Source organism: Megalops cyprinoides, chromosome 1 (genome assembly GCF_013368585.1).
Source record: "Megalops cyprinoides isolate fMegCyp1 chromosome 1, fMegCyp1.pri, whole genome shotgun sequence".
Lineage (NCBI taxonomy): Eukaryota > Metazoa > Chordata > Actinopteri > Elopiformes > Megalopidae > Megalops > Megalops cyprinoides.
In genome coordinates this window covers 4,387,545-4,522,544 of record NC_050583.1, presented here as the reverse complement: position 1 = coordinate 4,522,544, position 135,000 = coordinate 4,387,545, and the positions used below count along the sequence as shown (strand labels likewise).

At 41.7% G+C, this 135,000-nt stretch overlaps 4 protein-coding genes and 1 long non-coding RNA gene across 5 annotated transcripts; all 5 read right to left on the bottom strand.

The window, feature by feature from the left end:
- Nucleotides 1–1,119: 1,119 nt before the first annotated feature.
- On the bottom strand, nt 1,120–3,582 carry LOC118784724 (NLR family CARD domain-containing protein 3-like). Its single transcript, XM_036539119.1, has 3 exons — nt 3,516–3,582; nt 3,078–3,138; nt 1,120–2,912 (listed from the first exon to the last, which is right to left on the bottom strand). The coding sequence occupies exons 1-3, from the start codon at nt 3,540–3,542 to the stop codon at nt 1,120–1,122; spliced, it is 1,881 nt and encodes a 626-aa protein (XP_036395012.1). The 5' UTR covers nt 3,543–3,582.
- Nucleotides 3,583–64,690: 61,108 nt separating this feature from the next.
- On the bottom strand, nt 64,691–111,732 carry LOC118790458 (protein NLRC3-like). The gene is made up of 5 exons (XM_036547376.1): nt 111,534–111,732; nt 111,267–111,392; nt 104,774–104,843; nt 104,127–104,187; nt 64,691–66,534 (listed from the first exon to the last, which is right to left on the bottom strand). The coding sequence occupies exons 1-5, from the start codon at nt 111,659–111,661 to the stop codon at nt 64,691–64,693; spliced, it is 2,229 nt and encodes a 742-aa protein (XP_036403269.1). The 5' UTR covers nt 111,662–111,732.
- LOC118790473 lies at nt 71,050–73,352 on the bottom strand. Its single transcript, XR_005005491.1, has 3 exons — nt 73,271–73,352; nt 72,869–72,948; nt 71,050–71,106 (listed from the first exon to the last, which is right to left on the bottom strand). It is a non-coding gene; the product is annotated as an uncharacterized LOC118790473 (long non-coding RNA).
- On the bottom strand, nt 88,992–89,713 carry LOC118790467 (stonustoxin subunit beta-like). Its single transcript, XM_036547388.1, has one exon. It carries the CDS (start codon nt 89,641–89,643, stop codon nt 89,047–89,049), a length of 597 nt encoding a protein of 198 aa, XP_036403281.1. The 5' UTR covers nt 89,644–89,713; the 3' UTR covers nt 88,992–89,046.
- On the bottom strand, nt 102,122–103,984 carry LOC118779297 (protein NLRC3-like). The gene is made up of 2 exons (XM_036531340.1): nt 103,930–103,984; nt 102,122–103,896 (listed from the first exon to the last, which is right to left on the bottom strand). Exons 1-2 carry the CDS (start codon nt 103,982–103,984, stop codon nt 102,122–102,124), a joined length of 1,830 nt encoding a protein of 609 aa, XP_036387233.1.
- Nucleotides 111,733–135,000: the final 23,268 nt, after the last annotated feature.

Here is a 135,000-nt window from a genome sequence, read left to right as displayed (position 1 = left end):
CTCACTACAGGGGATATCAGAGTGCTCACTACAGGGGATATCAGAGTGCTCACTACAGGGGATATCAGTGTGCTCACCACAGGGGATATCAGAGTGCTCACTACAGGGGTATCAGAGTGCTCACTACAGGGGATATCAGAGTGCTCACTACAGGGGTATCAGAGTGCTCACTACAGGGAATATCAGAGTGTTCACTACAAGGGATACCAGAGTGCTCACTACAAATGATATCAGAGTGCTCACTACAGGGGATACCAGAGTGCTCACTACAGGGGATACCAGAGTGATCACTGCCAGTAGATATCAGAATGCTCATTGCCAGAGGATATCAGAGTGCTCACTACAGGGGATATCACTATAGGGGTATACTTGCCATTGACATGTATACAATTACATTGGCAAAAGCAGATACTGGAATCTGTTTTATTATTTGGGGGAAATATAAATACAATGTACATTTCTGTATGTTTTGCACATTGTTATAAGCGTAGCTCTGTCCTGATAGGCTGGCAGTGTGGGCACAGCTTGTCCTCCCCGGGTTGCAAGGACTGTCAGTGGCGGCCAGTAGAAACAGCCAGGCCCCGTTCGTCTTTCATTAATCTGATACAGTGCTCCTTGTGTCAGTGCTCCCGCCCCCTAGCCGTGGTGTTTTTGTTTTCCCTGTCCATGTGCTTTTGTTTTCCTTGTGTTTTAGCCCTGCCCCGCTCCATCTCCATCTCTCTCGTTCCCTCTATCCAGCAGTTAATAAAAATACTGAGAAGAGATTTTTGTTTCACTTCCAAGAAATAGGAAGACATTATGCTTAGGGAAAATATCTAAATTAATAGCACTCAAAAATTCAATATTCCAATGTAACATTAAAGTGGAAACAGGCCACATTTCTGAACTACTTTACACTGTCTTGCCAGTACAGGCAATTTTAATATTATCTCTATGAATGTTATTTGATTTTTCTTTTAAATTTTGTGATTCTTTAATGGTTTGAGCATTGAAAAGACAATTGAAAGAGATTTTAATTATATGGCAACATGGTATATCTAAATATATAGCATCATATTCTAACATACATTTTTTCACAATAACCATAGTATATTAGAAAAGTGGTACTCATGTTAATACTCACAGAGCCTTTCTGCAGCACCTCACAGCTGGAACCAGTCTCCTGCGCCCCTCGTCTGAGGTCCTGTATTTACCCAGGTCAAACTCATCCAGCACCTCCTCTGACGTCAGGAGCATATAGGCCAGGGCAGAGCAGTGTGCAGGTGAGATCCTTTCATGACTTTCTGAGCTCAGGTACTTTTGGACCTCCTTCACAAATGAATCATCATTCAGTTCAGCCAGACAGTAGAACAGATTGATGCACCTCTCTGGGGAGGAATCATCCTTCTTCAACTCCTTGATGTACTGGATTGTTTTCTTGATGCTCCCTGAGTTACTTCCTGTCTTTGTCAGAAGGCCTTTGAGAAGCTTCTGATTGGAATCCAATGAGAGGCCAAGAAGGAATCGCAGGAAAAGGTCCAGGTGCCCATTCTTACTCTCCAGGGCCTTGTCAACAGCTCCCTTGTGCAAGTCATAGATTGACTGATTGAAGAATAGAAACTTTTTACTTGATAATCCTGTTAATGTATTTACATTCTTGACTACATATGAGTGAAGTACATACAACGCAGCCAGATACTCCTGGAGGCTCAGATGCACAAAGCTGTACACTTTCTTCTGGTACAGCACAGACTCCTCTTTAAAGATCTCTGTGCACACCCCAGAGTACACAGACGCTTCAGTGACATCAATGCCACACTTTCTCAGGTCCTCTTCATAGAACATGAGAGTGCCATCTTCCAGGTGTTGAAAAGCCAGCTGCCCCAGTTTCAGAATGATGTCTTTATCCAGCCCCAGAAGCTTTTGTAGATCTGTCTCATTTCTTCCCTGATATTTCTGATTCTTGATGTTGGACTGAATGAGCAGGAATTGTGTGTACATTCCAGTCAGAGTTTTAGGGATTTCTCCACAGTCAGCTTCACCCAACAGTCGCTCCAGAACAGTAGCAGAAATCCAACAGAAGACTGGTATGTGACACATGATGTAGAGACTCCTGCATGATTTCATGTAAGAGATAATTCTGCTGGCCTGGTTCTCATCACTGAATCTCTTCCTGAAGTACTCCTCCTTCTGTGGGTCACTGAACCCTTGTATCTCTGTCAGCCGGTGGACATATCTGGGAGGAATCTGATTGGTTGCTGCTGGCCGGGAGGTGATCCAGAGGAGAGCAGAAGGAAGTAGATTCCCCTTAATGAGGTTTGTCAGCAGCACATCCACTGAGGATGTCTCTGTTACATCAGACAATACCTCGCTGTGTTGGAAGTTGAAGGAAAGTCTGCTTTCATCCAGACCATCAAAGATGAACACAACTTTGTCAACATCAGACTCAATGTTTTCAATTCCTTTCATTTCAGGGTGGAAGACATGCAGAAGCCCAATCAGACTGTACTGTTCATCATTAATCAAGTTCAGCTCCCGGAAAGAAAGAACAAACATGAAACGAACATCCTGATTGGCTTTTCCTTCTGCCCAGTCGAGAATGAACTTCTGCACAGAGACTGTTTTTCCAATGCCAGCAATCCCCTTCGTCAGCACAATTCTGACGGGTTTCTCTTGTCCAGGTAAGGGTTTAAAGATGTCATTGTAGTTGATTGCAGTGTCTTGTGTGGTCTGTTTCCTGGATGCTGTCTCAATCTGCCACACCTCGTGTTCATTATTGACGCCCTCACTGTCCCCCTCTGTGATGTAGAGCTCTGTGTAAATACTGTTGAGGAAGGTGTTTTTCCCTGATGTCATAACCCCTTCAAATATGCACTCAAACCTCTTCTTCAGACTGGATTTCAGTTTCTCTTGGACTCTTTGTGCACATTTCTCTGTAAAAATGAAGGCATTTTCAGAACAGACTGTTGCAGAAGGGTGTGAGCATATTATGTGTTATTAAACAGCAGTTGTGTCTGTTGATAGTTATGGTGTGAGTGAGATAAATTGGTGAGGTTTTCCAAGAGATTGTAATAATAATACAGTGGGAATCATCTTACTATTTTCTGCTTCCAGGTTCTGATCACTGTAACATGGGGGTGAAGCATCTACAATCATGGACTGCGGGGAAATAAAGACACCCGTTAAACCAGAGCTTAAGAACACAGAATAAAAAGGTTATAAGAAAACTAAGAAATAGTTGTAGAAAATACATAATTTCAGTTGAAGAAACATTAACTTCTTTTCAGTGAGGAGATTAGATGAAAATGAACACAGGACAAACTGAGTAGGTATAAGATATGCAGAGTGAGGTGAATGAGTGAGTGTGTGACACAGACAGGTGAATGGCTTTATACTGGACAGACAGATTCAGATGAATGAGTAACTGTAGGTGCAGGTAGATTAAGGTGATTGAGTGACTCCAGGTGCAGGCAGATACAGGTGAATGAGTGACTCCAGGTGCAGTCAGATTCAGGTGAATGAGTGAAGTCCTTTACCTGCTGGCAGAGTCTCTGCTGGCTCATCTGCTCACACACTGCAGAGATGGACTGGAGCTCTGACAGCTCACTGCAGACACAGGAACACACATTTAATCAGTGCTTGGGCAATGAAATGGCTCAGTTAGGAGCATCATAAAGCTCGAACACTTGCAAGGAGCATTTTCCCTGGTGATATGAACCAGTTTTGTATCATAAAATATTCACTGAACTTCTACAGGGACTTTGCATTTAAGGTAAAATGTAGAAGACAGAAAAATCAGAATGTTCTTTATGTTTCACAGTGATCCCTAGTAGAAATTTCTGCATCTGTTGAAAGTGTTTTACCAGATGTGTGTGTGGATTTGAAATGAAGCAATCAAGAATTTAAAAAATGTATTTATGATTATGTCAGTTTGTCCAATTACTGAAAATGGGGGGACTATGTATAAATATTACTGTGATTCTTAACGGTTTATAGGATATTTTTGTCAAGCCCCTTGAATTAAAGCTGAAAGTCTGCACAGAGTCGGGGACGGGAGATTCCCATTGGTGAGCATTTATTCCCTGTTGCTACAGGCCATCTGTTGGATTGTGCAGGTCACCAAAGAAAAAAAAAGCAGAGGGAGACTGAACCACAGAACTGCACCAAACGGACGCATGGCAGAACATTAGCTAAGAAATGCTGCTATATATACGACACACAAGTGCAAACATATACGCAGGGGGTACACAAATCAATAGAAACACTTAACAAACAACGAACTTTTACTGAAGAATACATTTCAAAGCTTCAGTCCTTTCTGGAAAGCTGTTAAACAAGTTTTGAACTGTTTCTAGTGGAATTTTGGACCATTCTTCAAGAATGAAAGCCTGCAGTTCTTTGAGAGATGAAGGAGGTGGAAATGTACCTTGTACTGAACGTTCCAGAACCCCCCATAAAGGTTCAGTGAAGGTTAACTAAAGGGGGATGGGCAGACACAGAACAGGCTGACTGTATCCTGGCAATAATTAATCCGTCTAACAGTGTGTATGGGGATGTTATCATCTGGGAATATGAGAAAACCTTGATGAAACTATGTTTACAAAATGGTGTGTACCTGGTGACCTAAAATGGCCTTGGCTGGAATTCTTCCCTGCATCGTATTTATCAGACCCACTAACTGAAAGAAGATGGCAGCCCATATCACAACAGATCTACCCCCATGTTTTTTTTAATCAAGCTCTTTTTATTAAAGATTTTCACTGTATACAAGTACAAACAGTACTAAACCCCTAAACCTACCCATACCACCCACACCTCAGACCTGTACCAATGAAATAGAGCTAGTCATATTCCAAAATTACATGAAAAGCAGAAATACATAATAATACCAATAATAAAGGATGAAAAAGAAAAAGAGGAAAATGAATAAATAAATAAATAAATATGAATATTGAATAAATAAATAAATAATAAATAAATAATAAATAATAAATAATAATAAATAAATTTATTTATTAATAAATAATAAATAAATAAATAAATAAATAAATAAATAAAAGGGGGGGAGTGGAGGCATACTATAGGTTTATATTCTCTGGTTCCATATTTTCCACAAATGTCAAGAAGGGCTGCCAGATCATGTAAAATCTCAGTACGGACCCTTGGAGAGAATATCTTATCTTCTCTAGTCTGAGATATTGCACAACCTCTTTAATCCATTGAGAGTAAGTAGGGGGAAGAGGATCTTTCCACCTAAACAATATTAGTCGCCTGGCCAACATAGTACAAAAAGCCAGCATATTGCATTTGTGATTATTTAATTGGACATCCGGCGGTACAACACCAAATAATGCAATATAGGGGGAGGGGTCTATTGGCTCCATATGTAATAAGCTTGCAGGGGCTGGTTTACACCTATCGCATGTAGGGTCCAAATTTGGTCTAATTCTAGACAGTCTAATCTTGCACCAATGAAGTCGATGTACTACTTTGAACTGTATAACAACATGGCGTTGACAGATGGATGATGAGTAAATTCTTCGAATAATTTTCTGCCAGATTTCTTCTGAAATTTGTTCATCTAAGTCCTCTTCCCACCTGCTCTTAAGATCATCTAAAATTACCAAATTGTGTAGATTGAGAAGGTCATATATCCTACCTATAATCTGCTTGAGGTCTATCCTGAGTTTGAAAATAGAGTCTAACAGTGACGTGGGGGGATATAAAGGAAAACAATCAAAATGTGAGGCTACAAAGCTCCGCAGCTGTAGATATCTGAAAAAATGTGATCTAGGAATACTAAATTTATTCACCAGTTGTTCAAAGGATGCAAAATTATTATCTATATAGAGGTCATGAAATGATGAGATCCCACTCCTAGACCAAATATTAAATGCTCCATCTGATGTCGAAGGGGTAAACATGTGGTTTTTAACTATCGGAGCGAATAGTGAGGAATTGTGAAGGGCAAATGACCGCCTAAACTGATTCCAAACTTTTACTGACTGTACAACAATGGGGTTGTTGGTATAATAAGAGATGGGCCTTTCCAATGGGAGTTTGGAGCACAGTAACGCTGGTAAGGAGGTAGGGCTGCAAGATGAACTCTCTAAGATTAACCATTTGGGGGCATCAATGCCATCTACGTCCTTCAGCCAATACATCAACGCCCTAATGTTAGCTGCCCAATAGTAATACTGAAAATTTGGGAGTGCCATACCACCCTGAGGACGAGGCTTCTGCAGTATGCATTTCCGTATTCAAGGGGGTTGGGGTGGGGGGCAGACACAGAACAGGCTGACTGTATCCTGGCAATAATTAATCCGTCTAACAGTGTGTATGGGGATGTTATCATCTGGGAATATGAGAAAACCTTGATGAAACTATGTTTACAAAATGGGGTGTACCTGGTCACCTAAAATGGCCTTGGCTGGAATTCTACCCTGCATCGTATTTATCAGACCCACTAACTGAAAGAAGATGGCAGCCCACATCACAACAGATCTACCCACATGTTTAACAGGAACAGGTAATATGGGTTGAAGGTATCCTTATAAGCTATGGCTTTCTCCAAATATTAACCCATCCAGATGTAGGGAAAAGAGTAAAGGGTTCATCAGATGATATTACTTTCTTTTGCTAGTCAGAAATGCAGGTTTTGTGCTCATTACACCAGGTTATCTGTTGTTGCATGTCAGCCTTGGTTACAAGGGGTTTGCAGATGGCAGCTGTGTAATATATGTATCAGCTTTGTGAAACTCATGATATACCGTTTTGTTGAGACTGGTCAGGGAACTATATATTCAGTTCTGTGGTCATTTTTGAGACTGTTGTTTTTGTGGGTTTTAGCAACTATCCTGTTGAAGGGACCCTATATCCCTGTTGGTGAGCATTTTTTCTTGTGACCACTGTTCCTATTTCCTGTAGCAGGTTTTCCTTGTTTAGCATATGCAATTATGATGTTAGAGACATAATGTTCTGTGACTGATGACGCTTCAATATGGGCAAAAACTATTTAAACTTTCAAAATCTGGTAAATCTCTTATGTTGCCATAGAAATTCAAATATTAAAGTGTTAATTTTAAAAAGTCTTTATACCTTAAACGTTGGGGTGATTAGTACTGACATTAATAAAGAAAGACATACATAAGCTGTATACATAGAAGCAATATATATGTGTGCATGTATGTATTTACAAGTGAGAAAAAATGAAAATCAATGCATACTTAAAATTCCTTTGGCGAAAAAATAAGAGTAAATGTACTGTTTAATAAATACCTTAGATCTTTACAGGTGAAGTAAACTGTCATGAAAAGTTTATTTTTTATGGCAAAAAAATGCATCTTGATGTTGTTAGGGAGCTAGTTAGGAACAGCCTATTACACACTGACATAGATGGCAAACCCTCCCTCTGCACCCCAGCAGGTGAGAGGAACAGTGGCAGATGGTGGTATTACACATAGCTGATGGTTCAGGTGAGTTATGTGTCTCTTCCTACTGTTAAGTACTTTCACTTCCTAAAAAAAGGGATTTTAGGCTCCTCAGTGGCTCAGTCTGTAAAAGCACCTGATGTTTTCTATGCAACTCTGAGCCCTACAATCCGGGTTTGATCCCAGCCATGTCATAAGCCAGCAATTTTCTGTCTTGTAGCTCATCAGTGACCCCTGATGGTCACATTCTAACCGCATAAAGACCCATGTCTGTGCAAGCTTAGCATGGGGACAGCGGTGTGTATAGAGGCGATGGCTGACATCACGTGTTTCAGAGGAAGGCACGTGTTTGTTGGTGTGGGTTGCAGCCACAGGGAACCTCCTACAACACAACTGGGCATTTGAAAATGGGAGAAAATGTGGGAAAATCATTGGGCCATCAAAATTTTTATAATAAAGGAATTTTAACTGGTGCTTCCTTCTTCAGTTCCCTGCTTTAGCTGTTTCTACATTGAACTGCTTCAGTCCAGCTGCTGTATGACCTCTGTGGCATCCCTGAATATAGATCGGTATACAGTTACCCCTTTCTGTGAAACCGTCATCACCACTGCACTGCTACACTATGTGTCCAGGATATTCCAAATACCTGCAACACAACTGCATCACTGCCTTTTTATTTTTACCCACAGCTGAAAGAGCCCCTGCCTACCTCCAAGAATTCATCCAGCCCTACACACCAGCCCGACCCCTGCGCTCAGCAGCAACTGGACACCTCGCTCCTTGCATGGTCAGAGCCCAGTTAGCAAGACGAAAAGGAGAAACAAGCTCAAAATATCATTATATGACTACACACCCGCTCAAAAGCATCATGGACTTTCATTATTTCCAAAGAGTATTTTACCAGAAGTGAACCTGCTTTGCTTCATAAATAGTCACTGACTTTATACCGGGATTTACTTTATATACAGTATATATGTATAAACGGTGTTGATGCAGAGGTTAGTAGTAAAATAGTAAAATTTGCAGATGATACAAAACTAGGGAGTCTAGCCAACCGTATAGAATCAGCTAAGGTAATACAGGAAGACCTAAACAGCATCCAAAAGTGGGCAGATACCTGGCAGATGACATTCAATTTAGCTAAATGTAAAGTCTTGCATGTGGGAAATAAGAACCTGAGACAAGACTACTTCATGGGGGGGAAAAAAAACTAGAATGTGCTCAATTCAAAAAAGACTTGTGAGTAATAGTTGACCCAAGCTTAACAGGATCTAGGCAGTGTGCCGTAGCAGTAAAAAAGGCCAACAGGATGTTGGGATATATAGCCAAAAGTATTGATTATAAATCTAAAGAGGTTATGTTGAAATTATACAATGCTTTACTCAGACCTCACTTGGAATATTGTGTGCAGTTCTGGGCACCGCACTATAAAAAAAGATATGGAGGTTCTTGGAAAAGTTCAAAGAAGGGCATCTAAATTAGATCCTGGCATGAGATATAAAAGCTATGAGGAAAGATTCAAGTTACTTAACCTATTTAGACTTAGCAAGAGGAGACTTAGGGGTGATCTAATAGAGGTTTTTAAATGTATAAAAGGACTCAGTAAGGTTAACTATAATAGATTTTTTAGGGTGAGTTCAGACTGTAGAACAAGGGGACACAAATGGAAACTAGTGAAGAGTAAGTTCCACACTGACATGAGGAAGTACTAATTTACACAAAGAGTTATCAATACATGGAATAGGTTGCCAGCTCATGTAGTTGAGGCAGAGATTCTTGCTGTGTTCAAGTCCAGACTTGATGCAGTTTTGGATTCTCTTTAACTGAAATGGCAAGCTTAGTTGGGCCGAATGGCCTGTTCTCGTCATAATATGTTCTTATATTCACCTCAGGAATGGGACAGACCTCACCAGCTCATTTAATCATCATGAAGAGCACATGGTTACAGACACACTCCGTCTGACTTTGGACCAGCGCGAGTGAGACATGAGACTGTTTGAAGTCTGACTGGGTTGTAAAGTGAGGAAGAGCAGAGATGTGTTGGACAGGGACCACACATGGATAATACAAACACAGTGCTGCCCTGATACAGGGCCTCACCCAGCCTACAGCCCCTCTGCTGCTGCTCTCTTATGAGTCCCCCCTGAGGAGCGGGACCATGTGTTTGGGAAAGAACATTTAGCGGCTCAGTTCTGCATGTGCTGTTTGTGTCTAAAAATGAACCTTTTCGACAAAATTAACCATCTGAAGCATTTTTTCAAAATAGATTCTTTCTGTAGAGCTGCTCAAACTTTCCATGTTACAATGAGACCTACTGTTACATGGAAGTCAGGGCAACCAGCCCTCTCGTTCAGAACATGCTGAATGTCTAAGGTTGTAAAATTCCTTAAATGGTGACAATGAGTGTGTCCTTCACATAATAAATGCAATCTTTACTATTGCGGAGACATAGTGACTGTATGTGGTTACAGATGTCTTGCCAAACACTGGACAAAAATTATGTTATAATTCTGACACTCTGCACTCATAATAATTGAGTGTTTTCAACATACAAATCACGAGCATAACCCTATTTACATCATCATTATAAGTTCACTAATTTAGCATATTGTGTTTAATGCGGTTAGTATTTTGTTTATGCTGACTGCACTAAACACAAAGAATGCACTAGTGCTAAGTTAAAGGAATGATTGCTCATCAGAGACATTTGAACAAAGCTCTATTAGAGACATTATGGTATACAATTCTTCTATGATGCACTCTGGAACAGAAATCAGAGGAAATTAAGCTCAATGCTTCTGACGGCAGTCTGGACACCGTTATTCAGTTACGTGGACATTGTGAAAAATGTTTGAGGCATGCTTGTTGTACAGTTATACAGGGATTGCAAATTGATAGTAAAATATTAAGAACACACAGAAAAAGGTGTGATGTATCCCTATACTTATATAAGCTTGCAGTATTAATACTACATAAAAAGTTGCATTTTAATCGTGTTCTTGGTTTTGTTCAGTGAGATTCTGTCAGATCATACCAGAAAGTCATTTCAGTTCTGGTCCATGTGCAGCAGATTCTGTTCAAAGTTAAGATGAAAAGATGGACCCATACTAGACTTGACCCTGATGCAGAACCCCAAAACAACCCTTTCACCATTCTCACTGAAAACCCACTCCAGTTCGGTTGAGGTCTTACAAAAATCAGTTGGACCCAGGCTTCTACTCAGGCTTCTACTTTAGACAATGTAGCTATTGTGAGAACTCCACTCTGTACAATTCAAACAACTAAAAAGTATGACTTCCTGCCTTGCAGGAAGTGCACAAACACTTTTCTGAACAGTAATTCAGATTACATACATGCTGAATGCAATTTACATTATTGTTTAACAAAAGCTTCATGAACACTTCTATGAAAATTTTTTTACAACACTTTTTAAATAAAAACTCTTTTCGCCTTATATTCTGAAGACCTGAAATATCCTCCAATGCACTTGAATGCTCAGCAGGCAAACCAGGCCAGCTATCCACCTACTTCACACCATGGTATACTAGCTAACTAATGCATATTCAAAGCTAAATAAAGTTATGGACTACAAGTTCAACAGATTTGTAGATAAGACTGAACATTTCCGCAAGGCTTGTGGTAAGACAGCAGAATCCACATTAATGAGGGCGGCTGTATTTCATACAATATGGTAAACAATCCTTCAGTGAAGCACTCTGGAACAGAAATCAGAAGACCTAAGCCCAATGTTTCTGACTGCAGTCTTCACAGGGTGTATTAAGAATTCTGCTCTGGGCAGTGTGACCTCACCTTAGAGGAGGGACAGGCTGTCCACCACCTAAGTAAATGGGACGATCCATGGACCCGTCACTCTTCAAAGACTGACAGCTGGGCACCGGGGATGCTGCTCTCTGTGCAGTGACACTGCTAACAGCACACAGAGACAGCACTTCATCAAACCCTGCTCACAACAGTCGCTCACATGCCTGTTCTTCAGAAATTTGATACGTCAGTGAATGGGGAAGTGTGTGGCATGCTAGTCACATGTAAACCAAACCCGCTGAAATGTGCTTCAGGAACACTGCATATGCAACACGTGACACTGAGCACCGAATCAGAGATACGGGTTTAAATATTACCTTACAGCACACTTGTTCCCGCCCCTCAGTGTAAACACAGAAACATGTATATTTTTGGAAAATTCCTCCACTAAGACATCCATGTAGTCGGTGGGAGAATTCTACTTTCTACACTTCATGCGACTACAAAGTATCACTTTCTGCTGTGTACTAATGCACCTGTTCCCTAAACACCAGCAGAGAGTGAGAGGAACACTACGGTCCTAATCAAACTCACATTTCATCATTGTTAAGGGTTCAAACACTCTTCTGAACACTAATTCAGGTTGCATACGTCCTGAACATAACTCACAGTCCTCTTTAACAAAAGGTTCATTAAGATGTCAATCAAGATGGTTTACAACACATTTTTAACTCAAAAAACGTTTTTAGCCAAATATTCTTAAGACCTGAATCATCCAATGCATTTAGCCTTATGGTAATGTAGCTCAGTTAGAGACATTATGGTATACAATTCTTCAATGAGGCAGTCGAGAAAAGAAATCAGAGGAAACTAAGTCTGATTTGACTGACAGCAGCCTAGACACCTTTACTCCACCATGTTAACATTGTTAAAATAGTTTTTGACGCATGTTTTTTGGATCTGGTTGTGCAGTGTGCACAGGGACTGTGAGTTTCTAGTTAATGCGTTAATGTTTTAACACAAATTAATCATATTATCAAGTTTGACTGCAACTTCCTTCCGTAATTCCAGCGCGGATATTTACCTGCCTGAATTACTGAAAGGCGTGGCAAACGCAGATGTGCTGAACGGCAAATTTCGTTTCAACCCTTTTGCGCGTATGGTCACACCGGTGTGATTAGCCGTTTAGCGCATATGCTAAAACTAGTGCCATTAGAACACTAGATTGGAGAAATTCTAGCTAATTTTAGCTTTGAGGAAACAGTGATTTAACTCTAAAAATACAGCAAATGCTCACTGAAATCTATAAGAAACTTAATAACGCAAATGAAAACATAACGAACCATATAGGGTAACACACGCGCTACATACCATAACAAATAAGTTACATGCGAATGGGTTAAAACAAAATTTGCCGTTCAGCACATCTGCGTTTGCCACGCCTTTCAGTAATTCAGCCAGGTAAATATCCGCGCTGGAATTACAGAAGGAAGTTGCAGTCAAACTTGATAATATGTTTAATTTGCGTTAAAACATTAACGCGTTAAAGTTTCGTGATTAATCGCATTAACGCATTAACGTTGACAGCCCTATTAAGAACATACAAAAAGGTGTGATGTGTTCCTATACTTGTACAAGCTAATGACATTGATTTTCCAGGAAAATGATGAATTCATTATGTTCTAGGTTCTGTTCAGAGGGATCTGGTCTGTCTGTACCAGGAGGACGTTTTTATGGATTTTTGGGACAGTCCTTGTCCATGCGCGGCAGATTCTGTTTGAAGTTAAAATGAATAAAAAATGGACCCACACTAGACTTGACACTGACGCAAATCAGAACCACAAAAACCCTTTTACCAGTTTCACTGAAAACCCATTCCAGTTTGGTTGAGGTCTTGGTTCACCAAAATGTGTTTGGCGTATTCAGTCTTTTACTTCAGACCAGTGTGTGACCTCACACTGGAGATGGGACAGGCTGTCCACCAGCACAATGGAGACTGGAAAAAACATCACCTCCAAACCCCCATCTGATCACTCCTGGCAGTCTTTGATGCCTGCACACACACACACACACACAGACACACACACAGGCACACAGGCACACACACACACACACACTCTTTCTCCTCACCTCCTTTTCTGTGGGTCCACAGCTCCACAGAGGGGGTGATACTTTTCAGAGGCCACGCCCCCCTCCTCTCCTTCTTCTCCAGTATTCATGTTGGAAGCCATGCCCCCCTCCCCAGGCTCCTCTGGCTTTGTTATGGTCTATGCGAGCAGTTGAGGAAAAGCTTCTACGGACAGAAAAAGAAAAAAACAAAAACACTCCCTGAATTGAATGCCTTGAAAATGATTTACATCATTTTCAAGTACCATGTGACCACGTTCAACATTAATGCTTCATGTCGACTACCTTTCTCTCCATCTATCTCATCTATCCCAATTTTTAATTAAAAAAAAGCAGTCTAGAAGCACCTGGGCCAGATGGCTTTACCTCAGACTTCTATAAAAATTTGCATCTGAACTAATCCCACTACTCCAAGCCATGTTTAATGAATCCTTATCATCTGGACAGCTTCCACCAACTCTACGACAAGCTGCAATAACACTAATCCCTAAAAAAGGTAAAGATCCACTCCAGTGCGCTTCATACCGTCCATCTCTCTACTAAATGGCGATTATATGGCGATTATACGAAATGGCGACTGTCCAAAATCTTAGCTGCTAGACTGGAGAAGTTGTTACCACAAATAATATCTACAGATCAAACAGGTTTCATTTTAAATAGACACTGTAGCTCAAACTTGAGAAGACTCATAAATATTGTGTATTGCCCTCCAGGCCCTGTTCCTGAAATGGTGATCTCACTCGATGCTGAAAAGGCATTCGATCGAGTTGAATGGAACTACCTATTTTCAACGCTCAAACAATTTGGATTCGATGACGCTTTTATATCCTGGATAAAACCTATATACGCTCACCCCATGGCTGCAGCTGTTACCAATGGACAACAGTCTGATTATTTGTCCCTTGGTAGAGGCACTCGTCAAGGCTGCCCCCTGTCTCCCCTCCTCTTCGCTATTGCAATAGAGGCATTAGCCATTGCCATTAGGCAATCTGATGAGTTTTCAGGCATTGTGCGAGGTGGACTTACTCATAAATTATCCCTCTATGCTGATGATTTACTCTTATACACATCCAACCCTATAGCCTCAGTTCCTTCAATTGTCAATATTCTACATCAGTTTGGAAAAATGTCTGGTTACAAAATTAATCTCCAGAAAAGTGAAATGTTCCCTCTCAATCAAGCTGCCACTCAAATTCCCCCATCTCATTTTCCATTCAAAGTAGTCAAGAAAGGATTTAAATGCCTTGGAGTAGAGATCACCCCCACTTTTCACAGCTGTTTGTCAAGAATGTACTTTTTGAAAAACGCAAACAAGATATGGCAAGATGGTCGAACTTGCCACTCTCCATAGTTGGCCGTCTTAATCTCATTAAAATGATTGTGTTACCAAAATTCCTCTCTCTCTTTCAAAACATTCCCATTTTGATAAGGAAAAAGTTTCTTAAAACTTTGGATCAGAGCACAGCGTCCTTCATCTGGAATGGTAAAGCACACAGGATCAAAAGACAATCCCTTGAAAGACCTCTTGTAGTACTTGAACTTGGACCCCTTTCTTGACATACTACGAGAGCTTACAAATCCCATTATAAGAAACAGAGTAGATGGCACTCCACCCCCCATTGCTGTTTGTAATTGAATTGGTTCTTACAGAAAATCAATAAAAAGTGTTAAATGTAAAAAAAAGCAGTCTACACTCGTTTAGCACTTAAGTCAGTATCCTACTGACCTCTTGTAGTACTTTTCGATAACTGCTCTTAGCATTGTGATGCACTTATTTGGAAGTCGCTCTGGGTATGAGAGTCTGCTAAATGAAGTAATGTAATGTGTGTGTCTGTTTATTATGACATTCATATGATGTTGAGTCATGTTGCCAATGTCAAAGTTTTTTAATGGTTTTGTTATTTCATTTTAAATTAATCTGGTGGAAAAGTGGTTTACAGCATAAAGCTGTGTAGATTCTAGGGGTGTAACAATACAATTAGCTCACATTGCAGTTAGATATACTTTACTGGGTTCATGTTTCAAAACTGTCAAAGATATTTAGTAATACATCCTGACAATTTAGGTTAAGTGTGCAAAAGTCCAACAACAGACACGCCACCTCTATGATCCTCCCTTGCTATGTAATCTGTGTTATTTCAATGAAAAGAGTGATTTAACAGAATTACATGGGATTGCCATTAATAACAAAATTACATATTTAGGAGTTGGTGTTAATAAAGATGAAAATGAACACAGTATACTCAATTTTAATCCTACTCTAGAGAAGGTTTAAAAATAGGTTCAATTTGTGGTTACAACTGATGGTTTGCAAGTATTAAGTTACAAAATCTTAAAACGTTCAAGGTTGACAGGCTTATCAGACTCATTTGATGAAAAAGATAACATGGAATACATTTCCAAAATATGTGTTTACTTTGATGGGTGGCAGAGATGTTATATTGATAAGCAATTGGTATACAATTGAGAAAATTACCTGTTAGATTCTCGAAATTTCATGAACAAGCTCTGCTAGCCTGGACAATGGCTTTTAACCGTAACTTTTCCCCTAATAAATGCTTTATTTGGAGTAATAGGAATATTCCTTTTGAAACCTGATGGATACTTACTGACATATAGTGAATTTCATAATAAATTTGGAATGCCAGTTACACCTGAAGGAATTCAGCAAATCTGGACATTGATATTGCAGTTGTTGATAATAGTCTTTTTATTGGGGAAACTGATATTTTAAAACACACATGTACAAATAAGCATATTAGAACAGTTCTATCAGGTGAAGCAATGTATGAAAAATTATATTGGTCTTCTATTTTTAGGAATTTAAATTGGAGTAAAGCTTGCAAAATTTTTCATGAATATTGTGTAAATAATTAAACAAAAGAAGTGGCATTTAAATTTTACACAGCACATACCCAGTTAAAAATTTAGGATAATTAATGAATATTCTTGTAAATTTTGTAAAGAAAAAAACAATACACCTCTTTTTTCAATGTACGTATGGCAAAACATTTTGGATTGATGTTGAGACCTTTGTAAGAAGAAAACCTAGAAATAAATTGTTTTGAATGATTAAGACGTTTGTACTTATTTTTCCTACGACGACACTAGTACAAAACTAATTTTTGTTCAATTTTTAATTATTATGGGGAAATACATACGCAAGAAGAAGTGGGCTGACTGTAAGCCGAATTTTAATCATTTCCTGCAGGAACTGAGAACACGGCGTAACAATGGAAGGATTAAAAACAAGAAAGCGCACAGCACAGGACTTTGAACATTTATTTAAAATTTAATCGTACGTGATGATTAATTATACTCTGGCTTTGTTCATGTTCATGGTTTGTGTAAAATGGGTGTAAATGAAGGTTTTGGGGAAAAAAGAAAAGAAACGGAAAAAAATACTTCACTTCCTATAAGCAAACTATTCCACAACCCCGCACGTCGTTTTCAACATTCTTAGCTAACAGTGTTCAGGTCTTGCAGCGTAAATCGTTCATTCTCAAGGATTTGCACATTGCGAGTCGCATCCGTTTTAAATAAGCATTTAGCCACCAAAAGCCCACGTAACTCAAACCGAAACAGTATAGTGTTCAGCCATTTTAAACATTTTCCATCGGGTGTATTTGATGCATGATTGCAGTTTTATCCGTCACAGTAGCTGAATACACACATTCACAGGGAATCTGTATAAAATACACTGATAAATATTCATCGTAACACATTTTTATCACCCATTTTAGGTAAGGTCCGCTTTAGATTAGTAGAAGTTCTGCGCAAATAACTGCGTCACACTTGTTGCTTTCTAGCGCATCGCTCTGGTGCTTCTTAAGCGAATACAGTAGCCTGTAAAAGTCCCTCATCTACGGTATTCACGTTACATTCAAAAATTGATGTCGTCTTTCGAATTTGCATTATTTTATGAAATTTAATGGCACTATTTTATTAGGCTATTTTTAAAACTTCCGTATTCAGTCTAAAGCGATCGCTTAACGAACCATTGGATAAAACACAAGTTTAACCTTGTCTTCCGCAACAGACAAACCAGCCCTTAACACCCTATTTAAATATATAGGACATTGTATAGGTCTGTGTTTTACATTTACATTCATTCATCTGGCAGAGGCTTTTATCTAAAGCGATTTTCAAGTGAGGTAGAGTAGGCTAGCCTACAAGGTAGTTTTATTTATTTATCTTTTATCACAGAGATGCTGCTCTCTTTATATAATGGCGACTGTTCCAGTTGCATAAATCCTTTCACTTTCGTTTTTCTCAGTAATATGACACTGCGTGTGTCTTTGACGCCGCCTTATTGAAAAGCACAACTTTTACAGCGCCGTTTATCAGTATGTCTGTGAAACATAATGCATTACCCAGTGCCCAATTAAGCGACCACCTCATACCTCATACCCATACTGAAATCTACCGTTTTAAAGTCAGCATTATAGACTTATGTAGCCTGCGACAGTGTAAGAGTTAAAACGGTATATAATGTGGTCTCTTGTTAAACACGTTGAAAGAGCTGTTATCTTTAAGGGATGCTGATATTCTGGGACAGCTGAGTGTTGTCTAGAGAGTAGAGTAGTCGAGGGGGAGGGTTTCGGAATGGCTGCTCTCTACGTTCCTTGCGCTTAAGGCATGTAAATGACTGACGAATCTACGGTCTCCCCGAAGGGTAATTTGAGTGTGAGCTGGAAACAAGGGACTACTACCTTTAAATTTATCATTATGCTCGTGAAACACCGCAGATTGTCTGAAATTTGTGTGCTACTACGAAAGCTACAACGTGAGATTGTTTAATTAACAAGGATGGCATTTATCGATTTAAATTACGTTAAATGCTCATGACACATCACAGCTTTTGTGAGGTCTGTGTTCTAAACGTTATTGTTCATTGCACTCAACCTAACATAAAAGTTTATTCTCAGTAATTTAAATCGATTTCACTACATTTAGCTCCGTTTTGTGATTTGAATTTTGTAACACAAGAAAGCTATAATGTGAAACATTTAAGAGAAAGCTTTGGGATTACTTGTCACTTAATTATTCAAATTGCTATCCTTGTTATTTAAGCGATCTCATGCTGTAGCTTTCGCAATAGCACACAAATTTCAGACAATCTACGGTGTTTCACGAGCATAATCATTTATTCTAATTACGCGATTGGTGTCGATAATTGTGTCAATTATTTGTTTTATTGTAAATCACAATGGTTCGACATAAACACAGTGAATCGAAATACATACTGATGGCGAAGGACCGCACCAGCGCTGTGAACTGCATCACGCTTGTTTCCTCCTTATTTATCAGGGCACGCATGCGATGACATTATATGTCAATAGAAATGCTTTAAATTGAAGCAAAACTTTGAACAACCCCTACAACCTTATAATGTTAAAGAAATTATTTTACTAAAGGTTCAGACGAAACAACACTTTGAAATACCTTTCACATCCTTTCCCACCTTACCAATAAATTTGTGAATCTGTTTGTGAATGGCGAATCCAAAAGTTTTAGCTTTTACTGCAAAAAAACACTGATTTCCAGTAACTCTGCAAAATGCGAAGGTCAAACTTGTACACAACACTGTGATACTGTCAATACCACAATGTTCAGCTATGCAGCAATAAGGTTGTGTTTGTGTTGCCTCTCACCTTGACCAATTTAAATGAAGTCAGCAAGGGCCCAACCATCTGTGTCATGTTGTTTCGAAGTACAGACTAATTTTCAATGCCTGAGTGTTGCATGGTTTCAAAAGTATTTGCAAAGCAGGACTGCACATATGTCATGTAAAATGATATAATAATTACTTTTAGGCATGTAATTTAAATCTTTTGAAGAACTGGGCCAACATAGCATGACACTATATAGCAGTGGTAGCATTATATTATACTATCGTACAGTCCCTCTGTCATGTATATAACGTTTCACTTGCATGTCAATCTAGAGTTAGTGTTACAAAAAAAAAATAATAACTTTTGGTTTCGTTTTGTAAAAGCATTCTGATGGGGAAATAGCCGAAGCCGTCCCTGCTCACTGTAACTCACAATTACAGACACACACGCATACACTGTATTAAAGACAGGAACCCTCATACTACTTTTTTGGACACTCGATGGACTAACAGTCAGCATTTTGTGGTTTTCATTCCGTATTTGCACGGTAAAATGTAAATGTAAAAACTTGTAGAGGCACAAAGCAGACTGCTAAAGGAGTGGCTGTTGGTGATGTTACGGTGTAATTAAAACCACATTACTGAAAATATAATATTGCCTCCATATCAGAATCCGTTCCCCTGGGGTGAAGGTAAAGCTTAAGGTTACAGGCAGGGTGAAGGTTAAATGACCCCTTTGGACACAGTAGGAAGGAGGGCGTAACTGGCGTCGGAGAGCGATTAAACAGGTGCTGAAATCTGAAAGGAGCCAAAACCAGCAGCGGGAACCAGATCTGATCCAACGACTATCATACTTGATGTAAACAGTAAATTAACAACGCCCCAGTCTATCAAGCGAAGCTTTACAATGCTATATGGTGATGTAGTTTTACAATATGAGCTGAGGATGCTAAGAGCGGAAAGCTGAGGCTGAAACCCAGCTAGCAAACATTTCACTGTGGAGATGTTGTAGCAACATTTTTGCCTCAGTTAAACCACAACCTCATGATAAAGACATGTTCAGATAAAACAACAACATTCTGAAATACATTTCAGCAACTTTTCCACCTTACCAATAAGTTTTTGAATTTGTTTGTGAATGGTGTGTCCAACACAAACTGTGGCAATGCTGTTGCAGTTTTAGCTTTTACTGCAACCAAACACTGATTTCCAGTAACGCTGCAAAATGGAAAAGGTCGAACTTCTACACAGCACTGTGACATTGCGATTACCATAATGTTCAGCTACTGCAATATGGTTGTGTTTGTGTTGCCTCTCATATTTTGGCAACACCTATTAAGGACAGAAAAACAGAAGTACACAACATACAAAACTTGTGTAATTATAAATCATTCTCTAATAATGGGGAGGGTCCATTATACAAACATTATGCTCAGCATTCAGATCAATAATAACAGCAACAGTGCACTGTAGTTGCAGACCACCTACAATTTCGTTGTACCTCACCGTGCAATGACAATAAAGTCTATTCTGATTCTGATTCAGATTCTAGCCACAAAGGATTTCACCTCGGGTAAATCGCATGATGTTCTGTTGTATCCTGCACATCCTAGTAACACATTAAATGAAAGATTTTAATATTTATGGATTCTACTCTGGGTTTAAATGTTGGAAAAACGGAAGGATTTCCTATAAGCTTATTCAAATCTAAACAGATACTCATTCCCTGTTTAGTCGTCCAGAAAAAAAGATATTTAGAAATTAACACTTCCACTAAACCCTCTTTGATCAATCAATAACCGACCCTGAAGCTGGTCAACATTACCCCTAACACTCATTGCAAGGATTAAAACTGTAAAGGTGAATGTGACACTACAATAAATCATACGAAAAATAAATCTTTAGCTCGCGCGGGCACCCGCGTCTCGAGCAGCAACAGTGATTTTCTTGCCATTTTCAATTTGCAAACTAATTTATTTATCCAGTTTGTATACATGTAATACACTTTTGTCTGATTAAAATGATTAAATACACACATTCAGAGTGAATATAAAATATTTAGTCTTCTGTACATGTATGTCGGGTAAGGGCCGTATATGGCACATAGCAGCATCTAGATCGATATCTACGTCACACCTGTTGCTTCCTGGCAGCGAACGTTCGGCTCATTCTTTGACACCGTGTAACGCGGTTACAGGCTTCTGTGTTTAAAGAAATTATTTAGATTGCACACTACGCAATTCTTGCATAACTTATTGGAAATTACAGAACACTTGTAAATATCTTAGAATTTTTGGAAGTGTCGAATCGCTGAAACTCTTCTGGACTTTACCTACTTGACTTGATGCTATTCAATGCCACCATTTTCTTCAACTTCCGTGATTAGTCTAGCGACTAACAATCAGACATAAAAGCATATTTAAGTTTAAACTTGTTCTCCATTTTAAACAAGCCACCCATAACACTCCACTTTTTAATAATGTTATCATATTCTTACCTTGCAGACCTAATTATTCGCACCGCTCTCCAGCATTTTAACAATTGACTTCTGAAATGGCGACTGTTGCTTTTAATTTCGCTTTCTCATGAAAATGTATAGCCTTCCGTTTGGACTTAACACACTTGACACCGCCTTCTCTAAGAGCATAACTCCTACAGCATCACTGATTCGTCTATCCATAAAACTGAATATGCTGTATGTTTCAATGCCGCAGTAGCGTACGGAGCTATCATCAGAACATCACATTTAAAGACCGCAGCACTTACAGATTATCGGTGTTTTCCGTTATGTTATATTATGTTATATCAAAAGCTGCAGATAACTTAGACTAGTTGTGAAACGGCTGTCAGCTCGCTTGATCGGGATATTTTCGTGCGATTCTAAGCAATTTAGATTCAGCGCAAACCTCTGGGACATTCATTTGCTATCTTTAAAGACAATACAATCAAATTCGATTTTGACAAGGGGAGTTGTCAGTATTTTAAAACTTTCGAAAAGCAGTTGTCACCTTTTACCGCAACATGAATTTTAGCTACTGTCCGATGCACTAAAATGGATGTATTGTTTAACAGACAGTACAGTTGTGAAAATCACCGAGAAACGGTTAAAACTCTGCGAACAGAGGCACAGCGAGGGTAGCACAGGAATGTGGCGCATCACCTGTTCTTTTTTATTCTTTTACCACTTATTTGTTGTTTATCTTATTCTTACACGATCTCCCACCATGCTGTAGCTGCATCTCCTGCAGCACATTCAGAAGTCAGCAGACTCCCCGTTATGAGGGAGAAGGGCTTCTTCAGACGCACACAGGAAATATAAGCAGGGTTGGAATTACGCTGAGGCCCGGGATGGCCCGGCCCCCTTAGTTCTGGCCAGGGCATCCCTAAGTCTATTCGAAATCAAAGTTGGGGGGGGGCATTTAATTCATTTCTCGTATTCGTTGCTTCTATAACTGGTGTGATAAATTGCCGTCTCATTGGGTGTAATTTTGAGCCACACTGCAGGGGGCGCTGTTTCTGCTCATCAGCAGGCTGAACTCTCTGGCGGGAGCAGAATCGCGCTCGCGCGTACGTTTACTGTTTGTTCCCGCGAGCTCCAAGCTAGCAGTTGAAAGAAATCCAGTGACAAACTGATGTGAATCGCCTGCCCCGATACCGAGCTTTAGATGCGAAATTACTGTGTAAAGCACAACGAAGAAATATTAGTTTGTTGCCTGTCCCGCCAGTTTCAGTCATGCTAGCTAATTGGTTGCTAACCTGCGTCTCCCTCTCTATTATTTCTGTGCTTAATTGTTGATGCGCAGCACTAATAGTGAAAATGAATGAAACGAAGTAACGGTGTGCACACCTTGACTTTTTTTTTTTAATGCCGCACGGATGTTTCAGGCAGATCCTTTCTTCAGCCCGCTTTTCTGGCAGTCATGTCAACGCATTGTTTCCCTTATGTTCAGCACTAATAGCGATAGTAATCTTTCTATGCATTTGGGTGGATTTTCTTATTGTTTGTGGTTAAGGTGTGTGGAATTTTTGGTCAATACATGTGGCTGACAATGAGACGTTAATGGCCTATTGCTGTGGGTAATTGTTGCCTGCAATATTTGCTCTGACGCGATTCCTTTCCGTATCATCTCTCCATTTATGCATCCGGGTGAATTTAGTAATAATTCATGATGCCTGTGTGTGGCAGAGGCTCATGATGTGGCAGCCCTCATGGCAATGTATACCTAGGCTGTGCGTAGTTGTTGCCTGCGTAATTGTTGTGAGGTTATACAATATTGTGTACAGAGTGCCATCCTCCTCCTCCTCCTCCTCCCCTTCCTAAACATACCCTTCTAACACCAATATTAGATAAAATTGTGATATACTGTGAAACCGCCAGAATTTTTAAAAATACCGTGATACAAATGTGATACAAATGATACAAATTTTTGGTCATACCGCCCAGCACTAATGTGAATATAAGCGTACAGAGATCTGAAGGTATGGAAAATTTGTGTGATATTGTCCATTGCAGAGCCGAGGAGAGTTTCACTGAGGAAGTTGCATAACCAGCTTCGTAAAACACTAATGACATGAGTAACACACAATCCACCTGATGACTTATCAGTTTCCAAATAACTTTCTAGTGTTCATTTTTTTATCGCGTCAGGTATATTGCCTTGGAATTGTGTGCACTGTAAGAGATCTCTTTCATTGTGACATATTTTTAGCTCACACACAACTTCAGTTTGAGATGAAAATATACTTAAAATTATATATACTTGATTCACTCACATATTGAAAATAAGTAAATATTGTTATAAAAAAAGAGAGAAAAAAGTTTATTGAAGAAAAAACCCACATACGTTTTTTCAACACACATTGGGCTAACAGTCAGCATTTAGAAGTTTCCCTTTCCGTATTTGCATGGTAAAATGTAAATGTAAACATTTTAGGGGCACAAAGCAGACTGCTAAACGAGTGGCTTAGTGTCACAATGCAATTAAACCAGTAGGAAGGATGACGTGACTCACGTGGGGAGAGCGAGTCAACAGGTGCTGAAATCTGAAAGGAGACAAATCTAGCAGGGGGAACCGAGTCTGATCCTATGCCTGTCATACAGAGGATGAAACCCAGCCAGTAAACATTTCACAATGAGGATGTTCTACTCCCCCCCCCCCCCCCCCCCCAACTCTACCTCCATACAACTGTGCAATTCCACTGTGCACTTTAAGTAGTTTTTAAAAGGTCACATTTACTGCACGTTTTTCCTTTACATTTAAAAATCTGTCTTTAAAATTTGTATTTTATTGTCTTATACATAATGTTGTGTGCCTATGTATTGTGTTTATATAAGTGTTCCACAGTGCACTGTAGTTGCAGACCACCTACAATTTTGTTGTACCCCACCGTGCAATGACAATAAAGTCTATTCTGATTCTGATTCTGATTCTAGCAACAAAGGGTTTCACCTTGGGTAAATCACAACCTTCTAATATCGTTCAAGAAAAGTTCAGATCAAACAATACATTAAAACACCTTTCACAACTTTTTCCACTTAACCAATAATTTAGTGAATTGGTTTGTGCATGCCTGTATGGTGTGTCCACCACAAAATTGTGGCACAGCTGTAGTAGTTTTAGCTTTTGGTGCAACCAAATACTGATTTCCAGTAACTCTGCAAAAGGTGAAGGTCCACAACTTGTATACAACACTGTGATTCCCACAATGTTAAACTACAAGAAATAAAGTTATGTTTGTGTTGCCTCACATTTTGGTAACATTTACTAAGCACAGAGAAAAACACTAGTACACAACATACAAAAATGTGCAATTTAAAACCATTCTGCAATAATGTACCAAGTCCATTATACAAATAATATATTCAGCATTCAGATAATTAGTAACAGCTATAAATTCTTTCCCTGAGGCAGGAGACTCCCACATTATCTCCAGTTTATATTAACCACCTTAGCTCAGACATCAACAATAATATCGGAGCTTTCAACACATTACAATAATGTGGGACAATACACCAACTTTGGCCATCAGAACTCTTTAAATAAAAAAACACGCAGTGGCAGTATTTGATACATTGAAAAATAAACTACAATATCCAATAAAAATCTGGAGTAAATTTTGCGAATGCTAATCCTACCACTGTATCACCCTAAAATGTGCACTGTAAGAGTTCGCTTTACTTTTCACATACATTTAGCTCCTCGCGAATTCAGTTTAAAACGGCATTACACTTAAAATTATACACGCGAATTTTTATCTGCGTCACACAACTCTCGCTTCCTGCTTTCCTTCCAAGCAGACGTTGCCCGTATGCCCTGATCTAGGACCAGTCTGTTGTTTCTCTTTTAATTGTTACGGATAGCAGTGCATCTGGAGAATCTGATCCTAGATCAGTACTTACGGACAACTCATTCCTCGATGCGTCCTAACAAGTGAACGTTTAACTCCTCTGGTTTTTCAGCAAACAGCGGTTACAGTCCATCATATCTAATACACGTACCCTATGGAAAGTTTGAACACAGGGCACTTTAGCTCATAACATAGCTACGCTGAAGTAATGATAAATGTTACAGTTTCAGAGCATCCGCCCTTAAAAGAACAACCCCTACTGGTTTGTAAATCACATTACGCTTTTAAATTCGGTATTGTGTTCTCTATCGGTCATCTTCCATTGCTGTTGAGACCATCACATCTTAAATAGCTCTAAATTTCGGCTGAATGTATCGCCTTTTAGATCTGGTGGATTTCTCTATGACATTCGCTCCCACCATTTTGTTCTTTCTGAATTCCCCTTTTCAATCGAGCTATGTACCAATCACCTGTCAAACAACGGAGCAAGAACACGTGTTCACGTTGTTAGGAAGCGGTTTCATTTAGTCTCCCATTACAAAAGAAACTTCCTATGACATTTAGATTCATTTTGATGCAGAAATAATTATTGCCTTAAACAGATCTTACCCCAGCGCCGCAGCTTTAAAACAAACGTCCCCTGAAATTGTGACTGTTAAAAAAAAACTTTCGGTTTCGTTTTGTAAAAGCATTCTGATGGGGAAATAGCCGACGCCGTCCCTGCGAACTGTAACTGTTTATTAGAACCACAAACGCGCACACTGCTTTTTTGGCCACTTGATGGACTAACAGTCAGCATTTTGTGGTTTTCATTCCGTATCTGCACGGTAAAATGTAAATGTAAAAACTTGTAGAGGCACAAAGCAGACTGCTAAAGGAGTGGCTGTTGGTGATGTTACGGTGTAATTAAACCTCATCACTGAAAATACAATATTGCCTCCGTATCAGAATCCGTTCCCCTGGGGTGAAGGTAAAGCTGAAGGTTACAGGTAGGGTGAAGGTTAAATGACACCTTTGGGGGCAATAGGGAGGACATAACTCGCGAGGGAGAGCGATTAAACAGGTGCTGAAATCTGAAAGGAGCCAAATTTAGCAGCGGGAAGCAAGCCTGATCCAGCGCCTTGTCATACTGAATGTAAAAATACGCTAACAACACTCCAGTCTATCAAGCGACATTTTACACTGATATACATGCTATCCAAGGATGCAGTTGTGCACGACAACTGTCTAACAGGTGAGGATGAAACCCAGTCAGCAAATGTTTCATTGTGAGGATGTTCTGGTTACAAAGAGTATCACCTCAATGCGAATTGTTTGGTGAATGGTGTATTCAACACAAAATTGTGGCAGTGCTATAGCAGTTTTAGCTTTTGTTGCAACCAAACACTGATCTTCCGTAACTCTGCAAAAGCTACTGCAATAAACCTGTTTGTGTTGCCTCTCACATTTTTGTAATATCTGTTAAACACAGAAATAAACACAACATATTTTTATCCGCGTCAAAACTCATGCTTTCCTGCTCCTTCCAAGCAGAAGTTGCCCGGAAGCACTGATCTAGGACCAGTCTGCTGTTTCCCTTTTAATTGTTAAGGCTAAAACTGTGTGTGGAGAATCTGATCCTGGATCAGCACTTACGTGCACCTCATGCCAAGCTGTTAACCTTTAACTCCTGTAGTTTTTTTTAAGCAAACATCTGTCATATCTAATACATGATGTACCCTATTAAAAGTTTGAACATAGTGTACTATAGTTTATAACGCAGGCCTATGCTTAAGTTATTAGCTACAGTCTCATAGCTTCTGCCCTTAAAACTACAAGCTCTACTGGTTTATAATATAGATTACGCTTTTAAATTGTGTGTTGTGTTCTCTGCCGGTCATCTTTCATTCCTTTCCACATCATCAAATCTTTCTTACTCAAAATATCTCTAAATTTCGGCTGAATATGTCGCCATTCGGATCCACCATTTTGTTCTGTGTAAATTCCCCTTTTCAATCTAGTTATGTACCAATCACCTGTCAAACAACGAAACAAAAACACGTATTAACGTTGTTAGGGAGCGGTTGAATTTAGTCTCCCCTTACAAAAGAAACCACCTATGACATTTCGATTTATTTTGATGCACAAAAATTCTTACCTTAAACGGATGATATCCCCGCACCAAAGCTTTAAAACACGTCTCCTGAGATTGACTGTTAACAAACTTTCAGTTTCGTGAAGATATACCAGTGGAACTACGATTACGCAGGGACAGTGTAAAATAACTGTTTTCTTTCATAAAACGTTGTAAAGAAAAAGTCAGACATGATCAATACACGGTTATTAGATGAACATTTTTTCAAAAAGCAATAAAATTTTAATAAACAAACGCCACGGCAAATAAGCTCACTCATTGAAGCTGCCAGTATCATTAGATATGACATCGTACATGTAAAAAACGAACAAACAAAAATTAGAACGTATTAAAGGAAAAAAAAACACATACTGCTTTGTTCTACACATTGAACTAACAATCTCCATCTGAAGTTTCCCTCTCTGTATCTGCACGGTAAATATCTACGGAGGCACAAAGCAGCTGCTAAAGGAGCGGCTGATGTGAAAGGAGCAGTTAGTGATGTTACGGCGTAATTAAACCACATCCCTGAAAGTATAATATTGCCTCCATGTCAGAATCCGTTCCCCATGGGGTGCAGCTAAAGCCTAAAATTACGGTTAGGGTGAAGGTTAAATGATCCCTTGGCCACAGTAGGAAAGAGCGTAACTCGCGTGGGAGAGCGCGTCAACAGGTATTCCGGTGTGCCGAAATCCTAAAGGAACCAAATCTAGCAGGGGGAACCAAATATAATCCAAGAACTATCATGCTCGATGTAAAAATATGCTAACAAATCTCCAGTTTATCAAACGAAGTTTTACACTGCTGCGCATGCTGTCCAAAGATGTAGTTGTGCAATATGTGTATCTAAGAGCTGAGTATGAAACCCAACCAGCAGACATTTCGCTATGAGGATGTTCTAACAAGAAAGAGTTTCACCTCAGTTCACCTCACCTCAAAATCTTTTAAAGAAAGAAAAAATCAGTGACAGTATTCGACACATAAGAATGATACTCTAAAAACTCTAATTAAAACATACAAACTCCAATCAAAATCTGGTAATAAAAGCAATAAAAATAATGAACTAAAATATCCGATAAAAATTGCAATAAGTTTTGCGAATGCTAATCTTATATCACGGATGTAGACAGGACTGTGTATTTGACTGACGTTACGTTGATTCCTCCTCTCTAAACTGTTTCTCAAGCGCGCACTCTCATCTCCACTTCTGTCAGTCTCGCGTGAGTTGGAGGCGTGTCTGGGCGAGTCACAGATGGAGGAGGAAGAGCTGCGTGTTCCGCCGAATTGCTACAAATCAAATGTTTGCCGACTCGACGATTTTTCAAGAGAGACAGAGAATTCGACAAGACGCATGTAATTTGCCGCTATAAAGTACACAGGCAGCACTGTCTGCTTAAGAAGAAGCAAAGAAATAAAATCAAACTATCTGTACCATATTGAATTGCATAGCATCATATTCTTTTGCATCGCATCGTAATGCGTTGAATCGCATTGTGTTGAATCAAATCGTGTCGAATTGCACTGCATCGCAATAGGGGTGAATCATATCGTATCGCATTAGTAGTTGCTTCACACGTATCTTTAATGTATCGGATGTGTATCGCATTGGCCTCAGTGATGAAGATGCACATCCCTAATAGGAATAGCTATTTCCCTGAATGACCATTCTCAAGATGTAATAAATATGATTTTGTGAAACAGATCATGAATTTAATCAACATGTGACCAAAAGGATCTGCAGTATGCAATGCAGGGGATACATCCAAGTTTTCATCTAAATCATAGGAAATATTTTCCCTGGCCAGGCAGCAGGGGAAGTACTTCCTCGTACATCTTATCCACCTCTGGCAGGACTCCAAAGTTATGGGCCCACAAGCCTTGTCCACAGGAATTATGATTATTTCCCTCTCATAGAGATTTCTGTCAGAGACCATCCACCACTATCCTGAGAAAAATTCCTCTGTAGGGTCAAGGAATGGTGATTAGGGTGGAAGAAAGTTTTGAGAGTCTTGGGTTTGTCAGTGAGTCAGTTGCAGTCCATAGCAGCCTGGTGGAAATTGGCATTATCCCAAATGACAATGTACCAGGGCTGCTGTGGCCCCCTTGGCTCACTCCTGCTGGTACACAGCATCTCGTGGGCTACCGAGGAGTGTGAGCAGATGCCCTGTGTTATATGTCAAGGGTGGCGTGGTAATGGAGGACCCCGTGGAGGCTGATGGCTGCACAAAGCGTGATGTAACATCCACGCTGGCCGGGGACCTCCACAATGGCACGGTTAGCAATAATGTTCTGTCCTCTTCTACTCCACTTGCACAGGCTAAACCCTGCTTCATCTACAAGGATGTAGGTTTGTGAGGTCTACCTGGCATCAAACATGAATATTCTCTGAAAAAAAGAAATGTGATTATATCAGAAATACAGCACTGCTGTACATAATTGTAAAGTACTGCAAATGTACTGACTGTAAGTCACTCTGGAAAGAATAAAATGTATCTTCCAGCAAAATATATCAACAAAAGTAAGCGGTTATATAGCCTACACTACATAGTGCTGAAATACACTCAAAATTATTGTATGAAAACCTGCTTGCACACATTACAGGTTCAATTTTTTCACTCTTTCACAGTCCCTCTCGAATGGAACATGGTACACTTCGCAATCGGTTATGTTGAAGGACAGAGTCAATAGTTGAGATGCTGACCTGGTCAATACCTTGAAACATGATTATCCTCAATTATTCTACTTTGTATTTCTTGCAGGCTGTGGTGGAGGGTGTGTACTGGTTCAAGGGTGGGGGTTGGCCGTCGCCACGGAGTGTCGGTCAGAACACAGGGAAACAGGGCACATCTGATCCTTTAAACTCGTTTAATGGGTATTGGCATAGTCTTGACCACTTTGCAGGTTTGGAGGTATTTGTGGGTATGTGGTCTGAACAAAAGGCAGATATACATAATATTAGTTATACAGCATTATACAATTACAACTTTGTCACTATACAGACACATAACACTGGGCAAGCAACACAGCAAACTACACAGGGTTATGATATGTACAATCGTGCAATCAGAAATGGCATAACTGACATACTTCTATACAAGACGGGGCGCAATACAGTCACACAGCGTAAGCTTGCATACTACACACCGGGACATATTTACATTCACGTAGAGTAGAGTTTATGCGTATTAATCGTCTTTACGCGTTATAATATTAATTTCTCAACATTACTGATTATGGTGGATGTCTGAAAATATTACTCTAAGCGTAACAACATCTAAACAATTACGCTAACTGAAAACAACTTCGGGGGGCTATCCCCGCTGTACTCGGTAGTAAGTGAGAAGTAACATGGGTAACAACGACACAAGCTTACAGCACACGGTAACAGAGAACTTCGTAAGCAAATTTACTTACTTTAAAGTCATGAACGCACACAGGAAAAGGTGTAACACTTCACTAACTACACAAGGGTAAATTCATGGCTTCTCACGATTGCCATTTGGTGTCCTGCTCTAACTTGTTTTCTCCCCTTTCGTCTTGCTGTTGTACGCTGTGCTCTGATTGGCTGATCGTCCGTATGGCTTTGCATGGACAGGGAAGGGGCCGCCCTCAGTTAAAGGGGCCGCCCTCCTTTACACAGGCGAATGGCACTGTTTGCAAGAACCATGTTTACATTGTCAGTATCTTGATGTTTTTAACTCCTAAACTGATGTGATAATGTTCACATGATGTCCTAATACCACAAGGCAATAGACCAATGAACAGGTCAGAGAACAGAGCACAGCACTCCAGTGTTAGAGAGCTGCAACTTACCCATTTTTACCTCTGAATGTCCAGATTATAGATGCAACAGAAAAGTGGCTCAAATTTGTTTGCATTCTCCTGCCCAGCTTCCCTCTTTGCTATACCATGGGCAATAACATGGCCAACCACAGCCACACTCATCTCATCAGAGATGTTCTGCTCTCTCCTCCTTGTCCTTTTCTGCCTCCTCTCATTCCCACCCTTCCTCTCCCTCTACCTCCCTCTCTGGCATCCATCGTTCCAGAACACAGGTGAGCTCACCTGTGGCCGTTTCATTCATGTCAAAGTTCTGCTTGCTGATTGAATGATTTAATGTATTAGTGTTTGCACCTTGAGGACTGTATATTAACAGTGCTTTAGTTTTAATGATTAGAGTCTGGTTTATTGAATGACAGTGCTTTCTACACAAAAACATAAGGTTTCATCAGCAAGAGAGGCCTACATTTTTTTAAGGTTAGTATCACCCAGCTCACTGTAGATATGAAGCTCTCTCTGGGCCACTCAGATCCTTTCTTACTATTACTGATGAGGGCCCTCAGGAGAAACAATATATACTGATGCAACGGTATCACTTAAATATCATGCAAGATAAACCTGGACAATGCTACAATTGGGATTTCCTAAAGCAGAAAAAGAACAGAACAGGAAAAAAAAAAATGATCACACAACAGATGACTTATGGCTAATGCTAGCTAGTTGCTAATGCTAGCTAGCAAGTGAGCAGTAGGACTAGGTGTAGCTATTTAATGTACCATGAAATCTTGCAGGGTTGAACATTACACTACCATACCACTTTCAGACCGATGCTGGCACCTCAGGTTCACAGGAATTCTGTAAAGAGTCCTACTACTAGGTAATGCGGTAAGGAGCCAGAGAACTTTCAAAATCTCTGGGTTACCAAAAACTCTACATGTCAAAATGTTAAAAGCATGATAAGTTCTTATCTGTACAGATAACAACTTATTTTGTAGGATTAACCACCTTTTGACTCTGTTCAGGCTGCATGAAAATATTGATGTTACATATTTGTAATAATAATAGGCCTAATTATTGTTATTATTCACTGTTATCACTTTACTGAACATAATTTTCTCATAAACAGAGTTTGTCTTAAATCTTAAAAAAGGACAAATGTCAAAATCTGCAAAAACACAAAAAGAAATCACTTAGTATTTCTATGTGGAACATCCAGGGCCTAAACTCTTCAGCATTTGGTCTGAAGAGCAGAAACCCTGACTTTATTCAACAAATTAAAGATATAGACCTACTAATCTTACAGGAAACATGGTGTAACACAGGTAGAGTGACTGGTTGTCCCTCAGGCTACAAGGAGCTCATAGTACTCTCGGTCAAATTTTAAACAAAGTCACGCAAGGCAGGGACTCGGGGGATTTATTAATTTGGTTTAAATCAAATCTAATACAATCAATAGACATTGTCAAAAAAGGGGAATTCCACATCCGTTTAAAAATCAAGGAAGGAACCATCTCCACAAAATGTATTATTTTCCTATGTGCCATTTACATCCCTCCCTCAGAATCTCCTTATTGTAATGGATATACTATACTATACTATAGTATACTATAAATTAGTATACTAATTAAAAATACTATACTATAAATTAGTAATTACTATACTAATTTAGAACAGGAGATTTGCCATTTCCAGGTCCAGGGAAATGTGCTGATCTGTGGAGATCTGAACACCAGGACCGGAGAGGAACCGGACTTCATCAGCACTGACGGAGATGACCACATCATCAGCCAGAACCACCTTAATTTCTCCATTTACTCCCACAGGAATAACTATGACAGATATACCAACAAAAATGGAAAACATCTCTTGCAGGTCTGTCGAGGACTGGGTCTGTACATCATCAATGGTAGCTTAAGAGGGGACTCTTATGGGATATACACATACAGCTCACCTCTTGGCAACAGCACTGTTGATTATGTGATCACCGATATAGATCCATTCTCTTTCAGAGCCTTTACAGTCAGACCTCTATCCCCTCTGTCTGATCACAATCAAATTACTGTGTATCTGAAAAGGACAGAAACTAACAACACCTACACACAGCCCAGTAAGCTGTCCCACATTCAGAAATCTTACAGATACGCCCAAAATAGCACAGAAGAGTACCAGAAAGCAACTCAAAATCAAGACATACAATCACTCTTCGATAACTTTCTGGTCACCACATACCCTCACAATAAACAAGGAACAGACCTGGCAATACTACACATGAATTATATTTTTGAAAAATTGGCCTTAATATCCAATCTAAAATTATCCAAAAATAAACCAAAAAAATGTGAAACAAGAAAAATGGTTTGATACTGATTGTAAAACCATTAGGAAAAAACTCAGAACACTATCCAATCAAAAACACAAACAACTAGATAACCAGGATCTGCGCCTCTGTTATTGTGAAACTCTAAAACAATACAAGCAAACACTCAGAACCAAAAAAGAACAACATATAAATAACCAACTGACTGTAATTGAGGAGTCCCTAAATTCCAACAGCTTCTGGGATAACTGGAATTCCTCAATAAACCCAATCAAGAGTAACTAGCTGTTCAAAATGGGGCTATATGGGAGAACCATTTGAGAAACTATAGAAAAATTATAAAAAAAAATACAGAACGAAAGGGTATATACAAATAATTGAAAAATCTTGAATTTGTAATTAAAGACAACCAGAATCCTCTGGACTTGCCCGTTACAGAAAAAGAATTAATGAACACAATGTCTTGAGTAAGAGTCAGATTGGCTTTTTACCAAATCACCAAACAGGTGACCATATTTACACCCTACAAACCCTAATAGATAAACACGTCAACCAAAACAAGAGCAAAATATTTGCTTGCTTTATCAATTTCCAAAAAGCTTTTGATTCAATCTGGCACGATAGTTTAATGTATAAGCTTTTAGAAAGTGGTGTAGGGGGTAAAACCTATGATGTAATCAAATCAATGTACACAGAAAATAAATGTGCAATTAAAATTGGAAACAAACAAAATTCTTCACTCAGGGGCGTGGGGTGAGACAGGGATGTAGCTTGAGCCCAACGCTGTTCAACATTTACATTAACGAATTGGCCACAATGTTGGAAAAATCAGCAGTCCCTGGACTCACTCTACTTGATAAGGAGATGAAATTTTTGCTCTATGCAGACGATCTGGTTCTGTTGTCACCCACCAAAAAGGGGTGCAGCAGAATCTAGATCTGCTGGAACAATTCTGCAAGACCTGGGCCCTTGCAGTAAATCTAAAAAAGACAAAAACTATGATTTTCCAAAAAAGATCCAGCTCTGGCCCTAAAACGTGAATACACTGTGGCAGACTATCTGACCGCAGTGAAAAATCACAAAAACAAAATCATTGATTGAGTGCAGACTCAGCGAGCACAGCCTTGCCATCGAGGCCGGTCGACACAGGCAGACTCGGCTGGCCAAAGAGGAGAGGCTGTGCCCACACTGCAACCAACAGCAGGTCCAGACAGAGCTGCATTTCCTCACAGAATGTGAGAAATACAAACTAATTCCAGAAACCTATTTTCCAAAATTCCAATTATAATAAACTTCCCAACCCTGACTGAAACACAGATATTACAAATCCTTCTGCCACCTGCCACAGGATAAGAGACAGCAGTGACTCTTCATTCTAATTTTAAACAGAATATAGTTCACTGGACGCAGTTCAGAATATGTTCCACTGCACTATTAGGAATGAGAGAGAGGGAGGGAGAGAGAGGGAGAAGGGGGGGAGAGGGAGGGGGGGAGAGAGATTGAGGGAGAGCGAGGGGGAGAAAGTTAGACAGGGAGAGAGAGAAAGGGAGAGAGAGAGAGATGGAGGGGGGAGCGAGGGAGAGAGAGAGATGGAGAGAGAGAGATATGGAGAGACGGGGGGAGGGAGAGAGAAAGGAGAGAGAGGGAGAAAAAGAGACAGAGAGGGTGGGAGAGAGAGAAAGATAGACAGAGGGAGGGGGGAGAGAGATGGAGGGAGGAGAGAGAGAGAGAGAGAAAAAGGGATGGGGGTGAAAGCGAGGGAAAAAGAGAGGGAGAGAGAGAGATGGAGGGAGAGAAAGAGGGGGAGAGAGAGAGAAAAGGAGAGAGATGGAGAGAGGGACAGAGAGGGAGGAAGAGACAGAATGTAATTCACTGGACATAGTTCAGAATATGTTCCACTGCACTGTTATTAGTAATGTTTTTTTGTATATTGTCATTTGTCATTGTTATGACTGATTTTTGTTATTACGCTTTGGCAATCTGCATTTTAAAACGCCATGCCGAGAGAGAGAGAGAAAGAGGGAGAAAGGGGGAGAGAGAGAGATTGGGGGGAGTGGGAGGGAGAGGGGGAGAGAGAGAGAGAGGGAGAAAGGGGGAGGGAGAGGGGGGAGAGGGAGAGAGAGATGTAGAGAGAGAGGGAGAGACAGAGAGGGAGAGGGAGAGTGTGTGTGTGTGTGTGTGTGTGTGTGTGTGTGTCACTGCCCTTTCATCTCTAGTAAACAACTCAGAACTGATAAAACACAAACAGCTGAATATTTGAATGACAATTTTAACCTCGCCCTCTCCCACAAAACACATCATACAAATGTCCTATATCCATACATACATCTTTATTTTAGCATATCATATTAATATTACAAAAGTTAGGATTTGAGTTTAAATTTTAAAGAAGGTATTATTTTCCTTTTATTTACATGTTTATTTAATATTATGCAAAAAACACCGATTCAAACTGGAATGAAAGTAACATGATAAAGTATTTTATAAAACATGTTGTTAAAAATATTAAATCACTCATTTACAATATTAGAATAAATCATAGTAACTAAAACCTGTTTCATACAGTGAATGAGTTTGTACATTGTCAGTATTACAGTTTTTTATGACTGCTTGAGCACGATTTTGAAAAGAACTCATTTTGTCAAAACACTACATACAATTCACAACCACACACACAAGTAGCAGAACACCTCAGATCTTTTGCACAATGAAACACTTCATTCAAAACTAAGTAACTTATAAAAACCCAGTTTTGTCACCGTATGGCACACACGTGGTTCATACGATCTGATTCTGTTTGAACCAGTTACACACTGCTGTGCTCAATCTAAAACACTTTTAACATCTTTTCTAATGATATAGTCTGGGTTTGATTTTTTCAGAGATATTGTTAGAGTAAAGTACATTAATATATTGACCAAACACACAAGACCAATACTGCATACTGATGAAAATATTTCTCTCCAGATTGTAAAATCAGTCAATACATCCATGCATTTCCAAAGGCTGCATTTTGCACTGAAAATAACAGAACATATTCCTAATAGAATATAGTACATAAACACATAAAACATTTGTGTACAAAAAAGAAAGCTTTAATTCAACTGAACTGAAATCAATTTGGTCGCAGGCCTCCTTCATAGCTTGAATGAGGGGTATCTCGACATACGGCTGGAGATCGTAAACTTTCCACCACCATGCCAAAAAAACTCCTCAATGGGGTTAAGGAAGGGATAGTTGTTTCGTCTGTATGTGATGTTTTTTAAGGATTCGCTCCAGTGTTGATAGAGAGACCTGATGGACATTGAAAACTGTGTGGTTATTGAGGATGTTTGTTTGAATTTCTCTGAGGCGTATCGCATTATTGGCCAAAACCATGTTTACGATAGCTCTCTCTCGTTCCTCTGAGAATATGGGGCCCCTTCCTCATTGACGTTTTCTGTGTAAAATGTCACAGGACAGCATACAAGGCATTGTTTCAAACATGGAATGCAGTGAATGGGTATCAAAAAGTACTGATGTAGTGCATATAGTAGGCTACATTGTACTGATTTTACTGTAGACAGTAGAGAAAAGTTGTTTTTCACCTGTGCTCTTGTCGAAATGTCCAAATTACTGTTGCAACTGCTGAGGTTGGGCCGGACTCTCTGTCCAGCCTCCCTCAATGTCAACCCATGGTTTACAACATGGTCAACCAATGTTGCTCAAATCTCATCTGATAAATTTGGTCCTCGTCTTCATTGTCCACGTCCTTCTCCAGGTCTCCCTCTACCTCTTCCTCTTCTTACCACTCTTCCTCCGTGGGCTCCCCCTCTCATCCTCACTCTCCCCGTTCCTCTTCCTCTTTCTCTTATACTGCAATGTTGCCTTCCATTTTTGCTCGCAGGTAAACTCACCTGTTGCCTTTTTATACTGCTTACGCCTGATTGGTGAGTATACAATTAAGCAAGTTAAGTGTCTGTACACCTGACAGCCGTGTTTGATCAATTGGTTCATAGGTATGGTATTTTGAAAGGCAGTGCCTTGAAATGGCAAAGAAGTGACATCATGTTAGATTTCTGTATCTAATGTAAAGAAGTGTGTGTAGTGTTTTGCAAAAAGTGTGAGGCTGAGAATGTGCTTATAGTTGTGCAGATCTGGGCTTGAGGTTTTGCTCCTTGAGTGTCAGGTTTCACTAACTGTGTTATTTTTAATTTTAGTGTGTAAGCAATCATAAAAAACTGTAATGTGGAGATTTATGTAGTCATGACCACAGTGAATAAGATCCCATCAACTCTTCCAGGATAGAGACATCTATCCCAGCATGCACAGGGACAGCATGCCTCTCCAAACCAGAAACCCAGGATAGAGGGGTTGAGTGAATGTGGTGTGGAAAGTGTGCAGGTGGGTCAGAGTGTCAGAGGAGACGCTGTAGAAGGACAGAGTGCCGGCCGGCCAGTCCAGATACACTCCTACTCTGCGGGAGGAGGGGGCGGGTATGGAAATGCTGTTATTATTGTGCAGAGCAAAGAACATGGAGCCACAGCAGTACAGAGTCCAGGACTGATCATTGTGTCCAAACATCCTGTCAGAACCCCCTCCTTTCCTGCTGATTCCTTTATACGCCACTGCAATCACAGCCCCCCCACTGCACTCAGCCTCCCAGTAACAGCGAGTCCCAGACAAACCCTCTCTGCACAGCACCTGCAGCCAGAAGTCAAATCTCTCTGGGTGATCAGGATATGGCTGCTCTCTCCCCGGTGTGTGTGTCACCTTCCTGTCCCCCTCAGATAGAGACAGCTCTCTGTTTGCTGTGTTGGGGTCCAGTGTGAGCTGGCAGGCATCTGCAGACAGGAAGGAGGTTAGAAGAGATCTCCAACACAATATACCGCATCAGAACCAGGAGATCAGAATCACACACACACACAGGAAGAGACGACACACACACACACACACACACACACACACACACACACACACACACACACACACAGGAGGAGACACACATGCACACACACACACACACAGGAACAGAAACACACACACATGCACACACACAGACGTGTGTGTGCGTGTGCAAGTGTGTGTGTGTGTGTGTGTGTGTTCGTGCATGTATGTGGGTGCGTGTGTATGTGCGCGTATGTAGGTGTGTGTGCATGCGCATACATAGGTGTGTGTGTGTGTGTGTGTGTGTAGGGGCGGACAAAACTGTGAGCAACATTTGATATAAGTGAGCTGATATAACTATGCTTGCTGAGGCATTTGGCGTAATTTGGGCTCAAGTCCTGCTCTTATTTTGCATTTATCACTTCAGGCAAGTGCAAAACGATCATCTTTACTTATTTAGGCTATCAGAGATTATTCCCCATTAAAACATTAAAGCTAAACATGTCTATCTGGGGGAAATGTGTTGACCATTGTCTGTGTGTGTGTGTGTGTGTGTGTGCGTGTGTGTGTGTGTGTGTGTGTGTGTGTGTGTGGGTGGGTCTGTTCAAGTGTTTGTGTGTATGTGTGCCTGTGTTCGTGTGTATGTATCTGTTCATGTGTTTGTGTGTGTCTTTGTGTGTGTGTGTGTTCATGTATGTATGTGTGTGTTAATACAGTAAGGCCTAGAGAGCATCCAAATAATACAGGAAGACCTAAACAGCATCCAAAAGTGGGCAGATACCTGGCAGATAACATTCAATTTAGCTAAATGTAAAGTCTTGCATGTGGGAAATAAGAACCTTAGACAAGACTACTTCCTGGGGGGAAAAAACTAGAATGTGCTCAATTTGAAAAAGACTGGGGAGTAATCGTTGACCCAAGCTTAACAGGATCTAGGCAGTGTGCCGTAGCAGTAAAAAAGGCCAACAGGATGCTGGGATATATAGCCAAAAGTATTGATTATAAATCTAAGGAGTTTGTATTGAAATTATACAATGCCTTAGTCAGACCTCACTTGGAATACTGTGTGCAGTTCTGGGCACCGCACTATAAAAAAGATATTGAAGCTCTTGAAAAAGTTCAAAGAAGGGCAACTAAATTAGTTCCTGGCATGAAATATAAAAGCTACGAGGAAAGACTCAAGTTACGTAACCTATATAGACTTAGCGAGAGAAGGCTTAGGGGTGATTTAACAGAGATTTTTAAATTTATAAAAGATTCAATAAGGTTGAGTACAATACATTTTTAGGGTGAGATCACTCCGTAAAACAAGAGGACATAAATGGAAACTAGTTGAGAGTAAGTTCCGCACTGATACAAGGAAATATTATTTTACACAAAGAGTTATCAATACATGGAATAGGTTGCCAGCTCATGTAGTTGAGGCAGCGACCCTTGCTGTGTTCAAGTCTAGACTTGATGCAGTTTTGGATACTCTTCAATTAAGAAATGGCGAGCTTAGTTGGGCCGAATGGCCTGTTCTCGTCATAATATGTTCTTGTGTGTGTGTGTGTGTGTGTGTGGGTATATGTGTTTGTGTCTGTTCGTGTGTGTGTGTGTATCTGTTTGTTCGTGTATACATGTGTGTGAGAGATTGTGTATTTGTATGTTTGTGTGTGTGTATCTGTGTGTAGGGCTGTGACGATAACCTCATTACTGCAATACCGCGGTCATGTGATGCCTACCGCAGGGTTGAGCTCATTACCGTCATCACCGCATTTTTTTTTTTTTTTTTGCTGGTGAAAGTTACAGGAGCGCATATGGTGTGTGATATGAAATATAAACACGATAATCATTGTTTAGCTATCACAATTGACCGTCTTCCATTTTTCTATTTTCAAGGACTTCTGGAGAAGCAAAACTTTTCACTTGCTGTTTACTTCAGCTTCAGGTGTGAGGGGGAGGAACAGTCCATCAAACATATGGGGATTTCTTTTGTGTGTGTCTGATTATTAATTATTTCTAGGCTTGAGTACTTGTGATATCTACAGATAACGTTCAATTGAATATATACACACACACACACACACACAATACACAGACATAAGACAGAAGCATACTTGTGCACCTCCTGGTTACTTGCAGACAGAGAGGCCTCCGAAAAATGAGTTTGTAATTCCTGCACATCTTTGTTTGCTTCTTCCATTGCCTGCGCTATTTTTAGGGCCTTGTCAAAGGTCAGCTCGGGTTCTGATAATAATTGGCGTTGTATCCGGTCATCTCCAATCCCACATACCCGTCTATCCCTCAGTTTGTCTCCATAATTTTCTCAACGTGGCAACATAGTCCAACACAGTCTCTCCTGGTTTCCTGGTCCTAGGATTGAATTTGAAACGCTCAACAATTTCACTGGGTATTTGATTGAAGTTTTCGTTCAAGAGTTTAACATGTTCGTCATAGGTTTTCGCGCCAGGTTTGGCAGGGCTAAGTAGGATCAAGCTGTACGTCTGACTTCCCACTGAACTTAACAAAATAGCCCTCTTTCTCTCTGCTTCCTTAATCCCATTTGCAAAAAAATGCTGTAAAACTTCACAATATTCTTCCCAGGTCTGTTCCTGACTATTGAATGGCACTGTGCTTCCTACCAAACTCGCCGTGCTGCTCCCTGCAGTACTTCTCATTGTTCACAAGTTCCATCTCTCAATGAAAACTTCAGGAGATCACTTTTCTTACTCCGCTTTAATCCTCGTCGCCATATGTAGCAACTGATTCCATGTTCACATAGGAAATTATTTGTAACTCAATGCTCACACGAACAAATGACAGCCTACAGCCTCTTGGCCATTTATTTTCTAACCCAAGTTCTTCACTCTACGCACTAACAAAAAACTCATCCACCCGAACTACTAGCGCCATCTAGTGGATACGCAACCTTGCAAATAAACCAACTTTCCTACAACATGTTTTAAAAATCATTCTGCTTCACGTAGCTGTCAACCTGAGGTAAAATGAAAAGCTAACGTTATGCAACAAGGCAATTGATTTGTTAGCATAACCAAGTTGACTACACCGCCATCTTCTTTTTTCCCCAGGGAATTCTTCTTTGGTTATTCGGGCTCCAGCTGACTTATGGGATAGCGTAGTGTAGTGCGTTCGCATACTTCGGAAGTAGTAGGTCCACCGGGTACCGTTCGACTACTATTAAATGCCTACTAAGTATTCAGACACCCTACGGATTGTGATGTACTGCTTTTTGCATACTATATAGTATGGAAGTATGAGTATTCGGATGCAGCCCAATACAAATGAATGGCAAAAGTGGCGTCCGTCATTTGTCCTAGGAAGAATGATGTAGTGCCTATGTGAAATGACAATTGAGGATAGGAAGAATGTCATTTTGTTCATGAAATGTTCATTTTGAGTAGGAAGAAGTGAATTACGGATATTCGCAATACATATCCAGTCTAGCTATTAAATGATAAAATGGTCACTTAGACTTTTTAAGGATTTTTAGATATCTTAAATTTAGTTTTGACTAGTACAATCAAAGTTGTTGATCTTGAAAGTAAGAATGTTATTGTGGATCTCTAATTCCCACTCTGACTAGTGAGAATACAATTTTGACTAGGAGAAATGCTATTATGGATGTCTAAAATGTAATTACAGATAGGAGTGTGGTTCGATTAAATGTTAAAACGGCTTGTCATACGTACTTCATGTTTTTGACACAAGCTTCGAAGCCTCGGTTTCAAGGGTAACACCACTATTTAGCACCTGGCTGATAAGGGCACAAGGTTAGTGGATTTCTGTTAGATTTTGGCTGTTTTGAGTGAAGTGTAGCCTATGTTTCGTACTTTGAACTACGATACCGCTAAATAGTTTTCTGTGTTCAACTTTTCCGGTCCCGTTAAAAACCAATAGCGATGTAGTTTAATCAGTGCTTTGCATTGCAAGCAAACTATTGTTATCCGATAGTTTTATTCTTTTTCTTCTTATTCCACCAAATTTTGGGACGCTTCTCCTCCCACAGTTTTCGAGATATCGACCCCAAACCAACTGTAACCTGTCCGGTCTGACCCTGATCGGTGTGCTTGTATACAGCTAAGCCGTACCCGCACTCGTTCTCCGGTTTTTGTCGTTTTTTCATCCCTTTTTTCCCATAGACTCCCATTCATTTTCAAAATCACCCCCTCACAGTTCATGGCCTTCCCATTCGCTCACTTTTCACCCCAGAGCCCCCATACCTCACACGTTGCCTCGGGACAAATGACCCAACACTCATCCAAGACCGTCTTGACCCGCATTTATCTTTTAATCATTTTTTTTACTCATTTATTCATCCCTCCATCCTGCCATTGACTTCAATTCATTTTTCAAAGTCTTGCCGCTCTGTCACCTTTTGCCCGACAGCCATCGTACCTCATATGCTGGCTCAGATCATGCCACCCAACACTCACTGAAACCCATACTGACCCCGCACTTGTCCTTTACTCGTTTATTCATCCTTCCGTCCTCCCATTCACTTCAGTGAATTTCTCAAAGTCTTACCACTCGGTCACCATTTGACCAATAGCCACGGGACCTGATCTGGTGCTTTGGGTCATGTGACCCAACACTCACCAAACGTGGGTGTGTCCCTAGCAACCACATTGTTTACCCTAGCAACCGCCTAGCAACCACTTAGCAACACTTTGGCAAACACGCGTCAATGCCCCAGCAATGCTCAGCGACCATAATGTTTACCGTAGCAACCACTTAGCAACACCCTGGCAACTGCTCAGCAATGCCCTAGCAACGCCCCAGTGACCATATTGTTTACCCTAGCAACTCCCTAGCAACCACCCAACAAATCATATACCTTAGTAACCATCTAGCAACGCCCTAGTAACCACTTAGCAACACCCTAGCAACCACCTAGCAATAGCCTAGCAACCACTTAGCCACATCCTAGCGATCATCTCATATACGTTACCACGTTTTCGCTGCCAGGTTGCAAGCACACTCTGCATTTTCTTCAGGAAATGCACTTTTCTAGTTTGAATTACTGTTCTAAACAATTTAGCGAACTCATTGTGTATGACTATAACAATTTATAATGTCATCAGTACATTCTTAATTTGTACAATAATAAATAGTAAGATAGGTAGCCTTCAGCACACTTGCATCAGGAGGAGGTACAACAGAAACATGAAGACTGAAAAGTAAATCAGCAGGATATGCCGATTCACTTTAGGGGCACAGTGAGTAGTTGTACGAGCACTTATTGTACCGACTCATAGGCTAGCCATACTTACCGACAGTGATTCAATATGTATATTCCCTTTTTGTATTGCACAAAAAGCCAAATCAAGCTATAGCCTAATCATTATTATTATTATTATTATTATTATTATAGCCGTAATTTTGCATGAAGCATATCATCATTTGCTATTTGAAGAATAAACAAGACTTTTATTACTTATCCATGTTCTTTTACAAGCTGCAAGCATTCTTGACCTTTTCTTTAGTTATTAAAGAGACAGTCTTTTTTTTTGGGAGGGGGAGGGGGACCGCCAAACCGCAGGGATACATTGCTTTTTCACTGCGCTAAGAAAAAATCCATACCATCACAGCCCTATCTGTGTGTGTTTGTTTGTGTGTCTGTTCATACGTGTTTCTTTGTTCTTGTGCATGTGGGTGTGTGTGTGTGTGTGTGTGTGTGTGTGTGTGTGTGTGTGTGTGTGTGTGTGTGTGTGTCTGTCTGTGTGTATGTTTGAGTGTATATATATATAAAAATATATAAATATCTTACATTTCCTCAGTCCTGCTTGGAGCCTAATCTCTCCTCCATGGTCCACACTGTAGGAACAGAAGAACAGAGACTGAGAGACACAGACTTTCTGTCTATGAAGTGCAGTGTGAAACTCAGAGCTCTGTAACAACGGGAGAGCTCCACACACTGCCAGGACTCCACTGATCAGATGAGAACACTGGCCACCATCTTACACATCTCACTAGGTTTTCCATTAACACACCAGATGTCTACACACACAAAGGAGCAGAACTCTGCTTACAGCAGTGTCTCCAGTTTAAAGCTGGGGTCCTCCACTCCAGCAGAGAGCGCTCTCACTCCTGAGTCTCCTGGGTGGTTGTAGCTCAGATCCAGCTCTCTCAGGTGCGAGGGGTCTGAACGCAGCGCTGAAGCCAGAGAAGCACAGCCTCTCTCTGTGACCAAACAGCCTGACAGCCTGCAGAGAGAAGGAGAGAAGAGCTCTTCACTGTCACAGCTCTGGAGGAAAAGCAGGAGAAATTACCAGAATATCTGACACTCAGTACATGGAGACTGCAGCAGAGAACAATAATTATATTAATGCATGTGGGTGGGACCCTTGCAAAAATGTCATTTTACTGTCAAAAAAAATGAGAGCAAACATGACTGACAATTATGAAGTTAAACTGATCAATACTGTAATTAGGTAAAGCACATGACTTTTCACATCACAATGTGCACTATCCTCTTATGTTTAATCAAATCTATTTCCACAGGACAATAACTCCATTATCATCACTGTTCTCTTACTAATTATGAATATAATAATGCAATAAAAAGTGCACATTTGCAACCGATTCCACAGTTTCATTTCTGGTGCATGGACCCAGGGGATAGATTATTAAAGAAGAGATGATTCAATTTACCCATACAGTTTTGGTTATTAGAGATAATAACTGAAATTATTTGATAAACCTCACGGCATTATATTCATGACAAAATACCATTGACCTCTGCTTGCTGTGATAGTGTGAGGATAAATGTATTTAAACAATCCATGTTTTAAAATAACTGTTTTACAATCAACTAAAATGTTGGTGCATTCACCCCTTAATCTAGTTTTAAACTTTGGTCAATGTTTTTCTTCAGGCCACTGATGATTAAAAACTTCAATATTAGGTGAAACTAGCTTTCAAGCCCACATCTGAGCTACGTTTATGCCATACATGGAGTTGAACCACAGCTCAGATATACCACCTAGTATCATGGGTGAGGCAGCCAAAGTAAAACTGAGAGGGAGACTCGTCACCTATGCATCAGTAAAAACCCTCAGAGAGGCCAAGCATTGGAGGTCTAGCACTGGAAAAGCAAATGAGGAGACTGGAACAGCAACACTAAGGGAAATCAACCCAGCTCAATGAAGCTAAGACGCTATTAACTCAGAAAGAGCGATCAGGAATTTAAAGCTCCTGAAACAAAGTGTCAGGGTTTGCAGGGAAAGGACCCAAGCACAGAAAATGCAGGCAGTACGAAAAGGCTAATCTTTTAATGACAAATCAAAAAAATCACAAGCAAAATCAAAGTCAGAAAAACAGTCAGAGTCAGTAACCAAAAATCCAACGGAAAACAGACAACATCCAAAAACGGCAGGCAAGAGAGAAATCCGAAACAGGCAGAGTCAGTAACAAGCAGAAACAGAGCAGGAACAAAACAGCTAAGGCACTGAGACGATCAGGCAAAGAACAAAGACAACAGCAGGGCGAGGGGATGAGACACAGGTGTGTGCAACAGGCTTCAGGTGATGGGCGTGGCTGAGTAACAGGAGGGCGGGGAGGCAGGCAGGACCACACAAGGAAACACAAGGACCTGTGAACAAAAACAAAAGACACGCCCACACAGACAGACAGAGAAACACACGGAACAGGAGGACCTCAGGCGGAGGTCGTGACACAAAGGTATTATAAGAGGAGACATTTATGGTAAAGTATTAAAGTAAAGATGCCTGTTCCCTACAGTCCGAGCTCAAAACCAGCTCCATCATCTGCCGACAGCGACCGGGAGGACTCAACAGCAGAACAAATTGGCCTCCTTCCAGCGGGGTGGAGGGGTGGGCAGGTTGGCCAGGACCCCCCATCCCCCAGCGGCGTGCTAATATCCGTAGGCTCCTTAATGTTACATCCCAGCCTGTAGCATGTGTGGCACTAGCACTGCATGCTTAAAAGGCACTGGGCCCTGCGTCTTCACCATTTCTTTTTAAAACATTAGAAACACTTGGATTTAGTCTGAATTTTATCAAGTTCATTCCGCTTCTGTACTCTTCCCCACAATCATAAGTAGCAATTAAACTTCAACATTTAAGCCAATGACACTCTGTTTAACTTTGGATTCTACTTTAGGCTTCAAGGTAAACATTAACAACATCGAAGAATTGTCCATGAATATGCTGATTATTCCCCAGGTGAGTTCCTAAGGGTAGTATGACACACTCACAAAGTTGAAATATAAAATTAGGGTGACCTGACATGCTAGTCCGTGCTGCCCCTTATTTTAATGGACACAGTAGAGTCAGTTATGATGAATCTACTCCCCAGACTCCTGTTGCTTTTCCAGACACGCTTTTGTTGCCCAAAGTCATTTGTTAAGCACATATCCAGATTTATTTCGTAGGGTAGATGGATTAGGGTCACACAGAAGATTTTACACCCACCAAAACCCTAGCGCAAAACCACTGGGACATCTGGTACTACCTAATTTAAATGTAACTGGCTGCAGCCCAGCTCTGTGCAATGACAGCACGGATGCTAGACACTGCAAGCGAGAATCTTTTTAGAACTGAAAGCGAGAGAGAGAAAAGCGTAACCGAGAAAGATGATTCAAAAAGCGAAAGTGGTTAACGGATCTAAAAAACATAACATCACAAGGCTCTCGTTTACGGAGTTTGATTTCTTGGTTATGGATTCTGCATTTTGCTTCTCTCATTCTGGGTTTTGGTTCTCAGATTTTGGATTTTGCTTCTCAATTCTCGTTATGAACTCCTGAAGCTGCTTAATAACAAACTGATCATTTGAATCAGCTCTGCTGGAGCAGGGAGAGATCCAAAACATGCAGGGCAGGGGGACGTCCAGGAGAGGGTTGAGAAACACTGGCCTACATAATCAGGAGTTTACCGTTCGATAAGATGATTTTTTCTACCTGTCCTGTGTGCTTTGGCAACAGCATTTAAAATGATGAATTCTACAGAACCCGAGATATAGGAAGTACTGGTTAGCAAAGCGATCCTGCCTTTATACTTCATGTATTAGATTTTTTCTGCTATTTTTACATTACATTGCATTATGTTATTTAGCAGACGCTGACCCATAGTGACTTCCAAATAAGTGCATCGCTATGCAAGAGGAGTTATCGAGAAGTACTACAAGAGGTCAGTAAGATACTGAGTTACGTGCTAAGCTAGTGCAGAGTGCTTTTAGACCCTTCCAGTCACATGGGAGGGTTGGGGGAAGGGCTCAGTCTAACACTCACCAGCCATTCAAATGGAAACTTTGGATTTGTTGTAATGTGAATCTTCTAAGAGCATGTTATTTCAAACTAAAGGTTATTTCTTTATTTAAATAGTAGATATACATAAAAAGATTAAAGTAACATTTTGTTGATTATCTGTGCCATGGCTCCATTCCATTAGCCCAGATAATCAGGAGTTGACTGTACATTATTATGCTCCTCACCCCAGTCTCTGTAGTTTACAGTATGGATCCTCCAGTCCAGCAGAGAGCGCTCTCACTCCTGAATCCTGCAGGTCATTGTCTCTCAGCTCCAGCTCTCTCAGCTCTGAGTGGTGTGAGCGCAGCACTGAGGCCAGATCATCACAGCAGCCCTCTGTGAGATTACAGCAACCCAGTCTGTGGAGAAAAAGAGACAGAATCTCTGCTCATTATATAAATACACACTCTCCTCAAATTTGATTACAATGGAAAAATAAAGACAGAATCAACATGATACATTTCCTGCTACTATGACAGAACAGGCCTGTGGTGAACAGCATTGTCTACATTCCAACAAATCAATTCAGCACAAGAACTCTTGAGCCACACTAGAGTTGATTTTTTCTTTTAAAAGAATTCAGATGGCCTGCTTGTGAAGCCTGGCTAAAACTATAAACCCTGTGAAGGGATATTGTGTAATATCACAACCACTCTGTGTGTGTGTGTGTGTGTGTGTGTGTGTGTGTGTGTGTGTGTGTGTGTGTTTTAAACTAAATTACTAAATCTGTGGAGAATAGTAGACAGGAACTCAGGTGATTATATAAATACACACAAATTTGAGAAGAATGGGACAGTAACTATTGAATCAACATGGCTTTTCTGCTACTACTTGTGATGAACAGCACTGTCTGCATTCCAACGCATGAGTGACGGGCAGAAAGTTCATGAGACGGGATGATAACGTGACTGACTTGCGTAGCGGAATTGTAGTTCCCGCCCCCCCCTGCTTTGACCGGTCAGTGAGTGTAATTCACTAAGTCCAGTCGGGCACACGCCAGCTGTAGGTGTTCCATAAACAGCCCGCTGCATCTCCACATCCACTGGCCTGATGATGGTGATTATGTTAAACACCGTTTTCCCACTAAAAACATTCTATGGAGACCGCTAACCGGTGCAGTACAGCACAAAAAATATCACAGCAAGAAGAACGCATTAGACACACGGCTTTTCCTGTGAAAGCAAAAAGAGGGGCACTGTGTGACCGGTCGGGGGTAGCCTGTTTTTCTCTGTCTGTATTTTAACTAGCCTATTTTGTACCATATTACAAAGACAAACTCCCTGTAGGTATGTGAAAACCTAATAAAGTAAAAAATATATCCAACAGCGGGCCTTGGAAACTTTGGATTTTACTGAGGTCACAAGGTAAACGTTGACAAAACATAGGCATTGGTGATGAATACACTGATTACTCCCCAGGTGAAATCCTCATGGTTCCACACTCAGGAATCACAACACCTCCTGACATTGATAAATTGTATCTCAAACTGGTCTGACCTGCTGGTCCATGCTGCCCCTCACATTAATGGACACAGCAGAGTCAGTTATAATGAATCTAGTCCTCAGACTCCTGTTCTGCTTCCAGACACACTTTTGTAGCCAAAAACCCACGTTTAACTCACTTGATAAGCTCATATCCAGATTTATCTGGTAGGGTAGATGGATCCACCAAAACAACTGGAAGGTCTAGAACTACTTCATCTTTAACATTTCTGCCTCACTTGTAAGTCACTTTGGATAAAAAGCATCTGCCAAATGAATAAAGGTAAATGTAAATGTATCATTACTGGCAGCAGCCCAGCTCTGTGCAATGACAGTATGGATGTTAGACACTGCCAGTACCAGGTGGCTCAGTATGCAGTTTAAATGTGCACATATACTCTTGTCTGCAACCCCATTCTGTGAGGGAAAGATCACAGGGGAGTCATTGGGTGAGTGGCTATGGGCTGGTTACAGAGTTTGGAAAGGGGTACAACAAACATCTGATCTGCCCTCCAGAGTCTCAGCCTTAACATCTACTGTGTATATCAACAGCTTTTTAGGTATTACTGAGAATTTTATTTTACAAAGGACAATGGGATTAGAACAAGGTGAAATTTTCTACCTGTCCTGTGTCCTTTGGCAACAGCATTTAAAATGATGAATTGTACAGAACCTGAGATATAGGAAGTACTGGTCAACAAAGCTATCCTGCCTAAATACTTCATGTATTTGATTTTTTGTGCCATTTTTACATTACATTGCATTACGTTATTTAGCAGATGCTGACCCAGAGTGACTTCCAAATAAGTGCATCTCTATGCAAGAGTAGTTATCGAGAAGTACTACAAGAGGTCAGTAAGATACTGAGTTACGTGCTAAGCTAGTGCAGAGTGCTTTTAGACCCTTCCAGGCACATGGGAGGGTTGAGGGAAGGGCTCAGTCTAACACTCACCAGCCATTCAAATGGAAACTTTGGATTTGTTGTTTTGTGCATCTTGATATAAGTATCTCTCTAAGAGCATGCTATTTCAAACAAAAGGTTGTTTATTTAAATGGTAGATATACATAAAAAGATTAAAGTAACATTTTGTTGATTATCTGTGCCATGGCTCCATTCCATTAGCCTAGATAATCAGGAGTTGACTGTATATTATTATGCTCCTCACCCCAGTCTCTGTAGTTTACAGTGTGGATCCTCCAGTCCAGCAGAGAGCGCTCTCACTCCTGAATCCTGCAGGTCATTGTCTCTCAGCTCCAGCTCTCTCAGCTCTAAGTGGTGTGAGCGCAGCACTGAGGCCAGATCATCACAGCAGCCCTCTGTGAGATTACAGCAACCCAGCCTGTGGAGAGGAGACAAGATCTGCGAGTTGGTTATTTAGCAAACTTTATTATCCCTACATGGGGGGAATTTCTTGGCACCATTTCACGTCATACAGATAATGCACAGATGCACAAAATCACACAAATGAACTTATTATTTTTGCCTTTTCAGTTGTCTTCTGTTAAAAAATAAAATGTAGCATTTTAACAAATCTATGTATCTTCTGTTTACATGTTTGTTATGTCTCTCTCTCTCTGTGTGTGTGTGTGTCTGTGTGTGTGTGTGTGTGTGGCTTGAGGAGAAGTCGATCCCGCCCTGCATGCAGCAGAAGGAGCTGGTGCACCTGGGCAACATAAATGTAACAGTCCAGTCTGTGGATAGAAAAAAAAATCTCTGCTCATTATATAAATACATACACTCCCCAAATTTGATAATAAAAGAGGAATAACCATAGAATGAACATACCTTTTTTTGTTAGAATTCAGATGAATCGTTTTATCACAAGTATGTGTATGTGTGTGTGTGTGTCTGTTAGCGTGTGTGTGTGTGCGTGTCTGTGATTGGTACTAGCTGCAATGCTTTCCAATAAGCTACAATGAACAAATGTAGCAATAAGCTGAATAGATTGTCCAGATAAGACAGTCCAATAGCAAAGAACATTATCTGAAGTATCAGAGTATTTGTGATGATGTAATGCAGTAGAAAAATTGAATAAGTGGAAGATAAGCAGGACAGTGCAATATGGTATAAGTTTAGTCATTTATTGTGTGCTGTATGAAGTTCTCGGAATTCTGTAAGGATATATGTTATAGATGTGATCAGTCAGACCTCTTTGTGGTCATTTCCATAGAAAATCCCTATAAGAACTCTTGGTGTTGTAAAGGTATGAGAAACCCCATGCCAGCCTGTAAGTACAGTAGGCGGATGGCATACCTGCCATCCTAATGTGCTTTCCAGTTCTTACACAAGTGGAGCACCCAGATATCTATGAACTGATTACCTAGGTCCTAAAGAGAAAGCTGTTGGTATTCATTGGCTTAATGTAAACTACATTTATTTAACTTCATGCGCTTTGTCGGTGACATTGCCTTCTGGTGTGAATAAGAGTAACTGCAGTATCCCGGGTCTTTGCTAATGGTGGGCTGAGCAAATATTTTAATTATCATACATCTTTCAGGTAATTCATGCTATTTCCCTGGCATCTATTGAAGGTTTCCTGCATTAAAAGGTTAATAATGTAGGACAATTTAACAGCACAACTCACCTCGATGTCTGTAGTTTACCGTTTGGACTGAGTGCAGCCCAGAGCAGCTTCACTCCTGAGTCTCCCAGGTTACTGTTGGTGAGGTCCAGCTCTCTCACAGTTTCCCATGATTCTTCTCTGAAGGTGCAACTAAAAATTCTGTATAGAAAACAAAACAGACTTTCTGAGAAAACACTTTTAGAAGGAATTTTCATTTTCAAATGGTCAGAACCAAACGTGGAGACAGTTCATTGGAAATGTAACAGATTTCTGAATGGAAACAGTTCAGTTTTAATCTATAATGTGGATGCAAGTGTCACCTGTTACAAAATTTAAGCCAGATGGCAAAACTGTGTAGAAGGGGCTCTACTCTGATTGGTCCAAGGCAGCCATATGCACTACCCTGACCTGCAACAGACCGCATGATAGCTTTCATGTGATTGGCTGCCGGCTGATTCAGTAAACTGTCTCCCTCCTCCCTCTCTTCAGACTGTTCATGCAGCAGTAGGCAACTGGAACACCAGAGTTTTAAGCTACCATTTTTCCAATCAGAGGCAGTTTCCTCATTTAAAACAACCCCCTCCTCATAAGATTATAGTGTGATTGTCTCACTATAGTTTAACTATGAACCAGCACTGCACTCAATCTGGCAAAATTCAAACATCTCAGCCATTCTAACATTTTGCTGAGATTTTATCCACCAACTCTGATCACGCCAGGCAACAAATTGAGACTCTCCTTGCACAAAACCATGCAGTAGTTTTCATGAACAGGATAACAGTAATAAAGATTCATCAGTGCAAACTTTGCTCTCAAACACTGAACACCACATATATAATACACATTACTCTTAAAATTGAAACTCTTAGAAACTCTTGAAAGGCTCAGTTTAATTTCCCAATTGGATTTAATAGCACTCGTACAGCAACATGCTAACATTTCACAGACTCAGGCCCCACAGTATCATCCAAACAACCAGATACAGCGGTCAGCACTGGCAACCAACAAACCCAGTGAACAGAACAGAACTGGAATGGAAGCAGAAGCTACTTCCTACTGCAGGAGTTGAAGCAGCCAATATGGTGATGACCGCCCCCCAACATGTCCATGAAGTTGGAAGTCAGGCAAAAGACAGGGCAGGAACAACACTATAAATAATCAGGCAGGTACAAAACTGAGACGAACTGGCAACAAGACAGAGACATGCAGGGTATATAAAGGGCTGAGCTGACGAGGAGATGGGATGCAGGTGGCCAGGCAGGCAGGTGGAGGCGATCAGGTAATCAGGTGGGCAGAAACAGGGCGGAGAGCGGGGCAGGGCTGGAACACATGGGAACTGTAAACAAAAGCACATGGGCGACACTGACAGACAGGGAGAAACCCCAAAACAACAGCTAGGGGGCCGAAGTACTGACACCAAGACCACAAAAAGGACTGAGTACCCCACATTAAAGTAGGCAGAGTGCATAGTTTGTTTTCACTGATAATAACTAGCGTGTGGGTGTGTGTCAAAGATACAGAGGTGACAGATATGCCATCCACTGAGGTACAGGCTGCTGGAGAATACCCTGTTCCTACACAACACAAGAGTTAGTTACACACATTCTGGAGTCCCCCACAGAAATAAGCCCAATGAGCCAGAGGTCTGATTCCTTACAGTCACTTACAGTCCCTTATAGTCGCTTACAGTCACTTACAGTCGCTTACAGTAGACTCTTGCCTCTCACGGATGCTTCAGTGCTGCTCTATCACCTGATTCCACATTCATATTTTTACATTTTTACATTTTACATACCGCACAAGCTGACAGGAATGCATCAGCTGTGCTAACTTGAAAGAACACATGACTTATCATTTCTTCCGCATCTACCCTCCTGATTATTTACAATTTATTTAGTTTTAAAATGTACTGCTTTATGTATCTCTTGCCCAGGCATTACATGCTGTCTTGATGCTAAACTGCTGAAATCATGAACTCAGAGGCAAGACTGGCATTTTCTTCTTAAAGGGTTTATTTAATATCAAATCCTCTGTGACCCCTAATAATGCTTTTCACCACTGGTCTGTCCTGACTGCATGGCCTGTACAGCCTATCACCAAAGCACATATGTCCTTGCCCTACTGTGAAACACCCTAAGTAATACTAATTACAGCTGCAGTAGCCATGCATTCAAGCATATTTTAACCATCAAACATCCCCTCCCCTTCCACTCCAACCACAGTTAACTAAAGCAGATGAGAAAGAGCTACACCTACTTGAAAACATTTAGTTTACATTTCAGTCCAGCACTCAGCAGCTTCCAGCCTGATTCTCCCAGGTAACAGAATCTGAGGTCCAGAGTCTGTAGTTTACAGTTTGGACTCATCAGTGCAGCACTCAGCAGATTCACTCCTGATTCTCCCAGGTCATTATTGCTGAGGTCCAGCTCTCTCAGGGGTGAGGTGGCTGACTGGAGAGCTGAGGCCACAATTTCAATGGACTCGCCTGTAAGGTTACAGTCACTGAGTCTGAAAAGACAGAAAGATAGAAAAAGCATTTATAATCAAACATTCTTTATAACAAAAACATTTCTACTTCAAAATGTCTCTGAGAGAAAAGTTATCACTTGTTTTTTATTTGTATCAAAAACCCTGAAAAGCTTTTAAATGTTTTATTATTTCAATCAAGGTATATTAACAACATTTAATTTGTTCTGTCTTATTGATCTGACTGATTTTAATGACTTTTACAGCAGTGACCATCTGTTGGATTTTGTTCTAATTTTAAAAGTAAACGAACCGGACCAAAAGCGCGCTTGGAGAAAAAGCTTTATTCGGCGATGGAATCCGGCAGCATCTCTGCCTGCGAAGCTTTAACTCAGGGAACTGTTACCGTGATCGGCCTTTTATACCATGAAACAAATGGCAACAAACAATAGGTTTTACACTGTTGCAGCATCAACCTATGTTCCCAATGCAAAGCGGGATCCTTTGATGCTGACCGCGTCTTTGTGTGGTGATGGTTGCCAATTGCCCACTCCCGGTTGTATGCTAGACTTGATGTCTGCTGCCTGCCTTAATCAATTGCTCTTGGCTCCAACTGTAGCGTGGCACCAAGGTGTGGAGCTTCCTTTGTAACTATGATAATAAGGCCATCAGGTTAACAGTTCTCTGATTCTGAACCATGTCTGGTCAGAAGTTAGAAGCACTATAATCTTACATTCCCCCCTTTGATCATAAAAAAATATGATCACAAAAATAAAGAAATAGTGGTAAGAAAATACAGGAGCGGAAGGAGGGAAAAGAAAAAGAAACCGCAACATGTACACAGTCTAATACTGAGCACAGGCACCTCTGCTTACAGTATAAAATAAAAGAATATAATTTTGTGATGATACACGGATACATTGAAAGATGTACAGAGAAATGACATTGGTGGCATGGTGGATGATCGCATTCCACACATGCTGCTGGATTGTGCTGGTGAATGAGGTCTCCTGAAGCAGTCTGTGATATTGTGGGCTTGGTTGATGCAGATGTGTCCCGTGTCCCATGGTTTTTCAGCGGATGTCAGCCAGGTGTCAGGTACAGTCCAGCGCAGGTGTCCGATGACAGCCAGGGCACCCTTCTCTCTCAGCTGTTATGAACCCTGCTCTTCACTGGAACATCTGCAATGACACACAAGAGAGAAGGCGGGAACGCATCTTGCCAAAGTACCTAAACATTTTTAAAAAAATGGATCGTTATTCCTAAAAATGCCTAAACTGTCCCTAATGTAGTTTCGGCGGGACGCTACAGTATTTATCAGTGGTGGTATGATGACCTCTTCATCCTCAGACGACAAGCTAGAGCCTAGACAACTCTAGTCCCGTCATGTCTGGACTCTGATAAATACTACCGCCATTCTATCCCTCATCTCTAGGCGGATTTGCTAACTTGCAGTGGCTTACATGGTGCCACTTATCTTGTCCCTGTACCTTAACTGCTGCATTAGTTACTAAAAGAACCTGGTACGGACGTTCCTACTAGGGTTCTAATGCTACACTCTGAGGTTTGTGTGCGAGAGTTTTTCGCAGTACCGGATCAGGCTGTCAGAAATTAAATGCACGTCGGCCTTGCGCAGATCCATTGTTCCGGGTTGGGGCATGGGCCGGCCTGTGATGACGGATGATGATGTGATAACTCAAAAGCTTTAGTCCAGTTTCCAAGGGATTCCTTCCTGGTGGAGCTTGGACAGATGTTCTGTGATGACAATTCATTCTCTGTGTTCGACCTGAAGCTTGTGGTCTGTAAGGACAATGTAATTTCTTGTATTTATCATGCGACACATTGTGAAATGTGTTCCTTGGTCTGAGTCTGTGCATTCTGGCAGGCCCCATCGAGGAATGATGTCCTTCACCAGTGTTTTGGCTGTGTGGGCTGCCGTTCCATGTTTAGTTGGGAATGCTTCCACCCATCTGGAGAATTTATCTACAAGTACATCCTGAAACCTCCCACACTTAGGCAGAGTTATGTAGTCCAACTGAAGGTGCCGGAATGGACCCGGTGGGGCTGGTGTTCCCCCAGCAGGGGTCTTAATTCTGGTTCCAGGATTGTTGTATTTCAGAGCGTTAGTTTGTAAGGCTCTGAGTTTGGCGTCCTGTGTTCTTTCAATCCTCGCTGACCATTCCACAACCTGATTGAAAGCTGTCCCAACACCATCCCAGTCATCATAACGGACTTTAAGGGCTTTGGATAACTCTGGCTTTAGTCCATTCACAAATGAAGTTTTTAAAGGCATGCCAGTATCCTTGCCTATATCGTCACTGTTGTTCAGACCAGCATGTTCCAGCCAAATCTGCTTAAAGCGTTCCTCATATTCTGCAACACTCTCTCCTGCTTTCTGTGTGCATGAAGTGATTTTGGCCCAATTGACTTCTGCAGGTTTAAGTTCATATAAAAAGGTTCGTACAGCCTCCCATCCTGCATCAACATTGTCTTGAGACACCCCTGCCCTTGTCTCTACACTTTCAGTCAGCTTCTTTTGATCGCTGTCCCTTAAGTTTACATTGAGGATCATAGCAGCATCCAGTGGGTGTAGAGTGTAAATTTTTCGTAAGCGTTCAAGAACTTGCCAAGCCTTGCGTGGCTGTTTATATGCGTCTGGTAATTCCTTGGACCATTTATCAATTTGTTCTGTTGTGGCTGGTTGGTAAGTCTTACATGGGAGGTATCTTTTGACCTTCTTTGTCACAATACGAGACCGTCTCTGGCCATCCTCCTCAAACTCCTCTTCACTTTGAACTTCCACTTCAGTTCTACGGTGTTTGATTACGACAGGAGCAAGCCTAGCCTTTGTGCTTGTTGTGGAGGTAGATTTGACCTGTGCACTGCTGTCCTTTGTCACAGGTGCAGCAGCAGGTGTGTCATTGGACAATTCCTCACCGTCTGAGCTGCTACCATGGTCATGTGGCAATTCCTCCAGCAAATGACGGTGTTGTTGTTCCTCAATGGCTCTCAGCTCTTTGAATGGGTAGAGCAGTTCTGGTCTCCTTTGCTTAGCGCCTCCTTCATGTGTATTGGAAGAGGCTGCTGCTTTATCACAGTCTTTTGATTGTAGCTGTTTGGAGATTAGATCTAGCCATTTTTGATTTTCAGCTAATAGTCTCTCTTTTTCCTTTTTCTCTTCCTGTAATTGAGAGGCTAATGCTTTAACTTTTGCATTTTCTGCAGTGATTTCACATTTCAGTCTATCAATCTCACACTTTTCCAGATGCTGTTGAATTTGCTTGCACAAAATAACAGACCATCCGTCTCGTCTGCTGCTTGCGAACATGCGCTGTGTCTTTCCCCAGGCCTTTTTGATGTCCGGCAAGGTCCAGAGTCTGTCCTCGGAGGGTTTAATGTTGTATTTCCGTTGGATGTCGTCATTGCATTTCCTTAATCCAAGCCGTTTTTCCAAGTATGAATTTAGGCTGTCCATCATCTGATCGATGGTTGTGCTTGGAGGAGCTGTTCCGTGACGTTCTGTCGTAGGTTTCAATGGCCCAGCCCCATGAACACGGATCTGCGCAGCCGACGGCAACTCAGCAGCCATGACAACAGATTCCCTCAGATACAAAGCAGACAGAGCAGGTGTTAGTGGAGCTGTTTAGACTGTTTATTCTAAGTGTGAATACCCACAGCTATCTTTACTTCAATGCAAATGAACAGAACAGAGTTAGCTACTAACTACAGACAATTTTTATCTTCAAATGCGCAGCCTGGTAAAAATGTAGGCTATTTTCAAAATACAGAGTACGTCCACAACCAGGAATACTTTGAGATAAGTGGATATGAGTATACTTTAAAAATACAAAATCATTCCGTGATATAGACTATTTTCTTTGTCTACTCTTGATTTCCTCTTAATAATATACTGCGTTTATCTTAACACTTTAGTTAAAGAAAAGAAATCACGTGTTTTTTTTCTGCTTAGCTGCACAAAACAGAAAATTAAACTTTGGCTCGCCAGTTAGAAAAATTGACTCTTTCCGGATCTTAGTCGGAAGGCTTATCACTTTACCGTTTAAAATGCTAATTCTTTCCGAACCTCGGTCGGAAGGCTACGCTTACAGTTTTTACGGTATTAAGGAAACAAGATGTCATTCCAAACCAAATTTGGAAGGCTAAAATGCTTACAATTTCAGCGACTTAAAAACAAATACAAATTCTTTAAGCATATAGCTTTTAAGAAAAGTATTCTTAAGTATGTTTTTACTGTTATAAAATAACTCCGTTTTCCGAATCTTTCACAATTGGAATGCCACCTCGCGATCAAAACCAATTTTTCTAACGCTACTTAGAACATTTACTTATTACTTACAGTCGGAAAAACAACGCTCGCTTAACAACTTATAATACTAGTATGATGCACTAATTCTTAACTTTCTCACAATCAAGAAAAGTACCAATTTTAGTTCTCTTACTTAAAATTTTAATTATTCAACCCGTGCAGCGAAGAATAATTATACTTAATAATAATATAGAATAATTTACCAACAGCCTCTCCTAACCATAGGAAGGTGTCCAGCAACCCAGTTGCTTATACTAGTCTCTCCATCAACCTCCGATTAGTCTGATAACCGGCACGATGTGAGATGACTATATTACTAGTACACACTCCGTCAACCTCTCATCTAATCGAAAAATATAAGCGTGTCAGTAGCCTGTCACAACTAAATATTTTAACGACTAGATAGCACGACGTGAGCTGACTATATATTTACTCATAGTCTCTCCATCAACCTCCGATTTCACGTCTGAAAACCGGCACGATGTGAGATGACTACGTTTGTATAGTACACACTCCGTCAACCTCTGATCTAATCGGAAAATATAACTAAATATTTACCGGCTAGATAGCACGACGTGAGCTGACTATCCGAAGCTCAATTAACAACTTACAATACCAGTATAATGCACTACTTCTTAACTCTCTCACAATCAAGAAAAGTACCAGTTTTTAATTCTCTCACACTTAAAAACTGAATTCTCCAACTCTCTCACAGCGAAGAATAATTATATAGTACTGAATTCTGTTCCAGAGCTTACACCAAAAACCTTTCCTAATCATAGGAAGGCGCCCAGCAACCCGCAGTTGCTTACACGAGTCTCTCCATCAACCTCCGATTATGTCTAATAACCGGCACGATGTGAGATGACCACGTTACTATAGTACAAACTCCGTCAACCTCTGATCTAATCGAAAAATATAACTAAATATTTACCGGCTAGATAGCACGACGTGAGCTGACTATACCAAAAACCTTTCCTAACCATAGGAAGGTGCCCAGCAACCCGCAGTTGCTTACACGAGTCTCTCCATCAACCTCCGATTATGTCTAATAACCGGCACGATGTGAGATGACCACGTTACAATAGTACAAACTCCGTCAACCTCTGATCTAATCGGAAAATATAACTAAATATTTACCGGCTAGATAGCACGACGTGAGCTGACTATCCGAAAAACCTTTCCTAACCATAGGAAGGTGCCCAGCAACCCGCAGTTGCTTACACGGGTCTCTCCATCAACCTCCGATTATGTCTAATAACCGGCACGATGTGAGATGACCACGTTACTATAGTACAAACTCCGTCAACCTCTGATCTAATTGGAAAATATAACTAAATATTTACCGGCTAGATAGCACGACGTGAGCTGACTATCCGAAGCTCAATTAACAACTTACAATACCAGTATAATGCACTACTTCTTAACTCTCTCACAATCAAGAAAAGTACCAGTTTTTAATTCTCTCACACTTAAAAACTGAATTCTCCAACTCTCTCACAGCGAAGAATAATTATACAGTACTGAATTCTGTTCCAGAGCTTACACCAAAAACCTTTCCTAACCATAGGAAGGTGTCCAGCAACCCGCAGTTGCTTACACGAGTCTCTCCATCAACCTCCGATTATGTCTGATAACCGGCACGATGTGAGATGACCGCGCAACAATAGTGCACACTCCGTCAACCTCTGATCTAATCGGAAAATATAACTAAATATTTACCGGCTAGATAGCACGACGTGAGCTGACTATAAACTTAGTTAGCAACCCCGTTGCTTACACTAGTCACTCCATCAACCTCCGATTAGAAGTCTGATAACCGGCACGATGTGAGATGACTACGTTACTATAGTTCACACTCCGTCAACCTCTGATCTAATCGGAAAATATAACTAAACATTTACCGGCTAGATAGCACGACGTGAGCTGACTATAAACTTAGGCTTTCCCTAGCCTAGACTTCGGTACCTCGGCCTATTTTTTTTTAGAGCTCTTATCAACAGTGTTAACCAAAACACTGTCAGTTACATATACGTATATTTACTGGTTTGTTTACTTATAAAATAGCTAGGTTCTTCAAGAGGAGTGGTACGTTTCTTACCGAGTTAAGGTCTTTGCGATGTTTGCGGACCCGCAGACTCTTGTCTTGCCGATCTTCGACTGGAAAGTTCAACCGGAAAAATCTCCACGATTCTTCTGCTGAATTGTTCCACTTCGTAGATGTGTCGGTGAGTTTCTCTCGTATCAGCTCCTCCTGGCTGGCTCGCCAATTGTTGGATTTTGTTCTAATTTTAAAAGTAAACGAACCGGACCAAAAGCGCGCTTGGAGAAAAAGCTTTATTCGGCGATGGAATCCGGCAGCATCTCTGCCTGCGAAGCTTTAACTCAGGGAACTGTTACCGTGATCGGCCTTTTATACCATGAAACAAATGGCAACAAACAATAGGTTTTACACTGTTGCAGCATCAACCTATGTTCCCAATGCAAAGCGGGATCCTTTGATGCTGACCGCGTCTTTGTGTGGTGATGGTTGCCAATTGCCCACTCCCGGTTGTATGCTAGACTTGATGTCTGCTGCCTGCCTTAATCAATTGCTCTTGGCTCCAACTGTAGCGTGGCACCAAGGTGTGGAGCTTCCTTTGTAACTATGATAATAAGGCCATCAGGTTAACAGTTCTCTGATTCTGAACCATGTCTGGTCAGAAGTTAGAAGCACTATAATCTTACACATCCCAGCACTGATTGTCGCGCCGTGTCTGTGGAAGTGTTGGTCCTCCTCCCAGGACTAAATCCTCCATCACTGCTACTGCGTCTGCCTGCAGTGCTGCTGCTGTGAGACTCTCTGCTACTCCTCAGGTTCCTGATAACCCAGCCACCTGCTGCTGCTGCTTCCATCCCCACAACCCGGCGTTCCCATCAGCGAGATCGCCACCATGCTCACACAAGCTCAAATTGGCCTGTTGGTGTGGTGAGAGACTCTCAAATCTCCTGCTCAGTTCTGACTCCCGGGCCAGAGCTCAGATGCAACATTGCCAAGGAAATAGCAGGATGTTTCTCTGTGGGACTAAGGTTGGACAATCACCTTTCAGCATGAACAAGGAGAATGATGGTATTTACAATAAGAGGAAAATGCTGTCATTCTTCTGACATGTTTTTACTGCTCATTTTGAATGTGAAAAATGCAGGAATGCCTATCGAGGACCTCAATCGCAAATCTTTAACATTAAATGAAAAGTACAAGGTGTCCAAGTGCCAGCATTCAAGATACTGACATGTATAAAATATATAACGTAGTATTAGGGCCACATTGAGGGGAAAAAAATCTGAGATTTCGAGAATAAAGTTGTGATATTACGAGAAAAAAGTCATAATTATGAGGGGCCGTTTAGGAAACATTTCAGACTTTTGTTACACATACACATATGAAACACGTACGCATTCACATGTGAAAGGCATTCACACACACATACTTATGCAATGTTCGTACAAATACACATGGAAACGGGCGCATTCATACATATGAAACGCGCATATAGACTTGTATGAAACACATCCACGTACAGGTGAAACGAGCTCACACATACATATGAAATGCTCATACAGACGCATGTGAAACACTCTTTTGTAACATCGTACACTCACATACATGCTTAACACCATGAAACTTTATTTGTGGAAAATTGTGTGTACAAGTCTGTGCGTTTATGTATGAATGCGCCCGTTTCCACGTGTATCTGTTCGAACATTTCATAAGTATGTGTGTGTGAATGCCTTTCACGTGTCTATGAGCATTTCACATATGTGTGTGTTTCCAGTAGTGTGGATGCGTGTGTGAAAGTTTCACATGTGAATGCCTACGTGTTTCATATGTGTATGTGTAAAAGTCTGAAATATTTCCTAAACAGCTCCTCATAATTATGACTTTTTTTTCCTCGTAATGTTACGACTTTATTCTCGTAATATTATGACTTTGTTCTCGACATCTCAGATTTTTTTCCCTCAATGTGGCCCTAATACACCGTCGTGGATCACCCTCTCCCGACGGAGATTTCTGCGGAGTATTTGTGCTTCAATATCAACTGGCTCTTCGAGAAAAGGACACGCCATGTCTGACACCTCCTTAAGTCTGCAGGCTTCAGCTAGAGAGGAGGGGAAACTCAGGGTTAGTTGAAGAAAAGCTTCACGGAGTATGTTGCCAGAGTAACTGACTCCGAGTTAAGCTGAACTTAGCTGATTTCTTCTGTGACTTCACATTCAGAACACGGATGCGTGAGTATTTTCTATGACTGACATTTTTAACATGCAAGTTCACATTTTTTCTACAAGTGAAAATTTAAACATACGAGTTCAGATTTTTTGTTCTAAAAGTATCGTATTCTACAAGTTCTCAAAATCGAGCCAACAAGCTCTCGCATTTTGCAACATATTTACCTTCAAAGTCTTCACTGCTCTCTTCTCAGCCATTGGATGAAAGCCAGGCTTTTAGAAAGGCTTGGCTATGTTGCATTTGTAAGTGCCAGGCTGCTGCTTCTGACGTGCCGCTATTAAATAGAGTAGAAACTATGCCGCAACGGCATAAGCGGCTCATGTGCCGAGCGGGTAAAAGAACGCATCCATGTGTTGTTATTTCTTACAGTTAAAAACCAAATGACCAATGGAAATGCGGGACATTATCTCAATATGCGGGATGCGGGAAAAAGGGTCAAAATGCTGTGCAGTACAACGCAAAGTGGGACACCTGGTCACCCTAGTAGACAGTGCAGACGGCTGACAAACTTTTTCTGAGTTGTGTTTACTAGCAATGGAGGGAACTTTCCCTGACTGCTATAACGCGCTTTTCCCGCTACGTTACGAATACGTTTCAGCTTTCCTCTTCTTTTTAAGACCTGAAGGAGATAACATCACGGACTATTCAGTTTCGTCAAAATTATCCATCTTTAAGATGACTTTGAGCCAAAGATACGCCGAAACTCCTTTCACAAAGCACATCTCCGGCTGAACCCAGTTGCGTCACCTGACCTGAATACTCCGCACTGATTCGTTGAAGGAATTTATGGGTTTTGTTCAAGAACGGCACTGGCGTTTGACGGTTTCTGTTGTGAAACGTGAACTTGCAATGCCTTGACAATGGACAATAACTGCTTTTGTGGGGAAAAAAACGTATTTAGGGTTCAGAATGTGCTATGTGTTAAGAATAACTCACGACAGTCAGTTCGTTTTTTTAAAGGATGGCGTGTTTATCAGTTTTTGCAAATGAACTCTTCATACATAGCCTATATATGCATTCAGCAGATACTCTTATCCAGAGCGACTTACATAGGTTACACTTTTTTACAATGTTATCTAATTATACAGCTAGGTATGTAGGCTACTGAAGCAGTTATGGGTTAAGTACCCTGCCCAAGGGTACAACAGCAGTGCCCCAGCGGCAGCCTTTCGGTCACGAGTCCTGCTCCTTAAACACTATGCTACACTGCCGCCCACACATTGCTGTTTCTTCAGCATTTTCACTGTTCATTTAATGCTGTCTTTACTGCATTTCAGTGAGTAATGTTTAAACATAGGAAAACTCATGCCTGTAACACACTGTTCAGCCTAAAGGCGTAGTTCGTTCACACGGACCATATTTGAGGTACACACACTGAGGTACACACATTCTCACATCGAGTTAAAGGTTTTAGAAGTCAAAGTGCTGCCATGGCTTTCTGCACACGCAGAATTTAGCATGAAATCTGGGAGCAGGCGTGCTTTATAAATGAGGCCCCTGGATCCTAACTATGCTGCCCTACATTACAGCTGTGACTACAGCAGTAGCAGTAATGAACATATCTGGTGGTCCGTAATAAAGCAGTTAATAAAAATACTGAGAAGAGATTTTTGTTCCACTCCCAAGAAATAGGAAGACATTATGGTTAGGGACAATATCTAAATTAATTCCACTCAAAAATTTAATATTCCAATGTAACATTAAAGTGGAAACAGGCCACATTTCTGAACTACTTTACACTCTGTCTTGCCAGTACAGGCAGTTTTAATATTATCTCTATAAATGTTATTTGATTTTTTTTTTTTTAAATGTTATTTGATTTTTTTTTTTACTCTTTAATGGTTTGAGCATTGGAAAAACAATTGAAAGAGATTTTAATTATATTGCAACATGGTATATCTGAATATACTGTATCATATTTTAACATTTATGTTTTCAGGATAACAATGGAGTATTAGAATGGTGATACTCATGTTAATACTCACAGAGCCTTTTTGCAGCACCTCACAGCTGGAACCAGTCTCCTGTGCCCCTCGTCTGAGGTCCTGTATTTCCTCAAGTCAAGCTCTTCCAGCACCTCCTCTGACATCAGGAGCATATAGGCCAGGGCAGAGCAGTGCACAGGTGAGATCCTTTCACCAGAACGACTTCCTGAGCTCAAGTACTTTTGGACCTCCTTCATAAGCGAATGATCGTTCAGTTCAGCCAGACAGTGGAGCAGATTGATGCACCTCTCTGGGGAGGAATCCTCCCTCTCCAAACTCTTTATGAACTGGACTGTTTTCTTGATGCTCTCTGAATTACTTCTGGTCTGTGTCAGAAGTCCTTTGAGAAGCTTCTGATTGGAATCCAGTGAGAGGCCAAGAAGGAATCGCAGGAAAAGGTCCAGGTGTCCATTCTTACTCCCCAAAGCCTTCTGAACAGCCCTCTGGTGTAAGTCATACAGTGATGATCCATTCTCACTCTCCAAGACCTCATCAAATCTGTCAGTGTCTGACAGTTCAGTGAATTCAGACCTTAGACCAAAAATGGACATCAAAGTCTTTTCATTTTCATTCATAAATGAGTGAAACACATACAAAGCAGCCAGATATTCCTGGATGCTCAGATGCACAAAGCAGTACACTTTCTTCTGATACAGCACAGACTCCTCTTTAAAGATTTCTGTGCACACCCCAGAGTACACTGACGCTTCAGTGACATCAATGCCACACTTTCTCAGGTCATCTTCATAGAATGTGAGATTGCCATTTTCCAGGTGTTGAAAAGCCAGCTGCCCCAGTTTCAGAATCATGTCTTTATCCAGCCCCAGAAGCTTTTGTGGATCTGTCTCATTTCTTCCCTGATATTTCTGATTCCTGATGTTGGACTGAATGAGCAGGAAGTGTGTGTACATTCCAGTCAGAGTTTTAGGGATTTCCCCACAGTCAGCTTCACTCAACAGTCGCTCCAGAACAGTTGCAAAAATCCAACAGAAGACTGGTATGTGACACATGATGTAGAGACTCCTGCATGATTTCAAGTGAGAGATAATTCTGCTGGCTTGGTTCTCACTGAGTCTCTTCCTGAAGTACTCCTCCTTCTGTGAGTCATTGAACCCTTGTATCTCTGTCAGCCGGTGGACGTATGTGGGAGGGATCTGATTGGCTGCTGCTGGCCGGGAGGTGATCCAGAGGAGAGCAGAGGGAAGCAGATTCCCCTTAATGAGGTTTGTCAGCAGCACGTCCACTGAGGATGTCTCTGTTACATCAGACAATACCTCGCTGTGTTGGAAATTGAAGGGAAATCTGCTTTCATCCAGACCATCAAAGATGAACAAAACTTTGTCAACATAAGACTCAATGTTTTCAATCCCTCTCGTTCCAGGGTGGAAGACATGCAGAAGCCCAAGCAGACTGTATTGTTCATCATTAATCAAGTTCAGCTCCCGAAAAGGAAGAACAAACACAAAATGAATATCCTGATTGGCTTTTCCTTCTGCCCAGTCCAGAATGAATTTCTGCACAGAGACTGTTTTTCCAATGCCAGCGATCCCCTTCGTCAGTACAGTTTTGATGGGTTTCTTTTGTCCAGGTAAGGGTTTAAAGATGTCATTGCAGTTGATTGCTGTTTCTTGTGTGGTCTGTGTCCTGGATGCTGTCTCAATCTGCCACACTTCGTGTTCATTATTGACCCCCTCACTGTCCCCCTCTATGATGTAGAGCTCTGTGTAAATATTGTTGAGGAGGGTGTGTTTTCCTGATGTCACAACCCCTTCAAATATGCACTCAAACCTCTTCTTCAGACTGGATTTCAGTTTCTCTTGGACTCTTTGTTCACATTTATCTGTAAAAATGGAGATATTTTCAGAACCGACTGTTGCTGAAGGGTTTGAGAGTATTATGTGTTAAACAGCAGTAGTGTGTCTGTAGATAGTGATGGTGTGGGTGGGATAAATTGGTGTGGGTTTCTAAAAGATGACCATGTTCAGGGGACCCTTTTTGACTTGTAATAATAATACAGTGAGAAACATCTTACTATTTTCTGCTTCCAGGTCCTGATCACTGGAACACAGGGGTGAAGCATCTACAATCATGGACTGCAGTGAAATAAAGACACCTGTTAAACCAAAGCCTAAGAATGAAAAGGATTACATGAAGACTAAGAAATATTTGTTGGAGTTAGTTGGAGAAACATTAACCTCTCTTCAGCGAGCAGGTCAGATGAAAATGAACTCATGACAAACTGACTCAAATGCAAGTGAATGAGTGAGTATGTGAGACAGACAGGTGAATGGCTTTATACTGGACAGACAGATTCAGATGAATGAGGGGTTAAAAGACAGACGATCCAGCCAGTCAGTAAATAACGGGATTACACAGTCAAATGAATGAATGAAACCAGGACAGAATTAAGTGAATGAATGCATCCAGGTATAGGCAGATTGAGGTGAAATAGTGATGCAAGGTGCAGGCAGATACAGGTGAATGAGTGACTGCAGGTGCAGGCAGATGCAGGTGAATGAGTGACTCCAGGTGCAGGCAGATGCAGGTGAATGAGTGACTCCAGGTGCAGGCAGAGTCAGGTGAATGAGTGACTCCAGGTGCATGCAGATTCAGGTGAATGAGTGACTCCAGGTGCAGGCAGGTTCAGGTGAATGAGTGAAGTCCTTCACCTGCTGGCAGAGTCTCTGCTGGCTCATCTGCTCACACACTGCAGAGATGGACTGGAGCTCTGACAGCTCACTGCAGACGCATGAATACACATTTAATCAGAAGTCAATTAGCAAGATGAAAAGGAGAAACAAGCTCAAAATATTATTAAGTCATCAAACTCATCATGCTCAATTTCATCATAGCATTTCATTGTTTCCAAAGAGTATTTTGCCAGAAGTGAACCTGCTTTGGCTTCATAAATAGTCACTGACTTTATACCAGGATGTAGGTTTAAAGCACAAACGTAGCAGATAGAGCAAACAGAAGGCTCTTTATGTTCCAGTGTTTCCTGGCAGAAATGACCTGTTGCCTTTCATTCAAGCGCATTTAGCTTATCATCTCACCAGCTCGTTTAATCATCATGAAGAGCACATGGTTACAGACACACTCCGTCTGACCAGCGTGAGTGAGACACCAGACTGTTTGAAGTCTGACTGGGTTGTAAAGTGAGGAAGAGCAGAGATGTGTTGGACAGGGAGTCTTACCCTGACCCAGCTATTGGTTAATGAGCCACAGCTGCTCTGATCAGCAGGCTTTAAATGCAGGTGTGTGGCTGCAGAGGGGGGAATCACTCTTTTCAGTTTGGATGTGTGCTGTTTGTCCAAAGCTGGTTCCTGTATTTATTGCTTTTGAAATTATTGTGTTGTAGGTTTCACCTCTTCTGCTCATTTTTTTTCTTACAGTAGTGACGGGGAGATATCCATTCAGTGAAATTCAAAACTTGATCTAGTGTTTGTAATGAAAAATGAATTAAAGCCATTCAATATTCTTGTACTTCATTTAACAGCTTAATTATATACCATTTAACTCATATACAAAACATACAGTACCCCCAGACACACAGTTCACAGATACATTCCAAATATGTTTACATTTATGTTGGGATGGCAGTTATGCTATCATAGGAGTGCTGAAATTGCTCTTGTTGTAGTTTTCTAAAAAAATATCAGTGAGCTGTTATTTTGCTGTCTGACTCATTAAAAACTTGTACTTACACATTATATAGCCTCTTTTAAATAGACAGAAGTTGAATTGATCACATAAAACACATGAAAAATATAAAAACATCAACCACTGGAATTTTTGTCCCACTTATTTTCTTTCTATGTATGTAATCCTACTTTCAGCCAACCACCTCACTAGCTGTCTGGCCAGCTAAATACTAAACACTGCTAGATAGCTAGCTAGTTTATATTCAGCCTGTTAGTTACCTCCTGAGCCAGATAAGATCTGTAAAATTGACAAGGCTTTAGAGCTTGTTAGCAAGCTAAATAGCTACATTCATGAGTAATGTGTCTTGTAAACCCCTCAATATCTGATGTATTAGATCTGTTTAAATATTCTTCAGTCTGACATAAATGGCAATGAAATAAATATTTGTGAAAATGCTTTGAAAAAGTATGAATTTTCAAATCAGGAAATAAAAAACACCCCTACACCAGTCAGGTGGCACTATACCAATTCATTGAGCTGAGTGCTGAGAGGTTTAACCATTTGCTGGCCTTTTAAATGTGATTATAAACAAGCATGATCATGTGCTTCCTTTTCTGATCTCTTGAACCAGCAGCAGATCAGACTCAAGCAAAAGCAGTTTCACCATATTTATCCAAAACTCGCTCAAACCTCAGGAAAGATCTGGGTACACTGGGCTTGGATTAATCCATTGAGACTTCTGTCTTGGCCCAAGTGGCCTCACCTTGACTCAAGGGGGTGATGTTCCTCACTAAACTTAATGGGATGTTCCATGGACTTGTCACTCTTCACAGACTGACAGCTGGGCACCGGTGACTCTGATCTCTGCAGTCTAACCCTGGTAACAGCACATGGAGACAGGATGCTTCACAGTTTTTCTGTCAATTTATGCACATGTAAGTATACAGTGATGAAATATTAAGCATAGCTGTTATATATGTATTAAGTGAAAGAACTGGAGGATCAAATCACATATTATTGTCCTTTTAAAGTTTGAGATAAGCTTTCAAGATGACAAATAGAAATGAAATTTGCCTTCAAAGCAGCTGAAGATCTCAGTTTCTTCCCTGTTCAAGGTCGCAGCAAAATTAAGGTCAAAATTATTTGATATACTTTTCTTTTGCTTAAGGTATGGTCAGAATGGTTTCAGTTCAAAGCCTTATTGCCATTTCTTGTCCACATTTTCAGTTTGACTGAACTCTGAAATGAATTCAGAGTCTGAATACTGTTATTTGTAGATGAAATCTGGTCTTGGGATTTAGCCTGTGCACCCAAGCGTAGTTAACTCATTTACAAAGCACTACATTTAGACACACAGCTCACTAATACATCTGTAAAATATACACATTTCTACTGGAATGGAAGGTATGGCATGTACCAATTTATGGGCATACCCCATACCTATACAATACCTACACTTTGGCTACTTTTGGAATTTCCTAAAGAAATAATGACAATGAGTCTGAGGACTGGCTCATTAAAAAAACATGTACTTGTGTACCGTATGACCTCATCTGAACCGACATCGTCTGGATACAAAATCATAGGACCACATGATGAACACCAAAACTTGGACTGGCGCTTTCTTCCTTATCTCCTGCATCTCCTTAATCTTCTTGTTCACTAAGCTCTGGCGCTGGCTAGCTAGCTAACTAGCTACATTCATGTCTAATGTGCCTTGTGAAGCCCACAACATCTGATGAATACTGGATGTCCTAGATCTGTTTAAATATACTCTTAAGTCTGACATGAAAGACAACAAAAGTAAATATAAATGAAAATGTTTTAAAGCATGCACTTACAATTCAGGAAATGAAAAAATCAGAACACATTACACTCCACTCAGGTGGCACTGTATCAATTCTTTGAGCTGAGTGCCGAAAGGTTTTAACTATTTGCTGGCCTTTTAAATGTCATTATAAACAAGCATGATCATTTGCTTCTTTTCTGATCTCATGTACCATGCAGCATAATAGACTCAAGCAAAAACAGTTTCACCGTATTTATCCAAAGTTCTTTCAAATCTCAGGAAAGATCTTGGAACACTGGGCTTGGATAAACCTGTTCGGAATTCTGTCATGGCCAAAGTGACCTCACCTTGGATCAAGGGGGTGATGTTTGTCACTAAACATGATTGGATGATCCATGGACCAGTCACTCTTCACAGACTGACAGCTGGGTACCGGTGACCCTGCCCTCTGCAGGCTGAGCCTGGTAACAGCACATGGAGACAGGACTTCATTTATTGATAAGCTGCTACATCCAGTATGTCTGGATAATATTCCAGATTCATTCATTAGTTTTAGAATTCCACATTTACATATACAGATACACAAAAGAGTTTCTCCCTGTTTTGTACTGGATCTCCTCTGTACTCTGTGTACAAGTGCTCTTAATTTGTTTTTTATTACTGCTATCACATTTTCAGTGCTGTACACTGTACACTCTGCTGTAATGCCATCAGTTTTACTGTCTCAGAAAATTAATGGCTGGATTTTCCAATGAATGTCTCATATATGTGCATGTGCAAACTCAAACACTCCCATAAATTGTGTTTTTTTTTCTCACCTCTTGTTCTCTGGTTCCATGGCTCCACTGAAGGTATGGTACGCTTAAGAGGCCACGCCCCCCTCTTCACCTTCCTCTTCAGCCCTCATGTCAGAGGCCACGCCCCCCTCCCCAATCTGCTTTCTCTGGGCTGCGGTGTGTTTGAGGAGGTTAGGAAAGGTTTCTATGGACAGCAGAAAAAACACATTCTCATTGGAGTGAAAAAGTTTGAATATAGCATTTAAGGTTTAAGAAGAATAGGATAATACTAAAACGATTTGAAGTGATATATTTTATTTGTACTTCTTAATGAGCATAAGGGAACTATGTGCTTGTGTTTAGTTGTTGTATTACTACATTTCCCATAATTCTTTGCTCCAGCGGGGTAAGGGGAAGATTGGGTCGATACAGAGCAGCCAAGTGAGGCAAGTGGCGCATATTTTATTTCATTTATTTTCTGTACAAAACTAACAAATGTAACGTCATTATTTCATCAGTAAAGATTAACAGTTGCACCCAGTCGAATTAAGGTCTCGTCAATTTGAAGGTAGTTGATCTACATTCGTATCTATTTCGGTCACTGAGCGATCAGGTTCAACATCCGTACCGAGCCAGTGTAACTGCGTTAAATGACACGAATGACACATCTCATGACGTGTGATGTGATGTTGCCAACGGAACATTTTTAAAGTCTGTTTTTCATGCTTTAACTCATTTCATTAAACGCGTGAAATATTTGACGCTGGTCAAGGAAGCAAAGCAATGTAGTTTGGGATGCAGCCCATTTGTGTGAATGTCCGTTCCTTGACCTCGCTTCCAATAGCAATTTAGCAAACCAGGGCGCCGCACTTCGATTCCGACATTCTTTGGTAAATGTATTCTAGCGTTGCATATCACGTTGTCAAAGCGAAAAGTTTAATATCGTTAGGTAAGAGACCTAGACAAGCGACATAGGCATATACGCATATATGTAAATACAGACTACACACATATTGTTGAAATAAACGTTTAGCGATAGGTTGGAAAATTCATGAAAGATACACACCCCGAGCAGTCAGAGTTTATTGCCATTCATTGCCATTATTAACATTATTAAATATGTTCTGATCATTGATTACAAAAGGAAGCAGGGGAAAAGAACGGTCCAGACTCTCGATTCAGAGAAAGGATTTGACCCGGTGTCACCGCCTGTTTCAAGAGCAAGGTAAATCTTAATATTTTTCAGACCTAATTAAACACGTTCAAATCTTGTACTCGTGTCCTCAAAAGAGAGCTGCCCCCAACATTAAGGCAGGAGCAAGAGGCAGGGGTGTCCATTCTCCCGCAGTCATTTGCCATCAGTCTTCAACCAACCGCACAATTAATGAGACAGAACCCACAAATAAAAGGTATTAATAGAAATGTAAAGGAACATTAAATCTCACTTTAAGCACACGATGTGCTGTTGTATATCCATCGTCCATCGTGGCAACACAGTACCACATAAAATGAAATGTTGGAAAAACGGAGGAACTGCTTATAAGCTTATTTAAACCGCAGCACTTAAGCACTCCCTCACTCTCTGTTTAGACGGCCAGAAGAAGATATTTAGGAATTAAAATACTCCGTTCACTGAGCCATTTTTGTAAAGTAAATTACACCGAATTACTTCAATCAATTACAAACGCTACAGGCTGGTCAACATTACCCCTAACTGAACACTAACACTAACTGAAAGAATAAAAACTTTAAAGATGAATGTGAAAGATGAATATAAGAAACAATAAATTATAATACATCTTCAGCTCGCGTGAGGACCAGCATCTCGAGCTGCGAGTGATTTTCGTACCATTTTCCAAATTTCAAATGCATTTATTTATCAAATTTCAACATATGTGATCCACTTTATCTGATAAAATAGTTGAACACACGCATTCAGAGTGATTATAAAAAAAACGTAGGCCTACCCTTGTACATGGCACATCGCAGAAGCTGGACCGATGCCTACATCACACCTGTTGCTTCCTGGCAGCGAACGGACGCAGGCCTACTCAGACACGGTACAATGTGGTGACAGGCTTATGTGTTTAAGAGAAATGATTTACATCGCACAGTTAGAAATTCTTGCATAGATTATTGGACGTTTCAGAATCCCTTTCAATATCTTAGAATTTTCGGAAGTGTCGAATCCTTGAAACTCTTTTGGACTTTATCTACCCGATTTGATGCAATTTAATGCCACCATTTTCTTCAATCAGACATTTTCTAACAATCAGACAAAATGCCGATTTAAGCTTAAACTTGACCTCCATTTTAAACAAGCCACCCATAACACTCCACTTTAAAAAATGTGTTATTCATATTCTTACCAGAACTTGCAGTACTAATTGTTAGTATCGGTCTCCAACATTTTAAGACTTGAGTTCTGAAATGGCGACTGTTCAAGTTGCAGCCAAAATACTTTTAATTTCGTTTTCTGATGAACGTGTATAGGCTACCGTTTGGCTTTGACACAATTGACACCGCCTTCTTTAAGGACGTAACTCCGACAGCATCATTGATTCGTATATCCATATAACTGAATATATGTCCCAATGCCGCAGTAGCGTGCGGAGTTAACGTTATCTCATTCTCATTTTAAGACTGATTTTAGCTATTACAGACTTATCAGTATTTTGCGAGTTATATCAAAAGCTGCAGATAACTGAGACTAGTGAAACGGCTGTCACCTCGCTTTACCGGGATATTTTCATGCGATTCTAAGCAATTTAGATTCAGCGCAAACCTTTGAGACATTCATTTGCCATTTTTAGAGACTATAAAATCAAATTAGATTTTTACAGGGGGAGTTGTCATTATTTTAAAATTTTCGAAAAGCATTTGTCACCTTTAACCACAACATGAATTATTGTCCGGTGCACTAAAATGCATGTACTGTTTAACAGACAGTACATTTGTGAAAATCGCTGAGAAACGGTCAACACCCTCCGAAGTTCCGAACGCAGGTACAGGAGGGTAGCACAGGAATCTGGCGCATCACCTGTTCTTTTTTATTCTTTTACCACGTATTTGTTGTTTGTCTGTTCTTACACGATCTCCCACCCTGGTGTAGCTGCATCTCCTGCAGCACATTCAGAAGTCAGCAGATTCCCCGTTATGAGGGAGAAGGGCTTCTTCAGACGCATACAGGAAGAATAAGTGTCAAACCCTTGTCGACCTCCTCCCCTTCCTAAACATACCCTTGTAACACCAGTATTAGATGAATAAGAGCATTTTTAAAACAAGAAATTGCAACATTCCATTGGGACAGTTATGATGGTCTTTATTTTGGGAATGAGTGACAACACTTTTAATGTGTACAGTAAAATGTAAAGGAAATGAAATCTTTAGTGATTCCTGTGCTGTGAAGTAAAACCAAAACCATTCGCATACACAAAACTCACAGAACTGTCATCACTGTAAGCCAAACCAAAAAGGAGGCACACCCATCCGAGTCAGAGCTTCTGACCCCCCCCCCCCCCCCCAACCTCACTGTACAGCCCCTGCATACCCCCCCCAACCTCACTGCGCAGCTCCTGCATACACCCCCCAACCTCACTGCACAGCTCCTGCATACCCCCCCCCCCCCCCAACCTCACTGCACAGTTCCTGCCTACCCCCCTCCCCCCCAACCTCACTGCACAGCTCCTGCATACCCCCCCAACCTCACTGCACAGCTCCTGCATACCCCCCCCAACCTCACTGCACAGCTCCTGCATACCCCCCCCCCAACCTCCATAAAATCTCACTGATTAACCTAAAATCGAAGAGAAAGATCTTTTTGGTATGTTAAGGCCTTTATATTATTTCTAAGTACAGATTTTTTGTTATTATGAAATGCACTCAGACATTCATCCACAGTCATGTGGGGGCCTGGATTGTAAAGAAAAGGTCATCGCTGAACCCACTTGTCCCATACATTCCCTATTGCTGTGAGTTTGTCACACTCTTGTCGGCCCTGCCTTGTTTCTCTATCATCAAAGCGTATGACACGGGAGAAAAGATGAAATTTCTGTAGAGACATAGTTGCTGGAGATATTGCCCTTCCAGTGTCAGCATTCCAAAGGCTTGCTGTTGCTTCGCCTTTTGACTTGTAAACTCCTGCCAAAATGAGCAACCCAATATAGGCTTGCAAGTGGGTCACATCCAAGTCTTTCCAACTGCCCCCATACACATACCTCCCCTCCAGGTTTGTCATCTCCAGTATATTCTTTTCAATTGATTATCAAGAGCTCAAAAGCTGATTTTATGTCTTGGGCATGGCTGACAGCGTATCTGGTGGGGCCTGAAACCATCCTGATAACATTAGCAGCACTAAGTCTACCCTGTCATTCAAGTGGGGAGAGGGACCATAATAACTTTCCATTTTTTGCAGGTAACATGCCTTCTGGTGGTTGAGAAACAGGAGGGTCAACACTTAGAGTCTCATTCTCATCAGAGGAGGATGTCTCATAATCAGGGTCCTCCTCAACGTTATCCTCTGTCTCATGTACAGTCTCCTCTATTCCACTCTCACTGGCAAACAGCTGTGGCAAAACCTCATTGGCAGAAAACTTTTGCATGGAGTTCATTTTCAAAGAGAGAGCACACACCGCACCAAGAGGAATGGTTTTGAAGGATGCTGTGCAAGCTTTTATATGTTTGCTCCTCCCCTACTGTCATGCGCAGACACAGGTGTGGGAACCATAGTTCCCCTCCCTCACAGCACGGGAAATATCAAAGCTCTCATGGAAATTATGTTTTCCCCTCCCCCATCTCATGTGAACTGTCCGTGGTTCTCGCACTACTACAGGCATTATTATGATAGGTTTTGGCCCTAAAACAGAGGGAAGTCTTATATTACATTATAAAATTATATTATAAAATTGCATGTTGCAGTGTCCTCAATATCATCCAAAACAAACAAAACAAATGTGTGTAAAATGTTGATATTTCTTATATGTTTTATATTGATAAAACAGCCTGGGGTCAAATTGACCCCAAACAACACCAATGCGTACAACATGAGTACAGGGCATTAAAAACATATCATCACGTTAATTTTGTGTTTACCCAGTTGTCCCTATAAAATTAGGAAAAGTCATTAAATATGAAGCAAAAAAAAAATGATGTTGAGCATTTATTTAGAGACGTTAAACATTGAATGGGGTCAAATTGACCCCAAACATAACAGGAGGGTTAAGTTTAAACTTGACCTCCATTTTAAACAACCCACCCCATAACACTCCACTTAAAAAAACGTGTTATTCATATTCTTACCAGAACTTGCAGTACTAATTGTTAGTATCGGTCTCCAACATTTTAAGACTTGACTTCTGAAATGGCGACTGTTCAAGTTGCAGCCAAAATACTTTTAATTTCGTTTTCTGATGAACGTGTATAGGCTACCGTTTGGCTTTGACACAATTGACACCGCCTTCTTTAAGGACGTAACTCCGACAGCATCATTGATTCGTATATCCATATAACTGAATATATGTCCCAATGCCGCAGTAGCGTGCGGAGTTAACGTTATCTCATTCTCATTTTAAGACTGATTTTAGCTATTACAGACTTATCAGTATTTTGCGAGTTATATCAAAAGCTGCAGATAACTGAGACTAGTGAAACGGCTGTCACCTCGCTTTACCGGGATATTTTCATGCGATTCTAAGCAATTTAGATTCAGCGCAAACCTTTGAGACATTCATTTGCCATTTTAGAGACTATAAGATCAAATTAGATTTTTACAGGGGGAGTTGTCATTATTTTAAAACTTTCGAAAAGCATTTGTCACCTTTAACCACAATATGAATTACTGTCCGGTGCACTAAAATGCATGTACTGTTTAACAGACAGTACATTTGTGAAAATCGCTGAGAAACGGTCAACACCCTCCGAAGTTCCGAACGCAGGTACAGGAGGGTAGCACAGGAATCTGGCGCATCACCTGTTCTTTTTTATTCTTTTACCACGTATTTGTTGTTTGTCTGTTCTTACACGATCTCCCACCCTGGTGTAGCTGCATCTCCTGCAGCACATTCAGAAGTCAGCAGATTCCCCGTTATGAGGGAGAAGGGCTTCTTCAGACGCATACAGGAAGAATAAGTGTCAAACCCTTGTCGACCTCCTCCCCTTCCTAAACATACCCTTGTAACACCAGTATTAGATGAATAAGAGCATTTTTAAAACAAGAAATTGCAACATTCCATTGGGACAGTTATGATGGTCTTTATTTTGGGAATGAGTGACAACACTTTTAATGTGTACAGTAAAATGTAAAGGAAATGAAATCTTTAGTGATTCCTGTGCTGTGAAGTAAAACCAAAACCATTCGCATACACAAAACTCACAGAACTGTCATCACTGTAAGCCAAACCAAAAAGGAGGCACACCCATCCGAGTCAGAGCTTCTGACCCCCCCCCCCCCCAACCTCACTGTACAGCCCCTGCATACCCCCCCCAACCTCACTGCACAGCTCCTGCATACCTCCCCCCAACCTCACTGCGCAGCTCCTGCATACACCCCCCAACCTCACTGCACAGCTCCTGCATACACCCCCCAACCTCACTGCACAGCTCCTGCATACCCCCCCCCCAACCTCACTGCACAGCTCCTGCATACCCCCCCCCCCAACCTCACTGTACAGCCCCTGCATACCCCCCCCCAACCTCACTGCACAGCTCCTGCATACCTCCCCCCAACCTCACTGCGCAGCTCCTGCATACACCCCCCAACCTCACTGCACAGCTCCTACATACCCCCCCCCCCAACCTCAATGTACAGCTCCTGCATACCCCCCCCCCAACCTCACTGCACAGCTCCTGCATACCCCCCCCCCCCAACCTCACTGCACAGCTCCTACATACCCCCCCCCCCAACCTCAATGTACAGCTCCTGCATACCCCCCCCCAACCTCACTGCACAGCTCCTGCATACCCCCCCCCCCCCCCACCTCACTGTACAGCTCCTGCATACCCCCCCTGCACCACTGCTGCAGTAACAGCCTGACTGATCTGGGAACAGAGACAGTGATGCTCTGACTGATCTGGGAACAGAGACAGTGATGCTCTGACTGATCTGGGAACAGAGACAGTGATGTTCTCACTGACCTGGAAACAGAGGGAGTGATGCTCTTGCTGTTCTGGGAACAGAGAGAGAGTGATGCTCTGACTGATCTGGGAACAGAGAGAGAATGATGCTCTGACTGATCTGGGAACAGAGAGAGTGATGCGCTGACTGTTCTGGGAACAGGGAGAGTGATGCTCTGACTGATCTGGGAACAGAGAGAGTGATGCTCTGACTGATCTGGGAACAGAAAGAGAGTGATGCTCTGACTGATCTGGGAACAGAGAGAGTGATGCGCTGACTGTTCTGGGAACAGAGAGAGTGATGCTCTGACTGATCTGGGAACAGAAAGAGAGTGATGCACTGGCTGTTTAAGGGGAGAGAGAGTGATGTTGTTCTGGTGACAGAGAGAGAGTACAGTTCTGTGCAGAGAGAATGATCATATCCCTCCTACCCTGCTGGAATGAAGGTGTAATTAGTAGGCCTACAACAAGGGAAACACACACACACACACACACACACACACACACACACACACACACACAAAATTACATTCTATAAAGCTATTATTGTAAAGGCAAGCGTTTTAAATGACAGGTTTTAGATCATGATTTCTGTTAGTTTGTGACTGGAGGAATGATGGTGATGACTGATGATTAGAGGAGGCAGGGTCGGCTGGCTGAGGTTAGCTCAGAGCTGAGCGAGTGGAGCACTTGGAAGCACTGGCTCCTGTAAAGCTCCTCTGGATTCTGGAAACTGGTCTCTCTGTCTTCATGCCCCCTGGCTGTGAGTTCAGTCTTACAGGGAGCTGCAGACGGCAGAGTTGCTCCAGCATGGCCTCTCCTCTCCTTTCCTGATCAGCAGCCTGTTGCTGCACCAGCTGGACATCAATGAAAGACTGTTTCAGGCAAGCGAGTCTTTAATGCACAGGTTCCTTGTGAATGTAACTGTGTTTTCATGTTCATGAAGAATTTTGGGACATTTTTTCCAATTACGCACCACTTGTAACGAATTCCTCCTCTCTGCGTTTAAGGAACATATCTTTTTTTTGTTATAGTAAAACCGCAAACACTGCATAGCATGAGTGTGTGCGTTTTTTCAGAGCCGATACCAGTCATGGTTAAGGTTTCAATCTCCATGAGTCTGAGCAGTGTCCCTCTTTGGGATGGCTAGCAGTACAGCTGGACCCCCCGCCTCGTCGTCCGACACCATTCCTCCACACAGCTGCCGCTGGCATTTGGCTGGAGCTCATCTTCATTCTCCATTCTCTGAATCAGCCATACCCTGAGCATCTCTTTCAAATTTTCCTGGACAGAAATCAGAGCACCTTACAGAGATAACCACCAGGGGGCACCCACATACAGAAAAAGACACAGGCATACATACAGAGCATCTTATTTTGCTTAGCAGACACACTTTAGAACAACTTACATACAGGAGTGAAAAGGTACTACATTTATACAGCTGAATGTATGTTCTGATGCTGTTTGTGTTAGGTACCTTTCCCAAGGATACATTGGCCCTGTTTCTTACTGCTACAGTCTACTGCTGTTCCTGCACACATACAGATACAAAGACAGACTCAGAGACACACAGAAACACACAAACGCATAACGACACACATACTCACAGAGTGCCACAAACTACACAACAGTTTTGATTATTAGAAAAAAACACATGTAACATCTACCAATGTGACATCCATGGTTTGTTGTTTCCCCTGTTGTCAGTTTAACTTGGACAACAGTCTGCCTACAGCCAAGAGCAGCAGAGAACGGCTTCATGCTAAAATGCAGTGTGCACAGACAGAAGCAGCTTCATGCTAAAATGCAGTGTGCACAGACAGAAGCAGCTTCATGCTAATATAGCAGAGCTGAAATTAGTAACTTGTGTGAGTCCTGCGTAAAGCTACTAGGGTAGCAGGTAGCAGAGTGCTTTGAGTGGTAACGCAATGTTTCCAATACAGTTAGGGGCAAACTGCCTTTGGCTCAACTGGTAATGATGCTGGGTTTAGCTGAGCAGCGGGAACATCGGTTCGGAAGTGACAGAGTGACGTTTGAAACTCGCTTGCTGACCCAGTTCACATCCGTTACACTAACCTACAGTGCGCATAGCCAGAAGCAGCTTCACGCTAACCTACAGTGCACACAGCCAGAAGCAGCTTCATGCTAACCTACAGTGCTCACAGCCAGAAGCAGCTTCACGCTAACCTACAGTGCTCACAGCCAGAAGCAGCTTCATGCTAACCTACAGTGCGCACAGCCAGAAGCAGCTTCACGCTAACCTACAGTGCGCACAGCCAGAAGCAGCTTCATGCTAACCTACAGTGCACACAGCCATAAGCAGCTTCATGCTAACCTACAGTGCGCACAGCCAGAAGCAGCTTCATGCTAACCTACAGTGCTCACAGCCATAAGCAGCTTCACGCTAACCTACAGTGCACACAGCCATAAGCAGCTTCATGCTAAAATGCAGTGCACACAGCCAGAAGCAGCTTCACGCTAACCTACAGTGCGCACAGCCAGAAGCAGCTTCACGCTAACCTACAGTGCGCACAGCCAGAAGCAGCTTCACGCTAACCTACAGTGCGCACAGCCATAAGCAACATTACAATGTAAGATTATTTCAGATGTTAACAAATATTCCACTGCACAACAACATGATCGTGAGAAATTTTATTCAGAGAATTCCATTCAGCAGTACTTTCACGCCTGGATAGCAGGGGTTTTGAGTGGAGACAAAAGCATAGATGAAAGTGTGAAGTTAAGGAAATGTATAACAAATAGAACAATATTTAAACAATAACAAAATAAGGCAAAATCATATGGTACAATAAAAGAGAGTCACAGAATCCAGAGGATATCTGTTCAGAGTACAATCACATAGAAACACTGACATCACAAATAAGACCCAAATAACAGATTAAACATCAGGAGTTACAGACACCCTGTCCAGCTAATTAATTACACTTTCTTATACAACCTATATAACAAGAAAACCTTGAGGTGGCCTTCAGAACCTGAATGAAAACAATGTATTGTGTTGATCTTGATGTTACCCCATTAATATCTCAATACTCCCCTTCTAGGTCTGATCAGTGGTGGAGCCAGAGGGGTGTCCGGGGTGGCACTGGACACCCCTGATATCTGATTGGCCACCCCGGGCACCTCCTTAAAATTTCATTCGCTATTACTGGGAGTTTGATGCTGATTGACATTTTATTTCACCTGTGAGCTGTGGAAATATTCTCTCTTCCTCGTCCTCAATTTGAAAAAGGCTGAAAAAGGGATGGAAAAGAAAGAGGGAGATAGAGGGAGAGGGGGGGGGGGGGGGGGGGGGGGGGGGGGGGAGAGAGTGGGGGGGAGGGAGAGGGAGAGCAGGAGGGTCTGGGCGGGTCTGGGCGGGTGAACAGAATTTGGGCTGGTTCGGGATCGTTAACCCGCCCAATCTGGCAATACTTGCTTTGCTAAAAAAGCGCGAGAAGAGCGCGGCAACACTGTCTAGTAACGTCATGATGACTGATTGGATGGAGACTGCGACTGGATGTGATTGGGCTGATTGGATGGAGAATGCGATTGGATGTGATGGGGCTGATTGGATGGAGAATGCAATTGGATGTGATTGGGCTGATTGGATGGAGACGGGGATTGGATGTGATTGGGCTGATTGGATGGAGACTGCGATTGGATGTGATTGGGCTGATTGGATGGAGACTCCGAAGAGTAGAGAGAAGCGCCCCATATTCAGTGTAGGTATATGGAGGACAAGAATAGGTCCAGAAGGTGGCGGTAATGCACCTAAAACCTGTTTGCCAACTGCCGATAAACAATAGAAGAAGAGCGCTCTCTCAAGAAGAGCAAAGCTGAACAAAACTACAAATAAATAAGGCTTATCATGTGAAAGCAGCCTTGCGTTGTCGGGGTTTTTGCTGTGGTGGTTGGCTGCTGCTGTTGTTTGTCGCTTTAATGTATGCTTCGGCTGCCGGTGTGCATTGCTTTTAAGTATGGTACAGGAAGTACTCGTGGCAGTTAAAATACTAAACTAAAAATTGATCAAATATTTTGGGCGGGTTTGTGTGTGTTTTGGCGGTTTTTGAGCAGTTTTTGGGCTGCAAACCAGCAGCTGTATCTGGCAACACTGTCCCTCTCCCACTCTGCACAGAATACTGTCCAGTTCAGTACCCCCCAGAGAAAACAGTTCAAACAGAAACTCCTGAGGGAAAGCCCAGAGACACTTTTTGGAGATCTGTACAATAAAGGTGAAGTAAGCAATCTCATCTTCTACTCAGACAACCCAAATGCCTGGCACAATGCTCTGATCAAGCACTACCCCTCTGTGAAAAAAAGAGGGAATCTGCAATGGGTGGAAAATAAAAATCAGAGACTCAAATGACCCTGATAGTACAATAACAACAGTGAACATTTACAAGAATGGAACTATCATGGTACAAGGAAACCTAAGATGGTTTCTAGTTGGATTTAATAAACTAAAAAAATAGCTGAGAATGAGAGGTCCCACGATTGTGAGAACTCCCAGAGGGAAAGAGAGACAGACTGTGCCCCTACTGTCAGCAGCAGGGCAGAGGAGACGAATGTACCCCCCACCTCAGAGCAGGACCAACCACCATCAACACAAAACTCCCTGATCATAATGAAAAAACAACTCACACAGCTAGAAACTGAACTAGTGCAACTCAGGGAGACTGTTCTTAAACAGCAGTCACAACAGACAAGGGACAGCTACAGGAAAGAGCTGTCTGCACTAACAGAGCAAGTGAGAGAACTGCAGAGGGACAGAGACAGTTACAGGGAGGAGCTGGATATTCAGAGAGAGCAGGTGAAAGAGCTGCAGCAGGACAGAGACAAATACAGGAGAGAGCTGGCAGCACTCATAGAGGAGCTGAAGGACAGAGACAGCACAGTGCAGAGCCTGAGAGAGCAGCTGTTCTCCCTCAGTCATCAAAACCCACCAACACCACAGACCCCCACCCAGACCAACCAAGACTCCCAAACCCAGCCACCTTCTTCAGCATCTACCAGCTCACAGGCAACCCCCTCTAGCCAGCCAACACACACAGTCCAACACTCATGAGGAAATGAGATGATGAGAGATGAGAGATAAGACTCAGGAAACCCAGAGAGAGCAAACATTGTTCTTCTCATGGACTCAAACGGGAAATTCATTGATGAGAAAAAACTCTTCCCAAAACACAAAGCAGCTAAGCTCTGGTGTCCCACTACCCAAAAAGCCTTAGAGCTTCTCAACAAGAGACAACTTGGGTCGCCAAGTCACATCCTGATCCACACAGGAACAAATGACCTGAGGGCTCAGCAAGAGAGAGTGGCTGATTCACTGAAAGCAGTAATAGAGAAGGCCTGCAACACATTTCGACCAACCAAGATTGTCATATCCACCCTGCTGCCCAGGAAAGATTTTCACCCACTCATCATCCAAAAGATTAATGCCAGCATCTCCAAGGGTTGTGCACTACGGCCAAATGTCCATCTCTCCCATCACCCCACTCTGAACACTGACTGCCTCTACGACCACGCCCATCTACATAAAGAGGTAGTCCCTGTGTTTGCTAAGACACTGAAAGATGCTGCACTCACTCTGAAAATCACCCCTCAAAAACACAACAACAGAGGACACCCAAATACCCCTCGACCAATGAGACGTACCTCAGCACCTCCAGACAGAGCATTGCAAACCCCCCCACCGAGGATCCAATATCACACCTCACACTATCCACCACAACCAGGCAGGCAGAGGAGACCCCACGAGAACCCTGGACCAGCAACTCCACCACAAGCTGCAACTGGCCTTGTACCTGCACTGCCCCATAACCCAGCTCCACCACCCCAGCAACTCCAGCCTCGGCCAGGTACGCTCACCTACGCTCAGGCACTCAGTGGAACAGGAAGCCCTGCCAGCACTGAACTCAGAGACATTCAACAGATGCTCAGCCTCATCTGTACAAGCCCAATGGGCAGTGGATCGTGGTAAGAGATACCCAAACACATGGTAAATTGACAAAAATTATTAACTGTGATAAAAAAAAAAGTTAAAACTTTACGTTTCACTCTCTTACTTATTACTAAAATGCCTAATTCAAAACATTACAGTTACAAATGCAGTTTTTCAATGCAATCAACACAAAACTACGTTGAGAGACTAAATGAAATCTTTTCGTGTTTCTCTGTGGAACATTCAGGGTCTAAAATCCTCTGTGTTTGGTTTAAAGAGTAGAGACCCTGAGTTCATTAAATCAGTAAAGGATGTTGATGTTTTAATTTTGCAGGAGACATGGTGTAGAGGAGATGAGGCCACTGGCTGTCCCCCAGGTTACAAAGAGTTAGTAGTCCCATCTACCAAACTGAAAGGAGTGACTCAAGGAAGAAACTCAGGGGGGGATGCTTATTTGGTTTAAATCAGAACTTTCACACTCAATAGAACTAGTCAAAAAAGGAGAAAATAATCTGTGGCTGAAAATCAAAAAACAAACCATACTGACACCTCAAAATCTCTTCCTCTGTGCAATTTATATTCCCTCAATAGAGTCCCCTTACTTTAATGAGGACACCTTCTCTGACCTACAGAGCGAAATCAGCCACTTTCAGACTCAGGGGCATGTTATGATCTGTGGAGATCTAAATTCTAGGACTGGGGATGGACTTGACTTTGTCAGCACACGAGGTGATGATTTCATAATGGGAGATAACATCCATTTCCCCATTTACTCCCCCAGACAGAACTACGACAAGTCCACAAATGCACATGGGGAGGAACTGCTGCAGCTCTGTCGAAGCCTGGGTCTGTGCATTGTCAACGGTAGGCTACGGGGGGACTCCCTTGGTCGCTACACCTATAGCTCAGCTCTTGGCAGTAGCACTGTGGACTATGCCACAACAGATTTGAACTTGACCTTTCTGAGAGCCTTCACAGTCAAGCCACTGACACCACTCTCTGATCACAGTCAAATCACAGTCTATCTGAACAGAACAGAAACACCCAACATTTACACAAAGCCTGGGAAAATGCACAAAATTAAACCCAGCTACAGATGGGGTGAAGACAGCTCTGAAAATTATCAAAGCACAGTTTCACACTTGGAAACCCAATCACTCCTGAACACATTTCTATCCACAAATTACCCACACAATAAAGAAGGCATGAACCTGGCTGTATCCCACCTAAACAATATATTTGACCATGTAGCTCAAATTTCAAATTTGGCCACCACTAAAAACAAACAAAAGAAAATAAGATCAGATCATTGGTTTGACTCTGAATGCAAAAAAACAGAGAACAAAAAATCTGAGAAAATTATCAAACCAAAACCATCAGCAACCAGGCAACCAAGATATTCGCATTCAGTATACTGAATCCCTCAAGAGGTATAAACATACAATAAGAGCAAAGAAAAACAAACATATCCAAAACCAGCTGAAAGATACAGAAGAATCAATTAACTCAAACAAATTCTGGGACAATAGGAAACATTTAAACAAAAGGCCTCATGATGATTTAGCAATTCAGAATGGCGATATATGGAGAGAGCATTTCGCAAACCTATTTGACCACCCTACTTTAAATTCTGACCAGCCACAAATATCGCACAGATTGGAAAACCTTGAGATCACTATAAAGGATAATCAAAACCCATTGGACTTCCCAATAACTCAGAAAGAGCTTGAGGGAAAGCTACACGATCTCCAGCCCAGAAAGGCCTGTGGTGTAGATGGTATCCTGAATGAGATGCTAATACATACAGACCTCAAATTCAAATTGGCCATTCTAAAACTTTTCAATCTCATACTAAAGGTAGGCTACTTCCCTGACTCTTGGAATGAAGGACTTATCACCCCCATATATAAGAATGGTGATAAACTCGACCCAAACAATTACAGGGGCATCTGTGTCAATAGTAACCTTGGGAAAGTGTTCTGCAGCATACTTAACACAAGAATAATTGACTACCTCACAGAACACAATGTGTTAAGTAAAAGCCAAATTGGATTTCTCCCAAATTATCGGACATCAGACCACATTTTCACCCTTCACACCCTAATCGATAAATATGTAAATCAAAATAAAGGTAAAATATTTGCTTGTTTTGTAGATTTCCAAAAGGCATTTGACTCTATTTGGCATAAAGGACTATTATATAAACTCATTCAGAGTGGTGTGGGGGGGAAACTGTATGATGTAATTAAATCTATGTATTCCAGCAGTAAGTGTGCGGTCAAAATTGGATGCAACAGGACTGACTTTTTCCACCAAATGAGGGGGGTGCTACAGGGCTGCAGTTTGAGTCCTACGCTATTCAACATTTACATTAATGAATTGGCACACACATTACAGAATTCTACAGTTCCAGGACTCGTACTGCAGGACACCGAAATCAAATGTTTGCTTTATGCAGATGATTTGGTTTTGCTGTCACTGACAAAAGAGGGCTTGCAGCACAGCATGAATGTGTTGGCAAAATTTTGTCAAACATGGGCCCTGAAAATAAGTCCTCAAAAAACCAAGGTTCTAATCTTTCAAAAACGTTCCAGGCTACAGGGAAACACCAACAATTTTACAATTGGCAACATCAAAATTGAACAAACAAACAAGTACACTTATTTAGGCATAACTATCAATTCAACAGGAAACTTTGGCTTGGCTGTGAAGGAACTTAAAGAAAAGGCAAAAAGAGCATTTTATGCCATCAAAAGATCGATACAATTAGAGTTACCGATTAGAACTTGGATTAAACTATTCACATCAATTATTGAACCCATTGCACTTTATGGCTGTGAGGTGTGGGGTCCACTCACAAAATGTGACTTTTCAAATTGGGACAAACATCCCACTGAAGCCCTGCATGCAGAGTTCTGCAAGAGTATCCTCCGGGTACAGAGGAAAACGCCCAACAATGCATGCAGGGCAGAATTAGGCCAATACCCTCTAATTATCAATATCCAAAAAAGAGCACTCAAATTCTGGCAACACCTAAAAATGAGCGACCCCCACTCACTCCACTACATAGCCCTGAAAAGCCAAGAGCTGAATATAGGAAGGAGCCCACTGAGCCAATTTGTCCTGAGACTCAGTGATTTAACACCAGCGCACATCACAGAGGCTCAGGACAATGACACAATAGCCAGAAGCATTAGACCCAACAAAATTACAGCCACTGAAAAGGAAAATTACATTAACCATTGGAAAGAAGTGACTAAAACACAACACAAATTACAAAGCTATTCGGCCCTAAAACGTGAATATACAACAGCTACTTACCTGAGTACAGTAAAAGACGTGAAACTCAGGAAAACCTTGACAATGTACAGACTCAGTGAGCACAGCCTCGCCATTGAAAAAGGCAGACACAGGCAGACCTGGCTGCCCAGAGAGGAGAGGCTGTGCTCGCACTGCAGTCTGGGGGCTGTAGAGACAGAGCTGCACTTCTTAACCGAATGCACTAAATATGCTGAAATTAGAGAATCTTCATTTAATAAATTCTACTCAATCCTCCCTGAGTTTCGAAACTACACGCATGAGGGAAAATTACCACACATTCTGAGAGAGAACAAGGATTTGGCCACTCTGGCAGCAAAATTTGTGGCAGCTTGTCATAAGCTTAGGGACAGCCAGTGAGGCCACCCATAAGAAAACAGCAGCTCCATTTCTGTCTGTGATTATTATTGGAAGGGGCCTGTTTTGTGTTCAACATAATTGTCCCTTTCTCCTTTTTTAAAATTTATTTATTTTTATTTATTTAATTTTTTATTTATTTTTTTTTTATGTGTGTGTGTGTGTGTGTGTGTGTGTGCATGTACATGGCTTTGGCAATAATGTTGTTGTAACGCTCATGCCAATAAAGCTTTCTTGAATTGAATTGAATTGGATGGAGAGAGGGACAGAGATGGAGGGAGAGAGAGAGAGAGGGAGAGAGAGATGGAGAGGGAGAGAGCGTGGAAGAGAGGGAGAGAGAGATGGAGACAGGGAGAGAGAAAGATGGAGAGAGTGAGAGAGAGAGATGGAGGGAGAGAGAGGGGGAGAGAGAGAGATGGAAGGAGAGAGACAGATAAAGAGAGAAGGAGAGAGTGGAAGAGAGGGAGAGAGAGATGGAGACAGGGAGAGAGAAAGATGGAGAGAGTGAGAGAGAGAGATGGAGGGAGGGAGAGGGGGAGAGAGAGGGGAAGAGAGAGGGGGAGAGAGAGAGAGAGAGAGGGATGGAGGAGAGAGGAAGAAAGAGAGAGGGAGAGAGACAGACGGGCGGGGGGGAGATGGAGAGACAGAGATGGACGGAGAAAGAAAAGGAGAGAGGGAGAGAGAGATGGAGGGAGGGAGAGAGAGAGGGGGAGAGAGAGATGGAGATACGGAGAGAGAGAGATGGAGAGAGGGAGAGAGAGATGGAGTGAGGGACAGAGAGAGAGATGGAGAGAGAGAGGGAGAGAGAGAGGTGGAGGGAGAGGGGGAGAGAGATGGAGAGAGAGATGCAGAGAGAGAGAGATGGACAGAGAGAGATGGAGGGAGAGAGAGACGGAGGGGGAGAGAGAGAAATGGAGAGAGATGGAGGAAGAGAGGGGGAGTGAGAGAGACAGAGATGGAGGGAGAGAGAGAGGGAGGGACATAGAGGGGGAGAGAGAGATAGAGGGAGAGGGATAGACAGAGAGAGGGGGAGAGAGAGATAGGAGAGTATGTGTGTGTGTGTGTGTGTGTGTGTGTGTGTGTGTGTGTGTGCGCGCACGCGTGACTGACAAAATACAAATAGCTGAATATTTAAATGATAATTTTAACCCTTCCCTGTCCCACAAAACACACGATACAAATGTGCTATATACACACATACAGCCTTATTTCAGCATCGTACTAATATTGCAAAAGATTTTATAAAACATGTTATTAAAAATATTAATAAGAGAAATCACTCCTTTACAATATTGGAATAAATCATATTAAGTAAATCCTATCCAGTGTTTGGACACTGACAGTATTAATGTGGAGATTTATGTAGTCACGACCACAGTGAATAACATCACATCCACTCCTCCAGGATACAGGGATCTATCCCAGCATGCACAGGGACACTGAGGCGCCCCATCCTACCCGAAACCCAGGATAGAGGGGTTGAGTGAATGTGGTGTGGAAAGTGTGCAGGAGGGTCAGAGTGTCAGAGGAGACGCTGTAGAAGGACAGAGTGCCGGCCGGCCAGTCCAGATACACTCCTACTCTGTGGGAGGAGGGGGAGGAGGGGGAGGAGCCGTGGGAGGAGGGGTCGGGTATGGAAGTGATGTTATTATTGTGTACAGCAGAATACCTGTTACCTCTGCAGCACAGACACCAGGACTGGTCATTGTATTCAAACACACTGTCAGAATCCCCTCCTTTCCTGCTGATTCCTTTATATGTCACTGCAATATCAGCCCTCCTACTGTACTCAGCCTCCCAGTAACAGCGAGTCCCAGACAGACCCTCTCTGCACAGCACCTGCCATATGGAGTCAAATCTCTCTGGGTGATCAGGATATGGCTGCTTTCTCCCCGGTGTGTGTGTCACCTTCCTGTCCCCCTCAGATAGAGACAGGTCTCTGTGTGCTGTGTTGGGGTCCAGTGTGAGCTGGCAGGCATCTGCAGACAGGAAGGAGGTTAGAAGAGGCAACATCTCCAACACAATCTACTGCATCAGAACCAGGAGATCAGCATCACACACACACACACACACACACACACACACACACAACCACAAAAAAATTCACCCTTGGTTCAAATACAATCGAACATGCAAAAAATTACACATACCTTGGGCTGAAGGTTACTACAACCGGTAACTTTAACCTGGCCGTGAATGACTTGAAAGAGAAAGCAAGAAGGGCTTTCTATGCCATTAAAAAATCTATCCAATTTGACATACCAATTAGAATCTGGCTCAGAATTTTCCAATCAGTCATAGAACCAATTGCAATATACGGCAGTGAAGCGTGGGGTCCACTCATGTACAATGGGTCTGAAAAATGGGACAAACACCCAGTTGAAACCCTGCATGCAGAGTTCTGTAAGTGTATCCTCAAAGTACAGAGGAGCACACCTAACAATGCATGCAGGGCTGAATTAGGCCACTATCCCCTATCAATTAAAATTGAGAAACGAGACATCAAATTCTGGAAACATCTCAAATCAAGTGACCCCAACGCTTATTGTTTTAAAGCCCTGAAAAGCCAAGAGATGAGCACAAAAATAAGTCCCCTCTGCCAGCTAGTCTTGAGGCTCACACAAACTCATGGTTTGGGCTCATGGTTTAACACTAAAAGTCATGATGTGAAACTGACTCTTTTGCCCTCCAGCTGATCCTCTCTGTGATCTCTGTCTCTTTCAGCCTGATGAGGGCCTTTCTCACTGTCATCAGAAATTGCCTGAAAATATCAGGCCATGAGGAAATGTTGTCTTTAGCCAGTGCAATGTAAAAATTCAGTTAGCAACAATAAATATCTACTAATCGAAAAAGTTCTGTGAATTTTGACTGAAACACTAGACTAGGCTTCTCCTCACCTCCAGTCCAGCAAGTCCCGCTCTTATTTTGCATTTATCACTTCAGGCAAGTGCAAAACGATCATCTTTACTTATTTAGGCTATCAGAGATTATTTCCCCATTAAAACAATAAAGCCATAAACATGTCTATCTGAAATATGGGGGAAATGTGTTGACAAGTGCATTGAACATAGGCTGGGATTATGTAGAATTTAAGTCTACTTACATTGTTTGCTTTGTGGAAAAACGCTGTGATTGTTTTGTTTTTTTCGTTGGCTTCATTTTGCCGTTTGTGCCGCCGAGCTACCAATATCGCCGTTTAAAATCACCTGATGATGTGATTATAAGGGTATCGTGTGATTACATCTGTGACAGGCACAACTGAGGCAGCTCAGTTCCCAGCTCGTTTTAGGACCCCCGAAACAGCGGAACACTAACAGAAGGGACATATGGACGAAGGTAGCCTAAGTGGCAGATTAACACGTTTTTAATAAAAGATTTTTGAAATAATATTTTTTAGAAACTAAAATCGGTGTATGAGTTATTTATCCTTCATTCTATCATCAGGGCATTGTGATAGTGAAAAAATGCTGAGGTTAATAGCAGTGCATACATTCTACAATGTCTAGCTAGCAAACGGGGTGAACGGGAGACAGCAGGAAATGCGTGTGTTTGGTGTCTGAGTGGGCTACACTACAGCAATCACTTGCCACGAGTAGCCTAGTTCGTGATGGTCGTCACAGTAGGCTAAATGATGAGGTGAAACATTCAGACATCCAACCATAACTAGGGATGTGATGCTGCTCATTGGAAGTTTTTTTTTTATCAATATTGGGTGGGACAGATTGGGGTGCGTGTGTGTGTGTGTGAGTGTGTGTGCGTTTCTGTTTGTGTATGTGTGTTTGTGTGTGTTTTTGTTCATTTGTGTGTGTGAGTGTTTTTGTGAGTGTGTGTGTGTGTGTATCTTACATTTCCTCAGTCCTGGTCTGAGCATAACTTCTCCTCCATGGTCCACACTGTAGGAACAGAAGAACAGAGACTGAGAGACACAGACTTTCTGCCTATGAAGTGCAGTGTGGAAACTCAGAGCTCTGTAACAATGGGAGAGCTCCACACACTGCCAGGACTCTGCTGATCAGATGAGAACACTGGCCACCATCTTACACATCTCACTAGGTTTTCCATTAACACACCAGACATCTACACACACAAAGGAGAAGAACTCTGCTTACAGCAGTGTCTCCAGTTTAAAGCTGGGGTCCTCCACTCCAGCAGAGAGCGCTCTCACTCCTGAGTCTCCTGGGTGGTTGTAGCTCAGATCCAGCTCTCTCAGGTGTGAGGGGTTTGAACGCAGAGCTGAAGCCAGAGAAGCACAGCCTCTCTCTGTGACTAGACAGCCTGACAGCCTGCAGAGAGAAGGAGAGAAGAGCTCTTCACTGTCACAGCTCTGGAGGAAAAGCAGGAGAAAATACCAGAATATCTGACACTCAGTACATGGAGACTGCCGCAGAGAACAATAATAATATTAATGCATGTGGGTGAGACTCTTGCAAAAATGTCATTTGACCATCAAAAAAAAATGAACAGCAAGCATGAATGACAAGTATAGCCCCGTACACACTGGAAGAGACTAAGCGACGAGAGAAATTTGTTAATGAAATTTGGCGACTTGCAGCGATGTCAGGCGAAATGACAGTTGGCTATGTGAAGTGGGAGGGTTCCGATTAGTTTAAATCTCAACTTTGCGGCGACTACCAAGGGGAGCGAAGGATACCTTGTCAGTCAACGATATCCTTCGCTCCCATTGGAACCCTGTCACTTCACGTCTACAACAGTCATTTCGCCTGACATCACTGCAAGTCACCGAATTTCATTAACATTCCATGGTCTCTCGTCGCTTAGTCTCTTCCTGTGTGTACGGGGCTGAATGTCCACTAGCGACCAACTGTCAGCGACTAAGGGACGGGCGACAAGCGAATCGCTTTAGATGTGGACGGGCCATTAGAAGTTAAACTGATCAATACTGTAATTAGGTAAAGCACATGACCTTTCCCTGCACATACAATGTGCACTCTCCTCTAATTGGTCTAGTCATCACATCTGGTCACTTCTTAGCCAATCAGATGAGAGTGCACTGTATGCAAAGAGAACATGCCCTGCTGCTATATTTAATTAAATCTCTTTCCACAGGACAATACCTCCATTATCATCACTGTTCTCTTACTAATTATGAATATAATAATGCAATAAAAAGTGCACATTTGCAACTGATTCCACAGTTTCATCTCTGGTGCATGGACCCAGGGGATAGATGAATAAAGAAGAGATGATTCAATTTACCCATACAGTTTTGGTTATTAGAGATAATAACTGAAATTATTTGATAAACCTTGCAGCATTATATTCATGACAAAATACCATTGACCTCTGCTTGCTGTGACAGTGTGAGGATAAATGTATTTAAACAATGTTTTAAAATAACTTTTTTACAATCAAACTAAAATGTTGGTGCATTCACCCCTTAATCTAGTTTTAGACTTTGGTCAATGTTTTTCTTCAGGTCACTGATGATTAAAAACTTCAATATTAGGTGAAACTAGCTTTCCAGCCCACATCTGAGCTACATTTATGCCATAGATGGAGTTTAACCACAGCTCAGACATACCACCTAGTATCATGGGTGAGGCAGGCAAAGTAAAACTGAGAGGGAGACTCGTCACCTACGCATCAGTAAAAACCCTCAGAGAGGCCAAGCATTGGAGGTCTAGCACTGGAAAAGCAAATGAGGAGACTGGAACAGCAACACTAAGGGAAATCATCTGCTGCCAGCTTAGCCCAGCGCAATGAAGCTGAGACGCTATTAACTCTTTATTATCAGAAAGAGTGGAGAGGAATTTAAAGCTCCTGAAACAAAGGTATTATAAGAGGAGACATTTACGGGACTCAGACAGTAAAGACGCCTGTTCCAAGCACAGGCTGAGCCCTACAGTCCGAGCTCAAAACCAGCTCCATCATCTGCCGACAGCGACTGGGAGCAACAGCAGAACAAACTGGCCTCCTTCCAGCGGGGTGTAGGGGTGGGCAGGTTGGCCAGGACCCCCCACCCCCCAGCAGCGTGCTAATATCCGTAGGCTCCTTAATGTTACATCCCAGCCTGTAGCATGTGTGGCACTAACACTGCATGCTGAAAAGGCACTGGGCCCTGCCTCTTCACCATTTCTTTTTAAAACATTACAAACACTTGATTTTAGTCTAAATTTTATCAAGTTCATTCCGCTTCGGTACTCTTCCCCACAATCACAGCTAGCAGTAAATGACAGCTTCTAGCAACCATTCCAGCCAGGCAGGGGCCCAAGGCAGGGTTTCCCTCTTCCCTGCTTTCATTCCCCTCAGTGTAGAACCTAGGACAAATCCTAGGACAAACAGTAAGTAACAATGAAGACATTACAATGTCCTCTCATAAATATGCTTCCCTTTCAATTCAAATTCAATCTCTAAGCCAACAACAGGCTTTGGAAATTTTGGATTTTACTGAGGTCACAAGGTAAACGTTGACAAAACACAGGCATTGGTGATGAATACACTGATTACTCCCCAGGTGAAATCCTCATGGTGTTTCAGGTGGCCTAAGAATGGTATCACTCACTCAAAACTAAGGGTGATCTGACCTGCTGGTCCATGCTGCCCCTCACATTAATGGACACAGCAGAGTCAGTTATAATGAATCTAGTCCTCAGACTCCTGTTCCGCTTCCAGACACACTTTTGTAGCCCAAACCCACGTTTAACTCACTTGATAAGCTCATATCCAGATTTATCTGGTAGGGTAGATGGATCCACCAAAACCACTGGAAGGTCTAGAACTACTTCATCTTTAACATTTCTGCCTCACTTGTAAGTCACTTTGGATAAAAAGCATCTGCCAAATGAATAAAGGTAAATGTAAATGTATCATTACTGGCAGCAGCCCAGCTCTGTGCAATGACAGTATGGATGCTAGACACTGCCAGTACCAGGTGGCTCAGTATGCAGTTTAAATGTGCACATATACTCTTGTCTGCAGTTCCATTCTGTGAGGGAAAGATCACAGGGGAGTCATTGGGTGAGTGGCTATGGGCTTTTTACAGAGTTTGGAAAGGGGTACAACAAACATCTGATCTGCCCTCCAGAGTCTCAGCCTTAACACCTACTGTGTATATCAACAGCTTTGTACCACTTAGGCTAGATGCAGGGCTCAAGGACATGATACTTCAGAATCTATATTTCTCACACAAACTACTGAAGGTCAAAAACTTTCAATCTTTGAAATGACTGACAACTGAATTTCATCTGTTTGACAGTGACAAAAGTTTAAACAATGGAAAAATAAGAACATTTATGTCAAGATGACAGTTATAGAAGCTGAAAGACACATGGGTATTCCTGAGTAATTTACTTTACAAAGGACAATAGGATTAGAACAAGTTGCACTTTTCTACCTGTCCTGTGTGCTTAGGCAACAGCATTTAAAATTATGAATTGTACAGAACCTGAGATATGGTGAACAGTATTCTAGGCTTACACCATTTTTCCCAGGATTGCGATTACTGTACCAGCATAATTCTGGAATTTAACATGGCTCCTGTAAATCTCATTTTAACAAATCAAACAAAGATTTTTGTGCATTTCATAAAGAAAATGTGATGTGTATTGACAGTACATGTGAATTTCTTGGGAACGGCAGTGGCTTCACACCCGCTGTCTCTGACTGGATCCGTTGCAACAGCAGTAGCTTCAATAGCTGCCTCTGATTGGCTCCGTTGAAGATATGTAAATATCATAATGCTAGCAGTAATGGCTACATGTGATCTAAAGCGGAGACTGAACTCGGCAAATATTTTGGCTCATAAATCAAAAATTGTTCATTACAGCACTGAACTGAAAACATTGAGAACAGTGAACCTCTATTTTGATATAAATTGTATGTGTGTAGAACCAGTATTCATGGAGATACAGGCAACCACTCTATTGTTCTTGTGTCATTTATTATTATTATTATTATTTATTCTTCTTCTAGCTCTAACTGTGCCTAAACAGACACCAAACCAATACCAAATGGATAGGTGACATGCACCAAGCAGAGAATGCTGGCAGCCAACAGGTTAGAGAGTCGTCCTCAGGTCCAGCCCCCAGTGAAGTACAGCTGCAGCTGGACCCTTCCTGTCACATGGGAGGGTTGGAGGAAGGGCTCAGTCTAACACTCACCAGCCATTCAAATGGAAACTTTGGATTTGTTGTATTGTGCATCTTCTAAAAGCATGTTATTTCAATCTAAAGGTTATTTCTTTATTTAAATGGTAGATATACATAAAAAGATTAAAGTAATATTTTGTTGATTATCTGTGCCATGGCTCCATTCCATTAGCCTAGATAATCAGGAGTTAACTGTACATTATCATGCTCCTCACCCCAGTCTCTGTAGTTTACAGTGTGGATCCTCCAGTCCAGCAGAGAGCGCTCTCACTCCTGAATCCTGCAGGTCATTGTCTCTCAGCTCCAGCTCTCTCAGCTCTGAGTGGTGTGAGCGCAGCACTGAGGCCAGATCACCACAGCAGCCCTCTGTGAGATTACAGCAACCCAGTCTGTGGAGAAAAAGAGACAGAATCTCTGCTCATTATATAAATACACACACTCCTCAAATTTGATACCTTTTCTGCTACTATGACAGAACAAGCCTGTGGTGAACAGCATTGTCTGCATTTCAACAAATTAATTCAGCACAAAACTGTATTTGATATCTTTCATTATCTATATATATATAAAGACAGGGGGAGAGAGAGTTTTTGTGCTGAACTGATCTGTTGATCAGTTAGAAGAGTTCTAGAAGAGTTCAGATTCACAAGTCTGTTTAAAAGACTTTGTGGTTATTTCTGTAGGAAATCGCTAAAGGTGCTTTCAGATAGGACACGGTCTGCGCTGTGGTCGCTGTGGAGGGTGGGCGCGTTGCGGGGGGACGTAAACGGGGAAATCGTGGGCGCCAGTTACTAGGCAACCAAAAAGATTTCCAGGAAGTGGGTAGCAGGTAGTAGCAGAGGCTGGTTTTTCGAGCAGCGGTTTTGGAAGTACCATGTATCTTTCTGCATCTCTGTGAAAAGCTCTGGCTTTAGTTGTGCTGATAAACATATATTGATGGCTAGCAAGAGAGGGCTAGATTTTCCTGTAGGCTAGGCTAACATTTTATTATGAAAATAGAAAACATCACGTTTCTACCGCTTTTTAAACACACCTGTTAAGCCTAGGTTGCTGGAAATTTCTTTCCAAATCACGACTTTTCTGTTTGTGTCCCGGTATGTTTTTAAACTAGTATGGTAGATTTCAAGGTACTTGGACACCGCCAAAATCAGCTTCTCCTCCATTTTTCAGCGGACCTGTCTGCAGGGAGCTGTCAGGTTCTCTGCTCAGCTGAGCGGAGCGCCGATGCGCTCTTTCGCCGCGCAAACACATAGAAATGAAAAGAAAATCCCTAAAGGTGCTTTCAGATAGGATGTGGTCTGTGCTGCCGCTCGTTGCGGAGGGTGGGCGCAGGCGGGGGGGGGGGTTAAACTAGTATGGTAGATTTCAGGGTACTTGGACACCGCCAAAATCAGCTTCTCCTCCGTTTTTCTGAGGACCTGTCTGCACGGAGCTGTCAGGTTCTCTGCAATCGGACGCGCCGAGTTGACGTCACAGAGCGCTGCGGCCACGTTGAACATTTTTTAACGGCAGGCGCGGCCTTGCACTGCGCTCAGCTCAGCGGAGCGCCGATGCGCTCTTGCGCCGCGCAAACACATAGAAATGAGTTCTTTAGCGCAGCGCTGCGCCCACCGCGTCCTATCTGAAAGCACCTTAAAAGAGTCTAACCATATACCATCATCCCCTGCAGACACATCATTGTTACCCCACATTTGCTTGGAATATCTGATTCAGATTCAGAATTTGTTCTTATGGGGGATTTAAACTGGGACTGGTTATCATCAGCATCTGATTCCATGAAAGGAATACAATATATGATGCTTTAAACCTCATGCAACTTGTTCATGTGCCCACAAAACCAAATTCTAAATTACTGAATAAATGACAATTAATGGATCTGATACAAACTGGCAGACCATATCAATTCTTTCACAAAATAGAAGATCTATTGCGCAAAAGCAAGTATCTATTAACTGAGCAGTTTTAACCCTTTCCTCCCAAATGTTTCTGTAGCTTTTACTGCCAGCACTGCACACAGAATCCTTTAGTAAATTTGGCTCTGGGTCTTTTCCCACAGTTGGCTGAATACACTCATGAGAGAGTGAAGGCCAGTCAGGGGTTACTCAACCTCAGCGTACAAACATTTAATTCTATATTACTGACCAGTTGAAGTCAAAACTAAGAAGGATCCATATTTCTAATTTTCATGGAATCTTTCAGGCATCACTTAAAATATGAATTCAGTGAAAAATGCTGATGAATCAGGATTCTCAAACAGCAACACTCACCTCAGAGTCTGCAGTTTACAGTTTGGACTCATCAGTGCAGCACTCAGCAGATTCACTCCTGATTCTCCCAGGTTATTGTAGCTGAGATCCAGAGTCTGCAGTTTACAGTTTGGACTCATCAGTGCAGCACTCAGCAGATTCACTCCTGATTCTCCCAGGTTATTCTTGCTGAGGTCCAGCTCTCTCAGGGGTGAGGTGGCTGACTGGAGAGCTGAGGCCACAATTTCTAAGGACTTCTCTGTAAGGTTACAGTTACCGAGTCTGAAAAAATAGAAAGACAGAAAAAAGCATTTATAATCAAACATTCTTTATAACAAAAACATTTCTACTTCAAAATGTCTCTGAGGGAAAAGTTATCACCTGTTGTTTTTTATTTGTATCAAAAACCCTGAAAAGCTTTTAAATGTTTTGAATGAATGATCTGACTGATTTTAATGAGCACTGATTGTGGTGCCGTGTCTGTGGAAGTGTTGGTCCTCCTCCCAGGACTAAATCCTCCATCACTGCTACTGCGTCTGCCTGCAGTGCTGCTGCTGTGAGACTCTCTGCTACTCCTCAGGTTCCTGATAACCCAGCCACCTGCTGCTGCTTCCATCCCCACAACCCGGCGTTCCCATCAGCGAAATCGCCACCACACTCTCACAAGCACAAATTGGCCTGTGGGTGTGGCGACAGACTCTCCAATCTCCTGCTCAGTTCTGAATCCCGGGCCAGAGCTCAGATGCAATTTTGCCAAGGAAATAGCAGGATGTTTCTCTGTGGGACTAAGGTTGGACAATCACCTTTCAGCATGAACAAGGAGAATGACGGTATTTACAATAAGAGGAAAATGCTGTGTCAATCTTCTGACATGCTCATTTTGAATGTGAAAAATGCAGGAATGCCTATCGAGGATCTCAATCGCAAATCAGTCCTGCTGCAAAAACTCACTTTAACATTAAATGAAAAGTACAAGGTGTCCAGGTGCCAGCATTCAAGATACTGACATGTAATTGGATCTAAGAGTAAGAATGGAACCAAAGGAATTATACATGCCACCACTTATACAAATGTGAGGGAGTCAGAATCTTAAGAAAGAGTTATGAAACAGACGTGTGAAAAAATCACACATCTAAAGGGAAAGATGTCATATTTCATTATTTTCCTTGTAGATGGTGTGAAGCTTTTCACATCAATTTGGTATGTTTAATTTTTCCAGACTAACTGCCATTTCAACTATTTTAACACATTTTGTTTTACATCCCCCTGACATCTTTAAACACTGAGGAATGGAGATTCCAATTCCTTCAATTGAAGTTGTTCTAACAAAAAGAGGAGATGAAGATGGCCACACAGTGAGAGAGGCACTCAGGAAAAATACAGACTGTAAATTCTTTCTGCAGTGCAGAGGAAGTGAGTATATTGTGATGTGTGTTTCTGCAGTGTAGAGAAAGTGAGCATATTGTGATGTGTGTTTCAGCAGTGCAGAGGAATTGAGTATATTGTGATGTGTGTTTCTGCAGTGCAGAGGAAGTGAGTATATTGTGATGTGTGTTTCTGCAGTGCAGAGGAAGTGAGTATATTGTGATGTGTGTTTCTGCAGTGTAGAGGAAGTGAGTATATTGTGATGTGTGTTTCTGCAGTGCAGAGGAAGTGAGTATATTGTGATGTGTGTTTCTGCAGTGCAGAGGAAGTGAGTATATTGTGTTGTGATGTGAATGATGCTGCTCTCTGCATCAGCCATAATGCCTCTTAGTGATGGGACATGCAGACCTGTCACTGGGCTCCCTCTGAAAGCTCCCTGTGGCCAGAAAACCACAGGTAGAGAGGACTTGCCTCTGCACTTGTACAGCAGTATTGCATCTAGTTGGGCTTTCCAGTACTGGGATCAGCAACATACAAATATTTAGGAAGAAGCAGTGCTGTACCATTCATACTCATGCACCATAAAGTCTGCCTAATATCTGAATGCACACTCATGGAGTAAGGTACCATTAGCAACATCCCCCAAAAGTGCTAGTGCATTAAGTGGAGCAACAGACATCTACAGTACAGATAGTACACACAGGGATATCATGTCTTTGTTAAACTGTCACACCAGTGAAAATAATTTGGTTTTATTAATTTATTAATTGTGGATCAATCCAAAAACTAGGGCTGTCCTGAACACCATTTTTTTTGGGGGGGGGGGGCTGAGCATGACTCGGGAAGGACTCAGCCACACATTTCTCCGTTCTTGGCTGAGATAGACGGCATAGCGCTGCAACACGTGTCTTTCGGTTTAATTAAAGGAATTAATTTTTAAAGATTCTGTTATTCTACAGTATTGTTGCTTGTATTGTTATTTGTTAATAAAAAAAAACATTTTCCAAAAGATTTGGTGTGTTTTATGCATGCATGCTTGTAACCCCGAGGGGTTTGACTGAACAAGGTCTTATCTATGCACTTTTTGTGAAATAATAACAGCTTGTGACAATTTTTCTTATCATGGATAAATTATAGACCTACATAAATGCTCATAATAATAGGCTCCGAATCCGAGACAGCGGCTGACAAAGCGCTGTGAAACAGAAGCGCAGAAACAGCATACTAGCTCCAACAAATTGAAGAATTGAGATTTATATTTATAAGATTTATATTTATTTATAATTTCTTTATTGTCATTTCACACTACTCACATACATTGAAACGAAATTTGTCCTCTGCATTTAACCCATCCTACACACTCACTGCCATCACTGCTTACAGAGCCGCAGTATTTAAAAATGGTCTCGCGCCCCACTGGAAGCAGAGAGAAGCATGGCATCGCTGCAGCTAGCATCCTCCCAGGGTGACAAACTTAGCTAGGGGGGGCGGTCGAAACAATTAGACCCTCCGTTCGAGTCCCAAAGCAGGAGCTCGGCGGTCACCAGCTACTTTTTATTTCCCATCACGTGACGTTCACTGCTGTAAGTGAGAGGGATGTCAGGTGCCCAAGCTGAGATGGTATATATTTCCACATTTTAACAGTGCAATTAAAAAGTATAATTATAGTACAAGAATGCGCTGACAAATGTATTTTGCAGTTCACCTTCATTGATAGCCTACATTTAGCAAAAAAACCGAATATCCAAATCTCAAAATTGAAAACCAAATACCTACCCAACGAACGAATACCCAAATAGTCGAATATTTACATCCAGCCCTACCAAAAACCTGTTAATAAATTGCTTGAACTGCATCAAGTGTTAATATGAATGATACTGATGTAGAATGTTTCGAAAGAATATTTATTTCTGAAAGTTATCACTACCTGCAGTACAGATTTGTACTGAAAATTTGCCTGTGTATTTCACACAGTGCTGTCGCTTGAACAGGTACATCTTCCCATTCTTTTAAGGCTGTCTTTTCTGATATTTCAGAGGGTCATGTTTACAGATAGGAAAACTCAAATCTGTAACACGCCTGTTCAGCCAAAAGGATTATTTGTACGCTTGGTCTGAAGTCTGCACTGAAGTATGCACATTCTCACATCAAGGTTTTTAAGTCAAAATACTGGCATGGCTTTCTGCACACGCAAAATTTAGCATGAAATTTGGGAGCAGGCACACTTTATAAATGATGCCCTAGATCCTAATGATGCTGCCCTACATTACAGCTGTAGCAGCAACAGCAGCAATAATGAACCTATCTGGTGGTCCGTAATAAAGCAGTGACACATATTTATAATCCAACCTGCAAATGTTGCATATTCTAGACAATATTTTCATACTGAATAAAATGCAGAGAAAAGATTTTATCCACCCTCAAGAAATAGGATGGCATGATGTTTAGGGAAAATGTATAAATTAATTCCACTCAGCAATTCAATATTCCAATGTAACATTAAGGTGGACACAGGCCATATTTCTCAACTATTTTACCACTTTCTTGCCTGTACAAACAGTTTAATATGAACTCTATAAATGTCCATAATAGTTTTATTTGATTTTTTTTTTTAATTTGTGATTCTGCAATTGTTTTAGCATTAAAAGGAAAATCAAATGAGATTTTGATTATATAGCAACATGGTACAGCTAAATATACATTATCATATTCTAACATGCATGTTTTCAGGATAACCATGGTATGTTTGAAAGGAGATACTCATGTTAATACTCACAGAGCCTTTCTGCAGCACCTCACAGCTGGAACCAGTCTCCTGCGCCCCTCGTCTGAGGTGTTGTATTTCCTCAGGTCAAATTCATCCAGCACCTCCTCTGACATCAGGAGCATATAGGCCAGGGCAGAGCAGTGCACAGGTGAGATCCATTCACCAGAACGACTTCCTGAGCTCAGGAACTTTTGAACCTCCTTCATAAGTGAATGATCGTTCAGTTCAGCCAGACAGTGGAGCAGATTGATGCACCTCTCTGGAGAAGCATCATCCCTCTTCATCTCCTTGATGTACTTGATGGTTTTCTTGATGCTCTCCGAGTTACTTCCTGTCTGTTTCAGAAGGCCTTTGAGAAGGTTCTGATTGGAATCCAGTGAGAGGCCAAGAAGGAATCGCAGGAAAAGGTCCAGGTGCCCATTCTTACTCTCCAAGGCCTGCTGAACAGCTCTCTCATGCAAATGATACAATTCAGTGACTTCAGAATTTTGACCAAAAATTGACTTCAATGCCTTTACATTCTTGCTTGCATATGAGTGAAACACAGACAAAGCAGCCAGATACTCCTGGATGCTCAGATGAACAAAGCAGTACACTTTCTTCTGATACAGCACAGACTCCTCTTTAAAGATTTCGGTGCACACCCCAGAGTACACTGACGCTTCGGTGACATCAATGCCACACTTTCTCAGGTCATCTTCATAGAATGTGCCATTTTCCAGGTGTTGAAAAGCCAGCTGCCCCAGTTTCAGAATCATGTCTTTATCCAGCCCCAGAAGCTTCTGTGGATCTGTCTCATTTATTCCCTGATATTTCTGATTCTTGATGTTGGACTGAATGAGCAGGAAGTGTGTATACATTCCAGTCAGAGTTGTAGGGATTTCTCCACAGTCAGCTTCACCAAACAGTCTCTCCAGAACGGTTGAAGAAATCCAACAGAAGACTGGTATGTGACACATGATGTAGAGACTCCTGCATGATTTCATGTGAGAGATAATTCTGCTGGCCTGGTTCTCATCATTCAATCTCTTCCTGAAGTATTCCTCCTTCTGTGAGTCATTGAAACCTTGTATCTCTGTCACACGGTGGATGTATTCGGGAGGGATCTGATTGGCTGCTGCTGGCCGGGAGGTGATCCAGAGGAGAGCAGAGGGAAGCAGATTCCCCTTAATGAGGTTTGTCAGCAGCACGTCCACTGAGGATGTCTCTGTTACATCAGACAATACCTTGTTGTGTTGGAAATTAAAGGGAAATCTGCTTTCATCCAGACCATCAAAGATGAACAAAACTTTGTCAACATCAGACTCAATGTTTTCAATCCCTCTTGTTTCAGGGTGGAAGACATGCAGAAGCCCAAGCAGACTGTATTGTTCATCATTAATCAAGTTCAGCTCCCGAAAAGGAAGAACAAACATGAAACGAACATCCTGATTGGCTTTTCCTTCTGCCCAGTCGAGAATGAACTTCTGCACAGAGACTGTTTTTCCAATGCCAGCGATCCCCTTCGTCAGCACAGTTCTGATGGGATTCTCTTTTCCAGGTAAGGGTTTAAATATGTCATTGCAGTTGATTGCAGTGTATTTTGTGGTCTGTTTCCTGGATGCTGTCTCAACCTGCCATACTTCGTGTTCATTATTGATTCCCTCACTGTCCCCCTCTATGATGTAGAGCTCTGTGTAAATAATGTTGAGGAGGGTATGTCTCCCTGATGTTGCAACCCCTTCAAATATGCACTCAAACCTCTTCTTCAGAGTGGATTTCAGCTGCTTTTGGACTCCTTCTGCACGAAAATGGGCACATTTTCAGAACAGACTGTTGCTGAAGGGTGTGAGAGTATTATGTGTTATTAAACAGCAGTAGCGTGCCATAGGGTGTGGTATTAAACAACAGTAGTGTGTCTGTGTCTAGTGATAGTGTGGGTGAGATAAATTGGTGATGTTTTCTAAAAGATGACCCTGTTCAGATAACCCTTTTCTATTTGTAAGAAAAATGGAGTAAAAAACAACTTACTATTTTCTGCTTCCAGGTCCTGATCATTGGAACACAGGGATGAAGCATCTACAATCATGGACTGCAGTGAAATAAAGACATCAGTTAAACCAGAGATTAAGAATATAGAATGAAAAAGATTATATGAAAACTAAGCAAAATCTTATAGAAAACAAATTTCAGAATATTACCAGGAGAAATATTAAAGCTTTTTTTCAGTGAGGCCAGATGAATGAATGAACAAAGGAGTGAGTATGAATGAGTGAGTATGTGACACAGACAGGTGAATGGCTTAATACTGGACAGCCAGATTCAGATGAATGAGGGGTTAAAGGACAGACAATCCAGCCAGTCAGTGAATAAAGGGATTACAAAGTCAAATGAATGATGAAACCAGGACAGATTCAGGTGAATGTATTCATCAAAATGCAGAACGATTCAGGTGAATGAGTGACTCCAGGTACAGGCAGATTCAGGTGAATGAGTGACTCCAGGTGCAGGTAGATTCAGGTGAATGAGTGACTCCAGGTACAGGTACATTCAGGTGAATGTGTGACTCCAGGTACAGGTATATTCAGGTGAATGAGTGACTCCAGGTGCATGCAGACTCAGGTGAATGAGTGACTCCAGGTACAGGCAGATACAGGTACATCAGTGAAGTTCTTTACCTGCTGGCAGAGTCTCTGCTGGCTCATCTGCTCACACACTGCAGAGATGGACTGGAGCTCTGACAGCTCACTGCAGACACAGGAATGCACATTTAATCAGTGCTATAGCAGCAAAATGACTAAAGGAGAAACAAGCTCAAAATGTTATTATATGATTACACACCTGCTTAAGAGCATCACAGAGCTTCATTATTTCCACAGAGTATTTCAACAGAAGTGAAGCTGCTTTGGCTCCATAAATACTCACTGACTTTATACCAGGATGTAGGTTTAAAGCACAAACGTAGCAGATAGAGCAAACAGAAGGGTCTTTATGTTCCTGTGTTCTGGCAGAAATGACCTGTTGCCTTTCATTTATGCACATTTATCTGATCATCTCACCAGCTCGGTTAATCATCATGAAGAGCACATGGTTACAGACACACTCTGTCTGACTTTGGACCAGCGCGAGTGAGACACCAGACTGTTTGAAGTCTGACCGGGTTGTAAAGTGAGGAAGAGCAGAGATGTGTTGGACAGGGACCACACATGGATAACACAAACACAGTGCTGCCCTGATACAGGGCCTCACCCAGCCTACAGCCCCTCTGCTGCTGCTCTCTTATGAGTCCCCCCTGAGGAGCGGGACCATGTGCTTGGGAAAGAACATTTAGCGGCTCAGTTCTGCATGTGCTGTTCGTGACTAAAAATGAACCTTTTTGACAAAATGAACCATTTGAAGCATTTTTTTCAAAATAGATTCTTTCTGTAGAGCTGCTCAAACTTTCCATGTTACAATGAGACCTACTGTTACATGGAAGTCAGGGCAACCAGCCCTCTTGTTCAGAACATGCTGAATGTCTAAGGTTGTAAAATTCCTTAAATGGTGACAATGAGTGTGTCCTTCACATAATAAATGCAATCTTTACTATTGCGGAGACATAGTGACTGTATGTGGTTACAGATGTCTGTGCTCCTTGCCAAACACTGGATAAAAATTATGTTATAATTCTGACACTCTGCACTCATAATAATTGAATGTTTTCAACGTACAAATCATCACAAGCATAACCATTTTTACATCATCATTATAAGTTCACTAATTTAGCATATTGTGTTTAATGCTGTTAGTATTTTGTTTATGCTGACTGCACTAAACACAAAGAATGCACTAGTGCTGAGTTAAAGGAATGATTGCTCATCAGAGACATTTGAACAAAATGATAAACTTCTACATCAAATAATACGCACAAAAAATCCTTAAATGATCAGTGACATTCTACAGGGATTTAGGCTTTACGATCAAATGTAGAAATTTACATGACATTAATATTTAGCCAAACAGACCTTGATCTCAGCTGAGAACTGTTTCACCATATTTATCCAAAACTCGCTCAAATCTCAGGTAAGATTATTAGGGGTGCAACGGATCACAAAACTCATGGTTCGGATCGTACCGTTTTTTAGTCACGGATCGGATCATTATTCAGATCAGCAAAAAAAAAAAGGGGGGGGGGCAAATATAACTGCTTTCCATTAATTACTTAAAGAACTGAAAGAACACTTAAAGCGAGGAACTTTTGCTTTTGCAGCAACCATGATTTCCACTGCGGCGTAGGAACGAGTGATGGGAATTCCGGCTCTTTTTATTGAGCTGGATCATTTGGCTCAGCTCAGCAATAAGAGCCAGCTCTTGGCTCTTCATTTAGTACCACTTCTGGCTTTTATAATTCAGCCAAATTTAGCAATGACCTATGATTGGTATGTGTGCACGTATATCACTTAAATTATTCAGTGTAATTAAACTAAACCTTAGAAAGAGAAAACCATTATTTAACATTAAGTTTGGTATAAAAACATTAATGTAAAAACATCAAACACTATTGCAGATGTGTGTTGAACGTTTTATTTATATCGAACGTTGTAAATTAAACTAAACACTAAACACTAAACACATCTGGTCCTCGTGCATAAATGTATGTTACAATCCTAATACTCAGTGCATGGAGTGCCTGTGGCCGAGTAGTGTGGCGAAAAGATCATCCTATTATTCTGTCTTGTATTAATTAACAAAAAAAGAAAGAAATCGGCTCTCAGGCGGGAGCCGGCTCATAGAGCTGACTCGTTCGCGACCGACACTAGTAGGAACCACCGGCCTCATGAGTCCATAACATTGCGACAGATTCAACCGTGACGTAAATTCGAGCGCTTGTTCTGCTGTTCTTCAGCTGTGTGCGAAATCGCTCCCTATTCACTATATAGTGCATACAGTGGGGAGAACAAGTATTTGATACACTGCCGATTTTGCAGGTTTTCCCACTTACAAAGCATGTAGAGGTCTGTAATTTTTATCATAGGTAGTCTTCAACTGTGAGTGACGGAATCTAAAACAAAAATCCAGAAAATCACAGTGTATGATTTTTAAATAATTAATTTGCATTTTATTGCATGACATAAGTATTTGATCACCTACCAACCAGTAAGAATTCTGGCTCTCACAGACCTGTTAGTTCTTCTTTAAGAACTAACTGTTCTCCACTCATTACCTGTATTAACTACACCTGTTTGAACTCGTTACCTGTATAAAAGACACCTGTCCACACACTCAATCAAACAAACTCCAACCTCTCCACAATGGCCAAGACCAGAGAGCTGTGTAAGGACATCAGGGATAAAATTGTAGACCTGCACAAGGCTGGGATGGGCTACAGGACAATAGGCAAGCAGCTTGGTGAGAAGGCAACAACTGTTGGCGCGATTATTAGAAAATGGAAGAAGTTCAAGATGACGGTCAATCTCCCTCTGTCTGGGGCTCCATGCAAGATCTCACCTCGTGGGGCATGAATGATCATGAGGAAGGTGAGGGATCAGCCCAGAACTACACGGCAGGACCTGGTCAATGACCTGAAGAGAGCTGGGACCACAGTCTCAGAGAAAACCATTAGTAACACACTACGCCGTCATGGATTAAAATCCTGCAGCGCACGCAAGGTCCCCCTGCTCAAGCCAGCGCATGTCCAGGCCCGTCTGAAGTTTGCCAATGACCATCTGGATAATCCAGAGGAGGAATGGGAGAAGGTCATGTGGTCTGATGAGACAAAAATAGAGCTTTTTGGTCTAAACTCCACTCGCCGTGTTTGGAGGAAGAAGGATGAGTACAACCCCAAGAACACCATCCCAACCGTGAAGCATGGAGGTGGAAACATCATTCTTTGGGAATGCTTTTCTGCAAAGGGGACAGGACGACTGCACTGTATTGAGGGGAGGATGGATGGGGCCATGTATCGCGAGATCTTGGCCAACAACCTCCTTCCCTCAGTAAGAGCATTGAAGATGGGTCGTGGCTGGGTCTTCCAGCATGACAACGACCCAAAACACACAGCCAAGGAATGGCTCCGTAAGAAGCATCTCAAGGTCCTGGAGTGGCCTAGCCAGTCTCCAGACCTGAACCCAATAGAAAATCTTTGGAGGGAGCTGAAAGTCCGTATTGCCCAGCGACAGCCCTGAAACCTGAAGGATCTGGAGAAGATCTGTACGGAGGAGTGGGCCAAAATCCCTGCTGCAGTGTGTGCAAACCTGGTCAAGAACTACAGGAAATGTCTGATTTCTGTAATTGCAAACAAAGGTTTCTGTACCAAATATTAAGTTCTGTTTTCCTGATGTATCAAATACTTATTTCATGCAATAAAATGCAAATTAATTACTTAAAAATCATACAATGTGATTTTCTGGATTTTTGTTTTAGATTCCGTCACTCACAGTTGAAGAGTACCTATGATAAAATTACAGACTTCTACATGCTTTGCAAGTGGGAAAACCTGCAAAATCGGCAGTGTATCAAATACTTGTTCTCCCCACTGTATATATATATACATTTTAGACTTGATCGTTGGACTTAACTGCCAGCTAGCTAGCTAACATTAGTTTAAACTAATTTGAACAGATGGAGCTGGGTGCTAGTTATTTCATTAAGTTAGCTAGTGATAGCTAGATAGGTAGCGTTATTATCTAACTAGCGGGTTAATGTCAGTTGCAACTAGCTAGTCACTTAGCTAGCTAGCTGGCACAGTTAGACACAAAGATGTTCATACAAATGTTCGAATAAACGTGCAAACATAAAACTACATCCAGAAAAGTATTAATTTATTGCATGACTGTGAATAGTGAGTGTGTGAACGAATGAGCGATTTCGGACGCAGCCTTCGTCTTCGCAACACTTCTGCTAAGTAAGGTTGCTGGTTTTTTAAAATGGTGCTTATATCCTTTCACTGCAACTCTGCAACGAGATTTAGGGAATTATTGCTTTAAAAAGTAACAGCGGCAGTAAAACTGTATTTCACACTATTATGGATAAACTTTGCAATTAATCCGCGGTTCACATGCGTGCCGAAAAGGGGGGGGGGGGGGGGGGGGGGTTGATCCGTTACACCACTAGCTTTTATATGTCATTATAAACAAGCACAATCATGTGTTTCCTTTTCTGATGTCATCAACCATGCAGCAGATCATACTCAAACAAAAGCAGTTTCACCATATTTATTCAAAACCCGCTCAAATCTCAGGTAAGATCTGGGTACCCTGGGCTTGGATAAACCCACTGGGAGTTCTCTCTTGGCCAACGTGACCTCACCTTGACTCAAGGGGGTGATGTTCCTCTGTAGACATATTGGGACGCACCATGTCATTTTCACTCTTCACAGACAGACAGCTGGGTATCGGTGACTCTGATCTCTGCGGTCTGACTCTGGTAACAGCACATGGAGACAGAACTTTAAACTTCACATACATTTTTCTGTCAGTTCATACACAAATAATTATACAGTGAAGAAATCTTCAGCATAACAGTTCTATGTATATTAAATGGAAAGCACTGGAGGATAAAAATGCATATTATTATCTTTTTGAAGTTTCAGATAAGGGTTCAAGATGACAAACACAAGTTTGCCTTCAAAGCAGCTGATGATCTCAGTGTCTTCCCTGTTCAAGGTCACAGCATGTCTAAATTATTTGATATTCTTTTCCTTTGCTTCTGATTGGATCTGAATGTTTTCAGTTCAAACCCCTATTGCCACTTCCTCTTCAGACTTTCAATCTGGCTAAACTCTGAAATTTATTCAGAATCTGAACAGTTTCATTTATAGTTGAAATCTGGTGTTCTGATTTATTCTGTGCACTCAGGTGTTGTTAACTCATTTATAAAGCAGTATCTTTAGACATATTGTTCATAAATACATGCATAAAATGTTGATATTTATATTGGGATAGCAAGTGTGCCATCTGCCAACTTGCGGGCATATCCCATACATATACAGCACCTACACTTAGGCTACTTTTGGAATTTCCTAAAGAAATAATCACAATGAGTATGAGGTCTGCCTCATTACAAACATGTACTTATGTACCATACGAACTCATTGAAACAGACATCATCTGGATACAAAATCATGCGACCATACTAGGAATTCCAAAACTTGGACTCTTTGCCCTATCTTCCTTATCTTCTGCTTCACCGCAACCTTCCTCCTGTCTTAGCTCTGGCGCTGACTAGCTAGCCAAGTAGCTATATTCATGCCTAATGTGCCTTGTGAAGCCCATAATATTTGATGAATATTTCATGTCCTACATCTGTTTAAACATAATCTTGAGTCTGACTTAAAAGACAACAGAAGTAAATGTGAATGAAAATGTGTTTTTTTTTTTTTTTTAAGTACGCACTTTCCATTCAGGAAATGAAGAAATGGAAAATTCATAACACATGCCACGACTGTCAGGGTTTTGTTTTTCCCTGTCCATGTGCTTTTGTTTTCCTTGTGTTCCAGCCCTGCCCCGCTCCCCGCCTGGTCCCCGCCCACCTGATTTCCTCATTGCCTTCACCTGCCTGCCTGCTCACCTGCATCCCATCTCCTCGTCACCCCAGCCCTATATCTTCCCTGCGTGTCTCTGTCTTGTTGCTAGCTCATTTCAGTGTTTTCTACCTGTCTTGTCCCCGCCGTAGTTTTCCTGCTCCTTTGCCGCATTGCCGATCCTGCCTGATTCCTGACTACAATTTCTGCCTGCCACTTAAACTCGACCGCTTACGACTCACCTGCCTGGTTCCTGACCCTGTCTGCCCCGACTCCCGATCCTGGATTTGCCTCCAGACTGCTTCTGTGTTGTGAACCCTGCCTGTCTCTGGTCTTACCAATTGCCTACCGATTTCAATAAACGCCTGGAACCAGAAAATCCTGTGGTTCATGTGTGTGTCCCAGTCACCGGCATAACAACGACACTGAATCAATTCACTGAGCTGAGTGCTGAAAGGTTTTAACCATGTGCTGAGCTTTTATTTATCATAATAAACAAGCATGATCATGTGCTTCCTCGTCTGATGTCATAAACCATGGAGCAGATCAGACTCAAGCAAAAGCAGTTTCACCATATGTATCCAAAACTTGCTCCAATTGCAGGTAAGATTTGGGTACACTGGGCTTGGATTAACCCATGGAGACTTCTGTCGTGGCCAAAGTGACCTCACCTTGACTCATGGGGGTGATGTTCATCACTAAGGTTAATGGGATGCTCCATGGACCAGTCGCTCTTCACAGACTGACAGCTGGGCACCGGTGACTCTGATCTCTGCAGTCTGACCCTGGTAACAACACATGGAGACAGGATGTTAAAATTGTTAATTTTTTTATGTCAATTTACACACACAGTAACATGATCTTCAGCATAGCTCCTCCTGACCCTATCATGCCTGTGGCATGTGACAGACACACACACACACACACTTTCTCCTCACCTCTTGCAATGTGAGTCCACAGCTCCACTGAGGGTGTGGTACATTTCAGAGGCCACGCCCCCCTCCTCTTCTTCTTCTCCAGAATTCATGTTGGAAGCCACGCCCCCCTCCTCTTCTCCAGTATTCATGTTGGAAGCCACGCCCCCCTCTCCAGGCTCCTCTGGCTTTGTTATGGTCTATGCGATCAGTCGAGGAAAAGCTTCCATGGACAGAAAAAAAACACCCCCTGAACTGAATGCCTTGAATGTAGCATTTACATCATTATCAAGTACCACATGACCACGTGCAACATTTATGCTTCATATCATCTACTTTTCTCTCTATCTATCCCTATTATATTCTATTCAAAAAAAGCAAACTACACTAGTTTAGCACTTAAGTCAGTATCTTACTGACCTCTTGTAGTACTTTTCGATAACTGCTCTTAGCGTTGTGATGCACTTATTTGGAATTCGCTCTGGTATGAGAACCTGCTAAATGTAATGTAATGTGTGTGTCTGTTTATTATGACATCATATGATGTTGAGTCATGTTGCCAATGGCAAACATTTTAAATGTCAAAGCTTTTTCAATGTGTTTTTTTAATCTCATTTTAAATTCATCCAGTGGCAAAATGGTTTACAGCATAAAACTGTGTAGATTCTAGGGGTGTAATGACACAATTGGCTCAAGGCGTGGTTCGAGACACAACACTGGGATCATGTTTCAAAACTGTCAAGATATTTGGCAATACATCCTGACAATTTAGGTTAATTGTGCAAAAGTCCAACAACAGACACGCCACCTCTATGATCTTTCCTTGCCATGTAATCTGTTATTTCCACTAAAAGAGAGTGATTTAATAGAATTAAATGGGGTTGCTACTAATAACAAAATTACATATTTAGGAGTTGGTGTTAATAAAGATGAAGATGAACGCACTGCAGTATACTCAATTTTAATCCTACTCTTGGGAAGGTTAGGTTTTACTGTCAAAAGCCAAAGGTATATCAAGATCTGTTTACGTCTTCTTATCCTTAGACATGCCTCATAACATATGCAAGGAACATCACTCAACTCCATATGGAAGAATAGATCTCACTACTTAAAAAAAAGATATTTTATGTAAAAAGAAAAGTAATGGTGGTTTGGAAGTATTAAGTTACAAAACCTTAGCATATTCAAGGTTAACAGGCTTATCAGACTCATTGATGAAACAGATAACATATGGAATACATTTCCAAAATATGTGTCTACTCTGACAGGTGGCAGAGATGTTTTATTGATAAGCAATTGGTATACAATTGAGAAATTACCTGTCAGATTCTCCAAATTTCATAAACAAGCCCTGCTAGCCTGGACAATGGCTTATGACCATAACTTTTCCCATAATAAATGTTTTATTTGGAGTAATAGGAATATTCCTGATGGATACTTACTGACATGTAGTGAATTTCTTAATAAATCTGGAATGCCAGTTACACCTAAAGGAATTCAACAAATCAAGACATTGATATTGCGGTTGTTGATAATAGTCTTTTTATTGGGGAAACTGACATTTGGGAAAACACAAATGTACAAATAAGCATATTACAACAGTACAGTAATACTAGTATACTAGTAAGTATAGTATAGTAGTAAGTAATGTATAAAAAATTATATTGGTCTTCTATTTTTAGGAAGTTAAATTGGAGTAAAGCTTGGAAAATTTTTGATGTGCAAATAATCCAACAAGAGAAGTGGTATTTAAATTTTTACACGGTATATACCCAGTTAAAACGAAAGATTTAGGATACTTAAAGAATATTACATTTTGTGGACTAAAGGAAAAAACAATAATACACCTCTTTTATCAATGTACATATGCCAAAATATTTTGGATTGATGTTGAGACCTTTGCAAGACCTTTGTTAGAAGAAAAACTGGAAATATAATTGTTTTGAATGATTTAAATGTTTGTATTTATTTTTCCGACGACGACATTAGTGCAAACTATTTTTTTCTTAATTTTTTAATTATTATGGGTAAATATTATATACGCAAGAAGAGATGGACTGACTGTAAACCGAATTTTAATCATTTCCTGCAGCAGCTGAGAGAACACGGCGTAACAATGGAAGGATTAAAAACAAGAAAGCGCACAGCACAGGACTTTGAACATTTATATTAAATATATTCGTACGTGATGATTAATTATACTCTGGCTTTGTTCATGTTCATGGTTTGTATAAATATTGGTGTAAATGACGGTTTTGGGAATAAAGAAAAGAAACGAAAAAAAAAACTTCACTTCCTACAGCAAACTATTCCACAACCCCGCACGTCGTTTTCAACATTCTTAGCTAACAGTGTTCAGGCCTTGCAGCGTAAATCGTTCATTCTCAAGGATTTGGACATTGCGAGTCGCATCCGTTTGAAATAAGTTTATAGCCACGGAAAGCCCACGTAACTCAAACCGAAACAGTATAGTGTTCAGCCATTTTAAACATTTTCCATTGGGTGTATTTGATGCATGATTACAGTTTTATCCGTCACAGTAGCTGAATACACACATTCACAGGGAATCTGTATAAGATGCATTGATAAATATTCAGCGTAATACATTTTTATTACCCATTTTAGGTAAGGTCCGCTTTAGGTCACTAGAAGAACTGCGTCACACGTATTGCTTCCTACCGCGCCGCTCTGGTACTTTAAGCGAATACAGGTTCAGGAAAGGTTCAGACGAAACAACGCTTTGAAATACCTTTCACATCCTTTTCCACCTTACCAACAAATTTGTGAATCTGTCTGTTTTAGCTTTTACTGCAAAAAACACTGATTTCCAGTAACTCTGCAAAATGCGAAGGTCAAACTTGTACACAACACTGTGATACTGCGATTACCACAATGTTCAGCTATGCAGCAATAAGGTTGTGTTTGTGTTGCCTCTCACCTTGACCAATTTAAATGACGTCAGCAAGGGCCCAACCATTTGTGTCATGTTGTTTCGAAGTACAGACTAATTTTCAATGCCTGAGTGTTGCATGGTTTCAAAAGTATTTTCAAAGCAGGACTGCATATATGTCATGTAAAAATTATATATAATTACTTTTAGGCATGTAATTTAAATCTTTTGAAGAACTGGGCCAACATAGCATGGCACTATATAGCAGTGGTAACATTATATTATACTATCGTACAGTCCCTCTGTCATGTATATTACGTTTCACTTGCATGTTAGTCTAGTGTTAGTGTTACAAAAAAAAAACTTTCGGTTTCGTTTTGTAAAAGCATTCTGATGGGGAAATAGCCGACGCCGTCCCTGCTCACTGTAACTAACAATTACAGACACACGCGTACACTGTATTAAAGAGAGAAACGTTCATACTACTTTTTTGGACACTCGATGGACTAACAGTCAGCATTTTGTGGTTTTCATTCCGTATTTGCACAGTAAAATGTAAATGTAAAAGCTTGTAGAGGCACAAAGCAGACTGCTAAATGAGTGGCTGTTAGCGATGTTACGGCGTAATTAAAACCATATTACTGAAAATATAATATTGCCTCCGTATCAGAATCCGTTCCCCTGGGGTGAAGGTAAAGCTTAAGGTTACGGTTAGCGTTAAGGTTAAATGACCCCTTTGGACGCAGTAGGAAGGAGGGCGTAACTGGCGTCGGAGAGCGATTAAACAGGTGCTGAAATCTGAAAGGAGCCAAAACTAGCAGGGGGAACCAGATCTGATCCAACGACTATCATACTCGATGTAAAAAAATAAATTAACAACGGCCCAGTCTATCAAGCGAAGCTTTACACTGCTATACGGTGACGTAGTTTTGCAATATGAGCTGAGGATGCTAAGAGCTAAGAGCGGAAAGCTGAGGCTGAAACCCAGCTAGCAAACATTTCACTGTGGGCATTCTAGCAACATCAGTTAAAGCACAACTTCATGATAAAGAAATGTTCAGATAAAACAGCAACATTCTGAAATACCTTTCAGCAACTTTTCCACCGTACCAATAAGTTTTTGAATTTGTTTGTGAATGGTGTGTCCAAAACAACATTGTGGCAATGCTGTTGCAGTTTTAGCTTTTAATGCAAACAAACACTGATTTCCAGTAATGATGCAAAAAGGAAAAGGTCAAACTTCTACACAACATTGTGATATTGCGATTACCATAATGTTCAGCTACTGCAATATGGTTGTGTTTGTGTTGCCTCTCATATTTTGGCAACACCTATTAAGCACAGACAAACAAGTACACAACATACAAAATTGTGTAATTATAAACCATTCTACAATAATGGAGAAGATCCATTATACCAACATTATGCTCAACATTCAATTAATAACAGAGAAAATTCCTTCCCCAAAGCAGGGGACTACCACATTATCTCCAGTTTATATTAAGCACCTCAGCTCAGATACCAACAACAATATTGGAGCATTCAACTCATTACGATATTGTGGGACAATAAAATCTAAAATCCCTCTCTCTGAAAACGTCAGATAAAAATCTCTCTGATAAAAATCTGGAATACGTTTTTTGAATGCTACTCCTACCACTGTATCACCCTAAAACAGCAGGAAATGAACCTTAAGGCCAGCTGATAGAAAACCTCTGTAAGATCAGCTACACTGACACTAAGCTACACACCACACAGAGCAACACAAGCCTCCAGCGCTCTCAGAAAGTGAAACCTAATCTTCACTCCACACAAACCGCTCTGAAAATTGAAAACAGGGCACAGAGAAGACATCATACACTGCTACAGAATTTATGGAAGAGATTAATCCAACACTAAAACTACAGCAAGAACAATAATTATGAAATGCAACCAAAAAAAACAGAGTGCTGATGTAGATACAAAATCATCTCCAGTGCCCTGAAGAAAAATCTCGGAGTAATATGAACATACCACATTCATTTTTCTTTTCATTGTAAAAAAAAATACACTGATGTAATGTAGGAATAATGCATATTACTAATAATGGACCACTGTTTAGACCACTGTTAAAACATCATGGATAGCGTTGCAGTAAACATTGTGAAAGAGCAAAGTTTAATATCGTTAGCTGATAGACACAGACCAGCGACATAGGCATATACACATATATGTAGACATAGACTATACACATAATTGAAATAAACGTGTAGTGATGATTTGGAAAATTCATTAAAGCTACACATTCTGATCAGACCGAGTTTACTGCCAGCAATTGGTTATCAGATATGCAGGCATATGCAGATTATTAAATATGTTCTTCCCTTTGTGATCAGTGATAACAAAGGGAAGTAGGGGAAAAGAACAGTCCAGACTCGATTGAGAGAAAGACTTTGACCCGGTGTCACCGCCTGTTTCAAGAGCAAGGTAAATCTGAATATTTTTCAGACCTAATTAAACACGTTCAAATCTTGTACTCATGTCCTCAAGAGAGAGCTGCCCCCAACATTAAGGCAGGAGCAAGAGGCAGTGGTGTCCATTCTCCCACAGTCATTTACATCAGTCTTCAACCAACCGCACAATTAATGAGACAGAGCCCAAATTAAAAGGCATTAATATAAATGGAAAGGAACATAAAATCTGACTTAAAGCGCATGATGTTCTGTTGTATCCTGCACATCCTAGTATCACATCAAATGAAAGGTTTTAATATTTATGGATCCTACTCTGGGTTTAAATGTTGGAAAAACGGAAGGATTTCCTATAAGTTTATTCAAAGCTAAACAGATAAGCGTTCATTCCCTGTTTAGTCGTCCAGAAAAAAAGATATTTAGAAATGAACACTTCCACTAAACCCTCTTTGAAAAGTAAATTGCACCGTTTTAATCCAATCAACAACCGACGCTGAAGCTGGTCAACATTACCCCTAACACTCATTGAAAGAATTAAAACTGTAAAGGTGAATGTGACACTACAATAAATCATACGAAAAAATAAATCTTTAGCTCGCGCGGGCATCCGCGTCTCGAGCAGCAACAGTGATTTTCTTGCCATTTCCAAACTAATTTATTTATCCAGTTTGTATACATGTAATACACTTTTGTCTGATTAAAATGATTAAATACACACATTCAGAGTGAATATAAAATATTTAGTCTTCTGTACATGTATGTCGGGTAAGGGCCGTATATGGCACATGGCAGCATCTAGATCGATATCTACGTCACACCTGTTGCTTCCTGGCAGCGAACGTTCGGCTCATTCTTTGACACTGTGTAACGCGGTTACAGGCTTCTGTGTTTAAAGAAATTATTTAGATTGCACACTACGCAATTCTTGCGTGACTTATTGGAAATTACAGAACACTTGTAAATATCTTAGAATTTTCGGAAGTGTCGAATCGCTGAAACTCTTCTGGACTTTATCTACTTGACTTGATGCTATTTAATGCCACCATTTTCTTCAACTTCCGTGATGAGTCTAGCGACTAACAATCAGACATAAAAGCATATGTAAGTTTAAACGTGTTCTCCATTTTAAACAAGCCACCCATAACACTCCACTTTTTAATAATTTTATCTATTCTTACTTTGCAGACCTAATTATTCGCACCGCTCTCCAGCATTTTAACAATTGACTTCTGAAATGGCGACTGTTCAAGTTGCTGCCAAAATACTTTTAATTTCGCTTTCTCATGAACACGTATAGCCTTCCGTTTGGACTTTACACGCTTGACACCGCCTTCTCTAAGAGCCTAACTCCTATAGCATCACTGATTCGCCTATCCATAAAACTGAATATGCTGTATGTCTCAATGCCGCAGTAGCGTACGGAGCTAACATCAGAACATCACACTGTAGCACTTACAGATTATCGGTATTTTCCGTTATGTTATATCAAAAACTGCAGATAACTGAGACTAGTTGTGAAACGGCTGTCAGCTCGCTTGATCGGGATATTTTCATGCGATTCTAAGCAATTTAGATTCAGCGCAAACCTTTGGGACATTCATTTGCTACCTTTAAAGACAATAAAATCAAATTCGATTTTGACAAGGGGAGTTGTCAGTGTTTTAAAACTTTCGAAAAGCATTTGTCACCTTTTACCGCAGCATGAATTAGGCCTACTGCCCGGTGCACTAAAATGGATGTATTGTTTAACAGACAGTACATTTGTGAAAATCACCGAGAAACGGTTAAAACGCTGCGATCAGAGGCACAGCGAGGGTAGCACAGGAATGTGGCGCATCACCTGTTCTTTTTTATTCTTTTACCACTTATTTGTTGTTTATCTTATTCTTACACGATCTCCCACCATGCTGTAGCGGCATCTCCCGCAGCACATTCAGTAGTCAGCAGATTCCCCGTTATGAGGGAGAAGGGCTTCTTTATTTTTAGTTCTGGCCAGGGCATCCCTTAGTCTGTTCGAAATCAAAATTGGGGGGGGGGGGGGGGGGCATTTAATTCTTTCCTCGTATTCGTTGATTCTATAACTGGTGTGATAAATTGCCGTCTCATTGGGTGTAATTTTGAGCCACACTGCAGGGGGCGCTGTTTCTGCTCATCAGCTAGCTGAACTCTCTGGCGGGAGCAGGATCGCGCTCGCGCGCACGTTTACTGTAGTTTGTTTCCGCGAGCTCCAAGCTTGCAGTTGAAAGAAATCCAGTGACAAACTGATGTGAATCGCCTGCCCCGATACCGAGCTTTAGATGCGAAATTATTGTGTAAAGCACAACGAAGAAATATATGAATAGTTTGTTGCCTGTCCGGCTAGTGTCAGTCATTCTAGCTAATTGGTTGCTAACCTGCGTCTCCCTCTCTATTATTTCTGTGCTAAATAATTGTTGATGCGCAGCACTAATAGTGAAAATGAATGAAATGAAGTAACGGTGTGCACACCTTGACTTGTACCTTTTTTTTAATGCCGCACGGATGTTTCAGGCAGATCCTTTCTTCAGACCGCTTTTCTGGCAGTCATGTCAACGCATTGTTTCCTTTATGTTCAGCACTAGTAGCGATAGTAATCTTTCTATGCATTTGGGTGGATTTTCTTATTGTTTGTGGTTATGGTGTGTGGAATGTTTGGTCAATACATGTGGCTGACAGTGAGACGTTAATGGCCTATTGCTGTGGGTAATTGTTGCCTACAATATTTGCTCTGACGCGATTCATTTCCGTATCATCTCTCCATTTACGCATCCGCGTGAATTTAGTAATAATTCATGATGCCTGTGTGTGGCAGAGGCTCATGATGTGGCAGCCCTCATGGCAATGTATACCTAGGCTGTGCGTAGTTGTTGCCTGCGTAATTGTTGTGAGGTTATACAGTATTGTGTACAGAGTGCCATCCTCCTCCTCCTCCTCCTCCCCTTCCTAAACATAACCTTCTAACACCAATATTAGATAAAAACGTGATATACTGTGAAACCGCCAGAATGTTTAAAAATACCGTGATACAAATTTTTGGTCATACCGCCCAACACTAACGTGAATATAAGCGTCAGGTATATTGCCTTGGAATTGTGTGCACTGTAAGAGATCTCGTTCATTGTGACATATTTTTAGCTCACACAACTTCAGTTTGAGATGAAAATATACTTAAATTTATACATACCTGATTCGCTCACATATTGAAAATAAGTGAAAATTGTTAAAAAAAAAAAAAAGAAAAGTGTATTAACGAAAAAAACCCACATACGTTTTTTTCAACACACATTGGGCTAACGGTTAGCATTTAGACGTTTCCCTTTCCGTATTTGCATGGTAAAATGTAAATGTAAACACTTTTAGGGGCATAAAGCAGACTGCTGAACGAGTGGCTTAATGTCACAATGCAATTAAACCAGTAGGAAGGATGACGTGACTCACGTGGGAGAGCGAGTCAACAGGTGCTGAAATCTGAAAGGAGACAAATCTAGCAGGGGGAACCGAGTCTGATCCTATGCCTGTCATACAGAGGATGAAACCCAGCCAGTAAACATTTCACAATGAGGATGTTCTACCCCCCCCATCTCTACCTCCATACAACTGTGCAATTCCACTGTGCACTTTAAGTAGTTTTTAAAAGGTCATATTTACTGCAAGTTTTTCTTTATATTTAAAAATGTGTCTTTTAAATTTGTATTTTATTGTATCTTATAATGTTGTGTGCCTATGTATTGTGTTTATATAAATGTTCCACAGTGCACTGTAGTTGCAGACCACCTACAATTTTGTTGTACCCCACCGTGCAATGACAGTCTATTCTGATTCTGATTGTAGCAACAAAGGGTTTCACCTTGGGTAAATCACAACCTTCTAATATCGTTCAAGAAAAGTTCAGATGAAACAATACATTAAAACACCTTTCACAACTTTTTCCACTTAACCAATAATTTAGTGAATTGGTTTGTGCATGCCTGTATGGTGTGTCCACCACAAAATTGTGGCACTGCTGTAGTAGTTTCAGCTTTTGGTGCAACCAAATACTGATTCCCAGTAACTCTGCAAAAGGTGAAGGGCCACAACTTGTATACAACACTGATTCCCACAATGTTAAACTACAAGAAATAAAGTTGTTTGTGTTGCCTCTCACATTTTGGTAACATTTACTAAGCACAGAGAAAAACACTAGTACACAACATACAAAAATGTGCAATTTAAAACCATTCTGCAATAATGTACCAAGTCCATTATACAAATATATTCAGCATTCAGATAATTAGTAACAGCTATAAATTCTTTCCCTGAGGCAGGAGACTCCCACATTATCTCCAGTTTATATTAAGCACCTCAGCTCAGACAATATCGGAGCTTAACATGTTACAATAATGTGGGACAATACACCAACTTTGGCCATCAAAACTAAACATGCAGTGGCAGTATTTGATACACTGAAAAATAAACTAAAATATCCAATAAAAATCTGGAGTAAGTTTTGCGAATGCTAATCCTACCAATGTATCACCCTAAAATGTGCACTGCAAGAGTTCGCTTTTACTTTTCCACATACATTTGGCTCCTCGCGAATTCAGTTTAAAACAGCATTACACACGCATCTAATTCAGGTGGTCACTCTGCCGTCATACAACCCCTGTACACGCCGCAAATTTTTATCTGCATCACACAACTCTTGCTTACTGTCAGGACACAGGCACGGACTCAGACGCGGACCACGAGTGCTCCAATTCCAGGCGTTTATTAACCGAATCGTCAAACAAGCAGGCAGTCCAAAACAGGCAGGGTCAAAAATACCTGGTAAGCAATCCAAGGGCAAAACAAGGATCAAAACAGCAACAGGCAGGGTCAAACCGTGAAGGCAGGCAGATCAGGCAATCAGGACAGAAGGGCAGGCAAAGACCAGCAAAATCCAAACAGAGAAACAGGTGAGAAACGAGACAGGCAGAAACACTGAAATGATCTGGCAAACAACACAGAGACAAGCAGGGTAGATATAGGGCTGGGCTGATTAGGAGATGGGAAGCAGGTGTGCAGGCAGGCAGGTGGAGACAGTCAGGTGGGCGGAGACAGGGCGGAGAGCGGGGCAGGGCTAGAACACAAGGAAAACAAAAGCACATGGACAGGGAAAAAACAAAAACACAACAGCTAGGGGGCGGGAGCCCTGACACTTCCTGCTTTGCTTCCAAGCAGACGTTGCCCGTATGCCCTGATCTAGGACCAGTCTGTTGTTTCTCTTTTAATTGTTACGGATAGCAGTGTATCTGGAGAATCTGATCCTAGATCAGCACTTAAGGACAACTCATTCCTTGCAACGTCCTAACAAGTGAACGTTTAACTCCTGTAGTTTTTCAGCAAACAGCGGTTGCAATCTATCATAGCTAATACACGTACCCTATGGAAAGGTTGAACATAGGGCACTTTAGCTCATAACATAGCTACGCTGAAGTAATGATAAATGTTACAGTTTCAGAGCATCCACCCTTAAAAGAACAACCCCTACTGGTTTATAAATCAGATTACGCTTTCAAATTCGGTATTGTGTTCTCTATCGGTCATCTTCCATTGCTATTGAGACCATCACATCTTAAATAGCTCTAAATTTCGGCGGAATGTATCGCCTTTTGGATCTGGTGGATTTCTCTATGACATTCGCTCCCACCATTTTGTTCTTTCTGAATTCCCCTTTTCAATCGAGCTATGTACCAATCACCTGTCAAACAACGGAACAAGAACAGGTGTTAACGTTGTTAGGAAGCGGTTTCATTTAGTCTCCCATTACAAAAGAAACTTCCTAAGACATTTAGATTCATTTTGATGCAGAAATAATTATTGCCTCAAACAGATCTTACCCCGGCGCCGCAGCTTTAAAACAAACGTCCCCTGAAATGGTGACTGTTAAAAAAAACCTTCGGTTTTGTTTTGTAAAAGCATTCTGATAACTGATAAGCGCACTGTAACTGTTTATTAGAACCACACACGCGTACACTGTGTTAAAGACAGAAACTCTCACACTACTTTTTTGGCCACTTGATGGACTAACAGTCAGCTTTTTGTGGTTTTCATTCCTTATTTGCACGGTAAAATGTAAATGTAAAAACTTGTAGAGGCACAAAGCAGACTGCTAAAGGAGTGGCTGTTGGTGATGTTTCGGCGTAATTAAAACCACATCACTGAAAATATAATATTGCCTCCGTATCAGAATCCGTTCCCCTGGGGTGAAGGTGAAGCTGAAGGTTACGGTTAGCGTTAAGGTTAAATGACCCCTTTGGACGCAGTAGGAAGGAGGGCGTAACTGGCGTCGGAGAGCGATTAAACAGGTGCTGAAATCTGAAAGGAGCCAAAACTAGCAGGGGGAACCAGATCTGATCCAACGACTATCATACTCGATGTAAAAAATAAATTAACAACGCCCCAGTCGATCAAGCGGAGCTTTACACCGCTATACGGTGATGTAGTTTTGCAATATGAGCTAAGGATGCTAAGAGCAAAGAGCGGAAAGCTGAGGCTGAAACCCAGCGAGCAAACATTTCACTGTGGAGATGTTCTAGCAATATTTTTTTGCCTCAGTTCAACCACAACCTCATGATAAAGAAATGTTCAGATAAAACAACAGCATTCTGAAATACGTTTCAGCAACTTTTCCACCGTACCAATAAGTTTTTGAATTTGTTTGTGAATGGTGTGTCCAACACAAACTGTGGCAATGCTGTTGCAGTTTTAGCTTTTACTGCAACCAAACACTGATTTCCAGTAATGCTGCAAAATGGAAAAGGTCGAACTTCTACACAACACTGTGACATTGCGATTACCATAATGTTCAGCTACTGCAATATGGTTGTGTTTGTGTTGCCTCTCATATTTTGGCAACACCTATTAAGGACAGAAAAACAGAAGTACACAACATACAAAACTTGTGTAATTATAAATCATTCTGTAATAATGGGGAAGGTCCATTACATGAACATTATGCTCAGCATTCAAATCATTAATAACAGCAATGAATTCTTTCCCCAAAGCAGGGGACTCCCACAGTATATGCACTTTATATTAAGCACCTCAGCTCAGATACCATCAATAGTACTGGAGCATTCAACTCATTACAATAATGTGGGACAATAAATCAGCTCTGGCCATCAAAATTCTTTAATGAAAAAAAAAAAACAAAAACACACAGTGACACTAATCAATATATATATAAAAATAATCTAAAATCCATCTCTCGGAAAATTTTTTATAAAAATCTGGAATACGTTTTTTGAATGCTACTCCTACCACTGTATCACCCTAAAACAGCAGGAAATGAACCGTAAAGCCAGCTGATAGAAAACCTCTCTCAGATCAGCTACACTGACACTAAGCTACACACCACACAGTAACAACACAAGCCTCCAGCGCTCTCAGAAAGTGAAACCTAATCTTCACTCCACACAAACCGCTCTGAAAATTGAAAACAGAGCACAGAGAAAACATCATACAGTGCTACAGAATTTAAAGAAGAGATTAATCCAACACTAAAACTACAGCAAGAACAATAATGATGAAATGCAAGCAAAAAACCACAGTGCAGATGTAGATACAAAATCATCTCCAGTGCCCTGAAGAAAAATCTCGGAGTAATATGTCATATCATATCAATCATATTCATTTTTCTTTTCCTTGTAAAAAAAATCCACTGAGGTAATGTAGGAATAATGTATATTACTAATGGACCACTGTTAAAACATCAAGGATAGCCTTGCAGCAAACATTGTGAAAGAGCAAAGTTTAATATCGTTAGCTGATAGACACAGACCAGCGATATAGGCATATACGCATATATGTAGACAGACTATACACATAATTGAAATAATCGTGTAGTGATGATTTGGAAAATTCATTAAAGATACACATTCCGATCAGACCGAGTTTACTGCTAGCAATCGGTTATCAGATATGCAGACATATGCAGATTATTAAATATGTTCTTAAATATGTTCTTCCCTTTGTGATCAGTGATAAAAAAGGGAAGTAGGGGAAAAGAACAGTCCAGACTCTCGATTCAGAGAAAGCCTTTGACCCGGTGCCACCGCCTGTTTCAAGAGCAAGGTAAATCTGAATATTTTTCAGACCTAATTAAACAGGTTCAAATCTTGTACTCATGTCCTCAAGAGAGAGCTGCCCCCAGCTCTTTGAAAAGTAAATTGCACCGCTTTAATTCAATCAACAACCGACGCTGCAGCTGGTCAACATTACCCCTAACACTCATTGAAAGAATTAAAACTGTAAAGGTGAATGTGACACTACAATAAATCATACGAAAAAATAAATCTTTAGCTGGCGCGGCCACCCGCATCTCGAGCAGCAACAGTGATTTTCTTGCTATTTACAATTTTCAAACTAATTTATTTATCCAGTTTGTATACATGTAATACACTTTTATCTGATGAAATAATTAAATACACACATTCAGAGTGAATATAAAATATTTAGTCTTCTGTACATGTATGTCGGGTAAGGGCCGTATTTGGCAAATAGCAGCATCTAGATCGATATCTACGTCACACCTGTTGCTTCCTGACAGCGAACGTTCGGCTCATTCTTTGACACCGTGTAACGCGGTTACAGGCTTCTGTGTTTAAAGAAATTATTTAGATTGCACACTACGCAATTCTTGCGTGACTTATTGGAAATTACAGAACACTTGTAAATATCTTAGAATTTTCGGAAGTGTCGAATCGCTGAAACTCTTCTGGACTTTATCTACTTGACTTGATGCTATTTAATGCCACCATTTTCTTCAACTTCCGTGATGAGTCTAGCGACTAACAATCAGACATAAAAGCATATGTAAGTTTAAACGTGTTCTCCATTTTAAACAAGCCACCCATAACACTCCACTTTTTAATAATGTTATCATATTCTTACCTTGCAGACCTAATTATTCGCACCGCTCTCCAGCATTTTAACAATTGACTTCTGAAATGGCGACTGTTCAAGTTGCTGCCAAAATACTTTTAATTTCGCTTTCTCATGAACATGTATAGCCTTCCGTTTGGACTTGACACACTTGACACCGCCTTCTCTAAGAGCCTAACTCCTATAGCATCACTGATTCGTCTATCCATAAAACTGAATATGCTGTATGTCTCAATGCCGCAGTAGCGTACGGAGCTAACATCAGAACATCAGTCACCAGTTTCAGTCATTCTAGCTAATTGGTTGCTAACCTGCGTCTCCCTCTCTATTATTTCTGTGCTTAATAATTGTTGATGCGCAGCACTAATAGTGAAAATGAATGAAATGAAGTAACGGTGTGCACACCTTGACTTGTAACTTTTTTTTTTTTAATGCCGCACGGATGTTTCAGGCAGATCCTTTCTTCAGCCCGCTTTTCTGGCAGTCATGTCAACGCATTGTTTCCTTTATGTTCAGCACTAATAGCGATAGTAATCTTTCTATGCATTTGGGTGGATTTTCTTATTGTTTGTGGTTAAGGTGTGTGGATTGTTTGGTCAATACATGTGGCTGACAGTGAGACGTTAATGGCCTATTGCTGTGGGTAATTGTTGCCTCACGTAGGCCTACAATATTTGCTCTGACGCGATACATTTCCGTATTATCTCTCCATTTATGCATCCCCCCCCACCCAATTGCTTGTTTTAGATAGATTAGATAAATACGATCAATCTTAAAACAAGCAATTGCAACATGCCATTGGGACAGTTATGATGGTCTTTGTTTTGGAAATGAGTGAAACACTTTTAATTTGTACAGTAAGAAATAAAATAAACTTTAGTGATTCCTGTGCTGTGAAGTAAAGCCGAAACCATTCACATACACAGAACTGTCATCACTGTAGCCAAACCAGAAAGGAGGCAAAGAACAAACCCATCCTAGTCGGAGCTTCTGAAGGAATCTGTACAGCCCCTGCATACCCCCCCCCCCCCCCCCCAACCTCACTGCACAGCTCCTGCATACCCCCCCAACCTCACTGCACAGCTCCTGCATACCCCCCCCCCCAACCTCACTGCACAGCCCCTGCATACACCCCCCCCCCAACCTCACTGCACAGCCCCTGCATACCCCCCCCTCCCCCCAACCTTACTGCACAGCTCCTGCATACCCCCCCAACCTCACTGCACAGCTCCTGCATACCCCCCCAACCTCACTGCACAGCTCCTGCATACCCCCCTCCCCCCAACCTTACTGCACAGCTCCTGCATACCCCCCCAACCTCACTGCACAGCTCCTGCATACCCCCCTCCCCCCCAACCTCACTGCACAGCTCCTGCATACCCCCCCAACCTCACTGCACAGCTCCTGCATACCCCCCCAACCTCACTGCACAGCTCCTGCATACCCCCCCCCAACCTCACTGCACAGTTCCTGCCTACCCCCCTCCCCCCCAACCTCACTGCACAGCTCCTGCATACCCCCCCAACCTCACTGCACAGCTCCTGCATACCCCCCCAACCTCACTGCACAGCTCCTGCATACCCCCCCCCCCCAACCTCACTGCACAGCTCCTGCATACCCCCCCCCCACCTCACTGCACAGCTCCTGCATACCCCCCCAACCTCACTGCACAGTTCCTGCCTACCCCCCTCCCCCCCAACCTCACTGTGCAGCTCCTGCATACCCCCCCCGCCCAACCTCACTGCACAGCTCCTGCATACCCCCCCCCAACCTCACTGCACAGCTCCTGCATACCCCCCCAACCTCACTGCACAGCTCCTGCATACCCCCCCCAACCTCACTGCACAGTTCCTGCATACCCCCCCAACCTCACTGCACAGTTCCTGCATACCCCCCCCCCCCAACCTCACTGCACAGCTCCTGCATACCCCCCCCAACCTCACTGCACAGCTCCTGCATACCCCCCCAACCTCACTGCACAGTTCCTGCCTACCCCCCTCCCCCCCAACCTCACTGTGCAGCTCCTGCATACCCCCCCAACCTCACTGCACAGCTCCTGCATACCCCCCCAACCTCACTGCACAGCTCCTGCATACCCCCCCCAACCTCACTGCACAGTTCCTGCATACCCCCCCCACCCCCAACCTCACTGCACAGCTCCTGCATACCCCCCCCCCAACCTCACTGCACAGCTCCTGCATACCCCCCCCACCCCCAACCTCACTGCACAGCTCCTGCATACCCCCCCCCCAACCTCACTGCACAGCTCCTGCATACCCCCCCCAACCTCACTGCACAGCTCCTGCATACCCCCCCAACCTCACTGCACAGCTCCTGCATACCCCCCCCCAACCTCACTGCACAGTTCCTGCATACCCCCCCCCCAACCTCCATAAAATCTCACTGATTAACCTAAAATCGAAGAGAAAGATCTTTTTGGTATGTTAAGGCCTTTATATTATTTCTAAGTACAGATTTTTTGTTATTATGAAATGCACTCAGACATTCATCCACAGTCATGTGGAGGCCTGGATTGTAAAGAAAAGGTCATCGCTGAACCCACTTGTCCCATACATTCCCTATTGCTGTGAGTTTGTCACACTCTTGTCGGCCCTGCCTTGTTTCTCTATCATCAAAGCGTATGACACGGGAGAAAAGATGAAATTTCTGTAGAGACATAGTTGCTGGAGATATTGCCCTTCCAGTGTCAGCATTCCAAAGGCTTGCTGTTGCTTCGCCTTTTGACTTGTAAACTCCTGCCAAAATGAGCAACCCAATATAGGCTTGCAAGTGGGTCACATCCAAGTCTTTCCAACTGCCCCCATACACACACCTCCCCTCCAGGTTTGTCATCTCCAGTATATTCTTTTCAATTGATTATCAAGAGCTCAAAAGCTGATTTTATGTCTTGGGCATGGCTGACAGCGTATCTGGTGGGGCCTGAAACCATCCTGATAACATTAGCAGCACTAAGTCTACCCTGTCATTCAAGTGGGGAGAGGGACCATAATAACTTTCCATTTTTTGCAGGTAACATGCCTTCTGGTGGTTGAGAAACAGGAGGGTCAACACTTAGAGTCTCATTCTCATCAGAGGAGGATGTCTCATAATCAGGGTCCTCCTCAACGTTATCCTCTGTCTCATGTACAGTCTCCTCTATTCCACTCTCACTGGCAAACAGCTGTGGCAAAACCTCATTGGCAGAAAACTTTTGCATGGAGTTCATTTTCAAAGAGAGAGCACACACCGCACCAAGAGGAATGGTTTTGAAGGATGCTGTGCAAGCTTTTATATGTTTGCTCCTCCCCTACTGTCATGCGCAGACACAGGTGTGGGAACCATAGTTCCCCTCCCTCACAGCACGGGAAATATCAAAGCTCTCATGGAAATTATGTTTTCCCCTCCCCCATCTCATGTGAACTGTCCGTGGTTCTCGCACTACTACAGGCATTATTATGATAGGTTTTGGCCCTAAAACAGAGGGAAGTCTTATATTACATTATAAAATTATATTATAAAATTGCATGTTGCAGTGTCCTCAATATCATCCAAAACAAACAAAACAAATGTGTGTAAAATGTTGATATTTCTTATATGTTTTATATTGATAAAACAGCCTGGGGTCAAATTGACCCCAAACAACACCAATGCGTACAACATGAGTACAGGGCATTAAAAACATATCATCACGTTAATTTTGTGTTTACCCAGTTGTCCCTATAAAATTAGAAAAAGTCATTAAATATGAAGCAAAAAAAAATGATGTTGAGCATTTATTTAGAGACGTTAAACATTGAATGGGGTCAAATTGACCCCAAATATAACAGGAGGGTTAAGTTTAAACTTGACCTCCATTTTAAACAACCCACCCCATAACACTCCACTTAAAAAAACGTGTTATTCATATTCTTACCAGAACTTGCAGTACTAATTGTTAGTATCGGTCTCCAACATTTTAAGACTTGGCTTCTGAAATGGCGACTGTTCAAGTTGCAGCCAAAATACTTTTAATTTCGTTTTCTGATGAACGTGTATAGGCTACCGTTTGGCTCTGACACAATTGACACCGCCTTCTTTAAGGACGTAACTCCGACAGCATCATTGATTCGTATATCCATATAACTGAATATATGTCCCAATGCCGCAGTAGCGTGCGGAGTTAACGTTATCTCATTCTCATTTTAAGACTGATTTTAGCTATTACAGACTTATCAGTATTTTGCGAGTTATATCAAAAGCTGCAGATAACTGAGACTAGTGAAACGGCTGTCACCTCGCTTTACCGGGATATTTTCATGCGATTCTAAGCAATTTAGATTCAGCGCAAACCTTTGAGACATTCATTTGCCATTTTAGAGACTATAAGATCAAATTAGATTTTTACAGGGGGAGTTGTCATTATTTTAAAACTTTCGAAAAGCATTTGTCACCTTTAACCACAATATGAATTACTGTCCGGTGCACTAAAATGCATGTACTGTTTAACAGACAGTACATTTGTGAAAATCGCTGAGAAACGGTCAACACCCTCCGAAGTTCCGAACGCAGGTACAGGAGGGTAGCACAGGAATCTAGCGCATCACCTGTTCTTTTTTATTCTTTTACCACTTATTTATCTTATTCTTACACGATCTCCCACCATGCTGTAGCTGCATCTCCCGCAGGACATTCAGAAGTCAGCAGATTCCCCGTTATGAGGGAGAACGGCTTCTTCAGACGCATACAGGAAGAATAAGTGTCAAACCTCCCCTTCCTAAACATACCCTTGTAACACCAATATTAGATAAATAAGATCATTTTTAAAACAAGAAATTGCAACATTCCATTGGGACAGTTATGATGGTCTTTATTTTGGGAATGAGTGACAACACTTTTAATGTGTAGTTCCTGCATACCCCCCCCCCCCCCCCCCCCCCCCCATCCTCACTGCACAGCTCCTGCATACCCCCCCAACCTCACTGCACAGTTCCTGCCTACCCCCCTCCCCCCCAACCTCACTGTGCAGCTCCTGCATACCCCCCCAACCTCACTGCACAGTTCCTGCATACCCCCCCCCAACCTCACTGCACAGCTCCTGCATACCCCCCCCCCCAACCTCACTGCACAGTTCCTGCATACCCCCCCCAACCTCACTGCACAGCTCCTGCATACCCCCCCCAACCTCACTGCACAGTTCCTGCATATCCCCCCCTCCAACCTCACTGCACAACTCCTGCATACCTCCTGCAGCCCCACTGCGCAGACCCTGGTCTAAACGCTGTCCCTCCTGGGTCTCAGAGCAGAATGAGCAGATCTACAGACACGCTCACAGACTCAGCGCAGGGTGGGTGATGTAGAGCAAAGAGCCCCATAGGCTGCCAGATTCCAGGGGAGAACAGAGGAGCACAGAAAGACTGTCCCTCCTTTGGAAAGAGAGGCGTTTCTAACGGGAATTCCTCACACACCAACACAGCGCAGTGCAGACACTGCCTGCACATCTGCCCCTCAGCACCCTGCACCACTGCTGCAGTAACAGCCTGGCTGATCTGGGAACAGAGAGAGTGATGCTCTGACTGATGTGGGAACAGAGAGAGAGTGATGCTCTGGCTGATCTGGGAACAGAGAGAGTGATGCTCTGACTAATCTGGGAACAGAGAGAGAGTGATGCTCTGGCTGATCTGGGAACAGAGAGAGTGATGCTCTGACTGATCTGGGAACAGAGAGAGAGTGATGCTCTGGCTGATCTGGGAACAGAGAGAGTGATGCACTGACTGATTTGGGAACAGAGAGAGTGATGCTCTGACTGATCTGGGAACAGAGAGAGTGATGTGCTGACTGACCTGAGAACAGAGAGAGTGATGCACTGACTGATCTGGGAACAGAGGGAGTGATGATCTGACTGTTTTAGGAGAGATAGAGTGATGCTGACAGATGCTGCTTTCTTCCTGTACAGTGTGTTTGAACATCCACCTCCTCCATGTGTTTAAGGCAGTGCTGCCCAAACTCAGTTCAGCCAATGTCTTACTCATCTCAATCTCTTACACAGTCAAACTAATACAGTACATGCATTTAAATGCCTCCATGATTATTTGTCTTTAAAGTGGTTTAAAAAGACAGGCAGGTGTTAAACAGGTGTTCACACTTTCAGTGTTTAGGACAGTGGTTCTCAACTCCGGTCCTGGGGACCCACTGCCCAGTATGTTTTAGATACTTCCCTGCTCCAAAACCCCTGATTCAAATGATCAGCTTGTTATCAAGCAGCTGCAGCAGTTAATACCCAGTTGATCATTTGAATCAGGTGTGTTGGAGCAGGCAGGCATCTAAAACATGCTGGGCAGTGGGTCCCCAGGACCAGAGGACATCACTCAGTCCAGCAAATAAACCCAATTCATGACCACATGACACATCCCTTTATTACATGGGCCATCTGACAGATGATCTGATTGATTAGCTGATTAGCTAGTCCTCCAATAAACCTTCTACATATATGCACACAATGCGGCCTTACAGGGCAGGTGGAAATGGGTAATTCACCCTCCTGATCAATGAGCAGCTCATTCACATGCGGGGAACTTGCAGTTTCAGCTGGAGGGAAACCCCGGCACAGGACCCCTGTGAGGGTGGATCTGGCTCAGAGAGATGGCACTTCCCGAAGGACGAGGATCCTGCCCTCAGCAGAACCAAACGGGACACGGAGAGGCGTTTCGGTAAAGCTCGTTACAAAGACCAGAAACATTACTTCCCACAGCCTTGGGTATGAATCTGAGCTGCTGAGATCACTGCATCTTTCTGCAGCTGCACTCTTCTCACCTCTTCAGTGTGGCAGCCATGTGTTCTGGGCCCTATTCAGTAGCACAGGAGGCAGCAGTGTAGCAGAGTGGAAAGGAGCAGGACTCGTAACCGCAAGGTTGCAGGTTTGATTCCTGCCGGGGCACTGCTGCTGTACCCTTGGACAAGGTACATAACCCAGAATTGCCTCAGTAAATATCCAGCTATATAACATGAAAAAATTGTATCTTATGCAAGTCACTCTAGACACGAGGGTCTACTATAGGACTTCTTTTAGGAATTCCTATAATACTGTGCATATGACAACAATTCTCAGTCTGAAACACTCAGGTGACTGAGGTGACAGTTCACCTCTTCCGATTTGATTGGACAACCCATCCAGCTGATCACATTTTCAAAACCTCCTTTCACGACATAGTCATTAACTGTTCATGCCACATAACCGCACCTCCTTGTTGTTGCCCGTGAGCTTGACCGTGTCCAGCTTCAGCAGCTTCATCAGGCTGCTCTGTGTGTCACAGACTGCTGCTGTTTCCTCACAGGCTTTTATCCAGTGATGCTGTGATGATCAGTTACGCTTCCTGCTGCTCTCACATGGACAAGGCCACTTTCAGCAATGAGCTCCACTCACTACCAAACATTAAAAGCATTAAGTGATTCAGAAGAACAGCTCTTATCATTTTAAACAGGTCTGTGTGAGAGGCAGGGGTTTAATGTGAAATTACCACAGGGAACTACAGCCACAGTGAAAGCAATGAGCATTTATTGACATGCTTTGTCCATCATGCTGTTTACAGTTTTTTTTCCCTGGAAATGACCTCTAGCCTTTTTGAGATCAGATTTTTATTCTGCAATTAATACAAAACAGCAGTAATAAGACAGACACCCCTGAGTTTTTCATTTAAGAGTTCTTTATAAGAGCAGTATCAGAACATATGACAGAAACATTTTTAAAGGTCCATGATGCAGGTTTGTTCATTGCAATGCATAGAGAGCCAAAGGCAGAGGGCCCTGCTGTCTGTCACTGGGCATCTCCTGACAGGAGAGGGCAAACCTGGTGCAGGTGGATCCAGTGCTGCTTCTGGATCTTCATCATCTCCCCACCAACCTAAACAGCCCTCATCTGTAACCCCGACTTCTTTGCTGTAATATCATTGTGCTGAGGGTGAACTTCTTGGAGGGTCGTGGCTTTAAGGCCTGCACTGTTCCTCCACATACTCTGATTTGATGTAGAAGGAGTGAGAATGGCGCAGGGTGGTGAGTGATATAGTTGCTGGATAGTTTTTTTACCAGACCTGCACTGCACTCTCAAATATCAGGGCTGAAGACACAGAGCCCTTCAACACCAGCAGGTGCTTTACATATAGAGTCACTGAAGATCCACTCCAGGGGTTTGTGATCAGTTACGAGGGTAAATGGGGCTCCATAGAAGTGTGAAGTCAGACCCACCACACAACAGCAAGAGCCTCTTGAGCCTCTTGAAAGACAGCGTTTGTAAGTGTTTCTGTTCTACAGTGGAGAGAGCCCGGCTGGCAGAACGAGGTTGAACGAGCGCTGCTCCTGATCCAAACGGACTTGAGTCACCAGCCAATTCATTCATGTTTTCTGGGACAAAGTATGTCATAACCGCATCACTAACGAAATGCTGTTTAATGTTGTCAAGGGCAACGTGGAGTTCCTGTGGCCACTCCCACTTGGAGGCGTTCTTCGTCAGTTCTCTGAAAGGTTGGCTGAGTGTGGAGAAGTCCTTAATGAAACAGCACTACAGTTCACCATGCCCACTCCGTTACTACATTACACACTCACATCCTGGCCACCACATATTTGAGCTCCTTCCTTTCAGCAGGCACTTAAAATCACTACCCACCAAAGCAAGCCGACACTGGAATAGCGTCTTCCCACACGCCATCATACTCTTGAACTGCTAAACTAGTGACTCACAGTGCAATAGGTGTACAACTATAGTTGTACGTATCCATAGCCTACACTCAGGTACACTTTATCTAACGCGCACTGTGCAATAGCTATATATGACACAGTGCAATATCTGTCTACAACAAATTGTTGTACAGACCCACAGCCTGCACTCCTGTACATGATAACTTAGTGTGCAGAAGCTGTTCATTTATTGTACAGTATCTGTTCATATTTATTTTTATATAGCTCATTCTTTCCATCCTTAACACCATTCCATGTGTGTGTCCTGCACTACTCTTGTTGTTTGTTGTACCACTGCCAGTAGATGGTATTTGTTGTTGTCCCCTTGTAAGCCATTGTTTGAATGCACTACGAGAGACATTGAAAGCAGAGTCAAATTGCTTGTATGTGTAAAAGCGTATTCGGCCAATAAAGCCTGATTCTGTATGACTTTTTGTCACTCAGCAGATTCTCTCATCCAGTGCAACATACAAGATGAGTATATTTAACATTCCATTTACTCCATTCCATTTATTCCATTTAC

Bases quoted from the DNA above. Each gene is read 5' to 3' on its own strand.
- LOC118790458 (XM_036547376.1), bottom strand. From the start codon at position 111,661: ATGAATACTGGAGAAGAGGAGGGGGGCGTGGCTTCCAACATGAATTCT. The intron at 104,844-111,266 runs GTGAGGTCACTT...CTGTGTCTGCAG, and splicing joins CATCACCCCCATGAGTCAAG to TGAGCTGTCAGAGCTCCAGT. The intron at 104,188-104,773 runs GTAAAGAACTTC...ATTTCACTGCAG, and splicing joins AGCAGAGACTCTGCCAGCAG to TCCATGATTGTAGATGCTTC.
- LOC118784724 (XM_036539119.1), bottom strand. From the start codon at position 3,542: ATGAGCCAGCAGAGACTCTGCCAGCAG. The intron at 3,139-3,515 runs GTAAAGGACTTC...ATTTCCCCGCAG, and splicing joins AGCAGAGACTCTGCCAGCAG to TCCATGATTGTAGATGCTTC. The intron at 2,913-3,077 runs GTAAGATGATTC...TCATTTTTACAG, and splicing joins GAACCTGGAAGCAGAAAATA to AGAAATGTGCACAAAGAGTC.
- LOC118790467 (XM_036547388.1), bottom strand. From the start codon at position 89,643: ATGTTGCCTCTTCTAACCTCCTTCCTGTCTGCAGATGCCTGCCAGCTC.
- LOC118779297 (XM_036531340.1), bottom strand. From the start codon at position 103,984: ATGGCACGCTACTGCTGTTTAATAACACATAATACTCTCACACCCTTC. The intron at 103,897-103,929 runs GTCTGTTCTGAA...ATTTTCGTGCAG, and splicing joins TCTCACACCCTTCAGCAACA to AAGGAGTCCAAAAGCAGCTG.